Here is a 144179-nt window from a genome sequence, read left to right on the forward strand (position 1 = left end):
GGGATGACTTGTGTGGCTCGGACCAGGATCTGTTAACCCGGAATCCTTTGCAAACCTCAAAATTTGGCTAAAAAAACACGTTCCTCACATTTCTGTGGCAGAAAGTTCTGGAATCTGAGAGGAGCCATAAATTTCCTTCCACCCAGCGTTCCCCCAAGTCTCCCGATAAAAATGATACCTCACTTGTGTGGGTAGGCCTAGCGCCCGCGACAGGAAACACCCCAAAGCGCAACGTGGACACATCCAAATTTTTTTGAAAGAAAACTGAGGTGTTTTTTGCAAAGTGCCTACCTGTAGATTTTGGCCTGTAGCTCAGCCGGCACCCAGGGAAAACTACCAAACCTGTGCATTTCTGAAATCTAGAGACCTAGGGGAATCCAAGATGGGGTGACTTGTGTGGCTCGGACCAGGTTCTGTTACCCAGAATCCTTTGCAAACCTCAAAATTGTGTTCCTCACATTTCTGTGGCAGATGGTTATGGAATCTGAGAGGAGCCACAAATTTCCTTCCACCCAGCGTTCCCCCACGTCTCCCGATAAAAATGATACCTCACTTGTGTGGGTAGGCCTTGCGTCCGCGACAGGAAACACCCCAAAGCGCAAAGTGGACACATCCAAATTTTTTAAAGAAAACAGAGGTGTTTTTTACAAAGTTCCTACCTGTAGATTTTGCCCTCTAGCTCAGCCGCCACCTAGGGAAACCTACCAAACCTGTGCATTTCTGAAAATTAGAGACCTAGTGGAATCCAAGATGGGGTGACTTGTGTGGCTCGGACCAGGTTCTGTTACCCAGAATCCTTTGCAAACCTCAAAATTGTGTTCCTCACATTTCTGTGGCAGAAAGTTCTGGAATCTGAGAGGAGCCACAAATTTCCTTCCACCCAGCGTTCCCCCATGTCTCCCGATAAAAATGATACCTCACTTGTGTGGGTAGGCCTAGCGCCCACGACAGGAAATGACCGAAAGCGCAACGTGGACACATCCAAATTTTTTTAAGAAAACAGAGGTGTTTTTTGCAAAGTGCCTAACTGTAGATTTTGGCCTCTACCTCAGCCGCCACCTAGGGAAACCTACCAAACCAGTGCATTTCTGAAAACTAGAGACCCAGGGGAACCCAAGATGGGTGACTTGTGTGGCTCGGACTAGGTTCTGTTACCCAGAATCCTTTGCAAACCTCAAAATTTGGCTAAAAAACACATGTTCCTCACATTTCTGTGGCAGAAAGTTCTGGAATCTGAGAGGAGCCTCAAATTTCCTTCCACCCAGCGTTCCCCCATGTCTCCCGATAAAAATGATACCTCACTTGTGTGGGTAGGCCTAGCACCCGCGAAAGAAAACGCCCCAAAGAGCAACGTGGACACATCCACATTTTTTAAAGAAAACAGAGGTGTTTTTTGCAAAGTGCCTACCTGTAGATTTTGGCCTGTAGCTCAGCCGCCACCTAGGGAAACCTACCAAACCTGAGCATTTCTGAAAACTAGAGACCTAGGGGAATCCAAGATGGGATGACTTGTGTGGCTCGGACCAGGTTCTGTTAACCCGGAATCCTTTGCAAACCTCAAAATTTGGCAAAAAAAACACATGTTCCTCACATTTCTGTGGCAGAAAGTTCTGGAATCTGAGAGGAGCCCCAAATTTCCTTCCACCCAGCGTTCCCCCACGTCTCCCGATAAAAATGATACCTCACTTGTGTGGGTAGGCCTAGCGTCCGCGTCAGGAAACGCCCCAAAGCGCAAAGTGGACACTTCCAAATTTTTTAAAGAAAACAGAGTTGTTTTTTGCAAAGTTCCTACCTGTAGATTTTGGCCTCTAGCTCAGCCGCCACCTAGGGAAACCTACCAAACCTGTGCATTTCTGAAAACTAGAGACCTAGTGGAATCCAAGATGGGGTGACTTGTGTGGCTCGGACCAGGTTCTGTTACCCAGAATCCTTTGCAAACCTCAAAATTGTGTTCCTCACATTTCTGTGGCAGAAAGTTCTGGAATCTGAGAGGAGCCACAAATTTCCTTCCACCCAGTGTTCCCCCACGTCTCCCGATAAAAATGATACCTCACTTGTGTGGGTAGGCCTAGCGCCCATGACAGGAAATGACCCAAAGCACAACGTGGACACATCCAAATTTTGGAAAGAAAACTGAGGTGTTTTTCGCAAAGTGCCTACCTGTAGATTTTGGCCTGTAGCTCAGCCGGCACCTAGGGAAACCTACCAAACCTGTGCATTTCTGAAAACTAGAGACCTAGTGGAATCCAAGATGGGGTGACTTGTGTGGCTCGGACCAGGTTCTGTTACCCAGAATCCTTTGCAAACCTCAAAATTTGGCTAAAAAACACATGTTCCTCACATTTCTGTGGCAGAAAGTTCTGGAATCTGAGAGGAGCCACAAATTTCCTTCCACCCAGCGTTCTCCCATGTCTCCCGATAAAAATTATACCTCACTTGTGTGGGTAGGCCTAGCACCCGCGAAAGAAAACGCCCCAAAGAGCAACGTGGACACATCCACATTTTTTAAAGAAAACAGAGGTGTTTTTTGCAAAGCGCCTACCTGTAGATTTTGGCCTGTAGCTCAGCCGCCACCTAGGGAAACCTACCAAACCTGTGCATTTTTGAAAACTAGAGACCTAGGGGAATCCAAGATGGGATGACTTGTGTGGCTCGGACCAGGTTCTGTTAACCCGGAATCCTTTGCAAACCTCAAAATTTGGCTAAAAAAACACGTTCCTCACATTTCTGTGGCAGAAAGTTCTAGAATCTGAGAGGAGCCATAAATTTCCTTCCACCCAGCGTTCCCCCAAGTCTCCCGATAAAAATGATACCTCACTTGTGTGGGTAGGCCTAGCGCCCGCGACAGAAAACACCCCAAAGCCCAACGTGGACACATCCAAATTTTTTTAAAGAAAACTGAGGTGTTTTTTGCAAAGTGCCTACCTGTAGATTTTGGCCTGTAGCTCAGCCGGCACCCAGGGAAAACTACCAAGCCTGTGCATTTCTGAAATCTAGAGACCTAGGGGAATCCAAGATGGGGTGACTTGTGTGGCTCGGACCAGGTTCTGTTACCCAGAATCCTTTGCAAACCTCAAAATTGTGTTCCTCACATTTCTGTGGCAGAAAGTTCTGGAATCTGAGAGGAGCCACAAATTTCCTTCCACCCAGCGTTCCCCCATGTCTCCCGATAAAAATTATACCTCACTTGTGTGGGTAGGCCTAGCGCCCGCGACAGGAAACACCCCAAAGCGCAACGTGGACACATCCAAATTTCTGAAAGAAAACTGAGGTGTTTTTTGCAAAGTGCCTACCTGTAGATTTTGGCCTGTAGCTCAGCCGGCACAAAGGGAAACCTACCAAACCTGTGCATTTCTGAAAACTAGAGACCTAGGGGAATCCAATATGGGGTGACTTGTGTGGCTCGGACCAGGTTCTGTTACCCAGAATCCTTTGCAAACCTCAAAATTTGGCTAAAAAAACACATGTTCCTCACATTTCTGTGGCAGAAAATTCTGGAATCTGAGAGGAGCCACAAATTTCCTTCCACCCAGCGTTCCCCCACGTCTCCCGATAAAAATGATACCTCACTTGTGTGGGTAGGCCTAGGATCCGCGACAGGAAACGCCCCAAAGCGCAAAGTGGACACATCCAAATTTTTGAAAGAAAACAGAGGTGTTTTTTGCAAAGTTCCTACCTGTATATTTTGGCCTCTAGCTCAGCCGCCACCTAGGGAAACCTACCAAACCTGTGCATTTCTGAAAATTAGAGACCTAGTGGAATCCAAGATGGGGTAACTTGTGTGGCTCGGACCAGGTTCTGTTACCCAGAATCCTTTGCAAACCTCAAAATTGTGTTCCTCACATTTCTGTTGCAGAAAGTTCTGGAATCTGAGAGGAGCCACAAATTTCCTTCCACCCAGCGTTCCTCCATGTCTCCCGATAAAAATTATACCTCACTTGTGTGGGTAGGCTTAGCGCCCACGACAGGAAATGACCGAAAGCGCAACGTGGACACATCCAAATTTTTGAAAGAAAACTGAGGTGTTTTTCGCAAAGTGCCTACCTGTAGATTTTGGCCTGTAGCTCAGCCGGCACCTAGGGAAACCTACCAAACCTGTGCATTTCTGAAAACTAGAGACCTAGGGGAATCCAAGATGGGGTGACTTGTGTGTCTCGGACCAGGTTCTGTTACCCAGAATCCTTTGCAAACCTCAAAATTCGGCTTAAAAACACATGTTCCTCACATTTCTGTGGCAGAAAGTTCTGGAATCCGAGAGGAGCCACAAATTTCCTTCCACCCAGCGTTCCCCCACGTCTCCCGATAAAAATGATACCTCACTTGTGTGGGTAGGCCTAGCGTCCGCGACAGGAAACGCCCCAAAGCGCAAAGTGGACACATCCAAATTTTTGAAAGAAAACAGAGGTGTTTTTTGCAAAGTTCCTACCTGTAGATTTTGGCCTCTAGCTCAGCCGCCACATAGGGAAACCTACCAAACCAGTGCATTTCTGAAAACTAGAGACCCAGGGGAATCCAAGATGGGGGGACTTGTGTGGCTCGGACCAGGTTCTGTTACCCAGAATCCTTTGCAAACCTCAAAATTTGGCTAAAAAACACATGTTCCTCACATTTCTGTGGCAGAAAGTTCTGGAATCTGAGAGGAGCCACAAATTTCCTTCCACCCAGCGTTCTCCTATGTCTCCCGATAAAAATTATACCTCACTTGTGTGGGTAGGCCTAGCGCCCGCGACAGGAAACGCCCCAAAGCGCAATGTGGACACATCCAAATTTTTGAAAGAAAGCAGAGGTGTTTTTTGCAAAGTGCCTACCTGTAGATTTTGGCCTCTAGCTCAGCCACCACCTAGGGAAACCTACCAAACCAGAGCATTTCTGAAAACTAGAGACCCAGGGGAATCCAAGATGGGGTGACTTGTGTGGCTCGGACTAAGTTCTATTACCCAGAATCCTTTGCAAACCTCAAAATGTGGCTAAAAAAACACATGTTCCTCACATTTCTGTGGCAGAAAGTTCTGGAATCTGAGAGGAGCATCAAATTTCCTTCCACCCAGCGATCCCCCATGTCTCCCGATAAAAATGATACCTCACTTGTGTGGGTAGGCCTAGCACCCGCGAAAGAAAACGCCCCAAAGCGCAACGTGGACACATCCAAATTTTTGAAAGAAAACTGAGGTGTTTTATGCAACGTGCCTACCTGTAGATTTTGGCTTGTAGCTCAGCCGCCACCTAGGGAAACCTACCAAACCTGTGCATTTCTGAAAACTAGAGACCTAGGGGAATCCAAGATGGGATGACTTGTGTGGCTCGGACCAGGATCTGTTAACCCGGAATCCTTTGCAAACCTCAAAATTTGGCTAAAAAAACACGTTCCTCACATTTCTGTGGCAGAAAGTTCTGGAATCTGAGAGGAGCCATAAATTTCCTTCCACCCAGCGTTCCCCCAAGTCTCCCGATAAAAATGATACCTCACTTGTGTGGGTAGGCCTAGCGCCCGCGACAGGAAACACCCCAAAGCGCAACGTGGACACATCCAAATTTTTTTGAAAGAAAACTGAGGTGTTTTTTGCAAAGTGCCTACCTGTAGATTTTGGCCTGTAGCTCAGCCGGCACCCAGGGAAAACTACCAAACCTGTGCATTTCTGAAATCTAGAGACCTAGGGGAATCCAAGATGGGGTGACTTGTGTGGCTCGGACCAGGTTCTGTTACCCAGAATCCTTTGCAAACCTCAAAATTGTGTTCCTCACATTTCTGTGGCAGATGGTTATGGAATCTGAGAGGAGCCACAAATTTCCTTCCACCCAGCGTTCCCCCACGTCTCCCGATAAAAATGATACCTCACTTGTGTGGGTAGGCCTTGCGTCCGCGACAGGAAACACCCCAAAGCGCAAAGTGGACACATCCAAATTTTTTAAAGAAAACAGAGGTGTTTTTTACAAAGTTCCTACCTGTAGATTTTGCCCTCTAGCTCAGCCGCCACCTAGGGAAACCTACCAAACCTGTGCATTTCTGAAAATTAGAGACCTAGTGGAATCCAAGATGGGGTGACTTGTGTGGCTCGGACCAGGTTCTGTTACCCAGAATCCTTTGCAAACCTCAAAATTGTGTTCCTCACATTTCTGTGGCAGAAAGTTCTGGAATCTGAGAGGAGCCACAAATTTCCTTCCACCCAGCGTTCCCCCATGTCTCCCGATAAAAATGATACCTCACTTGTGTGGGTAGGCCTAGCGCCCACGACAGGAAATGACCGAAAGCGCAACGTGGACACATCCAAATTTTTTTAAGAAAACAGAGGTGTTTTTTGCAAAGTGCCTACCTGTAGATTTTGGCCTCTACCTCAGCCGCCACCTAGGGAAACCTACCAAACCTGTGCATTTCTGAAAACTAGAGACGTAGTGGAATCCAAGATGGGGTGACTTGTGTGGCTCGGACAAGGTTCTGTTACCCAGAATCCTTTGCACACCTCAAAATTTGGCTTAAAAACACATGTTCCTCACATTTCTGTGGCAGAAAGTTCTGGAATCTGAGAGGAGCCTCAAATTTCCTTCCACCCAGCGTTCCCCCATGTCTCCCGATAAAAATGATACCTCACTTGTGTGGGTAGGCCTAGCACCCGCGAAAGAAAACGCCCCAAAGCGCAACGTGGACACATCCAAATTTTTGAAAGTAAACTGAGGTGTTTTATGCAAAGTGCCTACCTGTAGATTTTGGCCTGTAGCTCAGCCGCCACCTAGGGAAACCTACCAAACCTGTGCATTTCTGAAAACTAGAGACCTAGGGGAATCCAAGATGGGGTGACTTGTGTGGCTCGGACCAGGATCTGTTAACCCGGAATCCTTTGCAAACCTCAAAATTTGGCTAAAAAAACACGTTCCTCACATTTCTGTGGCAGAAAGTTCTGGAATCTGAGAGGAGCCACAAATTGCCTTCCACCCAGCGTTCCCCCAAGGCTCCCGATAAAAATGATACCTCACTTGTGTGGGTAGGCCTAGCGCCCGCGACAGGAAACACCCCAAAGCGCAACGTGGACACATCCAAATTTTTGAAAGAAAACTGAGGTGTTTTTTGCAAAGTGCCTACCTGTAGATTTTGCCCCTACCTCAGCCGCCACCTAGGGAAACCTACCAAACCTGTGCATTTCTGAAAACTAGAGACCTAGTGGAATCCAAGATGGGGTGACTTGTGTGGCTCGGACCAGGTTATGTTACCCAGAATCGTTTGCAAACCTCAAAATTGTGTTCCTCACATTTCTGTGGCAGAAAGTTCTGGAATCTGAGAGGAGCCACAAATTTCCTTCCACCCAGCGTTCCCCCACGTCTCCCGATAAAAATGATACCTCACTTGTGTTGGTAGGCCTAGCGCCCACGACAGGAAATGACCCAAAGCGCAACGTGGACACATCCACATTTTTGAAACAAAACTGAGGTGTTTTTCGCAAAGTGCCTACCTGTAGATTTTGGCCTGTAGCTCTTCCGGCACCTAGGGAAACCTACCAAAGCTGTGCATTTCTGAAAACTAGAGACCTAGGGGAATCCAAGATGGGGTGTCTTGTGTGGCTCGGACCAGGTTCTGTTACCCAGAATCCTTTGCAAACCTCAAAATTTGGCTAAAAAACACATGTTCCTCACATTTCTGTGGCAGAAAGTTCTGGAATCTGAGAGGAGCCACAAATTTCCTTCCACCCAGCGTTCCCCCACGTCTCCCGATAAAAATGATACCTCACTTGTGTGGGTAGGCCTAGCGCCCACGACAGGAAATGACCCAAAGCGCAACGCCGACACATCCAAATTTTTGAAAGAAAACTGAGGTGTTTTTCGCAAAGTGCCTACCTGTAGATTGTGGCCTGTAGCTCAGCCGGCACCTAGGGAAACCTACCAAACCTGTGCATTTCTGAAAACCAGAGACCTAGGGGAATCCAAGATGGAGAGACTTGTGTGGCTCGGACCAGGTTCTGTTACCCAGAATCCTTTGCAAACCTCAAAATTTGGCTAAAAAACACATGTTCCTCACATTTCTGTGGCAGAAAGTTCTGGAATCTGAGAGGAGCCACAAATTTCCTTCCACCCAGCGTTCTCCCATGTCTCCCGATAAAAATTATACCTCACTTGTGTGGGTAGGCCTAGCGCCCGCAACAGGAAACGCCCCAAAGCGCAATGTGGACACATCCAAATTTTTGAAAGAAAACTGAGGTGTTTTTTGCAAAGTGCCTACCTGTAGATTTTGGCCTCTAGCTCAGCCACCACCTAGGGAAACCTACCAAACCTGTGCATTTCTGAAAACTAGAGACCCAGGGGAATCCAAGATGGGATGACTTGTGTGGCTCGGACCAGGATCTGTTAACCCGGAATCCTTTGCAAACCTCAAAATTTGGCTAAAAAAACACGTTCCTCACATTTCTGTGGCAGAAAGTTCTGGAATCTGAGAGGAGCCACGAATTTCCTTCCACCCAGCGTTCCCCCAAGTCTCCCGATAAAAATGATACCTCACTTGTGTGGGTAGGCCTAGCGCCCGCGACAGGAAACACCCCAAAGCGCAACGTGGACACCTCCAAATTTTTGAAAGAAAACTGAGGTGTTTTTTGCAAAGTGCCTACCTGTAGATTTTGGCCTGTAGGTCAGCCGGCACCCAGGGAAAACTTCCAAACCGGTGCATTTCTGAAAACTAGAGACCTAGGGGAATGCAGGATGGGGTGACTTGTGTGGCTCGGACCAGGTTCTGTTACCCAGAATCCTTTGCAAACCTCAAAATTGTGTTCCTCACATTTCTGTGGCAGAAAGTTCTGGAATCTGAGAGGAGCCACAAATTTCCTTCCACCCAGCGTTCCCCCAAGTCTCCCGATAAAAATAATACCTCAGTTGTGTGGGTAGGCCTAGCGTCGGGCGACAGGAAACACCCCAAAGCGCAACGTGGACACATTCAATTTTTGAAAGAAAACAGAGGTGTTTTTTGCAAAGTGCCTACCTGTAGATTTTGGCCTGTAGCTCAGCCGTCACCCAGGGAAACTTACCAAACCTGTGCTTTTCTGAAAACTAGAGACCTAGGGGAATCCAAGATGGGGTGACTTGTGTGGCTCGGACCAGGTTCTGTTACCCAGAATACTTTGCAAACCTCAAAATTTGGCAAAAAAACACATGTTCCTCACATTTCTGTGGCAGAAAGTTCTGGAATCTGAGAGGAGCCACAAATTTCCTTCCACCCAGCATTCCCCCACGTCTCCCGATAAAAATGATACCTCACTTGTGTGGGTAGGCATAGCGTCCGCGACAGGAAACGCCCCAAAGCGCAACGTGGACACATCCAAATTTTTGAGAGAAAACAGAGGTGTTTTTTGAAAAGTGCCTACCTGTAGATTTTGGCCTCTAGCTCAGCCGCCACCTAGGGAAACCTACCAAACCTGTGCATTTCTGAAAATTAGAGACCTAGTGGAATCCAAGATGGGGTGACTTGTGTGGCTCGGACCAGGTTCTGTTACCCAGAATCCTTTGCAAACCTCAAAATTGTGTTCCTCACATTTCTGTGGCAGAAAGTTCTGGAATCTGAGAGGAGCCACAAATTTCCTTCCACCCAGCGTTCCCCCATGTCTCCCGATAAAAATGATACCTCACTTGTGTGGGTAGGCCTAGCGCCCACGACAGGAAATGACCGAAAGCGCAACGTGGACACATCCAAATTTTTTTAAGAAAACAGAGGTGTTTTTTGCAAAGTGCCTACCTGTAGATTTTGGCCTCTACCTCAGCCGCAACCTAGGGAAACCTACCAAACCTGTGCATTTCTGAAAACTAGAGACGTAGTGGAATCCAAGATGGGGTGACTTGTGTGGCTCGGACAAGGTTCTGTTACCCAGAATCCTTTGCACACCTCAAAATTTGGCTTAAAAACACATGTTCCTCACATTTCTGTGGCAGAAAGTTCTGGAATCTGAGAGGAGCCTCAAATTTCCTTCCACCCAGCGTTCCCCCATGTCTCCCGATAAAAATGATACCTCACTTGTGTGGGTAGGCCTAGCACCCGCGAAAGAAAACGCCCCAAAGCGCAACGTGGACACATCCAAATTTTTGAAAGTAAACTGAGGTGTTTTATGCAAAGCGCCTACCTGTAGATTTTGGCCTGTAGCTCAGCCGCCACCTAGGGAAACCTACCAAACCTGTGCATTTCTGAAAACTAGAGACCTAGGGGAATCCAAGATGGGGTGACTTGTGTGGCTCGGACCAGGATCTGTTAACCCGGAATCCTTTGCAAACCTCAAAATTTGGCTAAAAAAACACGTTCCTCACATTTCTGTGGCAGAAAGTTCTGGAATCTGAGAGGAGCCACAAATTGCCTTCCACCCAGCGTTCCCCCAAGGCTCCCGATAAAAATGATACCTCACTTGTGTGGGTAGGCCTAGCGCCCGCGACAGGAAACACCCCAAAGCGCAACGTGGACACATCCAAATTTTTGAAAGAAAACTGAGGTGTTTTTTGCAAAGTGCCTACCTGTAGATTTTGGCCTCTACCTCAGCCGCCACCTAGGGAAACCTACCAAACCTGTGCATTTCTGAAAACTAGAGACCTAGTGGAATCCAAGATGGGGTGACTTGTGTGGCTCGGACTAGGTTATGTTACCCAGAATCGTTTGCAAACCTCAAAATTGTGTTCCTCACATTTCTGTGGCAGAAAGTTCTGGAATCTGAGAGGAGCCACAAATTTCCTTCCACCCAGCGTTCCCCCACGTCTCCCGATAAAAATGATACCTCACTTGTGTTGGTAGGCCTAGCGCCCACGACAGGAAATGACCCAAAGCGCAACGTGGACACATCCACATTTTTGAAACAAAACTGAGGTGTTTTTCGCAAAGTGCCTACCTGTAGATTTTGGCCTGTAGCTCTTCCGGCACCTAGGGAAACCTACCAAAGCTGTGCATTTCTGAAAACTAGAGACCTAGGGGAATCCAAGATGGGGTGTCTTGTGTGGCTCGGACCAGGTTCTGTTACCCAGAATCCTTTGCAAACCTCAAAATTTGGCTAAAAAACACATGTTCCTCACATTTCTGTGGCAGAAAGTTCTGGAATCTGAGAGGAGCCACAAATTTCCTTCCACCCAGCGTTCCCCCACGTCTCCCGATAAAAATGATACCTCACTTGTGTGGGTAGGCCTAGCGCCCACGACAGGAAATGACCCAAAGCGCAACGCGGACACATCCAAATTTTTGAAAGAAAACTGAGGTGTTTTTCGCAAAGTGCCTACCTGTAGATTGTGGCCTGTAGCTCAGCCGGCACCTAGGGAAACCTACCAAACCTGTGCATTTCTGAAAACCAGAGACCTAGGGGAATCCAAGATGGAGAGACTTGTGTGGCTCGGACCAGGTTCTGTTACCCAGAATCCTTTGCAAACCTCAAAATTTGGCTAAAAAACACATGTTCCTCACATTTCTGTGGCAGAAAGTTCTGGAATCTGAGAGGAGCCACAAATTTCCTTCCACCCAGCGTTCTCCCATGTCTCCCGATAAAAATTATACCTCACTTGTGTGGGTAGGCCTAGCGCCCGCAACAGGAAACGCCCCAAAGCGCAATGTGGACACATCCAAATTTTTGAAAGAAAACTGAGGTGTTTTTTGCAAAGTGCCTACCTGTAGATTTTGGCCTCTAGCTCAGCCACCACCTAGGGAAACCTACCAAACCTGTGCATTTCTGAAAACTAGAGACCCAGGGGAATCCAAGATGGGATGACTTGTGTGGCTCGGACCAGGATCTGTTAACCCGGAATCCTTTGCAAACCTCAAAATTTGGCTAAAAAAACACGTTCCTCACATTTCTGTGGCAGAAAGTTCTGGAATCTGAGAGGAGCCACGAATTTCCTTCCACCCAGCGTTCCCCCAAGTCTCCCGATAAAAATGATACCTCACTTGTGTGGGTAGGCCTAGCGCCCGCGACAGGAAACACCCCAAAGCGCAACGTGGACACCTCCAAATTTTTGAAAGAAAACTGAGGTGTTTTTTGCAAAGTGCCTACCTGTAGATTTTGGCCTGTAGGTCAGCCGGCACCCAGGGAAAACTTCCAAACCGGTGCATTTCTGAAAACTAGAGACCTAGGGGAATGCAGGATGGGGTGACTTGTGTGGCTCGGACCAGGTTCTGTTACCCAGAATCCTTTGCAAACCTCAAAATTGTGTTCCTCACATTTCTGTGGCAGAAAGTTCTGGAATCTGAGAGGAGCCACAAATTTCCTTCCACCCAGCGTTCCCCCAAGTCTCCCGATAAAAATAATACCTCAGTTGTGTGGGTAGGCCTAGCGTCGGGCGACAGGAAACACCCCAAAGCGCAACGTGGACACATTCAATTTTTGAAAGAAAACAGAGGTGTTTTTTGCAAAGTGCCTACCTGTAGATTTTGGCCTGTAGCTCAGCCGTCACCCAGGGAAACTTACCAAACCTGTGCTTTTCTGAAAACTAGAGACCTAGGGGAATCCAAGATGGGGTGACTTGTGTGGCTCGGACCAGGTTCTGTTACCCAGAATACTTTGCAAACCTCAAAATTTGGCAAAAAAACACATGTTCCTCACATTTCTGTGGCAGAAAGTTCTGGAATCTGAGAGGAGCCACAAATTTCCTTCCACCCAGCATTCCCCCACGTCTCCCGATAAAAATGATACCTCACTTGTGTGGGTAGGCATAGCGTCCGCGACAGGAAACGCCCCAAAGCGCAACGTGGACACATCCAAATTTTTGAGAGAAAACAGAGGTGTTTTTTGAAAAGTGCCTACCTGTAGATTTTGGCCTCTAGCTCAGCCGGCACCTAGGGAAACCTACCAAACCTGTGCATTTCTGAAAACTAGAGACCTAGGGGAATCCATGATGGGGTGACTTGTGTGGCTCGGACCAGGTTCTGTTACCCAGAATCCTTTGCAAACCTCAAAATTTGGCAAAAAAAACACATGTTCCTCACATTTCTGTGGCAGAAAGTTCTGGAATCTGAGAGGAGCCCCAAATTTCCTTCCACCCAGCGTTCCCCCACGTCTCCCAATAAAAATGATACCTCACTTGTGTGGGTAGGCCTAGCGTCCGCGACAGGAAACGCCCCAAAGCGCAAAGTGGACACTTCCAAATTTTTGAAAGAAAACAGAGTTGTTTTTTGCAAAGTTCCTACCTGTAGATTTTGGCCTCTAGCTCAGCCGCCACCTAGGGAAACCTACCAAACCTGTGCATTTCTGAAAACTAGAGACCTAGTGGAATCCAAGATGGGGTGACTTGTGTGGCTCGGACCAGGTTCTGTTACCCAGAATCCTTTGCAAACCTCAAAATTGTGTTCCTCACATTTCTGTGGCAGAAAGTTCTGGAATCTGAGAGGAGCCACAAATTTCCTTCCACCCAGTGTTCCCCCACGTCTCCCGATAAAAATGATACCTCACTTGTGTGGGTAGGCCTAGCGCCCACGACAGGAAATGACCCAAAGCACAACGTGGACACATCCAAATTTTGGAAAGAAAACTGAGGTGTTTTTCGCAAAGTGCCTACCTGTAGATTTTGGTCTGTAGCTCAGCCGGCACCTAGGGAAACCTACCAAACCTGTGCATTTCTGAAAACTAGAGACCTAGTGGAATCCAAGATGGGGTGACTTGTGTGGCTCGGACCAGGTTCTGTTACCCAGAATCCTTTGCAAACCTCAAAATTTGGCTAAAAAACACATGTTCCTCACATTTCTGTGGCAGAAAGTTCTGGAATCTGAGAGGCGCCACAAATTTCCTTCCACCCAGCGTTCTCCCATGTCTCCCGATGAAAATTATACCTCACTTGTGTCGGTAGGCCTAGCGCCCGCGACAGGAAACGCCCCAAAGCGCAATGTGGACACATCCAAATTTTTGAAAGAAAGCAGAGGTGTTTTTTGAAAAGTGCCTACCTGTAGATTTTGGCCTCTAGCTCAGCCACCACCTAGGGAAACCTGCCAAACCAGTGCATTTCTGAAAACTAGAGACCCAGGGGAACCCAAGATGGGTGACTTGTGTGGCTCGGACTAGGTTCTGTTACCCAGAATCCTTTGCAAACCTCAAAATTTGGCTAAAAAACACATGTTCCTCACATTTCTGTGGCAGAAAGTTCTGGAATCTGAGAGGAGCCTCAAATTTCCTTCCACCCAGCGTTCCCCCATGTCTCCCGATAAAAATGATACCTCACTTGTGTGGGTAGGCCTAGCACCCGTGAAAGAAAACGCCCCAAAGAGCAACGTGGACACATCCACATTTTTTAAAGAAAACAGAGGTGTTTTTTGCAAAGTGCCTACCTGTAGATTTTGGCCTGTAGCTCAGCCGCCACCTAGGGAAACCTACCAAACCTGTGCATTTCTGAAAACTAGAGACCTAGGGGAATCCAAGATGGGATGACTTGTGTGGCTCGGACCAGGTTCTGTTAACCCGGAATCCTTTGCAAACCTCAAAATTTGGCTAAAAAAACACGTTCCTCACATTTCTGTGGCAGAAAGTTCTGGAATCTGAGAGGAGCCATAAATTTCCTTCCACCCAGCGTTCCCCCAAGTCTCCCGATAAAAATGATACCTCACTTGTGTGGGTAGGCCTAGCGCCCGCGACAGAAAACACCCCAAAGCCCAACGTGGACACATCCAAATTTTTTGAAAGAAAACTGAGGTGTTTTTTGCAAAGTGCCTACCTGTAGATTTTGGCCTGTAGCTCAGCCGGCACCCAGGGAAAACTACCAAACCTGTGCATTTCTGAAATCTAGAGACCTAGGGGAATCCAAGATGGGGTGACTTGTGTGGCTCGGACCAGGTTCTGTTACCCAGAATCCTTTGCAAACCTCAAAATTGTGTTCCTCACATTTCTGTGGCAAAAAGTTCTGGAATCTGAGAGGAGCCACAAATTTCCTTCCACCCAGCGTTCCCCCAGGTCTCCCGATAAAAATGATACCTCACTTGTGTGGGTAGGCCTAGCGCCCGCGACAGGAAACACCCCAAAGCGCAACGTGGACACATCCAAATTTCTGAAAGAAAACTGAGGTGTTTTTTGCAAAGTGCCTACCTGTAGATTTTGGCCTGTAGCTCAGCCGGCACCCAGGGAAACCTACCAAACCTGTGCATTTCTGAAAACTAGAGACCTAGGGGAATCCAAGATGGGGTGACTTGTGTGGCTCGGACCAGGTTCTGTTACCCAGAATCCTTTGCAAACCTCAAAATTTGGCTAAAAAAACACATGTTCCTCACATTTCTGTGGCAGAAAATTCTGGAATCTGAGAGGAGCCACAAATTTCCTTCCACCCAGCATTCCCCCACGTCTCCCGATAAAAATGATACCTCACTTGTGTGGGTAGGCCTAGGATCCGCGACAGGAAACGCCCCAAAGCGCAAAGTGGACACATCCAAATTTTTGAAAGAAAACAGAGGTGTTTTTTGCAAAGTTCCTACCTGTATATTTTGGCCTCTAGCTCAGCCGCCACCTAGGGAAACCTACCAAACCTGTGCATTTCTGAAAATTAGAGACCTAGTGGAATCCAAGATGGGGTAACTTGTGTGGCTCGGACCAGGTTCTGTTACCCAGAATCCTTTGCAAATCTCAAAATTGTGTTCCTCACATTTCTGTTGCAGAAAGTTCTGGAATCTGAGAGGAGCCACAAATTTCCTTCCACCCAGCGTTCCCCCATGTCTCCCGATAAAAATTATACCTCACTTGTGTGGGTAGGCCTAGCGCCCACGACAGGAAATGACCGAAAGCGCAACGTGGACACATCCAAATTTTTGAAAGAAAACTGAGGTGTTTTTCGCAAAGTGCCTACCTGTAGATTTTGGCCTGTAGCTCAGCCGGCACCTAGGGAAACCTACCAAACCTGTGCATTTCTGAAAACTAGAGACCTAGGGGAATCCAAGATGGGGTGACTTGTGTGTCTCGGACCAGGTTCTGTTACCCAGAATCCTTTGCAAACCTCAAAATTCGGCTAAAAAACACATGTTCCTCACATTTCTGTGGCAGAAAGTTCTGGAATCCGAGAGGATCCACAAATTTCCTTCCACCCAGCGTTCCCCCACGTCTCCCGATAAAAATTATACCTCACTTGTGTGGGTAGGCCTAGCGTCCGCGACAGGAAACGCCCCAAAGCGCAAAGTGGACACATCCAAATTTTTGAAAGAAAACAGAGGTGTTTTTTGCAAAGTTCCTACCTGTAGATTTTGGCCTCTAGCTCAGCCGCCACCTAGGGAAACCTACCAAACCAGTGCATTTCTGAAAACTAGAGACCCAGGGGAATCCAAGATGGGGGGACTTGTGTGGCTCGGACCAGGTTCTGTTACACAGAATCCTTTGCAAACCTCAAAATTTGGCTAAAAAACACATGTTCCTCACATTTCTGTGGCAGAAAGTTCTGGAATCTGAGAGGAGCCACAAATTTCCTTCCACCCAGCGTTCTCCTATGTCTCCCGATAAAAATTATACCTCACTTGTGTGGGTAGGCCTAGCGCCCGCGACAGGAAACGCCCCAAAGCGCAATGTGGACACATCCACATTTTTGAAAGAAAGCAGAGGTGTTTTTTGCAAAGTGCCTACCTGTAGATTTTGGCCTCTAGCTCAGCCACCACCTAGGGAAACCTACCAAACCAGAGCATTTCTGAAAACTAGAGACGCAGGGGAATCCAAGATGGGGTGACTTGTGTGGCTCGGACTAGGTTCTATTACCCAGAATCCTTTGCAAACCTCAAAATGTGGCTAAAAAAACACATGTTCCTCACATTTCTGTGGCAGAAAGTTCTGGAATCTGAGAGGAGCATCAAATTTCCTTCCACCCAGCGTTCCCCCATGTCTCCCGATAAAAATGATACCTCACTTGTGTGGGTAGGCCTAGCACCCGCGAAAGAAAACACCCCAAAGCGCAACGTGGACACATCTAAATTTTTGAAAGAAAACTGAGGTGTTTTATGCAACGTGCCTACCTGTAGATTTTGGCTTGTAGCTCAGCCGCCACCTAGGGAAACCTACCAAACCTGTGCATTTCTGAAAACTAGAGACCTAGGGGAATCCAAGATGGGATGACTTGTGTGGCTCGGACCAGGATCTGTTAACCCGGAATCCTTTGCAAACCTCAAAATTTGGCTAAAAAAACACGTTCCTCACATTTCTGTGGCAGAAAGTTCTGGAATCTGAGAGGAGCCATACATTTCCTTCCACCCAGCGTTCCCCCAAGTCTCCCGATAAAAATGATACCTCACTTGTGTGGTTAGGCCTAGCGCCCGCGACAGGAAACACCCCAAAGCGCAACGTGGACACATCCAAATTTTTTGAAAGAAAACTGAGGTGTTTTTTGCAAAGTGCCTACCTGTAGATTTTGGCCTGTAGCTCAGCCGGCACCCAGGGAAAACTACCAAACCTGTGCATTTCTGAAATCTAGAGACCTAGGGGAATCCAAGATGGGGTGACTTGTGTGGCTCGGACCAGGTTCTGTTACCCAGAATCCTTTGCAAACCTCAAAATTGTGTTCCTCACATTTCTGTGGCAGAAAGTTATGGAATCTGAGAGGAGCCACAAATTTCCTTCCACCCAGCGTTCCCCCACGTCTCCCGATAAAAATGATACCTCACTTGTGTGGGTAGGCCTTGCGTCCGCGACAGGAAACACCCCAAAGCGCAAAGTGGACACATCCACATTTTTGAAAGAAAACAGAGGTGTTTTTTACAAAGTTCCTACCTGTAGATTTTGCCCTCTAGCTCAGCCGCCACCTAGGGAAACCTACCAAACCTGTGCATTTCTGAAAATTAGAGACCTAGTGGAATCCAAGATGGGGTGACTTGTGTGGCTCGGACCAGGTTCTGTTACCCAGAATCCTTTGCAAACCTCAAAATTGTGTTCCTCACATTTCTATGGCAGAAAGTTCTGGAATCTGAGAGGAGCCACAAATTTCCTTCCACCCAGCGTTCTCCCATGTCTCCCGATAAAAATTATACCTCACTTGTGAGGGTAGGCCTAGCGCCCGCGACAGGAAACGCCCCAAAGCGCAATGTGGACACATCCAAATTTTTTAAAGAAAGCCGAGGTGTTTTTTGCAAAGTGCCTACCTGTAGATTTTGGCCTCTAGCTCAGCCGGCACCCAGGGAAAACTACCAAACCTGTGCATTTCTGAAAACTAGAGACCCAGGGGAATCCAAGATGGGGTGACTTGTGTGGCTCGGACCAGGTTCTGTTACCCAGAATCCTTTGCAAACCTCAAAATTTGGCCAAAAAAACACATGTTCCTCACATTTCTGTGGCAGAAAATTCTGGAATCTGAGAGGAGCCACAAATTTCCTTCCACCCAGCGTTCCCCCACGTCTCCCGATAAAAATGATACCTCAATTGTGTGGGTAGGCCTAGCGTCCACGACAGGAAACGCCCCAAAGCGCAAAGTGGACACATCCAAATTTTTGAAAGAAAACAGAGGTGTTTTTTGCAAAGTTCCTACCTGTAGATTTTGGCCTCTAGCTCAGCCGCCACCTAGGGAAACCTACCAAACCTGTGCATTTCTGAAAATTAGAGACCTAGTGGAATCCAAGATGGGGTGACTTGTGTGGCTCGGACCAGGTTCTGTTACCCAGAATCCTTTGCAAACCTCAAAATTGTGTTCCTCATATTTCTGTGGCAGAAAGTTCTGGAATCTGAGAGGAGCCACAAATGTCCTTCCACCCAGCGTTCCCCCATGTCTCCAGATAAAAATTATACCTCACTTGTGTGGGTAGGCCTAGCGCCCGCGACAGGAAACGCCCCAAAGCGCAATGTGGACACATCCACATTTTTGAAAGAAAGCAGAGGTGTTTTTTGCAAAGTGCCTACCTGTAGATTTTGGCCTCTAGCTCAGCCACCACCTAGGGAAACCTACCAAACCAGAGCATTTCTGAAAACTAGAGACCCAGGGGAATCCAAGATGGGGTGACTTGTGTGGCTCGGACTAGGTTCTATTACCCAGAATCCTTTGCAAACCTCAAAATGTGGCTAAAAAAACACATGTTCCTCACATTTCTGTGGCAGAAAGTTCTGGAATCTGAGAGGAGCATCAAATTTCCTTCCACCCAGCGTTCCCCCATGTCTCCCGATAAAAATGATACCTCACTTGTGTGGGTAGGCCTAGCACCCGCGAAAGAAAACACCCCAAAGCGCAACGTGGACACATCTAAATTTTTGAAAGAAAACTGAGGTGTTTTATGCAACGTGCCTACCTGTAGATTTTGGCTTGTAGCTCAGCCGCCACCTAGGGAAACCTACCAAACCTGTGCATTTCTGAAAACTAGAGACCTAGGGGAATCCAAGATGGGATGACTTGTGTGGCTCGGACCAGGATCTGTTAACCCGGAATCCTTTGCAAACCTCAAAATTTGGCTAAAAAAACACGTTCCTCACATTTCTGTGGCAGAAAGTTCTGGAATCTGAGAGGAGCCATAAATTTCCTTCCACCCAGCGTTCCCCCAAGTCTCCCGATAAAAATGATACCTCACTTGTGTGGTTAGGCCTAGCGCCCGCGACAGGAAACACCCCAAAGCGCAACGTGGACACATCCAAATTTTTTGAAAGAAAACTGAGGTGTTTTTTGCAAAGTGCCTACCTGTAGATTTTGGCCTGTAGCTCAGCCGGCACCCAGGGAAAACTACCAAACCTGTGCATTTCTGAAATCTAGAGACCTAGGGGAATCCAAGATGGGGTGACTTGTGTGGCTCGGACCAGGTTCTGTTACCCAGAATCCTTTGCAAACCTCAAAATTGTGTTCCTCACATTTCTGTGGCAGAAAGTTATGGAATCTGAGAGGAGCCACAAATTTCCTTCCACCCAGCGTTCCCCCACGTCTCCCGATAAAAATGATACCTCACTTGTGTGGGTAGGCCTTGCGTCCGCGACAGGAAACACCCCAAAGCGCAAAGTGGACACATCCACATTTTTGAAAGAAAACAGAGGTGTTTTTTACAAAGTTCCTACCTGTAGATTTTGCCCTCTAGCTCAGCCGCCACCTAGGGAAACCTACCAAACCTGTGCATTTCTGAAAATTAGAGACCTAGTGGAATCCAAGATGGGGTGACTTGTGTGGCTCGGACCAGGTTCTGTTACCCAGAATCCTTTGCAAACCTCAAAATTGTGTTCCTCACATTTCTATGGCAGAAAGTTCTGGAATCTGAGAGGAGCCACAAATTTCCTTCCACCCAGCGTTCTCCCATGTCTCCCGATAAAAATTATACCTCACTTGTGAGGGTAGGCCTAGCGCCCGCGACAGGAAACGCCCCAAAGCGCAATGTGGACACATCCAAATTTTTTAAAGAAAGCCGAGGTGTTTTTTGCAAAGTGCCTACCTGTAGATTTTGGCCTCTAGCTCAGCCACCACCTAGGGAAACCTACCAAACCTGTGCATTTCTGAAAACTAGAGACCCAGGGGAATCCAAGATGGGGTGACTTGTGTGGCTCGGACCAGGTTCTGTTACCCAGAATCCTTTGCAAACCTCAAAATTTGGCCAAAAAAACACATGTTCCTCACATTTCTGTGGCAGAAAATTCTGGAATCTGAGAGGAGCCACAAATTTCCTTCCACCCAGCGTTCCCCCACGTCTCCCGATAAAAATGATACCTCAATTGTGTGGGTAGGCCTAGCGTCCACGACAGGAAACGCCCCAAAGCGCAAAGTGGACACATCCAAATTTTTGAAAGAAAACAGAGGTGTTTTTTGCAAAGTTCCTACCTGTAGATTTTGGCCTCTAGCTCAGCCGCCACCTAGGGAAACCTACCAAACCTGTGCATTTCTGAAAATTAGAGACCTAGTGGAATCCAAGATGGGGTGACTTGTGTGGCTCGGACCAGGTTCTGTTACCCAGAATCCTTTGCAAACCTCAAAATTGTGTTCCTCATATTTCTGTGGCAGAAAGTTCTGGAATCTGAGAGGAGCCACAAATGTCCTTCCACCCAGCGTTCCCCCATGTCTCCAGATAAAAATTATACCTCACTTGTGTGGGTAGGCCTAGCGCCCACGACAGGAAATGACCGAAAGCGCAACGTGGACACATCAAAATTTTTGAAAGAAAACAGAGGTGTTTTTTGCAAAGTTCCTACCTGTAGATTTTGGCCTCTAGCTCAGCCGCCACCTAGGGAAACCTACCAAACCTGTGCATTTCTGTAAATTAGAGACCTAGTGGAATCCAAGATGGGGTGACTTGTGTGGCTCAGACCAGGTTCTGTTACCCAGAATCCTTTGCAAACCTCAAAATTGTGTTCCTCACATTTCTGTGGCAGAAAGTTCTGGAATCTGAGAGGAGCCACAAATTTCCTTCCACCCAGCGTTCCCCCATGTCTCCCGATAAAAATGATACCTCACTTGTGTGGGTAGGCCTAGCGCCCACGACAGGAAATGACCGAAAGCGCAACGTGGACACATCCACATTTTTGAAAGAAAACTGAGGTGTTTTTCGCAAAGTGCCTACCTGTAGATTTTGGCCTGTAGCTCATCCGGCACCTAGGGAAACCTACCAAACCTGTGCATTTCTGAAAACTAGAGACCTAGGGGAATCCAAGATGGGGTGACTTGTGTGGCTCGGACCAGGTTCTGTTTGCCCAGAATCCTTTGCAAACCTCAAAATTGTGTTCCTCACATTTCTGTGGCAGAATGTTCTGGAATCTGAGAGGAGCCACAAATTTACTTCCACCCAGCGTTCCCCAAAGTCTCCCGATAAAAATGATACCTCACTTGTGTGGGTAGGCCTAGCGCCCGCGACAGGAAACACCCCAAAGCGCAACGTGGACACATCCAATTTTTCAAAGAAAACAGAGGTGTTTTTTGCAAAGTGCCTACCTGTAGATTTTGGCCTCTACCTCAGCCGCCACCTAGGGAAACCTACCAAACCTGTGCATTTCTGAAAACTAGAGACGTAGTGGAATCCAAGATGGGGTGACTTGTGTGGCTCGGACAAGGTTCTGTTACCCAGAATCCTTTGCACACCTCAAAATTTGGCTAAAAAACACATGTTCCTCACATTTCTGTGGCAGAAAGTTCTGGAATCTGAGAGGAGCCACAAATTTCCTTCCACCCAGCGTTCTCCCATGTCTCCCGATAAAAATTATACCTCACTTATGTGGGTAGGCCTAGCGCCCGCGACAGGAAACGCCCCAAAGCGCAATGTGGACACATCCAAATTTTTTAAAGAAAGCAGAGGTGTTTTTTGTAAAGTGCCTACCTGTAGATTTTGGCCTCTAGCTCAGCCACCACCTAGGGAAACCTACCAAACCAGAGCATTTCTGAAAACTAGAGACCCAGGGGAATCCAAGATGGGGTGACTTGTGTGGCTCGGACTAGGTTCTGTTACCCAGAATCCTTTGCAAACCTCAAAATTTGGCTAAAAAAACACATGTTCCTAACATTTCTGTGGCAGAAAGTTCTGGAATCTGAGAGGAGCCTCAAATTTCCTTCCACCCAGCGTTCCCCCATGTCTCCCGATAAAAATGATACCTCACTTGTGTGGGTAGGCCTAGCGCCCGCGACAGGAAACACCCCAAAGCGCAACGTGGACACATCCAAATTTTTGAAAGAAAACTGAGGTGTTTTTTGCAAAGTGCCTACCTGTAGATTTTGGCCTCTACCTCAGCCGCCACCTAGGGAAACCTACCAAACCTGTGCATTTCTGAAAACTAGAGACCTAGTGGAATCCAAGATGGGGTGACTTGTGTGGCTCGGACCAGGTTATGTTACCCAGAATCGTTTGCAAACCTCAAAATTGTGTTCCTCACATTTCTGTGGCAGAAAGTTCTGGAATCTGAGAGTAGCCACAAATTTCCTTCCACCCAGCGTTCCCCCACGTCTCCCGATAAAAATGATACCTCACTTGTGTGGGTAGGCCTAGCGCCCACGACAGGAAATGACCCAAAGCGCAACGTGGACACATCCACATTTTTGAAACAAAACTGAGGTGTTTTTCGCAAAGTGCCTACCTGTAGATTTTGGCCTGTAGCTCTTCCGGCACCTAGGGAAACCTACCAAAGCTGTGCATTTCTGAAAACTAGAGACCTAGGGGAATCCAAGATGGGGTGACTTGTGTGGCTCGGACCAGGTTCTGTTACCCAGAATCCTTTGCAAACCTCAAAATTTGGCTATAAAACACATGTTCCTCACATTTCTGTGGCAGAAAGTTCTGGAATCTGAGAGGAGCCACAAATTTCCTTCCACCCAGCGTTCCCCCACGTCTCCCGATAAAAATGATACCTCACTTGTGTGGGTAGGCCTAGCGCCCACGACAGGAAATGACCCAAAGCGCAACGTGGACACATCCAAATTTTTGAAAGAAAACTGAGGTGTTTTTCGCAAAGTGCCTACCTGTAGATTGTGGCCTGTAGCTCAGCCGGCACCTAGGGAAACCTACCAAACCTGTGCATTTCTGAAAACCAGAGACCTAGGGGAATCCAAGATGGAGGGACTTGTGTGGCTCGGACCAGGTTCTGTTACCCAGAATCCTATGCAAACCTCAAAATTTGGCTAAAAAACACATGTTCCTCACATTTCTGTGGCAGAAAGTTCTGGAATCTGAGAGGAGCCACAAATTTCCTTCCACCCAGCGTTCCCCCAAGTCTCCCGATAAAAATTATACCTCACTTGTGTGGGTAGGCCTAGCGCCCGCGACAGGAAACGCCCCAAAGCGCAACGTGGACACCTCCAAATTTTTGAAAGAAAACTGAGGTGTTTTTTGCAAAGTGCCTACCTGTAGATTTTGGCCTGTAGGTCAGCCGGCACCCAGGGAAAACTACCAAACCGGTGCATTTCTGAAAACTAGAGACCTAGGGGAATACAAGATGGGGTGACTTGTGTGGCTCGGACCAGGTTCTGTTACCCAGAATCCTTTGCAAACCTCAAAATTGTGTTCCTCACATTTCTGTGGCAGAAAGTTCTGGAATCTGAGAGGAGCCACAAATTTCCTTCCACCCAGCGTTCCCCCAAGTCTCCCGATAAAAATAATACCTCAGTTGTGTGGGTAGGCCTAGCGCCGGGCGACAGGAAACACCCCAAAGCGCAACGTGGACACATCCAATTTTTGAAAGAAAACAGAGGTGTTTTTTGCAAAGTGCCTACCTGTAGATTTTGGCCTGTAGCTCAGCCGTCACCCAGGGAAACTTACCAAACCTGTGCTTTTCTGAAAACTAGAGACCTAGGGGAATCCAAGATGGGGTGACTTGTGTGGCTCGGACCAGGTTCTGTTACCCAGAATACTTTGCAAACCTCAAAATTTGGCAAAAAAACACATGTTCCTCACATTTCTGTGGCAGAAAGTTCTGGAATCTGAGAGGAGCCACAAATTTCCTTCCACCCAGCATTCCCCCACGTCTCCCGATAAAAATGATACCTCACTTGTATGGGTAGGCCTAGCGTCCGCGACAGGAAACGCCCCAAAGCGCAACGTGGACACATCCAAATTTTTGAAAGAAAACAGAGGTGTTTTTTGAAAAGTGCCTACCTGTAGATTTTGGCCTCTAGCTCAGCCGCCACCTAGGAAACCTACCAATCCTGTGCATTTCTGAAAACTAGAGACCTAGGGAAATCCAAGATGGGGTGACTTGTGTGTCTCGGACCAGGTTCTGTTACCCAGAATCCTTTTCAAACCTCAAAATTTGGCTAAAAAAACACGTTCCTCACATTTCTGTGGCTGAAAGTTCTGGAATCTGAGAGGAGCCACAAATTTCCTTCCACCCAGCGTTCCCCCAAGTCTCACGATAAAAATGATACCTCACTTGTGTGGGTAGGCCTAGCGCCCGCGTCAGGATATGCCCCAAAACACAACGTGGACACATCAAAGAAAACAGAGCTGTTTTTAGCAAAGTGCCTACCTGTAGATTTTGGCCTCTAGCTCAGCCGGCACCTAGGGAAACCTACCAAACCTGTGCATTTCTGAAAACTAGAGACCTAGGGGAATCCATGATGGGGTGACTTGTGTGGCTCGGACCAGGTTCTGTTACCCAGAATCCTTTGCAAACCTCAAAATTTGGCAAAAAAAACACATGTTCCTCACATTTCTGTGGCAGAAAGTTCTGGAATCTGAGAGGAGCCCCAAATTTCCTTCCACCCAGCGTTCCCCCACGTCTCCCGATAAAAATGATACCTCACTTGTGTGGGTAGGCCTAGCGTCCGCGACAGGAAACGCCCCAAAGCGCAAAGTGGACACTTCCAAATTTTTGAAAGAAAACAGAGTTGTTTTTTGCAAAGTTCCTACCTGTAGATTTTGGCCTCTAGCTCAGCCGCCACCTAGGGAAACCTACCAAACCTGTGCATTTCTGAAAACTAGAGACCTAGTGGAATCCAAGATGGGGAGACTTGTGTGGCTCGGACCAGGTTCTGTTACCCAGAATCCTTTGCAAACCTCAAAATTGTGTTCCTCACATTTCTGTGGCAGAAAGTTCTGGAATCTGAGAGGAGCCACAAATTTCCTTCCACCTAGTGTTCCCCCACGTCTCCCGATATAAATGATACCTCACTTGTGTGGGTAGGCCTAGCGCCCACGACAGGAAATGACCCAATGCACAACGTGGACACATCCAAATTTTGGAAAGAAAACTGAGGTGTTTTTCGCAAAGTGCCTACCTGTAGATTTTGGCCTGTAGCTCAGCCGGCACCTAGGGAAACCTACCAAACCTGTGCATTTCTGAAAACTAGAGACCTAGTGGAATCCAAGATGGGGTGACTTGTGTGGCTCGGACCAGGTTCTGTTACCCAGAATCCTTTGCAAACCTCAAAATTTGGCTAAAAAACACATGTTCCTCACATTTCTGTGGCAGAAAGTTCTGGAATCTGAGAGGAGCCACAAATTTCCTTCCACCCAGCGTTCTCCCATGTCTCCCGATAAAAATTATACCTCACTTGTGTCGGTAGGCCTAACGCCCGCGACAGGAAACGCCCCAAAGCGCAATGTGGACACATCCAAATTTTTGAAAGAAAGCAGAGGTGTTTTTTGAAAAGTGCCTACCTGTAGATTTTGGCCTCTAGCTCAGCCACCACCTAGGGAAACCTGCCAAACCAGTGCATTTCTGAAAACTAGAGACCCAGGGGAACCCAAGATGGGTGACTTGTGTGGCTCGGACTAGGTTCTGTTACCCAGAATCCTTTGCAAACCTCAAAATTTGGCTAAAAAACACATGTTCCTCACATTTCTGTGGCAGAAAGTTCTGTAATCTGAGAGGAGCCTCAAATTTCCTTCCACCCAGCGTTCCCCCATGTCTCCCGATAAAAATAATACCTCACTTGTGTGGGTAGGCCTAGCACCCGCGAAAGAAAACGCCCCAAAGAGCAACGTGGACACATCCACATTTTTTAAAGAAAACAGAGGTGTTTTTTGCAAAGTGCCTACCTGTAGATTTTGGCCTGTAGCTCAGCCGCCACCTAGGGAAACCTACCAAACCTGTGCATTTCTGAAAACTAGAGACCTAGGGGAATCCAAGATGGGATGACTTGTGTGGCTCGGACCAGGTTCTGTTAACCCGGAATCCTTTGCAAACCTCAAAATTTGGCTAAAAAAACACGTTCCTCACATTTCTGTGGCAGAAAGTTCTGGAATCTGAGAGGAGCCATAAATTTCCTTCCACCCAGCGTTCCCCCAAGTCTCCCGATAAAAATGATACCTCACTTGTGTGGGTAGGCCTAGCGCCCGCGACAGAAAACACCCCAAAGCCCAACGTGGACACATCCAATTTTTTTTAAAGAAAACTGAGGTGTTTTTTGCAAAGTGCCTACCTGTAGATTTTGGCCTGTAGCTCAGCCGGCACCCAGGGAAAACTACCAAACCTGTGCATTTCTGAAATCTAGAGACCTAGGGGAATCCAAGATGGGGTGACTTGTGTGGCTCGGACCAGGTTCTGTTACCCAGAATCCTTTGCAAACCTCAAAATTGTGTTCCTCACATTTCTGTGGCAGAAAGTTCTGGAATCTGAGAGGAGCCACAAATTTCCTTCCACCCAGCGTTCCCCCAGGTCTCCCGATAAAAATGATACCTCACTTGTGTGGGTAGGCCTAGCGCCCGCGACAGGAAACACCCCAAAGCGCAACGTGGACACATCCAAATTTCTGAAAGAAAACTGAGTCGTTTTTTGCAAAGTGCCTACCTGTAGATTTTGGCCTGTAGCTCAGCCGGCACCCAGGGAAACCTACCAAACCTGTGCATTTCTGAAAACTAGAGACCTAGCGGAATCCAAGATGGGGTGACTTGTGTGGCTCGGACCAGGTTCTGTTACCCAGAATCCTTTGCAAACCTCAAAATTTGGCTAAAAAAACACATGTTCCTCACATTTCTGTGGCAGAAAATTCTGGAATCTGAGAGGAGCCACAAATTTCCTTCCACCCAGCGTTCCCCCACGTCTCCCGATAAAAATGATACCTCACTTGTGTGGGTAGGCCTAGGATCCGCGACAGGAAACGCCCCAAAGCGCAAAGTGGACACATCCAAATTTTTGAAAGAAAACAGAGGTGTTTTTTGCAAAGTTCCTACCTGTATATTTTGGCCTCTAGCTCAGCTGCCACCTAGGGAAACCTACCAAACCTGTGCATTTCTGAAAATTAGAGACCTAGTGGAATCCAAGATGGGGTAACTTGTGTGGCTCGGACCAGGTTCTGTTACCCAGAATCCTTTGCAAACCTCAAAATTGTGTTCCTCACATTTCTGTTGCAGAAAGTTCTGGAATCTGAGAGGAGCCACAAATTTCCTTCCACCCAGTGTTCCCCCACGTCTCCCGATAAAAATTATACCTCACTTGTGTGGGTAGGCCTAGCGCCCACGACAGGAAATGACCCAAAGCACAACGTGGACACATCCAAATTTTGGAAAGAAAACTGAGGTGTTTTTCGCAAAGTGCCTACCTGTAGATTTTGGCCTGTAGCTCAGCCGGCACCTAGGGAAACCTACCAAACCTGTGCATTTCTGAAAACTAGAGACCTAGTGGAATCCAAGATGGGGTGACTTGTGTGGCTCGGACCAGGTTCTGTTACCCAGAATCCTTTGCAAACCTCAAAATTTGGCTAAAAAACACATGTTCCTCACATTTCTGTGGCAGAAAGTTCTGGAATCTGAGAGGAGCCACAAATTTCCTTCCACCCAGCGTTCTCCCATGTCTCCCGATAAAAATTATTCCTCACTTGTGTCGGTAGGCCTAGCGCCCGCGACAGGAAACGCCCCAAAGCGCAATGTGGACACATCCAAATTTTTGAAAGAAAGCAGAGGTGTTTTTTGAAAAGTGCCTACCTGTAGATTTTGGCCTCTAGCTCAGCCACCACCTAGGGAAACCTGCCAAACCAGTGCATTTCTGAAAACTAGAGACCCAGGAGAACCCAAGATGGGTGACTTGTGTGGCTCGGACTAGGTTCTGTTACCCAGAATCCTTTGCAAACCTCAAAATTTGGCTAAAAAACACATGTTCCTCACATTTCTGTGGCAGAAAGTTCTGGAATCTGAGAGGAGCCTCAAATTTCCTTCCACCCAGCGTTCCCCCATGTCTCCCGATAAAAATGATACCTCACTTGTGTGGGTAGGCCTAGCACCCGCGAAAGAAAACGCCCCAAAGAGCAACGTGGACACATCCACATTTTTTAAAGAAAACAGAGGTGTTTTTTGCAAAGTGCCTACCTGTAGATTTTGGCCTGTAGCTCAGCCGCCACCTAGGGAAACCTACCAAACCTGTGCATTTCTGAAAACTAGAGACCTAGGGGAATCCAAGATGGGATGACTTGTGTGGCTCGGACCAGGTTCTGTTAACCCGGAATCCTTTGCAAACCTCAAAATTTGGCTAAAAAAACACGTTCCTCACATTTCTGTGGCAGAAAGTTCTGGAATCTGAGAGGAGCCATAAATTTCCTTCCACCCAGCGTTCCCCCAAGTCTCCCGATAAAAATGATACCTCACTTGTGTGGGTAGGCCTAGCGCCCGCGACAGAAAACACCCCAAAGCCCAACGTGGACACATCCAAATTTTTTGAAAGAAAACTGAGGTGTTTTTTGCAAAGTGCCTACCTGTAGATTTTGGCCTGTAGCTCAGCCGGCACCCAGGGAAAACTACCAAACCTGTGCATTTCTGAAATCTAGAGACCTAGGGGAATCCAAGATGGGGTGACTTGTGTGGCTCGGACCAGGTTCTGTTACCCAGAATCCTTTGCAAACCTCAAAATTGTGTTCCTCACATTTCTGTGGCAGAAAGTTCTGGAATCTGAGAGGAGCCACAAATTTCCTTCCACCCAGCGTTCCCCCAGGTCTCCCGATAAAAATGATACCTCACTTGTGTGGGTAGGCCTAGCGCCCATGACAGGAAATGACCGAAAGCGCAACGTGGACACATCCAAATTTTTGAAAGAAAACTGAGGTGTTTTTCGCAAATGCCTACCTGTAGATTTTGGCCTGTAGCTCAGCCGGCACCTAGGGAAACCTACCAAACCTGTGCATTTCTGAAAACTAGAGACCTAGTGGAATCCAAGATGGGGTGACTTGTGTGGCTCGGACCAGGTTCTGTTACCCAGAATCCTTTGCAAACCTCAAAATTTGGCTAAAAAACACATGTTCCTCACATTTCTGTGGCAGAAAGTTCTGGAATCTGAGAGGAGCCACAAATTTCCTTCCACCCAGCGTTCTCCCATGTCTCCCGATAAAAATTATACCTCACTTGTGTCGGTAGGCCTAGCGCCCGCGACAGGAAACGCCCCAAAGCGCAATGTGGACACATCCAAATTTTTGAAAGAAAGCAGAGGTGTTTTTTGAAAAGTGCCTACCTGTAGATTTTGGCCTCTAGCTCAGCCACCACCTAGGGAAACCTGCCAAACCAGTGCATTTCTGAAAACTAGAGACCCAGGGGAACCCAAGATGGGTGACTTGTGTGGCTCGGACTAGGTTCTGTTACCCAGAATCCTTTGCAAACCTCAAAATTTGGCTAAAAAACACATGTTCCTCACATTTCTGTGGCAGAAAGTTCTGGAATCTGAGAGGAGCCTCAAATTTCCTTCCACCCAGCGTTCCCCCATGTCTCCCGATAAAAATGATACCTCACTTGTGTGGGTAGGCCTAGGATCCGCGACAGGAAACGCCCCAAAGCGCAAAGTGGACACATCCAAATTTTTGAAAGAAAACAGAGGTGTTTTTTGCAAAGTTCCTACCTGTATATTTTGGCCTCTAGCTCAGCTGCCACCTAGGGAAACCTACCAAACCTGTGCATTTCTGAAAATTAGAGACCTAGTGGAATCCAAGATGGGGTAACTTGTGTGGCTCGGACCAGGTTCTGTTACCCAGAATCCTTTGCAAACCTCAAAATTGTGTTCCTCACATTTCTGTTGCAGAAAGTTCTGGAATCTGAGAGGAGCCACAAATTTCCTTCCACCCAGCGTTCCCCCATGTCTCCCGATAAAAATTATACCTCACTTGTGTGGGTAGGCCTAGCGCCCACGACAGGAAATGACCGAAAGCGCAACGTGGACACATCCAAATTTTTGAAAGAAAACTGAGGTGTTTTTCGCAAAGTGCCTACCTGTAGATTTTGGCCTGTAGCTCAGCCGGCACCTAGGGAAACCTACCAAACCTGTGCATTTCTGAAAACTAGAGACCTAGTGGAATCCAAGAAGGGGTGACTTGTGTGGCTCGGACCAGGTTCTGTTACCCAGAATCCTTTGCAAACCTCAAAATTTGGCTAAAAAACACATGTTCCTCATATTTCTGTGGCAGAAAGTTCTGGAATCTGAGAGGAGCCACAAATTTCCTTCCACCCAGCGTTCTCCCATGTCTCCCGATAAAAATTATACCTCACTTGTGTCGGTAGGCCTAGCGCCCGCGACAGGAAACGCCCCAAAGCGCAATGTGGACACATCCAAATTTTTGAAAGAAAGCAGAGGTGTTTTTTGAAAAGTGCCTACCTGTAGATTTTGGCCTCTAGCTCAGCCACCACCTAGGGAAACCTGCCAAACCAGTGCATTTCTGAAAACTAGAGACCTAGGGGAACCCAAGATGGGTGACTTGTGTGGCTCGGACTAGGTTCTGTTACCCAGAATCCTTTGCAAACCTCAAAATTTGGCTAAAAAACACATGTTCCTCACATTTCTGTGGCAGAAAGTTCTGGAATCTGAGAGGAGCCTCAAATTTCCTTCCACCCAGCGTTCCCCCATGTCTCCCGATAAAAATGATACCTCACTTGTGTGGGTAGGCCTAGCACCCGCGAAAGAAAACGCCCCAAAGAGCAACGTGGACACATCCACATTTTTTAAAGAAAACAGAGGTATTTTTTGCAAAGTGCCTACCTGTAGATTTTGGCCTGTAGCTCAGCCGCCACCTAGGGAAACCTACCAAACCTGTGCATTTCTGAAAACTAGAGACCTAGGGGAATCCAAGATGGGATGACTTGTGTGGCTCGGACCAGGTTCTGTTAACCCGGAATCCTTTGCAAACCTCAAAATTTGGCTAAAAAAACACGTTCCTCACATTTCTGTGGCAGAAAGTTCTGGAATCTGAGAGGAGCCATAAATTTCCTTCCACCCAGCGTTCCCCCAAGTCTCCCGATAAAAATGATACCTCACTTGTGTGGGTATGCCTAGCGCCCGTGACAGAAAACACCCCAAAGCCCAACATGGACACATCCACATTTTTTGAAAGAAAACTGAGGTGTTTTTTGCAAAGTGCCAACCTGTAGATTTTGGCCTGTAGCTCAGCCGGCACCCAGGGAAAACTACCAAACCTGTGCATTTCTGAAATCTAGAGACCTAGGGGAATCCAAGATGGGGTGACTTGTGTGGCTCGGACCAGGTTCTGTTACCCAGAATCCTTTGCAAACCTCAAAATTGTGTTCCTCACATTTCTGTGTCAGAAAGTTCTGGAATCTGAGAGGAGCCACAAATTTCCTTCCACCCAGCGTTCCCCCAGGTCTCCCGATAAAAATGATACCTCACTTGTGTGGGTAGGCCTAGCGCCCGCGACAGGAAACACCCCAAAGCGCAACGTGGACACATCCAAATTTCTGAAAGAAAACTGAGGTGTTTTTTGCAAAGTGCCTACCTGTAGATTTTGGCCTGTAGCTCAGCCGGCACCCAGGGAAACCTAACAAACCTGTGCATTTCTGAAAACTAGAGACCTAGGGGAATCCAAGATGGGGTGACTTGTGTGGCTCGGACCAGGTTCTGTTACCCAGAATCCTTTGCAAACCTCAAAATTTGGCTAAAAAAACACATGTTCCTCACATTTCTGTGGCAGAAAATTCTGGAATCTGAGAGGAGCCACAAATTTCCTTCCACCCAGCGTTCCCCCACGTCTCCCGATAAAAATGATACCTCACTTGTGTGGGTAGGCCTAGGATCCGCGACAGGAAACGCCCCAAAGCGCAAAGTGGACACATCCAAATTTTTGAAAGAAAACAGAGGTGTTTTTTGCAAAGTTCCTACCTGTATATTTTGGCCTCTAGCTCAGCTGCCACCTAGGGAAACCTACCAAACCTGTGCATTTCTGAAAATTAGAGACCTAGTGGAATCCAAGATGGGGTAACTTGTGTGGCTCGGACCAGGTTCTGTTACCCAGAATCCTTTGCAAACCTCAAAATTGTGTTCCTCACATTTCTGTTGCAGAAAGTTCTGGAATCTGAGAGGAGCCACAAATTTCCTTCCACCCAGTGTTCCCCCACGTCTCCCGATAAAAATTATACCTCACTTGTGTGGGTAGGCCTAGCGCCCACGACAGGAAATGACCCAAAGCACAACGTGGACACATCCAAATTTTGGAAAGAAAACTGAGGTGTTTTTCGCAAAGTGCCTACCTGTAGATTTTGGCCTGTAGCTCAGCCGGCACCTAGGGAAACCTACCAAACCTGTGCATTTCTGAAAACTAGAGACCTAGTGGAATCCAAGATGGGGTGACTTGTGTGGCTCGGACCAGGTTCTGTTACCCAGAATCCTTTGCAAACCTCAAAATTGTGTTCCTCATATTTCTGTGGCTGAAAGTTCTGGAATCTGAGAGGAGCCACAAATGTCCTTCCACCCAGCGTTCCCCCATGTCTCCAGATAAAAATTATACCTCACTTGTGTGGGTAGGCCTAGCGCCCGCGACAGGAAACGCCCCAAAGCGCAATGTGGACACATCCACATTTTTGAAAAAAGCAGAGGTGTTTTTTGCAAAGTGCCTACCTGTAGATTTTGGCCTCTAGCTCAGCCACCACCTAGGGAAACCTACCAAACCAGAGCATTTCTGAAAACTAGAGACCCAGGGGAATCCAAGATGGGGTGACTTGTGTGGCTCGGACTAGGTTCTATTACCCAGAATCCTTTGCAAACCTCAAAATGTGGCTAAAAAAACACATGTTCCTCACATTTCTGTGGCAGAAAGTTCTGGAATCTGAGAGGAGCATCAAATTTCCTTCCACCCAGCGTTCCCCCATGTCTCCCGATAAAAATGATACCTCACTTGTGTGGGTAGGCCTAGCACCCGCGAAAGAAAACACCCCAAAGCGCAACGTGGACACATCTAAATTTTTGAAAGAAAACTGAGGTGTTTTATGCAACGTGCCTACCTGTAGATTTTGGCTTGTAGCTCAGCCGCCACCTAGGGAAACCTACCAAACCTGTGCATTTCTGAAAACTAGAGACCTAGGGGAATCCAAGATGGGATGACTTGTGTGGCTCGGACCAGGATCTGTTAACCCGGAATCCTTTGCAAACCTCAAAATTTGGCTAAAAAAACACGTTCCTCACATTTCTGTGGCAGAAAGTTCTGGAATCTGAGAGGAGCCATAAATTTCCTTCCACCCAGCGTTCCCCCAAGTCTCCCGATAAAAATGATACCTCACTTGTGTGGTTAGGCCTAGCGCCCGCGACAGGAAACACCCCAAAGCGCAACGTGGACACATCCAAATTTTTTGAAAGAAAACTGAGGTGTTTTTTGCAAAGTGCCTACCTGTAGATTTTGGCCTGTAGCTCAGCCGGCACCCAGGGAAAACTACCAAACCTGTGCATTTCTGAAATCTAGAGACCTAGGGGAATCCAAGATGGGGTGACTTGTGTGGCTCGGACCAGGTTCTGTTACCCAGAATCCTTTGCAAACCTCAAAATTGTGTTCCTCACATTTCTGTGGCAGAAAGTTATGGAATCTGAGAGGAGCCACAAATTTCCTTCCACCCAGCGTTCCCCCACGTCTCCCGATAAAAATGATACCTCACTTGTGTGGGTAGGCCTTGCGTCCGCGACAGGAAACACCCCAAAGCGCAAAGTGGACACATCCACATTTTTGAAAGAAAACAGAGGTGTTTTTTACAAAGTTCCTACCTGTAGATTTTGCCCTCTAGCTCAGCCGCCACCTAGGGAAACCTACCAAACCTGTGCATTTCTGAAAATTAGAGACCTAGTGGAATCCAAGATGGGGTGACTTGTGTGGCTCGGACCAGGTTCTGTTACCCAGAATCCTTTGCAAACCTCAAAATTGTGTTCCTCACATTTCTATGGCAGAAAGTTCTGGAATCTGAGAGGAGCCACAAATTTCCTTCCACCCAGCGTTCTCCCATGTCTCCCGATAAAAATTATACCTCACTTGTGAGGGTAGGCCTAGCGCCCGCGACAGGAAACGCCCCAAAGCGCAATGTGGACACATCCAAATTTTTTAAAGAAAGCCGAGGTGTTTTTTGCAAAGTGCCTACCTGTAGATTTTGGCCTCTAGCTCAGCCACCACCTAGGGAAACCTACCAAACCTGTGCATTTCTGAAAACTAGAGACCCAGGGGAATCCAAGATGGGGTGACTTGTGTGGCTCGGACCAGGTTCTGTTACCCAGAATCCTTTGCAAACCTCAAAATTTGGCCAAAAAAACACATGTTCCTCACATTTCTGTGGCAGAAAATTCTGGAATCTGAGAGGAGCCACAAATTTCCTTCCACCCAGCGTTCCCCCACGTCTCCCGATAAAAATGATACCTCAATTGTGTGGGTAGGCCTAGCGTCCACGACAGGAAACGCCCCAAAGCGCAAAGTGGACACATCCAAATTTTTGAAAGAAAACAGAGGTGTTTTTTGCAAAGTTCCTACCTGTAGATTTTGGCCTCTAGCTCAGCCGCCACCTAGGGAAACCTACCAAACCTGTGCATTTCTGAAAATTAGAGACCTAGTGGAATCCAAGATGGGGTGACTTGTGTGGCTCGGACCAGGTTCTGTTACCCAGAATCCTTTGCAAACCTCAAAATTGTGTTCCTCATATTTCTGTGGCAGAAAGTTCTGGAATCTGAGAGGAGCCACAAATGTCCTTCCACCCAGCGTTCCCCCATGTCTCCAGATAAAAATTATACCTCACTTGTGTGGGTAGGCCTAGCGCCCACGACAGGAAATGACCGAAAGCGCAACGTGGACACATCAAAATTTTTGAAAGAAAACAGAGGTGTTTTTTGCAAAGTTCCTACCTGTAGATTTTGGCCTCTAGCTCAGCCGCCACCTAGGGAAACCTACCAAACCTGTGCATTTCTGTAAATTAGAGACCTAGTGGAATCCAAGATGGGGTGACTTGTGTGGCTCAGACCAGGTTCTGTTACCCAGAATCCTTTGCAAACCTCAAAATTGTGTTCCTCACATTTCTGTGGCAGAAAGTTCTGGAATCTGAGAGGAGCCACAAATTTCCTTCCACCCAGCGTTCCCCCATGTCTCCCGATAAAAATGATACCTCACTTGTGTGGGTAGGCCTAGCGCCCACGACAGGAAATGACCGAAAGCGCAACGTGGACACATCCACATTTTTGAAAGAAAACTGAGGTGTTTTTCGCAAAGTGCCTACCTGTAGATTTTGGCCTGTAGCTCATCCGGCACCTAGGGAAACCTACCAAACCTGTGCATTTCTGAAAACTAGAGACCTAGGGGAATCCAAGATGGGGTGACTTGTGTGGCTCGGACCAGGTTCTGTTTGCCCAGAATCCTTTGCAAACCTCAAAATTGTGTTCCTCACATTTCTGTGGCAGAAAGTTCTGGAATCTGAGAGGAGCCACAAATTTACTTCCACCCAGCGTTCCCCAAAGTCTCCCGATAAAAATGATACCTCACTTGTGTGGGTAGGCCTAGCGCCCGCGACAGGAAACACCCCAAAGCGCAACGTGGACACATCCAATTTTTCAAAGAAAACAGAGGTGTTTTTTGCAAAGTGCCTACCTGTAGATTTTGGCCTCTACCTCAGCCGCCACCTAGGGAAACCTACCAAACCTGTGCATTTCTGAAAACTAGAGACGTAGTGGAATCCAAGATGGGGTGACTTGTGTGGCTCGGACAAGGTTCTGTTACCCAGAATCCTTTGCACACCTCAAAATTTGGCTAAAAAACACATGTTCCTCACATTTCTGTGGCAGAAAGTTCTGGAATCTGAGAGGAGCCACAAATTTCCTTCCACCCAGCGTTCTCCCATGTCTCCCGATAAAAATTATACCTCACTTATGTGGGTAGGCCTAGCGCCCGCGACAGGAAACGCCCCAAAGCGCAATGTGGACACATCCAAATTTTTTAAAGAAAGCAGAGGTGTTTTTTGTAAAGTGCCTACCTGTAGATTTTGGCCTCTAGCTCAGCCACCACCTAGGGAAACCTACCAAACCAGAGCATTTCTGAAAACTAGAGACCCAGGGGAATCCAAGATGGGGTGACTTGTGTGGCTCGGACTAGGTTCTGTTACCCAGAATCCTTTGCAAACCTCAAAATTTGGCTAAAAAAACACATGTTCCTCACATTTCTGTGGCAGAAAGTTCTGGAATCTGAGAGGAGCCTCAAATTTCCTTCCACCCAGCGTTCCCCCATGTCTCCCGATAAAAATGATACCTCACTTGTGTGGGTAGGCCTAGCGCCCGCGACAGGAAACACCCCAAAGCGCAACGTGGACACATCCAAATTTTTGAAAGAAAACTGAGGTGTTTTTTGCAAAGTGCCTACCTGTAGATTTTGGCCTCTACCTCAGCCGACACCTAGGGAAACCTACCAAACCTGTGCATTTCTGAAAACTAGAGACCTAGTGGAATCCAAGATGGGGTGACTTGTGTGGCTCGGACCAGGTTATGTTACCCAGAATCGTTTGCAAACCTCAAAATTGTGTTCCTCACATTTCTGTGGCAGAAAGTTCTGGAATCTGAGAGGAGCCACAAATTTCCTTCCACCCAGCGTTCCCCCACGTCTCCCGATAAAAATGATACCTCACTTGTGTGGGTAGGCCTAGCGCCCACGACAGGAAATGACCCAAAGCGCAACGTGGACACATCCACATTTTTGAAACAAAACTGAGGTGTTTTTCGCAAAGTGCCTACCTGTAGATTTTGGCCTGTAGCTCTTCCGGCACCTAGGGAAACCTACCAAAGCTGTGCATTTCTGAAAACTAGAGACCTAGGGGAATCCAAGATGGGGTGACTTGTGTGGCTCGGACCAGGTTCTGTTACCCAGAATCCTTTGCAAACCTCAAAATTTGGCTATAAAACACATGTTCCTCACATTTCTGTGGCAGAAAGTTCTGGAATCTGAGAGGAGCCACAAATTTCCTTCCACCCAGCGTTCCCCCACGTCTCCCGATAAAAATGATACCTCACTTGTGTGGGTAGGCCTAGCGCCCACGACAGGAAATGACCCAAAGCGCAACGTGGACACATCCAAATTTTTGAAAGAAAACTGAGGTGTTTTTCGCAAAGTGCCTACCTGTAGATTGTGGCCTGTAGCTCAGCCGGCACCTAGGGAAACCTACCAAACCTGTGCATTTCTGAAAACCAGAGACCTAGGGGAATCCAAGATGGAGGGACTTGTGTGGCTCGGACCAGGTTCTGTTACCCAGAATCCTTTGCAAACCTCAAAATTTGGCTAAAAAACACATGTTCCTCACATTTCTGTGGCAGAAAGTTCTGGAATCTGAGAGGAGCCACAAATTTCCTTCCACCCAGCGTTCCCCCAAGTCTCCCGATAAAAATTATACCTCACTTGTGTGGGTAGGCCTAGCGCCCGCGACAGGAAACGCCCCAAAGCGCAACGTGGACACCTCCAAATTTTTGAAAGAAAACTGAGGTGTTTTTTGCAAAGTGCCTACCTGTAGATTTTGGCCTGTAGGTCAGCCGGCACCCAGGGAAAACTACCAAACCGGTGCATTTCTGAAAACTAGAGACCTAGGGGAATACAAGATGGGGTGACTTGTGTGGCTCGGACCAGGTTCTGTTACCCAGAATCCTTTGCAAACCTCAAAATTGTGTTCCTCACATTTCTGTGGCAGAAAGTTCTGGAATCTGAGAGGAGCCACAAATTTCCTTCCACCCAGCGTTCCCCCAAGTCTCCCGATAAAAATAATACCTCAGTTGTGTGGGTAGGCCTAGCGCCGGGCGACAGGAAACACCCCAAAGCGCAACGTGGACACATCCAATTTTTGAAAGAAAACAGAGGTGTTTTTTGCAAAGTGCCTACCTGTAGATTTTGGCCTGTAGCTCAGCCGTCACCCAGGGAAACTTACCAAACCTGTGCTTTTCTGAAAACTAGAGACCTAGGGGAATCCAAGATGGGGTGACTTGTGTGGCTCGGACCAGGTTCTGTTACCCAGAATACTTTGCAAACCTCAAAATTTGGCAAAAAAACACATGTTCCTCACATTTCTGTGGCAGAAAGTTCTGGAATCTGAGAGGAGCCACGAATTTCCTTCCACCCAGCATTCCCCCACGTCTCCCGATAAAAATGATACCTCACTTGTATGGGTAGGCCTAGCGTCCGCGACAGGAAACGCCCCAAAGCGCAACGTGGACACATCCAAATTTTTGAAAGAAAACAGAGGTGTTTTTTGAAAAGTGCCTACCTGTAGATTTTGGCCTCTAGCTCAGCCGCCACCTAGGAAACCTACCAATCCTGTGCATTTCTGAAAACTAGAGACCTAGGGAAATCCAAGATGGGGTGACTTGTGTGTCTCGGACCAGGTTCTGTTACCCAGAATCCTTTTCAAACCTCAAAATTTGGCTAAAAAAACACGTTCCTCACATTTCTGTGGCTGAAAGTTCTGGAATCTGAGAGGAGCCACAAATTTCCTTCCACCCAGCGTTCCCCCAAGTCTCACGATAAAAATGATACCTCACTTGTGTGGGTAGGCCTAGCGCCCGCGTCAGGATATGCCCCAAAACACAACGTGGACACATCAAAGAAAACAGAGCTGTTTTTAGCAAAGTGCCTACCTGTAGATTTTGGCCTCTAGCTCAGCCGGCACCTAGGGAAACCTACCAAACCTGTGCATTTCTGAAAACTAGAGACCTAGGGGAATCCATGATGGGGTGACTTGTGTGGCTCGGACCAGGTTCTGTTACCCAGAATCCTTTGCAAACCTCAAAATTTGGCAAAAAAAACACATGTTCCTCACATTTCTGTGGCAGAAAGTTCTGGAATCTGAGAGGAGCCCCAAATTTCCTTCCACCCAGCGTTCCCCCACGTCTCCCGATAAAAATGATACCTCACTTGTGTGGGTAGGCCTAGCGTCCGCGACAGGAAACGCCCCAAAGCGCAAAGTGGACACTTCCAAATTTTTGAAAGAAAACAGAGTTGTTTTTTGCAAAGTTCCTACCTGTAGATTTTGGCCTCTAGCTCAGCCGCCACCTAGGGAAACCTACCAAACCTGTGCATTTCTGAAAACTAGAGACCTAGTGGAATCCAAGATGGGGAGACTTGTGTGGCTCGGACCAGGTTCTGTTACCCAGAATCCTTTGCAAACCTCAAAATTGTGTTCCTCACATTTCTGTGGCAGAAAGTTCTGGAATCTGAGAGGAGCCACAAATTTCCTTCCACCTAGTGTTCCCCCACGTCTCCCGATATAAATGATACCTCACTTGTGTGGGTAGGCCTAGCGCCCACGACAGGAAATGACCCAATGCACAACGTGGACACATCCAAATTTTGGAAAGAAAACTGAGGTGTTTTTCGCAAAGTGCCTACCTGTAGATTTTGGCCTGTAGCTCAGCCGGCACCTAGGGAAACCTACCAAACCTGTGCATTTCTGAAAACTAGAGACCTAGTGGAATCCAAGATGGGGTGACTTGTGTGGCTCGGACCAGGTTCTGTTACCCAGAATCCTTTGCAAACCTCAAAATTTGGCTAAAAAACACATGTTCCTCACATTTCTGTGGCAGAAAGTTCTGGAATCTGAGAGGAGCCACAAATTTCCTTCCACCCAGCGTTCTCCCATGTCTCCCGATAAAAATTATACCTCACTTGTGTCGGTAGGCCTAGCGCCCGCGACAGGAAACGCCCCAAAGCGCAATGTGGACACATCCAAATTTTTGAAAGAAAGCAGAGGTGTTTTTTGAAAAGTGCCTACCTGTAGATTTTGGCCTCTAGCTCAGCCACCACCTAGGGAAACCTGCCAAACCAGTGCATTTCTGAAAACTAGAGACCCAGGGGAACCCAAGATGGGTGACTTGTGTGGCTCGGACTAGGTTCTGTTACCCAGAATCCTTTGCAAACCTCAAAATTTGGCTAAAAAACACATGTTCCTCACATTTCTGTGGCAGAAAGTTCTGTAATCTGAGAGGAGCCTCAAATTTCCTTCCACCCAGCGTTCCCCCATGTCTCCCGTTAAAAATAATACCTCACTTGTGTGGGTAGGCCTAGCACCCGCGAAAGAAAACGCCCCAAAGAGCAACGTGGACACATCCACATTTTTTAAAGAAAACAGAGGTGTTTTTTGCAAAGTGCCTACCTGTAGATTTTGGCCTGTAGCTCAGCCGCCACCTAGGGAAACCTACCAAACCTGTGCATTTCTGAAAACTAGAGACCTAGGGGAATCCAAGATGGGATGACTTGTGTGGCTCGGACCAGGTTCTGTTAACCCGGAATCCTTTGCAAACCTCAAAATTTGGCTAAAAAAACACGTTCCTCACATTTCTGTGGCAGAAAGTTCTGGAATCTGAGAGGAGCCATAAATTTCCTTCCACCCAGCGTTCCCCCAAGTCTCCCGATAAAAATGATACCTCACTTGTGTGGGTAGGCCTAGCGCCCGCGACAGAAAACACCCCAAAGCCCAACGTGGACACATCCAAATTTTTTGAAAGAAAACTGAGGTGTTTTTTGCAAAGTGCCTACCTGTAGATTTTGGCCTGTAGCTCAGCCGGCACCCAGGGAAAACTACCAAACCTGTGCATTTCTGAAATCTAGAGACCTAGGGGAATCCAAGATGGGGTGACTTGTGTGGCTCGGACCAGGTTCTGTTACCCAGAATCCTTTGCAAACCTCAAAATTGTGTTCCTCACATTTCTGTGGCAGAAAGTTCTGGAATCTGAGAGGAGCCACAAATTTCCTTCCACCCAGCGTTCCCCCAGGTCTCCCGATAAAAATGATACCTCACTTGTGTGGGTAGGCCTAGCGCCCGCGACAGGAAACACCCCATAGCGCAACGTGGACACATCCAAATTTCTGAAAGAAAACTGAGTCGTTTTTTGCAAAGTGCCTACCTGTAGATTTTGGCCTGTAGCTCAGCCGGCACCCAGGGAAACCTACCAAACCTGTGCATTTCTGAAAACTAGAGACCTAGCGGAATCCAAGATGGGGTGACTTGTGTGGCTCGGACCAGGTTCTGTTACCCAGAATCCTTTGCAAACCTCAAAATTTGGCTAAAAAAACACATGTTCCTCACATTTCTGTGGCAGAAAATTCTGGAATCTGAGAGGAGCCACAAATTTCCTTCCACCCAGCGTTCCCCCACGTCTCCCGATAAAAATGATACCTCACTTGTGTGGGTAGGCCTAGGATCCGCGACAGGAAACGCCCCAAAGCGCAAAGTGGACACATCCAAATTTTTGAAAGAAAACAGAGGTGTTTTTTGCAAAGTTCCTACCTGTATATTTTGGCCTCTAGCTCAGCTGCCACCTAGGGAAACCTACCAAACCTGTGCATTTCTGAAAATTAGAGACCTAGTGGAATCCAAGATGGGGTAACTTGTGTGGCTCGGACCAGGTTCTGTTACCCAGAATCCTTTGCAAACCTCAAAATTGTGTTCCTCACATTTCTGTTGCAGAAAGTTCTGGAATCTGAGAGGAGCCACAAATTTCCTTCCACCCAGTGTTCCCCCACGTCTCCCGATAAAAATTATACATCACTTGTGTGGGTAGGCCTAGCGCCCACGACAGGAAATGACCCAAAGCACAACGTGGACACATCCAAATTTTGGAAAGAAAACTGAGGTGTTTTTCGCAAAGTGCCTACCTGTAGATTTTGGCCTGTAGCTCAGCCGGCACCTAGGGAAACCTACCAAACCTGTGCATTTCTGAAAACTAGAGACCTAGTGGAATCCAAGATGGGGTGACTTGTGTGGCTCGGACCAGGTTCTGTTACCCAGAATCCTTTGCAAACCTCAAAATTTGGCTAAAAAACACATGTTCCTCACATTTCTGTGGCAGAAAGTTCTGGAATCTGAGAGGAGCCACAAATTTCCTTCCACCCAGCGTTCTCCCATGTCTCCCGATAAAAATTATTCCTCACTTGTGTCGGTAGGCCTAGCGCCCGCGACAGGAAACGCCCCAAAGCGCAATGTGGACACATCCAAATTTTTGAAAGAAAGCAGAGGTGTTTTTTGAAAAGTGCCTACCTGTAGATTTTGGCCTCTAGCTCAGCCACCACCTAGGGAAACCTGCCAAACCAGTGCATTTCTGAAAACTAGAGACCCAGGAGAACCCAAGATGGGTGACTTGTGTGGCTCGGACTAGGTTCTGTTACCCAGAATCCTTTGCAAACCTCAAAATTTGGCTAAAAAACACATGTTCCTCACATTTCTGTGGCAGAAAGTTCTGGAATCTGAGAGGAGCCTCAAATTTCCTTCCACCCAGCGTTCCCCCATGTCTCCCGATAAAAATGATACCTCACTTGTGTGGGTAGGCCTAGCACCCGCGAAAGAAAACGCCCCAAAGAGCAACGTGGACACATCCACATTTTTTAAAGAAAACAGAGGTGTTTTTTGCAAAGTGCCTACCTGTAGATTTTGGCCTGTAGCTCAGCCGCCACCTAGGGAAACCTACCAAACCTGTGCATTTCTGAAAACTAGAGACCTAGGGGAATCCAAGATGGGATGACTTGTGTGGCTCGGACCAGGTTCTGTTAACCCGGAATCCTTTGCAAACCTCAAAATTTGGCTAAAAAAACACGTTCCTCACATTTCTGTGGCAGAAAGTTCTGGAATCTGAGAGGAGCCATAAATTTCCTTCCACCCAGCGTTCCCCCAAGTCTCCCGATAAAAATGATACCTCACTTGTGTGGGTAGGCCTAGCGCCCGCGACAGAAAACACCCCAAAGCCCAACGTGGACACATCCAAATTTTTTGAAAGAAAACTGAGGTGTTTTTTGCAAAGTGCCTACCTGTAGATTTTGGCCTGTAGCTCAGCCGGCACCCAGGGAAAACTACCAAACCTGTGCATTTCTGAAATCTAGAGACCTAGGGGAATCCAAGATGGGGTGACTTGTGTGGCTCGGACCAGGTTCTGTTACCCAGAATCCTTTGCAAACCTCAAAATTGTGTTCCTCACATTTCTGTGGCAGAAAGTTCTGGAATCTGAGAGGAGCCACAAATTTCCTTCCACCCAACGTTCCCCCAGGTCTCCCGATAAAAATGATACCTCACTTGTGTGGGTAGGCCTAGCGCCCATGACAGGAAATGACCGAAAGCGCAACGTGGACACATCCAAATTTTTGAAAGAAAACTGAGGTGTTTTTCGCAAAGTGCCTACCTGTAGATTTTGGCCTGTAGCTCAGCCGGCACCTAGGGAAACCTACCAAACCTGTGCATTTCTGAAAACTAGAGACCTAGTGGAATCCAAGATGGGGTGACTTGTGTGGCTCGGACCAGGTTCTGTTACCCAGAATCCTTTGCAAACCTCAAAATTTGGCTAAAAAACACATGTTCCTCACATTTCTGTGGCAGAAAGTTCTGGAATCTGAGAGGAGCCACAAATTTCCTTCCACCCAGCGTTCTCCCATGTCTCCCGATAAAAATTATACCTCACTTGTGTCGGTAGGCCTAGCGCCCGCGACAGGAAACGCCCCAAAGCGCAATGTGGACACATCCAAATTTTTGAAAGAAAGCAGAGGTGTTTTTTGAAAAGTGCCTACCTGTAGATTTTGGCCTCTAGCTCAGCCACCACCTAGGGAAACCTGCCAAACCAGTGCATTTCTGAAAACTAGAGACCCAGGGGAACCCAAGATGAGTGACTTGTGTGGCTCGGACTAGGTTCTGTTACCCAGAATCCTTTGCAAACCTCAAAATTTGGCTAAAAAACACATGTTCCTCACATTTCTGTGGCAGAAAGTTCTGGAATCTGAGAGGAGCCTCAAATTTCCTTCCACCCAGCGTTCCCCCATGTCTCCCGATAAAAATGATACCTCACTTGTGTGGGTAGGCCTAGGATCCGCGACAGGAAACGCCCCAAAGCGCAAAGTGGACACATCCAAATTTTTGAAAGAAAACAGAGGTGTTTTTTGCAAAGTTCCTACCTGTATATTTTGGCCTCTAGCTCAGCTGCCACCTAGGGAAACCTACCAAACCTGTGCATTTCTGAAAATTAGAGACCTAGTGGAATCCAAGATGGGGTAACTTGTGTGGCTCGGACCAGGTTCTGTTACCCAGAATCCTTTGCAAACCTCAAAATTGTGTTCCTCACATTTCTGTGGCAGAAAGTTCTGGAATCTGAGAGGAGCCACAAATTTCCTTCCAACCAGCGTTCCCCCACGTCTCCCGATAAACATGATACCTCACTTGTGTGGGTAGGCCTAGAGCCCACGACAGGAAATGACCCAAAGCGCAACGTGGACACATCCAAATTTTTGAAAGAAAACTGAGGTGTTTTTCGCAAAGTACCTACCTGTAGATTTTGGCCTGTAGCTCAGCCGGCACCTAGGGAAACCCACCAAACCTGTGCACTTCTAAAAACTAGAGACCTAGGGGAATCCAAGATGGAGGGACCTGTGTGGCTCGGACCAGGTTCTGTTACCCAGAATCCTTTGCAAACCTCAAAATTTGGCTAAAAAACACATGTTCCTCACATTTCTGTGGCAGAAAGTTCTGGAATCTGAGAGGAGCCCCAAATTTCCTTCCACCCAGCGTTCCCCCAAGTCTCCCGATAAAAATGATACCTCACTTGTGTGGGTAGGCCTAGCGCCCGCGACAGGAAATACCCCAAAGCGCAACGTGGACACATCCACATTTTTGAAAGAAAACTGAGGTGTTTTTTGCAAAGTGCCTACCTGTAGATTTTGGCCTGTAGCTCAGCTGGCACCCAGGGAAAACTACCAAACCGGTGCATTTCTGAAAACTAGAGACCGAGGGGAATCCAAGATGGGGTGACTTGTGTGGCTCGGACCAGGTTCTGTTACCCAGAATCCTTTGCAAACCTCAAAATTTGGCAAAAAAACACATGTTCCTCACATTTCTGTGGCAGAAAGTTCTGGAATCTGAGAGGAGCCACAAATTTCCTTCCACCCAGCATTCCCCCACGTCTCCCGATAAAAATGATACCTCACTTGTGTGGGTAGGCCTAGCGTCCGCGACAGGAAACGCCCCAAAGCGCAACGTGGACACATCCAAATTTTTGAAAGAAAACAGAGGTGTTTTTTGAAAAGTGCCTACCTGTAGATTTTGGCCTCTAGCTCAGCCGCCACCTAGGGAAACCTACCAATCCTGTGCATTTCTGAAAACTAGAGACCTAGGGGAATCCAAGATGGGGTGACTTGTGTGTCTCGGACTACGTTCTGTTACCCAGAATCGTTTGCAAACCTCAAAATTGCGTTCCTCACATTTCTGTGGCAGAAAGTTCTGGAATCTGAGAGGAGCCACAAATTTCCTTCCACCCAGCGTTCCCCCATGTCTCCCGATAAAAATGATACCTCACTTGTGTGGGTGGGCCTAGCGCCCACGACAGGAAATGACCCAAAGCGCAACGTGGACACATCCAAATTTTTGAAACAAAACTGAGGTGTTTTTCGCAAAGTGCCTACCTGTAGATTTTGGCCTGTAGCTCTTCCGGCACCTAGGGAAACCTACCAAACCTGTGCATTTCTGAAAACTAGAGATCTAGGGGAATCCAAGATGGGGTGACTTGTGTGGCTCGGACCAGGTTCTGTTACCCAGAATCCTTTGCAAACCTCAAAATTTGGCTAAAAAACATATGTTCCTCAAATTTCAGTGGCAGAAAGTTCTGGAATCTGAGAGGAGCCACAAATTTCCATCCACCCAGCGTTCCCCCACGTCTCCCGATAAAAATGATACCTCACTTGTGTGGGTAGGCCTAGCGTCCGCGACAGGAAACGCTCCAAAGTGCAAAGTGGACACATCCAAATTTTTGAAAGAAAACAGAGGTGTTTTTTGCAAAGTTCCTACCTGTAGATTTTGGCCTCTAGCTCAGCCGCCACGTAGGGAAACCTACCAAACCTGTGCATTTCTGAAAACTAGAGACCTAGTGGAATCCAAGAAGGGGTGACTTGTGTGGCTCGGACCAGGTTCTGTTACCCAGAATCCTTTGCAAACCTCAAAATTGTGTTCCTCACATTTCTGTGGCAGAAAGTTCTGGAATCTGAGAGGAGCCACAAATTTCCTTCCAACCAGCGTTCCCCCACGTCTCCCGATAAACATGATACCTCACTTGTGTGGGTAGGCCTAGAGCCCACGACAGGAAATGACCCAAAGCGCAACGTGGACACATCCAAATTTTTGAAAGAAAACTGAGGTGTTTTTCGCAAAGTACCTACCTGTAGATTTTGGCCTGTAGCTCAGCCGGCACCTAGGGAAACCCACCAAACCTGTGCACTTCTGAAAACTAGAGACCTAGGGGAATCCAAGATGGAGAGACTTGAGTGGCTCGGACCAGGTTCTGTTACCCAGAATCCTTTGTAAACCTCAAAATTTGGCTAAAAAATACATGTTCCTCACATTTCTGTGGCAGAAAGTTCTGGAATCTGAGAGGAGCCCCAAATTTCCTCCACCCAGCGTTCCCCCAAGTCTCCCGATAAAAATGATACCTCACTTGTGTGGGTAGACCTAGCGCCCGCGACAGGAAACACCCCAAAGCGCAACGTGGACACATCCACATTTTTGAAAGAAAACAGAGGTGTTTTTTGCAAAGTTCCTACCTGTAGATTTTGGCCTCTAGCTCAGCCGCCACCTAGGGAAACCTACCAAACCTGTGCATTTCTGAAAACTAGAGACCTATTGGAATCCAAGATGGGGTGACTTGTGTGGCTCGGACCAGGTTCTGTTACCCAGAATCCTTTGCAAACCTCAAAATTGTGTTCCTCACATTTCTGTGGCAGAAAGTTCTGGAATCTGAGAGGAGCCACAAATTTCCTTCCACCCAGCGTTCCCCCAAGTCTCCCGATAAAAATGATACCTCACTTGTGTGGGTAGACCTAGCGCCCGTGACAGGAAACACCCCAAAGCGCAACGTGGACACATCCAATTTTTGAAAGAAAACAGAGGTGTTTTTTGCAAAGTGTCTACCTGTAGATTTTGGCCTCTAGCTCAGCCGTCACCCAGGGAAACCTACCAAACCTGTGCTTTTCTGAAAACTAGAGACCTAGGGGAATCCAAGATGGGGTGACTTGTGTGGCTCGGACCAGGTTCTGTTACCCAGAATCCTTTGCAAACCTCAAAATTTGGCTAAAAAAACACGTTCCTCACATTTCTGTGGCAGAAAGTTCTGGAATCTGAGAGGAGCCACAAATTTCCTTCCACCCAGCGTTCCCCCAAGTCTCACGAAAAAAATGATACCTCACTTGTGTGGGTAGGCCTAGCGCCCGCGTCAGGATATGCCCCAAAACACAACGTGGACACATCAAAGAAAACAGAGCTGTTTTTAGCAAAGTGCCTACCAGTAGATTTTGGCTTCTAGCTCAGCCGGCACCTAGGGAAACCTACCAAACCTGTGCATTTCTGAAAACTAGAGATCTAGGGGAATCCAAGATCGGGTGACTTGTGTGGCTCGGACCAGGTTCTGTTACCCAGAATCCTTTGCAAACCTCAAAATTTGGCAAAAAAACACATGTTCCTCACATTTCTGTGGCAGAAAGTTCTGGAATCTGAGAGGATCCCCAAATTTCCTTCCACCCAGCATTCCCCCACGTCTCCCGATAAAAATGTTACCTCACTTGTTTGGGTAGGCCTAGCGTCCGCGACAGGAAACGCCCCAAAGCGCAAAGTGGACACTTCCAAATTTTTGAAAGAAAACAGAGGTGTTTTTTGCAAAGTTCCTACCTGTAGATTTTGGCCTCTAGCTCAGCCGCCACCTAGGGAAACCTACCAAACCTGTGCATTTCTGAAAACTAGAGAGCTAGTGGAATCCAAGATGGGGTGACTTGTGTGGCTCGGACCAGGTTCTGTTACCCAGAATCCTTTGCAAACCTCAAAATTGTGTTCCTCACATTTCTGTGCCAGAAAGTTCTGGAATCTGAGAGGAGCCACAAATTTGCTTCCACCCAGCGTTCCCCCACGTCTCCCGATAAAAATGATACCTCACTTGTGTGGGTAGGCCTAGCGCCCGCAACAGGAAACGCCCCAAAGCGCAACGTGGACACATCCAAATTTTTGACAGAAAGCAGAGGTGTTTTTTGAAAAGTGCCCACCTGTAGATTTTGGTCTGTAGCTCAGCCGCCACCTAGGGAAACCTACCAAACCTGTGCATTTCTGAAAGCTAGAGACCTAGGGGAATCCAAGATGGGGTGACTTGTGTGGCTCGGACCAGGTTCTGTTACCCAGAATTCTTTTCAAACCTCAAAATTTGGCTAAAAAAACACTTTCACCACATTTCTGTGGCAGAAAGTTCTGGAATCTGAGAGGAGCCACAAATTTCCTTCCACCCAGCGTTCCCCCAAGTCTCCTGATAAAAACGATACCTCACTTGTGTGAGTAGGCCTAGCGCCCGCGACTGGAAACACCCCAAAGCGCAACGTGGACACATCCAAATTTTTTAAAGAAAACAGAGGTGTTTTTTGCAAAGTTCCTACCTGTAGATTTTGGCCTCTAGCTCAGCCGCCACCTAGGGAAACCTACCAAACCTGTGCATTTCTGAAAACTAGAGACCTAGTGGAATCCAAGATGGGGTGACTTGTGTGGCTCGGACCAGGTTCTGTTACCCAGAATCCTTTGCAAACCTCAAAATGTGGCTAAAAACACATGTTCCTCACATTTCTGTGGCAGAAAGTTCTGGAATCTGAGAGGAGCCACAAATTTCCTTTCACCCAGCGTTCTCCCATGTCCCTCGATAAAAATTATACCTCACTTGTGTGGGTAGGCCTAGCGCCCGTGACAGGAAACGCCCCAAAGCGCAATGTGGACACATCCAAATTTTTTAAAGAAAGCAGAGGTGTTTTTTGCAAAGTGCCTACCTGTAGATTTTGGCCTGTAGCTCAGCCGGCACCCAGGGAAAACTACCAAACCTGTGCATTTCTGAAATCTAGAGACCTAGGGGAATCCAAGATGGGGTGACTTGTGTGGCTCGGACCAGGTTCTGTTACCCAGAATCCTTTGCAAACCTCAAAATTTGGCTAAAAAAACACATGTTCCTCACATTTCTGTGGCAGAAAATTCTGGAATCTGAGAGGAGCCACAAATTTCCTTCCACCCAGCGTTCCCCCACGTCTCCCGATAAAAATGATACCTCACTTGTGTGGGTAGGCGTAGCGTCCGTGACAGGAAACGCCCCAAAGCGCAAAGTGGACACATCCAAATTTTTTAAAGAAAGCCGAGGTGTTTTTTGCAAAGTGCCTACCTGTAGATTTTGGCCTCTAGCTCAGCCACCACCTAGGGAAACCTACCAAACCAGTGCATTTCTGAAAACTAGAGACCCAGGGGAATCCAAGATGGGATGACTTGTGTGGCTCGGACCAGGATCTGTTAACCCGGAATCCTTTGCAAACCTCAAAATTTGGCTAAAAAAACACATTCCTCACATTTCTGTGGCAGAAAATTCTGGAATCTGAGAGGAGCCACAAATTTCCTTCCACACAGCGTACCCCCAAGTCTCCCGATAAAAATGATACCTCACTTGTGTGGGTAGGCCTAGCGCCCACGACAGGAAACACCCCAAAGCGCAACGTGGACACATCCAAATTTTTGAAAGAAAACTGAGGTGTTTTTTGCAAAGTGCCTACCTGTAGATTTTGGCCTGTAGCTCAGCCGGCACCCAGGGAAAACTACCAAACCTGTGCATTTCTGAAAACTAGAGACCTAGTGGAATCCAAGATGGGGTGACTTGTGTGACTCGGACCAGGTTCTGTTACCCAGAATCCTTTGCAAACCTCAAAATTGTGTTCCTCACATTTCTGTGGCAGAAAGTTCTGGAATCTGAGAGGAGCCACAAATTTCCTTCCACCCAGCGTTCCCCCACGTCTCCCGATAAAAATGATACCTCACTTGTGTGGGTAGGCCTAGCGCCCACGACAGGAAATGACCCAAAGCGCAACGTGGACACATCCAAATTTTTGAAAGAAAACTGAGGTGTTTTTCGCAAAGTGCCTACGTGTAGATTTTGGCCTGTAGCTCTTCCGGCACCTAGGGAAACCTACCAATCCTGTGCATTTCTGAAAACTAGAGACCTAGGGGAATCCAAGATGGGGTGACTTGTGTGGCTCGGACCAGGTTCTGTTACCCAGAATCCTTTGCAAACCTCAAAATTGTGTTCCTCACATTTCTGTGGCAGAAAGTTCTGGAATCTGAGAGGAGCCACAAATTTCCTTCCAACCAGCGTTCCCCCAAGTATCCCGATAAAAATGATACCTCACTTGTGTGGGTAGGCCTAGCGCCCGCGACAGGAAACACCCCAAAGCGCAACGTGGACACATCCAATTTTTGAAAGAAAACAGAGGTGTTTTTTGCAAAGTGCCTACCTGTAGATTTTGGCCTCTACCTCAGCCGCCACCTAGGGAAACCTACCAAACCTGTGCATTTCTGAAAACTAGAGACCTAGTGGAATCCAAGATGGGGTGACTTGTGTGACTCGGACCAGGTTCTGTTACCCAGAATCCTTTGCAAACCTCAAAATTGTGTTCCTCACATTTCTGTGGCAGAAAGTTCTGGAATCTGAGAGGAGCCACAAATTTCCTTCCACCCAGCGTTCCCCCACGTCTCCCGATAAAAATGATACCTCACTTGTGTGGGTAGGCCTAGCGCCCACGACAGGAAATGACCCAAAGCGCAACGTGGACACATCCAAATTTTTGAAAGAAAACTGAGGTGTTTTTCGCAAAGTGCCTACGTGTAGATTTTGGCCTGTAGCTCTTCCGGCACCTAGGGAAACCTACAAAACCTGTGCATTTCTGAAAACTAGAGACCTAGGGGAATCCAAGATGGGGTGACTTGTGTGGCTCGGACCAGGATCTGTTAACCCGGAATCCTTTGCAAACCTCAAAATTTGGCTAAAAAAACACGTTCCTCACATTTCTGTGGCAGAAAGTTCTGGAATCTGAGAGTAGCCACAAATTTCCTTCCACACAGCGTACCCCCAAGTCTCCCGATAAAAATGATACCTCACTTGTGTGGGTAGGCCTAGCGCCCGCGACAGGAAACACCCCAAAGCGCAACGTGGACACATCCAAATTTTTGAAAGAAAACTGAGGTGTTTTTTGCAAAGTGCCTACCTGTAGATTTTGGCCTGTAGCTCAGCCGGCACCCAGGGAAAACTACCAAACCTGTGCATTTCTGAAAACTAGAGACCTAGGGGAATCCAAGATGGGGTGACTTGTGTGGCTCGGACCAGGTTCTGTTACCCAGAATCCTTTGCAAACCTCAAAATTGTGTTCCTCACATTTCTGTGGCAGAAAGTTCTGGAATCTGAGAGGAGCCACAAATTTCCTTCCACCCAGCGTTCCTCCACGTCTCCCGATAAAAATGATACCTCACTTGAGTGGGTAGGCCTAGCGCCCACGACAGGAAATGACCCAAAGCGCAACGTGGACACATCCAAATTTTTGAAAGAAAACTGAGGTGTTTTTCGCAAAGTGCCTACGTGTAGATTTTGGCCTGTAGGTCTTCCGGCACCTAGGGAAACCTACCAAACCTGTGCATTTCTGAAAACTAGAGACCTAGGGGAATCCAAGATGGGGTGACTTGTGTGGCTCGGACCAGGTTCTGTTACCCAGAATCCTTTGCAATCCTCAAAATGTGGCTATAAAACACATGTTCCTCACATTTCTGTGGCAGAAAGTTCTGGAATCTGAGAGGAGCCACAAATTTCCTTCCACCCAGCATTCTCCCATATCTCCCGATAAAAATTATACCTCACTTGTGTGGGTAGGCCTAGCGCCCGCGACAGGAAACGCCCCTAAGAGCAAAGTGGACACATCCACATTTTTGAAAGAAAACAGAGGTGTTTTTTGCAAAGTGCCTACCTGTAGATTTTGGGCTCTAGCTCAGCCGCCACCTAGGGAAACCTACCAAACCTGTGCATTTCTGAAAACTAGAGACCTAGGGGAATCCAAGATGGGGCGACTTGTGTGGCTCGGACCAGGTTCTATTACCCAGAATCCTTTGCAAACCTCAAAATTGTGTTCCTCATATTTCTGTGGCAGAAAGTTCTGGAATCTGAGAGGAGCCACAAATTTCCTTCCACTCAGCGTTCCCCCAAGTCTCCCGATAAAAATGATACCTCACTTTTGTGGGTAGGCCTAGCGCCCGCGAGAGGAAACACCCCAAAGCGCAACGTGGACACATCTAATTTTTGAAAGAAAACTGAGGTGTTTTTTGCAAAGTGCCTACCTGTAGATTTTGGCCTCTTGCTCAGCCGCCACCCAGGGAAAACTACCAAACCTGTGCATTTCTGAAAACTAGAGACCTAGGGGAATCCAAGAAGGGGTGACTTGTGTGGCTCGGACCAGGTTCTGTTACCCAGAATCCTTTGGAAACCTCAAAATTTGGCAAAAAAACACATGTTCCTCACATTTCTGTGGCAGAAAGTTCTGGAATCTGAGAGGAGCCACAAATTTCCTTCCACCCAGCGTTCCCCCACGTCTCCCGATAAAAATGATATATCACTTGTGTGGGTAGGCCTAGCGTCCGCGACAGGAAACGCCCCAAAGCGCAACGTGGACACATCCAAATTTTTGAAAGAAAGCAGAGGTGTTTTTTGCAAAGTGCCTACCTGTAGATTTTGGTCTCTAGCTCAGACTCCACCTCGGGAAACCTACCAAACCTGTGCATTTCTCAAAGCTAGAGACCTAGGAGAATCCAAGATGGGGTGACGTGTGTGGCTCGGACCAGGTTCTGTTACCCAGAATCCTTTTCAAACCTCAATATTTGGCTAAAAAAACAAGTTCCTCATATTTCTGTGGCAGAAATTTCTGGAATCTGGGAGGAGCCACAAATTTCCTTCCACCCAGCGTTCCCCCAAGTCTCCTGATAAAAACGATACCTCACTTGTGTGAGTAGGCCTAGCGCCTGCGACAGGAAACACCCCAAAGCACAACGTGGACACATACAAATTTTTGAAAGAAAACAGAGGTGATTTTTTGCAAAGTTCCTACCTGTAGATTTTGGCCTCTAGGTCAGCCGTCACCTAGGGAAACCTACCAAACCTGTGCATTTCTGAAAACTAGAGATCTAGTGGAATCCAAGATGGGGTGACTTGTGTGGCTCGGACCAGCTTCTGTTACCCAGAATCCTTTGCAAACCTCAAAATTTGGCTAAAAAACACATGTTCCTCACGTTTCTGTGGCAGAAAGTTCTGGAATCCGAGAAGAGCCACAAATGTCCTTCCACCCAGCGTTCCCCCACGTCTCCCGATAAAAATGATACCTCACTTGTGTGGGTAGGCCTAGCGTCCGCGACAGGAAACGCCCCAAAGCGCAAAGTGGACACATCCTAATTTTTTAAAGAAAACAGAGGTGTTTTTTGCAAAGTTCCTACCTGTAGATTTTGGCCTCTAGCTCAGCCGCCACCTAGGGAAACCTACCAAACCAGTGCATTTCTGAAAACTAGAGACCCAGGGGAATCCAAGATGGGGTGACTTGTGTGGCTCGGACCAGGTTCTGTTACACAGAATCCTTTGCAAACCTCAAAATTTGGCTAAAAAACACATGTTCCTCACATTTCTGTGGCAGAAAGTTCTGGAATCTGAGAGGAACAACAAATTTCCTTCCACCCAGCGTTCTCCCATGTCTCCCGATAAAAATGATACCTCACTTGTGTGGGTAGGCCTAGCGCCCGCGACAGGAAACGCCCCAAAGCGCAATGTGGACACATCCAAATTTTTGAAAGAAAGCAGAGGTGTTTTTTGCAAAGTGCCTACCTGTAGATTTTGGCCTCTAGCTCAGCCCCCACCTAGGGAAACCTACCAAACCAGTGCATTTCTGAAAACTAGAGACCCAGGGGAATCCAAGATGGGGTGACTTGTGTGGCTCGGACTAGGTTCTGTTACCCAGAATCCTTTGCAAACCTCAAAATGTGGCTAAAAAAACACATGTTCCTCACATTTCTCTGGCAGAAAGTTCTGGAATCTGAGAGGAGCCACAAATTTCCTTCCACCCAGCGTTCTCCCATGTCTCCCGATAAAAATGATACCTCACTTGTGTGGGTAGGCCTAGCGCCCGTGACAGGAAACGTCCCAAAGCGCAATGTGGACACATCCAAATTTTTGAAAGAAAGCAGAGGTGTTTTTTGCAAAGTGCCTACCTGTAGATTTTGGCCTCTAGCTCAGCCACCACCTAGGGAAACCTACCAAACCAGTGCATTTCTGAACACTAGAGACCCAGGGTAATCCAAGATGGGGTGACTTGTGTGGCTCGGACTAGGTTCTGTTACCCAGAATCCTTTGCAAACCTCAAAATTTGGCAAAAAAAAAACACATGTTCCTCACATTTCTGTGGCAGAAAGTTCTGGAATCTGAGAGGAGCCTCAAATTTCCTTCCACCCAGCGTTCCCCCATGTCTCCCGATAAAAATTATACCTCACTTGTGTGGGTAGGCCTAGCACCCGTGAAAGAAAATGCCCCAAAGAGCAACGTGGACACATCCAAATTTTTTAAAGAAAACAGAGGTGTTTTTTGCAAAGTGCCTACCTGTAGATTTTGGCCTGTAGCTCAGCCGCCACCTAGGGAAACCTACCAAACCTGTGCATTTCTGAAAACTAGAGACCTAGGGGAATCCACAATGGGATGACTTGTGTGGCTCGGATCAGGATCTGTTAACCCGGAATCCTTTGCAAACCTCAAAATGTGGCTAAAAAAACACGTTCCTCACATTTCTGTGGCAGAAAGTTCTGGAATCTGAGAGGAGCCACAAATTTCCTTCCACCCAGTGTTCCCCCAAGTCTCCCGATAAAAATGATACCTCACTTGTGTGGGTAGGCCTAGCACCCGCAACAGGAAACACCCCAAAGCGCAACGTGGACACATCCAAATTTTTTGAAAGAAAACAGAGGTGTTTTTTGCAAAGTGCCTACCTGTAGATTTTGGCCTGTAGCTCAGCCGGCACCCAGGGAAAACTACCAAACCTGTGCATTTCTGAAAACTAGAGACCTAGGGGAATCCAAGATGGGGTGACTTGTGTGGCTCGGACCAGGTTCTGTTACCCAGAATCCTTTGCAAACCTCAAAATTGTGTTCCTCAAATTTCTGTGGCAGAAAGTTCTGGAATCTGAGAGGATCCACAAATTTCCTTCCAACCAGCGTTCCCCCAAGTCTCCCGATAAAAATGATACCTCACTTGTGTGGGTAGGCCTAGCGCCCGCGACAGGAAACACCCCAAAGCGCAAAGTGGACACATCCAATTTTTGAAAGAAAACAGAGGTGTTTTTGGCAAAGTGCCTACCTGTAGATTTTGGCCTCTACCTCAGCCGCCACCTAGGGAAACCTACCAAACCTGTGCATTTCTGAAAACTAGAGACCTAGTGGAATCCAAGAAGGGGTGACTTGTGTGGCTCGGACCAGGTTCTGTTACCCAGAATCCTTTGCAAACCTCAAAATTGTGTTCCTCACATTTCTGTGGCAGAAAGTTCTGGAATCTGAGAGGAGCCACAAATTTCCTTCCACCCAGCGTTCCCCCACGTCTCCCGATAAAAATGATACCTCACTTGTGTGGGTAGGCCTAGCGCCCACGACAGGAAATGACCCAAAGCGCAACGTGGACACATCCAAATTTTTGAAAGAAAACTGAGGTGTTTTTCGCAAAGTGCCTACGTGTAGATTTTGGCCTGTAGCTCTTCCGGCACTTAGGGAAACCTACCAAACCTGTGCATTTCTGAAAACTAGAGACCTAGGGGAATCCAAGATGGGGTGACTTGTGTGGCTCGGACCAGGTTCTGTTACCCAGAATCCTTTGCAATCCTCAAAATTTGGCTATAAAACACATGTTCCTCACATTTCTGTGGCAGAAAGTTCTGGAATCTGAGAGGAGCCACAAATTTCCTTCCACCCAGCGTTCCCCCACGTCTCCCGATAAAAATGATACCTCACTTGTGTGGGTAGGCCTAGCGCCCACGACAGGAAATGACCCAAAGCGCAACGTGGACACATCCACATTTTTGAAAGAAAACTGAGGTGTTTTTCGCAAAGTGCCTACGTGTAGATTTTGGCCTGTAGCTCTTCCGGCACCTAGGGAAACCTACCAAACCTGTGCATTTCTGAAAACTAGAGACCTAGGGGAATCCAAGATGGGGTGACTTGTGTGGCTCGGACCAGGTTCTGTTACCCAGAATCCTTTGCAATCCTCAAAATTTGGCTATAAAACACATGTTCCTCACATTTCTGTGGCAGAAAGTTCTGGAATCTGAGAGGAGCCACAAATTTCCTTCCACCCAGCGTTCCCCCACGTCTCCCGATAAAAATGATACCTCACTTGTGTGGGTAGGCCTAGCGTCCGCGACAGGAAACGCCCCAAAGAGCAAAGTGGACACATCCAAATTTTTGAAAGAAAACAGAGGTGTTTTTTGCAAAGTTCCTACCTGTAGATTTTGGCCTGTAGCTCAGCCGGCACCCAGGGAAAACTACCAAACCTGTGCATTTCTGAAAACTAGAGACCTAGGGGAATCCAAGATGATGTGACTTGTGTGGCTCGGACCAGGTTCTGTTACCCAGAATCCTTTGCAAACCTCAAAATTGTGTTCCTCACATTTCTGTGGCAGAAAGTTCTGGAATCTGAGAGGAGCCACAAATTTCCTTCCAACCAGCGTTCCCCCAAGTCTCCCGATAAAAATGATACCTCACTTGTGTGGGTAGGCCTAGCGCCCGCGACAGGAAACACCCCAAAGCGCAACGTGGACACATCCAATTTTTGAAAGAAAACAGAGGTGTTTTTGGCAAAGTGCCTACCTGTAGATTTTGGCCTCTATCTCAGCCGCCACCTAGGGAAACCTACCAAACCTGTGCATTTCTGAAAACTAGAGACCTAGTGGAATCCAAGAAGGGGTGACTTGTGTGGCTCGGACCAGGTTCTGTTACCCAGAATCCTTTGCAAACCTCAAAATTGTGTTCCTCACATTTCTGTGGCAGAAAGTTCTGGAATCTGAGAGGAGCCACAAATTTCCTTCCACCCAGCATTCCCCCACGTCTCCCGATAAAAATGATACCTCAATTGTGTGGGTAGGCCTAGCGCCCACGACAGGAAATGACCCAAAGCGCAACGTGGACACATCCAAATTTTTGAAAGAAAACTGAGGTGTTTTTCGCAAAGTGCCTATGCGTAGATTTTGGCCTGTAGCTCTTCCGGCACCTAGGGAAACCTACCAAACCTGTGCATTTCTGAAAACTAGAGACCTAGGGGAATCCAAGATGGGGTGACTTGTGTGGCTCGGACCCGGTTCTGTTACCCAGAATCCTTTGCAATCCTCAAAATTTGGCTATAAAACACATGTTCCTCACATTTCTGTGGCAGAAAGTTCTGGAATCTGAGAGGAGCCACAAATTTCCTTCCACCCAGCGTTCCCCCACGTCTCCCGATAAAAATGATACCTCACTTGTGTGGGTAGGCCTAGCGTCCGCGACAGGAAACGCCCCAAAGAGCAAAGTGGACACATCCAAATTTTTGAAAGAAAACAGAGGTGTTTTTTGCAAAGTTCCTACCTGTAGGTTTTGGGCTCTAGCTCAGCCGCCACCTAGGGAAACCTACCAAACCTGTGCATTTCTGAAAACTAGAGACCTAGGGGAATCCAAGATGGGGGGACTTGTGTGGCTCGGACCAGGTTCTGTTACCCAGAATCCTTTGCAAACCTCAAAATTTGGCTAAAAAACACATGTTCCTCACATTTCTGTGGCAGAAAGTTCTGGAATCTGAGAGGAGCCACAAATTTCCTTCCACCCAGCATTCTCCCATGTCTCCCGATAAAAATGATACCTCACTTGTGTGGGTAGGCCTAGCGCCCGCGACAGGAAACACCCCAAAGCGCAACGTGGACACATCCAATTTTTGAAAGAAAACAGAGGTGTTTTTGGCAAAGTGCCTACCTGTAGATTTTGGCCTCTACCTCAGCCGCCACCTAGGGAAACCTACCAAACCTGTGCATTTCTGAAAACTAGAGACCTAGTGGAATCCAAGAAGGGGTGACTTGTGTGGCTCGGACCAGGTTCTGTTACCCAGAATCCTTTGCAAACCTCAAAATTGTGTTCCTCACATTTCTGTGGCAGAAAGTTTTGGAATCTGAGAGGAGCCACAAATTTCCTTCCACCCAGCGTTCCCCCACGTCTCCCGATAAAAATGATTCCTCACTTGTGTGGGTAGGCCTAGCGCCCACGACAGGAAATGACCCAAAGCGCAACGTGGACACATCCAAATTTTTGAAAGAAAACTGAGGTGTTTTTCGCAAAGTGCCTACGTGTAGATTTTGGCCTGTAGCTCTTCCGGCACCTAGGGAAACCTACCAAACCTGTGCATTTCTGAAAACTAGAGACCTAGGGGAATCCAAGATGGGGTGACTTGTGTGGCTCGGACCAGGTTCTGTTACCCAGAATCCTTTGCAATCCTCAAAATTTGGCTATAAAACACATGTTCCTCACATTTCTGTGGCAGAAAGTTCTGGAATCTGAGAGGAGCCACAAATTTCCTTCCACCCAGCGTTCCCCCACGTCTCCCGATAAAAATGATACCTCACTTGTGTGGGTAGGCCTAGCGTCCGCGACAGGAAACGCCCCAAAGAGCAAAGTGGACACATCCAAATTTTTGAAAGAAAACAGAGGTGTTTTTTGCAAAGTTCCTACCTGTAGATTTTGGCCTGTAGCTCAGCCGGCACCCAGGGAAAACTACCAAACCTGTGCATTTCTGAAAACTAGAGACCTAGGGGAATCCAAGATGATGTGACTTGTGTGGCTCGGACCAGGTTCTGTTACCCAGAATCCTTTGCAAACCTCAAAATTGTGTTCCTCACATTTCTGTGGCAGAAAGTTCTGGAATCTGAGAGGAGCCACAAATTTCCTTCCAACCAGCGTTCCCCCAAGTCTCCCGATAAAAATGATACCTCACTTGTGTGGGTAGGCCTAGCGCCCGCGACAGGAAACACCCCAAAGCGCAACGTGGACACATCCAATTTTTGAAAGAAAACAGAGGTGTTTTTGGCAAAGTGCCTACCTGTAGATTTTGGCCTCTACCTCAGCCGTCACCTAGGGAAACCTACCAAACCTGTGCATTTCTGAAAACTAGAGACCTAGTGGAATCCAAGAAGGGGTGACTTGTGTGGCTCGGACCAGGTTCTGTTACCCAGAATCCTTTGCAAACCTCAAAATTGTGTTCCTCACATTTCTGTGGCAGAAAGTTCTGGAATCTGAGAGGAGCCACAAATTTCCTTCCACCCAGCATTCCCCCACGTCTCCCGATAAAAATGATACCTCAATTGTGTGGGTAGGCCTAGCGCCCACGACAGGAAATGACCCAAAGCGCAACGTGGACACATCCAAATTTTTGAAAGAAAACTGAGGTGTTTTTCGCAAATTGCCTATGCGTAGATTTTGGCCTGTAGCTCTTCCGGCACCTAGGGAAACCTACCAAACCTGTGCATTTCTGAAAACTAGAGACCTAGGGGAATCCAAGATGGGGTGACTTGTGTGGCTCGGACCCGGTTCTGTTACCCAGAATCCTTTGCAATCCTCAAAATTTGGCTATAAAACACATGTTCCTCACATTTCTGTGGCAGAAAGTTCTGGAATCTGAGAGGAGCCACAAATTTCTTTCCACCCAGCGTTCCCCCACGTCTCCCGATAAAAATGATACCTCACTTGTGTGGGTAGGCCTAGCGTCCGCGACAGGAAACGCACCAAAGAGCAAAGTGGACACATCCAAATTTTTGAAAGAAAACAGAGGTGTTTTTTGCAAAGTTCCTACCTGTAGGTTTTGGGCTCTAGCTCAGCCGCCACCTAGGGAAACCTACCAAACCTGTGCATTTCTGAAAACTAGAGACCTAGGGGAATCCAAGATGATGTGACTTGTGTGGCTCGGACCAGGTTCTGTTACCCAGAATCCTTTGCAAACCTCAAAATTGTGTTCCTCACATTTCTGTGGCAGAAAGTTCTGGAATCTGAGAGGAGCCACAAATTTCCTTCCAACCAGCGTTCCCCCAAGTCTCCCGATAAAAATGATACCTCACTTGTGTGGGTAGGCCTAGCGCCCGCGACAGGAAACACCCCAAAGCGCAACGTGGACACATCCAATTTTTGAAAGAAAACAGAGGTGTTTTTGGCAAAGTGCCTACCTGTAGATTTTGGCCTCTACCTCAGCCGCCACCTAGGGAAACCTACCAAACCTGTGCATTTCTGAAAACTAGAGACCTAGTGGAATCCAAGAAGGGGTGACTTGTGTGGCTCGGACCAGGTTCTGTTACCCAGAATCCTTTGCAAACCTCAAAATTGTGTTCCTCACATTTCTGTGGCAGAAAGTTCTCGAATCTGAGAGGAGCCACAAATTTCCTTCCACCCAGCATTCCCCCACGTCTCCCGATAAAAATGATACCTCAATTGTGTGGGTAGGCCTAGCGCCCACGACAGGAAATGACCCAAAGCGCAACGTGGACACATCCACATTTTTGAAAGAAAACTGAGGTGTTTTTCGCAAAGTGCCTATGCGTAGATTTTGGCCTGTAGCTCTTCCGGCACCTAGGGAAACCTACCAAACCTGTGCATTTCTGAAAACTAGAGACCTAGGGGAATCCAAGATGGGGTGACTTGTGTGGCTCGGACCCGGTTCTGTTACCCAGAATCCTTTGCAATCCTCAAAATTTGGCTATAAAACACATGTTCCTCACATTTCTGTGGCAGAAAGTTCTGGAATCTGAGAGGAGCCACAAATTTCTTTCCACCCAGCGTTCCCCCACGTCTCCCGATAAAAATGATACCTCACTTGTGTGGGTAGGCCTAGCGTCAGCGACAGGAAACGCCCCAAAGAGCAAAGTGGACACATCCAAATTTTTGAAAGAAAACAGAGGTGTTTTTTGCAAAGTTCCTACCTGTAGGTTTTGGGCTCTAGCTCAGCCGCCACCTAGGGAAACCTACCAAACCTGTGCATTTCTGAAAACTAGAGACCTAGGGGAATCCAAGATGGGGGGACTTGTGTGGCTTGGACCAGGTTCTGTTACCCAGAATCCTTTGCAAACCTCAAAATTTGGCTAAAAAACACATGTTCCTCACATTTCTGTGGCAGAAAGTTCTGGAATCTGAGAGGAGCCACAAATTTCCTTCCACCCAGCATTCTCCCATGTCTCCCGATAAAAATTATACCTCACTTGTGTGGGTAGGCCTAGCGCCCGCGACAGGAAACGCCCCAAAGCGCAATGTGGACACATCCAAATTTTTTAAAGATAGCAGAGTTGTTTTTTGCAAGGTGCCTACCTGTAGATTTTGGCCTCTAGCTCAGCCACCACCTAGGGAAACCTACCAAACCAGTACGTTTCTGAAAACTAGAGACCCAGGGGAATCCAAGATGGGAAGACTTGTGTGGCTCGGACCAGGATCTGTTCACCCGGAATCCTTTGCAAACCTCAAAATTTGGCAAAAAAAACACGTTCCTCACATTTCTGTGGCAGAAAGTTCTGGAATCTGAGAGGACCCACAAATTTCCTTCCACACAGCGTTCCCCCAAGTCTCCCGATAAAAATGATACCTCACTTGTGTGGGTAGGCCTAGCGCCCGCGACAGGAAACACCCCAAAGCGCAACGTGGACACATCCAAATTTTTTGAAAGAAAACAGAGGTGTTTTTTGCAAAGTGCCTACCTGTAGATTTTGGCCTGTAGCTCAGCCGGCACCCAGGGAAAACTACCAAACCTGTGCATTTCTGAAAACTAGAGACCTAGGGGAATCCAAGATGGGGTGACTTGTGTGGCTCGGACCAGGTTCTGTTACCCAGAATCCTTTGCAAACCTCAATATTGTGTTCCTCACATTTCTGTGGCAGAAAGTTCTGGAATCTGAGAGGAGCCACAAATTTCCTTCCAACCAGCGTTCCCCCAAGTCTCCCGATAAAAATGATACCTCACTTGTGTGGGTAGGCCTAGCGCCCGCGACAGGAAACACCCCAAAGCGCAACATGGACACATCCAATTTTTGAAAGAAAACAGAGGTGTTTTTGGCAAAGTGCCTACCTGTAGATTTTGGCCTCTACCTCAGCCGCCACCTAGGGAAACCTACCAAACCTGTGCATTTCTGAAAACTAGAGACCTAGTGGAATCCAAGAAGGGGTGACTTGTGTGGCTCGGACCAGGTTCTGTTACCCAGAATCCTTTGCAAACCTCAAAATTGTGTTCCTCACATTTCTGTGGCAGAAAGTTCTGGAATCTGAGAGGAGCCACAAATTTCCTTCCACCCAGCGTTCCCCCACGTCTCCCGATAAAAATGATACCTCACTTGTGTGGGTAGGCCTAGCGCCCACGACAGGAAATGACCCAAAGCGCAACGTGGACACATCCAAATTTTTGAAAGAAAACTGAGGTGTTTTTCGCAAAGTGCCTACGTGTAGATTTTGGCCTGTAGCTCTTCCGGCACCTAGGGAAACCTACCAAACCTGTGCATTTCTGAAAACTAGAGACCTAGGGGAATCCAAGATGGGGTGACTTGTGTGGCTCGGACCAGGTTCTGTTACCCAGAATCCTTTGCAATCCTCAAAATTTGGCTATAAAACACATGTTCCTCACATTTCTGTGGCAGAAAGTTCTGGAATCTGAGAGGAGCCACAAATTTCCTTCCACCCAGCGTTCCCCCACGTCTCCCGATAAAAATGATACCTCACTTGTGTGGGTAGGCCTAGCGTCCGCGACAGGAAACGCCCCAAAGAGCAAAGTGGACACATCCAACGTTTTGAAAGAAAACAGAGGTGTTTTTTGCAAAGTTCCTACCTGTAGATTTTGGCCTGTAGCTCAGCCGGCACCCAGGGAAAACTACCAAACCTGTGCATTTCTGAAAACTAGAGACCTAGGGGAATCCAAGAAGGGGTGACTTGTGTGGCTCGGACCAGGTTCTGTTACCCAGAATCCTTTGCAAACCTCAAAATTTGGCAAAAAAACACATGTTCCTCACATTTCTGTGGCAGAAAGTTCTGGAATCTGAGAGGAGCCACAAATTTCCTTCCACCCAGCGTTCCCCCACGTCTCCCGATAAAAATGATATATCACTTGTGTGGGTAGGCCCAGCGTCCGCGACAGGAAACGCCCCAAAGCGCAACGTGGACACATCCACATTTTTGAAAGAAAGCAGAGGTGTTTTTTGCAAAGTGCCTACCTGTAGATTTTGGTCTGTAGCTCAGCCGCCACCTAGGGAAACCTACCAAACCTGTGCATTTCTGAAAGCTAGAGACCTAGGAGAATCCAAGATGGGGTGACTTGTGTGGCTCGGACCAGGTTCTGTTACCCAGAATCCTTTTCAAACCTCAAAATTTGGCTAAAAAAACAAGTTCCTCACTTTTCTGTGGCAGAAAGTTCTGGAATCTGGGAGGAGCCACAAATTTCCTTCCACCCAGCGTTCCCCCAAGTCTCCTGATAAAAACGATACCTCACTTGTGTGAGTAGGCCTAGCGCCTGCGACAGGAAACACCCCAAAGCACAACGTGGACACATACAAATTTTTGAAAGAAAACAGAGGTGTTTTTTGCAAAGTTCCTACCTGTAGATTTTGGCCTCTAGGTCAGCCGTCACCTAGGGAAACCTACCAAACCTGTGCATTTCTGAAAACTAGAGACCTAGTGGAATCCAAGATGGGGTGACTTGTGTGGCTCGGACCAGGTTCTGTTACCCAGAATCCTTTGCAAACCTCAAAATCTGGCTAAAAAACACATGTTCCTCACGTTTCTGTAGCAGAAAGTTCTGGAATCCGAGAGGAGCCACAAATTTCCTTCCACCCAGCGTTCCCCCACGTCTCCCGATAAAAATGATACCTCACTTGTGTGGGTAGGCCTAGCGTCCGCGACAGGAAACGCCCCAAAGCGCAAAGTGGACACATCCTAATTTTTGAAAGAAAACAGAGGTGTTTTTTGCAAAGTTCCTACCTGTAGATTTTGGCCTCTAGCTCAGCCGCCACCTAGGGAAACCTACCAAACCAGTGCATTTCTGAAAACTAGAGACCCAGGGGAATCCAAGATGGGGTGACTTGTGTGGCTCGGACCAGGTTCTGTTACACAGAATCCTTTGCAAACCTCAAAATTTGGCTAAAAAACACATGTTCCTCACATTTCTGTGGCAGAAAGTTCTGGAATCTGAGAGGAGCAACAAATTTCCTTCCACCCAGCGTTCTCCCATGTCTCCCGATAAAAATTATACCTCACTTGTGTGGGTAGGCCTAGCGCCCGCGACAGGAAACGCCCCAAAGCGCAATGTGGACACATCCACATTTTTGAAAGAAAGCAGAGGTGTTTTTTGCAAAGTGCCTACCTGTAGATTTTGGCCTCTAGCTCAGCCACCACCTAGGGAAACCTACCAAACCAGTGCATTTCTGAAAACTAGAGACCCAGGGGAATCCAAGATGGGGTGACTTGTGTTGCTCGGACTAGGTTCTGTTACCCAGAATCCTTTGCAAACCTCAAAATGTGGCTAAAAAAACACATGTTCCTCACATTTCTCTGGCAGAAAGTTCTGGAATCTGAGAGGAGCCACAAATTTCCTTCCACCCAGCGTTCTCCCATGTCTCCCGATAAAAATGATACCTCACTTGTGTGGGTAGGACTAGCGCCCGCGACAGGAAACGACCCAAAGCGCAATGTGGACACATCCAAATTTTTGAAAGAAAGCAGAGGTGTTTTTTGCAAAGTGCCTACCTGTAGATTTTGGCCTGTAGCTCAGCCGGCACCCAGGGAAAACTACCAAACCTGTGCATTTCTGAAATCTAGAGACCTAGGGGAATCCAAGATGGGGTGACTTGTGTGGCTCGGACCAGGTTCTGTTACCCAGAATCCTTTGCAAACCTCAAAATTGTGTTCCTCACATTTCTGTGGCAGAAAGTTCTGGAATCTGAGAGGAGCCACAAATTTCCTTCCACTCAGCGTCCTCCAGGTCTCCCGATAAAAATGATACCTCACTTGTGTGGGTAGGCCTAGCGCCCGCGACAGGAAACACCCCAAAGCGCAACGTGGACACATCCAATTTTTGAAAGAAAACAGAGGTGTTTTTGGCAAAGTGCCTACCTGTAGATTTTGGCCTCTACCTCAGCCGCCACCTAGGGAAACCTACCAAACCTGTGCATTTCTGAAAACTAGAGACCTAGTGGAATCCAAGAAGGGGTGACTTGTGTGGCTCGGACCAGGTTCTGTTACCCAGAATCCTTTGCAAACCTCAAAATTGTGTTCCTCACATTTCTGTGGCAGAAAGTTCTGGAATCTGAGAGGAGCCACAAATTTCCTTCCACCCAGCGTTCCCCCACGTCTCCCGATAAAAATGATACCTCAATTGTGTGGGTAGGCCTAGCGCCCACGACAGGAAATGACCCAAAGCGCAACGTGGACACATCCAAATTTTTGAAAGAAAACTGAGGTGTTTTTCGCAAAGTGCCTATGCGTAGATTTTGGCCTGTAGCTCTTCCGGCACCTAGGGAAACCTACCAAACCTGTGCATTTCTGAAAACTAGAGACCTAGGGGAATCCAAGATGGGGTGACTTGTGTGGCTCGGACCAGGTTCTGTTACCCAGAATCCTTTGCAATCCTCAAAATTTGGCTATAAAACACATGTTCCTCACATTTCTGTGGCAGAAAGTTCTGGAATCTGAGAGGAGCCACAAATTTCCTTCCACCCAGCGTTCCCCCACGTCTCCCGATAAAAATGATACCTCACTTGTGTGGGTAGGCCTAGCGTCCGCGACAGGAAAAGCCCCAAAGAGCAAAGTGGACACATCCAAATTTTTGAAAGAAAACAGAGGTGTTTTTTGCAAAGTTCCTACCTGTAGATTTTGGGCTCTAGCTCAGCCGCCACCTATGGAAACTTACCAAACCTGTGCATTTCTGAAAACTAGAGACCTAGGGGAATCCAAGATGGGGGGACTTGTGTGGCTCGGACCAGGTTCTGTTACCCAGAATCCTTTGCAAACCTCAAAATTTGGCTAAAAAACATATGTTCCTCACATTTCTGTGGCAGAAAGTTCTGGAATCTAAGAGGAGCCACAAATTTCCTTCCACCCAGCATTCTCCCATGTCTCCCGATAAAAATTATACCTCACTTGTGTGGGTAGGCCTAGCGCCCGCGACAGGAAACGCCCCAAAGCGCAATGTGGACACATCCAAATTTTTTAAAGATAGCAGAGTTGTTTTTTGCAAAGTGCCTACCTGTAGATTTTGGCCTCTAGCTCAGCCACCACCTAGGGAAACCTACCAAACCAGTACGTTTCTGAAAACTAGAGACCCAGGGGAATCCAAGATGGGAAGACTTGTGTGGCTCAGACCAGGATCTGTTCACCCGGAATCCTTTGCAAACCTCAAAATTTGGCTAAAAAAACACATGTTCCTCACATTTCTGTGGCAGAAAGTTCTGGAATCTGAGAGGACCCACAAATTTCCTTCCACACAGCGTTCCCCCAAGTCTCCCGATAAAAATGATACCTCACTTGTGTGGGTAGGCCTAGCGCCCGCGACAGGAAACACCCCAAAGCGCAACGTGGACACATCCAAATTTTTGAAAGAAAACTGAGGTGTTTTTTCCAAAGTGCCTACCTGTAGATTTTGGCCTGTAGCTCAGCCGGCACCCAGGGAAAACTACCAAACCTGTGCATTTCTGAAAACTAGAGACCTAGGGGAATCCAAGATGGGGTGACTTGTGTGGCTCGGACCAGGTTCTATCACCCAGAATCCTTTGCAAACCTCAAAATTGTGTTCCTCACATTTCTGTGGCAGAAAGTTCTGGAATCTGAGAGGAGCCACAAATTTCCTTCCACTCAGCGTTCCCCCAAGTCTCCCGATAAAAATGATACCTCACTTGTGTGGGTAGGCCTAGCGCCCGCGAGAGGAAACACTCCAAAGCGCAACGTGGACACATCTAATTTTTGAAAGAAAACTGAGGTGTTTTTTGCAAAGTGCCTACCTGTAGATTTTGGCCTCTTGCTCAGCCGCCACCCAGGGAAAACTACCAAACCTGTGCATTTCTGAAAACTAGAGACCTAGGGGAATCCAAGAAGGGGTGACTTGTGTGGCTCGGACCAGGTTCTGTTACCCAGAATCCTTTGCAAACCTCAAAATTTGGCAAAAAAACACATGTTCCTCACATTTCTGTGGCAGAAAGTTCTGGAATCTGAGAGGAGCCACAAATTTCCTTCCACCCAGCGTTCCCCCACGTCTCCCGATAAAAATGATATATCACTTGTGTGGGTAGGCCCAGCGTCCGCGACAGGAAACGCCCCAAAGCGCAACGTGGACACATCCACATTTTTGAAAGAAAGCAGAGGTGTTTTTTGCAAAGTGCCTACCTGTAGATTTTGGTCTGTAGCTCAGCCGCCACCTAGGGAAACCTACCAAACCTGTGCATTTCTGAAAGCTAGAGACCTAGGAGAATCCAAGATGGGGTGACTTGTGTGGCTCGGACCAGGTTCTGTTACCCAGAATCCTTTTCAAACCTCAAAATTTGGCTAAAAAAACAAGTTCCTCACATTTCTGTGGCAGAAAGTTCTGGAATCTGGGAGGAGCCACACATTTCCTTCCACCCAGCGTTCCCCCAAGTCTCCTGATAAAAACGATACCTCACTTGTGTGAGTAGGCCTAGCGCCTGCGACAGGAAACACCCCAAAGCACAACGTGGACACATACAAATTTTTGAAAGAAAACAGAGGTGTTTTTTGCAAAGTTCCTACCTGTAGATTTTGGCCTCTAGGTCAGCCGTCACCTAGGGAAACCTACCAAACCTGTGCATTTCTGAAAACTACAGACCTAGTGGAATCCAAGATGGGGTGACTTGTGTGGCTCGGACCAGGTTCTGTTACCCAGAATCCTTTGCAAACCTCAAAATTTGGCTAAAAAACACATGTTCCTCACGTTTCTGTGGCAGAAAGTTCTGGAATCCGAGAGGAGCCACAAATTTCCTTCCACCCAGCGTTCCCCCACGTCTCCCGATAAAAATGATACCTCACTTGTGTGGGTAGGCCTAGCGTCCGCGACAGGAAACGCCCCAAAGCGCAAAGTGGACACATCCTAATTTTTGAAAGAAAACAGAGGTGTTTTTTGCAAAGTTCCTACCTGTAGATTTTGGCCTCTAGCTCAGCCGCCACCTAGGGAAACCTACCAAACCAGTGCATTTCTGAAAACTAGAGACCCAGGGGAATCCAAGATGGGGTGACTTGTGTGGCTCGGACCAGGTTCTGTTACACAGAATCCTTTGCAAACCTCAAAATTTGGCTAAAAAACACATGTTCCTCACATTTCTGTGGCAGAAAGTTCTGGAATCTGAGAGGAGCAACAAATTTCCTTCCACCCAGCGTTCTCCCATGTCTCCCGATAAAAATGATACCTCACTTGTGTGGGTAGGACTAGCGCCCGCGACAGGAAACGCCCCAAAGCGCAATGTGGACACATCCAAATTTTTTAAAGAAAGCAGAGGTGTTTTTTGCAAAGTGCCTACCTGTAGATTTTGGCCTCTAGCTCAGCCGCCACCTAGGGAAACCTACCAAACCAGTGCATTTCTGAAAACTAGAGACCCAGGGTAATCCAAGATGGGGTGACTTGTGTGGCTCGGACTAGGTTCTGTTACCCAGAATCCTTTGCAAACCTCAAAATTTGGCAAAAAAAAAACACATGTTCCTCAAATTTCTGTGGCAGAAAGTTCTGGAATCTGAGAGGAGCCTCAAATTTCCTTCCAACCAGCGTTCCCCCATGTCTCCCGATAAAAATGATACCTCACTTGTGTGGGTAGGCCTAGCACCCGCAAAAGAAAATGCCCCAAAGAGCAACGTGGACACATCCAAATTTTTTAAAGAAAACAGAGGTGTTTTTTGCAAAGTGCCTACCTGTAGATTTTGGCCTGTAGCTCAGCCGCCACCTAGAGAAACCTACCAAACCTGTTCATTTCTGAAAACTAGAGACCTAGGGGAATCCACGATGGGATGACTTGTGTGGCTCGGATCAGGATCTGTTAACCCGGAATCCTTTGCAAACCTCAAAATTTGGCTAAAAAAACACGTTCCTCACATTTCTGTGGCAGAAAGTTCTGGAATCTGAGAGGAGCCACAAATTTCCTTCCACCCAGTGTTCCCCCAAGTCTCCCGATAAAAATGATACCTCACTTGTGTGGGTAGGCCTAGCACCTGCGACAGGAAACACCCCAAAGCGCAACGTGGACACATCCACATTTTTTGAAAGAAAACTGAGGTGTTTTTTGCAAAGTGCCTACCTGTAGATTTTGGCCTGTAGCTCAGCCGCCACCCAGGGAAAACTACCAAACCTGTGTATTTCTGAAATCTAGAGACCTAGGGGAATCCAAGATGGGGTGACTTGTGTGGCTCGGACCAGGTTCTGTTACCCAGAATCCTTTGCAAACCTCAAAATTGTGTTCCTCACATTTCTGTGACAGAAAGTTCTGGTATCTGAGAGGAGCCACAAATTTCCTTCCACCTAGCGTTCTCCCATGTCTCCCGATAAAAATTATACCTCACTTCTGTGGGTAGGCCTAGCGCCCGCGACAGGAAACGCCCCAAAGCGCAATGTGGACACATCCAAATTTTTTAAAGAAAGCCGAGGTGTTTTTTGCAAAGTGCCTACCTGTAGATTTTGGCCTCTAGCTCAGCCACCACCTAAGGAAACCTACCAAACCAGTGCATTTCTGAAAACTAGAGACCCAGGGGAATCCAAGATGGGATGACTTGTGTGGCTCGGACCAGGATCTGTTAACCCAGAATCCTTTGCAAACCTCAAAATTTGGCTAAAAAAACACGTTCCTCACATTTCTGTGGCAGAAAGTTCTGGAATCTGAGAGGAGCCACAAATTTCCTTCCACCCAGCGTTCCCCCAAGTCTCCCGATAAAAATGATACCTCACTTGTGTGGGTAGGCCTAGCGCCCGCGACAGGAAACACCCCAAAGCGCAACGTGGACTCATCCAAATTTTTGAAAGAAAACTGAGCTGTTTTTTGCAAAGTGCCTACCTGTAGATTTTGGCCTGTAGCTCAGCCGGCACCCAGGGAAAACTACCAAACCGGTGCATTTCTGAAAACTAGAGACCTAGGGGAATCCAAGATGGGGTGACTTGTGTGGCTCGGACCAGGTTCTGTTACCCAGAATTCTTTGCAAACCTCAAAATTGTGTTCCTCACATTTCTGTGGCAGAAAGTTCTGGAATCCGAGAGGAGCCACAAATTTCCTTCCACCCAGCGTTCCCCCAAGTCTCCCGATAAAAATGATACCTCACTTGTGTGGGTAGGCCTAGCGCCCGCGACAGGAAACACCCCAAAGCGCAACGTGGACACATCCAATTTTTGAAAGAAAACAGAGGTGTTTTTTTGGAAGGTGCCTACCTGTAGATTTTGGCTTCTAGCTCAGCCGTCACCCAGGGAAACCTACCAAACCTGTGCTTTTCTGAAAACTAGAGACCTAGGGGAATCCAAGATGGGGTGACTTGTGTGGCTCGGACCAGGTTCTGTTACCCAGAATCCTTTGCAAACCTCAAAATTTGGCTAAAAAACACATGTTCCTCACATTTCTGTGGCAGAAAGTTCTGGAATCTAAGAGGAGCCACAAATTTCCTTCCACCCAGCGTTCTCCCATGTCTCCCGATAAAAATTATACCTCACTTCTGTGGGTAGGCCTAGCGCCCGCGACAGGAAACGCACCAAAGCGCAACGTGGACACATCCACATTTTTGAAAGAAAGCAGAGGTGTTTTTTGCAAAGTGCCTACCTGTAGATTTTGGCCTCTAGCTCAGCCACCACCTAGGGAAACCTACCAAACCAGTGCATTTCTGAAAACTAGAGACCCAGGGGAACCCAAGATGGGTGACTTGTGTGTCTCGGACTAGGTTCTGTTACGCAGAATCCTTTGCAAACCTAAAAATTTGGCTAAAAAAACACATGTTCCTCACATTTCTGTGGCAGAAAGTTCTGGAATCTGAGAGGAGCCTCAAATTTCCTTCCACCCAGCGTTCCCCCATGTCTCCCGATAAAAATGATACCTCACTTGTGTGGGTAGGCCTAGCACCCGCGAAAGAAAACGCCCCAAAGAGCAACGTGGACACATCCAAATTTTTTAAAGAAAACAGAGGTGTTTTTTGAAAAGTGCCTACCTGTAGATTTTGGCCTGTAGCTCAGCCGCCACCTAGGGAAACCTACCAAACCTGTGCATTTCTGAAAACTAGAGACCTAGTGGAATCCAAGATGGGTTGACTTGTGTGGCTCGGACCAGGATCTGTTAACCCGGAATCCTTTGCAAACCTTAAAATTTGGCTAAAAAAACACGTTCCTCACATTTCTGTGGCAGAAAGTTCTGGAATCTGAGAGGAGCCACAAATTTCCTTCCACCCAGCGTTCCCCCAAGTCTCCTGATAAAAATGATACCTCACTTGTGTGGGTAGGCCTAGCGCCCGCGACAGGAAACACCCTAAAGCGCAACGTGGAAACATCCAAATTTTTGAAATAAAACTGAGGTGTTTTTTGCAAAGTGCCTACCTGTAGATTTTGGCATCTACCTCAGCCGCCACCTAGGGAAACCTACCAAACCTGTGCATTTCTGAAAACTAGAGACCTAGTGGAATCCAAGATGGGGTGACTTGTGTGGCTCGGAACAGGTTCTGTTACCCAGAATCCTTTGCAAACCTCAAAATTGTGTTCCTCACATTTCTGTGGCAGAAAGTTCTGGAATCTGAGGGGAGCCACAAATTTCCTTCCACCCAGCGTTCCCCCAAGTCTCCCGAAAAAAATGATACCTCACTTGTGTGGGTAGGCCTAGCGCCCGCGACAGGAAACACCCCAAAGCGCAACGTGGACACATCCAATTTTTGAAAGAAAACAGAGGTGTTTTTTTGCAAGGTGCCTACCTGTAGATTTTGGCTTCTAGCTCAGCCGTCACCCAGGGAAACCTACCAAACCTGTGCTTTTCTGAAAACTAGAGACCTAGGGGAATCCAAGATGGGGTGACTTGTGTGGCTCGGACCAGGTTCTGTTACCCAGAATCCTTTGCAAACCTCAAAATTTGGCTAAAAAACACATGTTCCTCACATTTCTGTGGCAGAAAGTTCTGGAATCTAAGAGGAGCCACAAATTTCCTTCCACCCAGCGTTCTCCCATGTCTCCCGATAAAAATTATACCTCACTTCTGTGGGTAGGCCTAGCGCCCGCGACAGGAAACGCACCAAAGCGCAACGTGGACACATCCAAATTTTTGAAAGAAAGCAGAGGTGTTTTTTGCAAAGTGCCTACCTGTAGATTTTGGCCTCTAGCTCAGCCACCACCTAGGGAAACCTACCAAACCAGTGCATTTCTGAAAACTAGAGACCCAGGGGAACCCAAGATGGGTGACTTGTGTGTCTCGGACTAGGTTCTGTTACGCAGAATCCTTTGCAAACCTCAAAATTTGGCTAAAAAAACACATGTTCCTCACATTTCTGTGGCAGAAAGTTCTGGAATCTGAGAGGAGCCTCAAATTTCCTTCCACCCAGCGTTCCCCCATGTCTCCCGATAAAAATGATACCTCACTTGTGTGGGTAGGCCTAGCACCCGCGAAAGAAAACGCCCCAAAGAGCAACGTGGACACATCCAAATTTTTTAAAGAAAACAGAGGTGTTTTTTGAAAAGTGCCTACCTGTAGATTTTGGCCTGTGGCTCAGCCGCCACCTAGGGAAACCTACCAAACCTGTGCATTTCTGAAAACTAGAGACCTAGTGGAATCCAAGATGGGTTGACTTGTGTGGCTCGGACCAGGATCTGTTAACCCGGAATCCTTTGCAAACCTCAAAATTTGGCTAAAAAAACACGTTCCTCACATTTCTGTGGCAGAAAGTTCTGGAATCTGAGAGGAGCCACAAATTTCCTTCCACCCAGCGTTCCCCCAAGTCTCCTGATAAAAATGATACCTCACTTGTGTGGGTAGGCCTAGCGCCCGCGACAGGAAACACCCTAAAGCGCAACGTGGAAACATCCAAATTTTTGAAATAAAACTGAGGTGTTTTTTGCAAAGTGCCTACCTGTAGATTTTGGCATCTACCTCAGCCGCCACCTAGGGAAACCTACCAAACCTGTGCATTTCTGAAAACTAGAGACCTAGTGGAATCCAAGATGGGGTGACTTGTGTGGCTCGGAACAGGTTCTGTTACCCAGAATCCTTTGCAAACCTCAAAATTGTGTTCCTCACATTTCTGTGGCAGAAAGTTCTGGAATCTGAGGGGAGCCACAAATTTCCTTCCACCCAGCGTTCCCCCAAGTCTCCCGATAAAAATGATACCTCACTTGTGTGGGTAGGCCTAGCGCCCGCGACAGGAAACACCCCAAAGCGCAACGTGGACACATCCAATTTTTGAAAGAAAACAGAGGTGTTTTTTTGCAAGGTGCCTACCTGTAGATTTTGGCTTCTAGCTCAGCCGTCACCCAGGGAAACCTACCAAACCTGTGCTTTTCTGAAAACTAGAGACCTAGGGGAATCCAAGATGGGGTGACTTGTGTGGCTCGGACCAGGTTCTGTTACCCAGAATCCTTTGCAAACCTCAAAATTTGGCAAAAAAACACATGTTCCTCACATTTCTGTGGCAGAAAGTTCTGGAATCTGAGAGGAGCCACAAATTTCCTTCCACCCAGCATTCCCCCACGTCTCCCGATAAAAATGATACCTCACTTGTGTGGGTAGGCCAAGCGTCCGCGACAGGAAACGCCCCAAAGCGCAACGTGGACACATCCAAATTTTTGAAAGAAAACAGAGGTGTTTTTTGAAAAGTGCCTACCTGTAGATTTTGGCCTCTAGCTCAGCTGCCACCTAGGGAAACCTACCAAACCCGTGCATTTCTGAAAACTAGAGACCTAGGGGAATCCAAGATGGGGTGACTTGTGTGGCTCGGACCAGGTTCTGTTACCCAGAATCCGTTGCAAACCTCAAAATTTAGCAAAAAAACACATGTTCCTCACATTTCTGTGGCAGAAAGTTCGGGAATCTGAGAGGAGCCCCAAATTTCCTTCCACCCAGCGTTCCCCCATGTCTCCCGATAAAAATGATACCTCACTTGTGTGGGTAGGCCTAGCGTCCGCGACAGGAAACGCCCCAAAGCGCAAAGTGGACACTTCCAAATTTTTTAAAGAAAACAGAGGTGTTTTTTGCAAAGTTCCTACCTGTAGATTTTGGCCTCTAGCTCAGCCGCCACCTAGGGAAACCTACCAAACCTGTGCATTTCTGAAAACTAGAGACCTAGTGGAATCCAAGATTGGGTGACTTGTGTGGCTCGGACCAGGTTCTGTTACCCAGAATCCTTTGCAAACCTCAAAATTGTGTTCCTCACATTTCTGTGGCAGAAAGTTCTGGAATCTGAGAGGAGCCACAAATTTCCTTCCACCCAGCGTTCCCCCACGTCTCCCGATAAAAATGATACCTCACTTGTGTGGGTAGGCCTAGCGCCCACGACAGGAAATGACCCAAAGCACAACGTGGACACATCCAAATTTTTGAAAGAAAACTGAGGTGTTTTTTGCAAAGTGCCTACCTGTAGATTTTGGCCTGTAGCTCAGCCGGCACCTAGGGAAACCTACCAAACCTGTGCATTTCTGAAAACTAGAGACCTAGGGGAATCCAAGATGGGGTGACTTGTGTGGCTCGGACCAGGTTCTGTTACCCAGAATCCTTTGCAAACCTCAAAATGTGGCAAAAAAACACATGTTCCTCATATTTCTGTGGCAGAAAGTTCTGGAATCTGAGAGGAGCCACAAATTTCCTTCCACCCAGCGTTCCCCCACGTCTACTGATAAAAATGATACATCACTTGTGTGGGTAGGCCTAGCGCCCGCGACAGGAAACGCCCCAAAGCGCAACGTGGACACATCTACATTTTTGAAAGAAAGCAGAGGTGTTTTTTGCAAAGTGCCTACCTGTAGATTTTGGCCTCTAGCTCAGCCACCACCTAGGGAAACCTACCAAACCAGTGCATTTCTGAAAACTAGAGACCCAGGGGAATCCAAGATGGGATGACTTGTGTGGCTCGGACCAGGATCTGTTAACCCAGAATCCTTTGCAAACCTCAAAATTTGGCTAAAAAAACACGTTCCTCACATTTCTGTGGCAGAAAGTTCTGGAATCTGAGAGGAGCCACAAATTTCCTTCCACCCAGCGTTCCCCCAAGTCTCCCGATAAAAATGATACCTCACTTGTGTGGGTAGGCCTAGCGCCCGCGACAGGAAACACCCCAAAGCGCAACGTGGACACATCCAAATTTTTGAAAGAAAACTGAGCTGTTTTTTGCAAAGTGCCTACCTGTAGATTTTGGCCTGTAGCTCAGCCGGCACCCAGGGAAAACTACCAAACCGGTGCATTTCTGAAAACTAGAGACCTAGGGGAATCCAAGATGGGGTGACTTGTGTGGCTCGGACCAGGTTCTGTTACCCAGAATTCTTTGCAAACCTCAAAATTGTGTTCCTCACATTTCTGTGGCAGAAAGTTCTGGAATACGAGAGGAGCCACAAATTTCCTTCCACCCAGCGTTCCCCCAAGTCTCCCGATAAAAATGATACCTCACTTGTGTGGGTAGGCCTAGCGCCCGCGACAGGAAACACCCCAAAGCGCAACGTGGACACATCCAATTTTTGAAAGAAAACAGAGGTGTTTTTTTGCAAGGTGCCTACCTGTAGATTTTGGCTTCTAGCTCAGCCGTCACCCAGGGAAACCTACCAAACCTGTGCTTTTCTGAAAACTAGAGACCTAGGGGAATCCAAGATGGGGTGACTTGTGTGGCTCGGACCAGGTTCTGTTACCCAGAATCCTTTGCAAACCTCAAAATTTGGCTAAAAAACACATGTTCCTCACATTTCTGTGGCAGAAAGTTCTGGAATCTAAGAGGAGCCACAAATTTCCTTCCACCCAGCGTTCTCCCATGTCTCCCGATAAAAATTATACCTCACTTCTGTGGGTAGGCCTAGCGCCCGCGACAGGAAACGCACCAAAGCGCAACGTGGACACATCCAAATTTTTGAAAGAAAGCAGAGGTGTTTTTTGCAAAGTGCCTACCTGTAGATTTTGGCCTCTAGCTCAGCCACCACCTAGGGAAACCTACCAAACCAGTGCATTTCTGAAAACTAGAGACCCAGGGGAACCCAAGATGGGTGACTTGTGTGTCTCGGACTAGGTTCTGTTACGCAGAATCCTTTGCAAACCTCAAAATTTGGCTAAAAAAACACATGTTCCTCACATTTCTGTGGCAGAAAGTTCTGGAATCTGAGAGGAGCCTCAAATTTCCTTCCACCCAGCGTTCCCCCATGTCTCCCGATAAAAATGATACCTCACTTGTGTGGGTAGGCCTAGCACCCGCGAAAGAAAACGCCCCAAAGAGCAACGTGGACATATCCAAATTTTTTAAAGAAAACAGAGGTGTTTTTTGAAAAGTGCCAACCTGTAGATTTTGGCCTGTAGCTCAGCCGCCACCTAGGGAAACCTACCAAACCTGTGCATTTCTGAAAACTAGAGACCTAGTGGAATCCAAGATGGGGTGACTTGTGTGGCTCGGACCAGGATCTGTTAACCCGGAATCCTTTGCAAACCTCAAAATTTGGCTAAAAAAACACGTTCCTCACATTTCTGTGGCAGAAAGTTCTGGAATCTAAGAGGAGTCACAAATTTCCTTCCACCCAGCGTTCCCCCACGTCTCCCGATAAAAATGATACCTCACTTGTGTGGGTAGGCCTAGCGTCCGCGACAGGAAACGCCCCAAAGCGCAAAGTGGACACTTCCAAATTTTTTAAAGAAAACAGAGGTGTTTTTTGCAAAGTTCCTACCTGTAGATTTTGGCCTCTAGCTCAGCCGCCACCTAGGGAAACCTACCAAACCTGTGCATTTCTGAAAACTAGAGACCTAGTGGAATCCAAGATTGGGTGACTTGTGTGGCTCGGACCAGGTTCTGTTACCCAGAATCCTTTGCAAACCTCAAAATTGTGTTCCTCACATTTCTGTGGCAGAAAGTTCTGGAATCTGAGAGGAGCCACAAATTTCCTTCCACCCAGCGTTCCCCCACGTCTCCCGATAAAAATGATACCTCACTTGTGTGGGTAGGCCTAGCGCCCACGACAGGAAATGACCCAAAGCACAACGTGGACACATCCAAATTTTTGAAAGAAAACTGAGGTGTTTTTCGCAAAGTGCCTACCTGTAGATTTTGGCCTGTAGCTCAGCCGGCACCTAGGGAAACCTACCAAACCTGTGCATTTCTGAAAACTAGAGACCTAGGGGAATCCAAGATGGGGTGACTTGTGTGGCTCGGACCAGGTTCTGTTACCCAGAATCCTTTGCAAACCTCAAAATGTGGCAAAAAAACACATGTTCCTCATATTTCTGTGGCAGAAAGTTCTGGAATCTGAGAGGAGCCACAAATTTCCTTCCACCCAGCGTTCCCCCACGTCTACTGATAAAAATGATACATCACTTGTGTGGGTAGGCCTAGCGCCCGCGACAGGAAACGCCCCAAAGCGCAACGTGGACACATCTACATTTTTGAAAGAAAGCAGAGGTGTTTTTTGCAAAGTGCCTACCTGTAGATTTTGGTCTGTAACTCAGCCGCCACCTAGGGAAACCTACCAAACCTGTGCATTTCTGAAAGCTAGAGACCTAGGGGAATCCAAGATGGGGTGACTTGTGTGGCTCGGACTAGGTTCTGTTACCCAGAATTCTTTTCAAACCTCAAAATTTGCCTAAAAAAACACTTTCCTCACATTTCTGTGACAGAAAGTTCTGGAATCTGAGAGGAGCCACAAATTTCCTTCCACCCAGCGTTCCCCCAAGTCTCCTGATAAAAACGATACCTCACTTGTGTGAGTAGGCCTAGCGCCCGCGACAGGAAACACCCCAAAGCGCAACGTGGACACATCCACATTTTTGAAAGAAAACAGAGGTGTTTTTTGCAAAGTTCCTACCTGTAGATTTTGGCCTCTAGCTCAGCCGCCACCTTGGGAAACCTACCAAACCTGTGCATTTCTGAAAACTAGAGACCTAGTGGAATCCAAGATGGGGTGAGTTGTGTGGCTCGGACCAGGTTCTGTTACGCAGAATCCTTTGCAAACCTCAAAATTTGGCTAAAAAACACATGTTCCTCACATTTCTGTGGCAGAAAGTTCTGGAATCTGAGAGGAGCCACAAATTTCCTTCCACCCAGCGTTCTCCCATGTCTCCCGATAAAAATTATACCTCACTTGTGTGGGTAGGCCTAGCGCCCGCGACAGGAAACGCCCCAAAGCGCAATGTGGACACATCCAAATTTTTGAAAGAAAGCAGAGGTGTTTTTTGCAAAGTGCCTAAATGTAGATTTTGGCCTCTAGCTCAGCCACCACCTAGGGAAACCTACCAAACCAGTGCATTTCTGAAAACTAGAGACCCAGGGGAATCCAAGATGGGGTGACTTGTGTGGCTCGGACTAGGTTCTGTTACCCAGAATCCTTTGCAAACCTCAAAATTTGGCTAAAAAAACACATGTTCCTCACATTTCTGTGGCAGAAAGTTCTGGAATCTGAGAGGAGCCTCAAATTTCCTTCCACCCAGCGTTCCCCCATGTCTCCCGATAAAAATGATACTTCACTTGTGTGGGTAGGCCTAGCACCCGCGAAAGAAAACGCACCAAAGCGCAGCGTGGACACATCCAAATTTTTTAAAGAAAACAGAGGTGTTTTTTGCAAAGTGCCTACCTGTAGATTTTGGCCTGTAGCTCAGCCGCCACCTAGGGAAACCTACCAAACCTGTGCATTTCTGAAAACTAGAGACCTAGGGGAATCCAAGATGGGATGACTTGTGTGGCTCTGAACAGGATCTGTTAACCCGGAATCCTTTGCAAACCTCAAAATTTGGCTAAAAAAACACGTTCCTCACATTTCTGTGGCAGAAAGTTCTGGAATCTGAGAGGAGCCACAAATTTCCTTCCACCCAGCGTTCCCCCAAGTCTCCTGATAAAAATGATACCTCACTTGTGTGGGTAGGCCTAGCGCCCGCGACAGGAAACACCCTAAAGCGCAACGTGGAAACATCCAAATTTTTTAAAGAAAACTGAGGTGTTTTTTGCAAAGTGCCTACCTGTAGATTTTGGCCTCTACCTCAGCCGCCACCTAGGGAAACCTACCAAACCTGTGCATTTCTGAAAACTAGAGACCTAGTGGAATCCAAGATGGGGTGACTTGTGTGGCTCGGAACATGTTCTGTTACCCAGAATCCTTTGCAAACCTCAAAATTGTGTTCCTCACATTTCTGTGGCAGAAAGTTCTGGAATCTGAGGGGAGCCACAAATTTCCTTCCACCCAGCGTTCCCCCAAGTCTCCCGATAAAAATGATACCTCACTTGTGTGGGTAGGCCTAGCGCCCGCGACAGGAAACACCCAAAGCGCAACGTGGACACATCCAATTTTTGAAAGAAAACAGAGGTGTTTTTTTGCAAGGTGCCTACCTGTAGATTTTGGCTTCTAGCTCAGCCGTCACCCAGGGAAACCTACCAAACCTGTGCTTTTCTGAAAACTAGAGACCTAGGGGAATCCAAGATGGGGTGACTTGTGTGGCTCGGACCAGGTTCTGTTACCCAGAATCCTTTGCAAACCTCAAAATTTGGCAAAAAAACACATGTTCCTCACATTTCTGTGGCAGAAAGTTCTGGAATCTGAGAGGAGCCACAAATTTCCTTCCACCCAGCATTCCCCCACGTCTCCCGATAAAAATGATACCTCACTTGTGTGGGTAGGCCTAGCGTCCGCGACAGGAAACGCCCCAAAGCGCAACGTGGACACATCCAAATTTTTGAAAGAAAACAGAGGTGTTTTTTGAAAAGTGCCTACCTGTAGATTTTGGCCTCTAGCTCAGCCGCCACCTAGGGAAACCTACCAATCCTGTGCATTTCTGAAAACTAGAGACCTAGTGGAATCCAAGATGGGGTGCCTTGTGTGTCTCGGACCAGGTTCTGTTACCCAGAATCCTTTTCAAACCTCAAAATTTGGCTAAAAAAACACGTTCCTCATATTTCTGTGGCATGAAGTTCTGGAATCTGAGAGGAGCCACAAATTTCCTTCCACCCAGCGTTCCCCCAAGTCTCACGATAAAAATGATACCTCACTTGTATGGGTAGGCCTAGCGCCCGCGTCAGGATATGCCCCAAAACACAACGTGGACACATCAAAGAAAACAGAGCTGTTTTTAGCAAAGTGCCTACCTGTAGATTTTGGCCTCTAGCTCAGCCGGCACCTAGGGAAACCTACCAAACCTGTGCATTTCTGAAAACTAGAGACCTAGGGGAATCCAAGATGGGGTGACTTGTGTGGCTCGGACCAGGTTCTGTTACCCAGAATCCTTTGCAAACCTCAAAATTGTGTTCCTCACATTTCTGTGGCAGAAAGTTCTGGAATCTGAGAGGAGCCACAAATTTCCTTCCACCCAGCGTTCCCCCACGTCTCCCGATAAAAATGATACCTCACTTGTGTGGGTAGGCGTAGCGCCCACGACAGGAAATGACCCAAAGCACAACGTGGACACATCCAAATTTTTGAAAGAAAACTGAGGTGTTTTTCGCAAAGTGCCTACCTGTAGATTTTGGCCTGTAGCTCAGCCGGCACCTAGGGAAACCTACCAAACCTGTGCATTTCTGAAAACTAGAGACCTAGGGGAATCCAAGATGGGGTGACTTGTGTGGCTCGGACCAGGTTCTGTTACCCAGAATCCTTTGCAAACCTCAAAATGTGGCAAAAAAACAAATGTTCCTCATATTTCTGTGGCAGAAAGTTCTGGAATCTGAGAGGAGCCACAAATTTCCTTCCACCCAGCGTTCCCCCACGTCTACTGATAAAAATGATACATCACTTGTGTGGGTAGGCCTAGCGCCCGCGACAGGAAACGCCCCAAAGCGCAACATGGACACATCTAAATTTTTGAAAGAAAGCAGAGGTGTTTTTTGCAAAGTGCCTACCTGTAGATTTTGGTCTGTAACTCAGCCGCCACCTAGGGAAACCTACCAAACCTGTGCATTTCTGAAAGCTAGAGACCTAGGGGAATCCAAGATGGGGTGACTTGTGTGGCTCGGACCAGGTTCTGTTACCCAGAATTCTTTTCAAACCTCAAAATTTGGCTAAAAAAACACTTTCCTCACATTTCTGTGACAGAAAGTTCTGGAATCTGAGAGGAGCCACAAATTTCCTTCCACCCAGCGTTCCCCCAAGTCTCCTGATAAAAACGATACCTCACTTGTGTGAGTAGGCCTAGCACCCGCGACAGGAAACACCCCAAAGCGCAACGTGGACACATCCACATTTTTGAAAGAAAACAGAGGTGTTTTTTGCAAAGTTCCTACCTGTAGATTTTGGCCTCTAGCTCAGCCGCCACCTTGGGAAACCTACCAATTCTGTGCATTTCTGAAAACTAGAGACCTAGTGGAATCCAAGATGGGGTGACTTGTGTGGCTCGGACCAGGTTCTGTTACCCAGAATCCTTTGCAAACCTCAAAATTTGGCTAAAAAACACATGTTCCTCACATTTCTGTGGCAGAAAGTTCTGGAATCTAAGAGGAGCCACAAATTTCCTTCCACCCAGCGTTCTCCCATGTCTCCCGATAAAAATTATACCTCACTTCTGTGGGTAGGCCTAGCGCCCGCGACAGGAAACGCCCCAAAGCGCAACGTGGACACATCCAAATTTTTGAAAGAAAGCAGAGGTGTTTTTTGCAAAGTGCCTACCTGTAGATTTTGGCCTCTAGCTCAGCCACCACCTAGGGAAACCTACCAAACCAGTGCATTTCTGAAAACTAGAGACGCAGGGGAACCCAAGATGGGTGACTTGTGTGGCTCGGACTAGGTTCTGTTACCCAGAATCCTTTGCAAACCTCAAAATTTGGCTAAAAAAACACATGTTCCTCACATTTCTGTGGCAGAAAGTTCTGGAATCTGAGAGGAGCCTCAAATTTCCTTCCACCCAGCGTTCCCCCATGTCTCCTGATAAAAATGATACCTCACTTGTGTGGGTAGGCCTAGCACCCGCGAAAGAAAACGCCCCAAAGAGCAATGTGGACACATCCAAATTTGTTTAAGAAAACAGAGGTGTTTTTTGAAAAGTGCCTACCTGTAGATTTTGGCCTGTAGCTCAGCCGCCACCTAGGGAAACCTACCAAACCTGTGCATTTCTGAAAACTAGAGACCTAGGGGAATCCAAGATGGGATGACTTGTGTGGCTCAGACCAGGATCTGTTAACCCGGAATCCTTTGCAAACCTCAAAATTTGGCTAAAAAAACACGTTCCTCACATTTCTGTGGCAGAAAGTTCTGGAATCTGAGAGGAGCCACAAATTTCCTTCCACCCAGTGTTCCCCCAAGTCTCCCGATAAAAATGATACCTCACTTGTGTGGGTAGGCCCAGCGCCCGCAACAGGAGACACCCCAAAGCGCAACGTGGACACATCCACATTTTTTTAAGGAAAACTGAGGAGTTTTTTGCAAAGTGCCTACCTGTAGATTTTGGCCTGTAGCTCAGCCGGCACCCAGGGAAAGCTACCATACCTGTGCATTTCTGAAATCTAGAGACCTAGGGGAATCCAAGATGGGGTGACTTGTGTGGCTCGGACCAGGTTCTGTTACCCAGAATCCTTTGCAAACCTCAAAATTGTGTTCCTCACATTTCTGTGGCAGAAAGTTCTGGAATCTGAGAGGAGCCACAAATTTCCTCCCACCCAGCGTTCCCCCAAGTCTCCCGATAAAAATGATACCTCACTTGTGTGGGTAGGCCTAGCGCCCGCGACAGGAAACACCCCAAAGCGCAACGTGGACACATCCAAATTTCTGAAAGAAAACTGAGGTGTTTTTTGGAAAGTGCCTACCTGTAGATTTTGGCCTGTAGCTCAGCCGGCACCCAGGGAAACCTACCAAACCTGTGCATTTCTGAAAACTAGAGACCTAGGGGAACCTAAAATGGGGTGACTTGTGTGGCTCGGACCAGGTTCTGTTACCCAGAATCCTTTGCAAACCTCAAAATTTGGCTAACAAAACACATGTTCCTCACATTTCTGTGGCAGAAAATTCTGGAATCTGAGAGGAGCCACAAATTTCCTTCCACCCAGCGTTCCCCCACGTCTCCCGATAAAAATGATACCTCACTTGTGTGGGTAGGCGTAGCGTCCGTGACAGGAAACGCCCCAAAGCGCAAAGTGGACACATCCAAATTTTTGAAAGAAAACAGAGGTGTTTTTTGCAAAGTTCCTACCTGTAGATTTTGGCCTCTAGCTCAGCCGCCACCTAGGTAAACCTACTAAACCTGTGCATTTCTGAAAACTAGAGACCTAGTGGAATCCAAGATGGGGTGACTTGTGTGGCTCGGACCAGGTTCTGTTACCCAGAATCCTTTGCAAACCTCAAAATTTGGCTAAAAAACACATGTTCCTATCGTTTCTGTGGCAGAAAGTTCTGGAATCCGAGAGGAGCCACAAATTTCCTTCCACCCAGCGTTCCCCCACGTCTCCCGATAAAAATGATACCTCACTTGTGTGGGTAGGCCTAGCGTCCGCGACAGGAAACGCCCCAAAGCGCAAAGTGGACACATCCAAATTTTTGAAAGAAAACAGAGGTGTTTTTGGAAAGTTCCTACCTGTAGATTTTGGCCTCTAGCTCAGCCGCCACCTAGGGAAACCTACCGAACCATTGCATTTCTGAAAACTAGAGACCCAGGGGAATCCAAGATGGGGTGACTTGTGTGGCTCGGACCAGGTTCTGTTACACAGAATCCTTTGCAAACCTCAAAATTTGGCTAAAAAACACATGTTCCTCACATTTCTGTGGCAGAAAGTTCTGGAATCTAAGAGGAGCCACAAATTTCCTTCCACCCAGCGTTCTCCCATGTCTCCCGATAAAAATTATACCTCACTTCTGTGGGTAGGCCTAGCGCCCGCGACAGGAAACGCCCCAAAGCGCAACGTGGACACATCCAAATTTTTGAAAGAAAGCAGAGGTGTTTTTTGCAAAGTGCCTACCTGTAGATTTTGGCCTCTAGCTCAGCCACCACCTAGGGAAACCTACCAAACCAGTGCATTTCTGAAAACTAGAGACGCAGGGGAACCCAAGATGGGTGACTTGTGTGGCTCGGACTAGGTTCTGTTACCCAGAATCCTTTGCAAACCTCAAAATTTGGCTAAAAAAACACATGTTCCTCACATTTCTGTGGCAGAAAGTTCTGGAATCTGAGAGGAGCCTCAAATTTCCTTCCACCCAGCGTTCCCCCATGTCTCCTGATAAAAATGATACCTCACTTGTGTGGGTAGGCCTAGCACCCGCGAAAGAAAACGCCCCAAAGAGCAATGTGGACACATCCAAATTTTTTAAAGAAAACAGAGGTGTTTTTTGAAAAGTGCCTACCTGTAGATTTTGGCCTGTAGCTCAGCCGCCACCTAGGGAAACCTACCAAACCTGTGCATTTCTGAAAACTAGAGACCTAGGGGAATCCAAGATGGGATGACTTGTGTGGCTCAGAACAGGATCTGTTAACCCGGAATCCTTTGCAAACCTCAAAATTTGGCTAAAAAAACACGTTCCTCACATTTCTGTGGCAGAAAGTTCTGGAATCTGAGAGGAGCCACAAATTTCCTTCCACCCAGTGTTCCCCCAAGTCTCCCGATAAAAATGATACCTCACTTGTGTGGGTAGGCCCATCGCCCGCAACAGGAGACACCCCAAAGCGCAACGTGGACACATCCAAATTTTTTTAAGGAAAACTGAGGAGTTTTTTGCAAAGTGCCTACCTGTAGATTTTGGCCTGTAGCTCAGCCGGCACCCAGGGAAAGCTACCATACCTGTGCATTTCTGAAATCTAGAGACCTAGGGGAATCCAAGATGGGGTGACTTGTGTGGCTCGGACCAGGTTCTGTTACCCAGAATCCTTTGCAAACCTCAAAATTGTGTTCCTCACATTTCTGTGGCAGAAAGTTCTGGAATCTGAGAGGAGCCACAAATTTCCTCCCACCCAGCGTTCCCCCAAGTCTCCCGATAGAAATGATACCTCACTTGTGTGGGTAGGCCTAGCGCCCGCGACAGGAAACACCCCAAAGCGCAACGTGGACACATCCAAATTTCGGAAAGAAAACTGAGGTGTTTTTTGGAAAGTGCCTACCTGTAGATTTTGGCCTGTAGCTCAGCCGGCACCCAGGGAAACCTACCAAACCTGGGCATTTCTGAAAACTAGAGACCTAGGGGAACCTAAAATGGGGTGACTTGTGTGGCTCGACCAGGTTCTGTTACCCAGAATCCTTTGCAAACCTCAAAATTTGGCTAAAAAAACACATGTTCCTCACATTTCTGTGGCAGAAAATTCTGGAATCTGAGAGGAGCCACAAATTTCCTTCCACCCAGCTTTCCCCCACGTCTCCCGATAAAAATGATACCTCACTTGTGTGGGTAGGCGTAGCGTCCGTGACAGCAAACGCCCCAAAGCGCAAAGTGGACACATCCAAATTTTTGAAAGAAAACAGAGGTGTTTTTTGCAAAGTTCCTACCTGTAGATTTTGGCCTCTAGCTCAGCCGCCACCTAGGGAAACCTACTAAACCTGTGCATTTCTGAAAACTAGAGACCTAGTGGAATCCAAGATGGGGTGACTTGTGTGGCTCGGACCAGGTTCTGTTACCCAGAATCCTTTGCAAACCTCAAAATTTGGCTAAAAAACACATGTTCCTCACGTTTCTGTGGCAGAAAGTTCTGGAATCCGAGAGGAACCACAAATTTCCTTCCACCCAGCGTTCCCCCACGTCTCCCGATAAAAATGATACCTCACTTGTGTGGGTAGGCCTAGCGTCCGCGACAGGAAACGCCCCAAAGCGCAAAGTGGACACATCCAAATTTTTGAAAGAAAACAGAGGTGTTTTTGGAAAGTTCCTACCTGTAGATTTTGGCCTCTAGCTCAGCCGCCACCAAGGGAAACCTACCGAACCATTGCATTTCTGAAAACTAGAGACCCAGGGGAATCCAAGATGGGGTGACTTGTGTGGCTCGGACCAGGTTCTGTTACACAGAATCCTTTGCAAACCTCAAAATTTGGCTAAAAAACACATGTTCCTCACATTTCTGTGGCAGAAAGTTCTGGAATCTGAGAGGAGCCACAAATTTCCTTCCACCCAGCGTTCTCCCATGTCTCCCGATAAAAATTATACCTCACTTGTGTGGGTAGGCCTAGCGCCCGCGACAGGAAACGCCCCAAAGCGCAATGTGGACACATCCAAATTTTTTCAAGAAAGCAGAGGTGTTTTTTGCAAAGTGCCTACCTGTAGATTTTGGCCTCTAGCTCAGCCACCACCTAGGGAAACCTACCAAACCAGTGCATTTCTGAAAACTAGAGACCCAGGGGAATCCAAGAAGGGGTGACTTGTGTGGCTCGGACTAGGTTCTGTTACCCAGAATCCTTTGCGAACCTCAAAATTTGGCTAAAAAAACACATGTTCCTCACATTTCTGTGGCAGAAAGTTCTGGAATCTGAGAGGAGCCTCAAATTTCCTTCCACCCAGCGTTCCCCCAAGTCTCCTGATAAAAATGATACCTCACTTGTGTGGGTAGGCCGAGCGCCCGTGACAGGAAACACCCTAAAGCGCAACGTGTAAACATCCAAATTTTTGAAAGAAAACTGAGGTGTTTTTTGCAAAGTGCCTACATGTAGATTTTGGCCTCTACCTCAGCCGCCACCTAGGGAAACCTACCAAACCAGTGCATTTCTGAAAACTAGAGACCCAGGGGAATCCAAGATGGGATGACTTGTGTGGCTCTGAACAGGATCTGTTAACCCGGAATCCTTTGCAAACCTCAAACTTTGGCTAAAAAAACACGTTCCTCACATTTCTGTGGCAGAAAGTTCTGGAATCTGAGAGGAGCCACAAACTTCCTTCCACCCAGCGTTCTCCCATGTCTCACGATAAAAATGATACCTCACTTGTGTGGGTAGGCCTAGCGCCCGTGACAGGAAACACCCTAAAGCGCAACGTGGAAACATCCAAATTTTTGAAAGAAAACTGAGGTGTTTTTTGCAAAGTGCCTACCTGTAGATTTTGGCCTCTACCTCAGCCGCCACCTAGGGAAACCTACCAAACCTGTGCATTTCTGAAAACTAGAGACCTAGTGGAATCCAAGATGGGGTGACTTGTGTGGCTCAGAACAGGTTCTGTTACCCAGAATCCTTTGCAAACCTCAAAATTGTGTTCCTCACATTTCTGTGGTAGAAAGTTCTGGAATCTGAGGGGAGCCAAACATTTCCTTCCACCCAGCGTTCCCCCAAGTCTCCCGATAAAAATGATACCTCACTTGTGTGGGTAGGCCTAGCGCCCGCGACAGGAAACACCCCAAAGCGCAACGTGGACACATCCAATTTTTGAATGAAAACAGAGGTGTTTTTTGCAAAGTGCCTACCTGTAGATTTTGGCCTGTAGCTCAGCCGCCACCTAGGGAAACCTACCAAACCTGTGCATTTCTGAAAACTAGAGACCTAGGGGAATCCAAGATGGGATGACTTGTGTGGCTCTGAACAGGATCTGTTAACCCGGAATCCTTTGCAAACCTCAAAATTTGGCTAAAAAAAACACGTTCCTCACATTTCTGTGGCAGAAAGTTCTGGAATCTGAGAGGAGCCACAAATTTCCTTCCACCCAGCGTTCCCCCAAGTCTCCTGATAAAAATGATACTTCACTTGTGTGGGTAGGCCTAGCGCCCGTGACAGGAAACACCCTAAAGCGCAACGTGGAAACATCCAAATTTTTGAAAGAAAACTGAGGTGTTTTTTGCAAAGTGCCTACCTGTAGATTTTGGCCTCTACCTCAGCCGCCACCTAGGGAAACCTACCAAACCTGTGCATTTCTGAAAACTAGAGACCTAGTGGAATCCAAGATGGGGTGACTTGTGTGGCTCAGAACAGGTTCTGTTACCCAGAATCCTTTGCAAACCTCAAAATTGTGTTCCTCACATTTCTGTGGCAGAAAGTTCTGGAATCTGAGGGGAGCCACACATTTCCTTCCACCCAGCGTTCCCCCAAGTCTCCCTATAAAAATGATACCTCACTTGTGTGGGTAGGCCTAGCGCCCGCGACAGGAAACACCCCAAAGCGCAACGTGGACACATCCAATTTTTGAATGTAAACAGAGGTGTTTTTTGCAAAGTGCCTACCTGTAGATTTTGGCCTCTACCTCAGCCGCCACCTAGGGAAACCTACCAAACCTGTGCATTTCTGAAAGCTAGAGACCTAGTGGAATCCAAGATGGGGTGACTTGTGTGGCTCGGTCCAGGTTCTGTTACTCAGAATCCTTTGCAAACCTCAAAATTGTGTTCCTCACATTTCTGTGGCAGAAAGTTCTGGAATCTGAGAGGAGCCACAAATTTCCTTCCACCCAGTGTTCCCCCAGGTCTCCCGATAAAAATGATACCTCACTTGTGTGGGTAGGCCTAGCGCCCACGACAGGAAATGACCCAAAGCGCAACGTGGACACATCCAAATTTTTGAAAGAAAACTGAGGTGTTTTTTGCAAAGTGCCTACGTGTAGATTTTGGCCTGTAGCTCTTCCGGCACCTAGGGAAACCTACCAAACCTGTGCATTTCTGAAAACTAGAGACCTAGTGGAATCCAAGATGGGGTGACTTGTGTGGCTCGGACCAGGTTCTGTTACCCAGAATCCTTTGCAAACCTCAAAATTGTGTTCCTCACATTTCTGTGGCAGAAAATTCTGGAATCTGAGAGGAGCCACAAATTTCCATCCACCCAGCGTTCCCCCATGTCTCCCGATAAAAATGATACCTCACTTGTGTGGGTAGGCCTAGCGTCCACGACAGGAAATGACCCAAAGCGCAACGTGGACACATCCACATTTTTGAAAGAAAACTGAGGTGTTTTTCGCAAAGTGCCTACCTGTAGATTTTGGCCTGTAGCTCAGCCGCCACCTAGGGAAACCTACCAAACCTGTGCATTTCTGAAAACTAGAGACCTAGGGGAATCCAAGATGGGGTGACTTGTGTGGCTCGGACTAGGTTCTGTTACCCAGAATCATTTGCAAACCTCAAAATTTGGCTAAAAAAACACATGTTCCTCACATTTCTGTGGCAGAAAGTTCTGGAATCTGAGAGGAGCCTCAAATTTCCTCCCACCCAGCGTTCCCCCATGTCTCCCGATAAAAATGATACCTCACTTGTGTGGGTAGGCCTAGCACCCGCGAAAGAAAAAGCCCCAAAGCGCAATGTGGACGCATCCAAATTTTTTCAAGAAAACAGAGGTGTTTTTTGCAAAGTGCCTACCTGTAGATTTTAGCCTGTAGCTCAGCCGCCACCTAGGGAAACCTACCAAACCTGTGCATTTCTGAAAACTAGAGACCTAGGGGAATCCAAGATGGGATGACTTGTGTGGCTCGAACCAGGATCTGTTAACCCGGAATCCTTTGCAAACCTCAAAATTTGGCTAAAAAAACACGTTCCTCACATTTCTGTGGCAGAAAGTTTTGGAATCTGAGAGGAGCCACAAATTTCCTTCCACCCAGCGTTCCCCCAATTCTCCCTATAAAAATGATACCTCACTTGTGTGGGTAGGCCTAGCGCCCGCGACAGAAAACACCCCAAAGCGCAACGTGGAAACATCCAAATTTTTCAAAGAAAACTGAGGTGTTTTTTGCAAAGTGCCTACCTGTAGATTTTGGCCTGTAGCTCAGCCGGCACCTAGGGAAACCTACCAAACCTGTGTATTTCTGAAAACTAGAGACCTAGGGGAATCCAAGATGGGGTGACTTGTGTGGCTCGGACCAGGTTCTGTTACCCAGAATCCTTTGCAAACCTCAAAATTTGGCTAAAAAACACATGTTCCTCACATTTCTGTGCAGAAAGTTCTGGAATCTGAGAGGAGCCACAAATTTCCTTCCGCCCAGCGTTCCCCCACGTCTCCCGATAAAAATGATACCTCACTTCTGTGGGAAGGCCTAGCGTCCGCGACAGGAAACGCCCCAAAGAGCAAAGTGGACACATCTAAATTTTTTAAAGAAAACAGAGGTGTTTTTTGCAAAGTTCCTACCTGTAGATTTTGGCCTCTAGCTCTGCCGCCACCTAGGGAAACCTACCAAACCTGTGCATTTCTGAAAACTAGAGACCTAGTGGAATCCAAGATGGGGTGACTTGTGTGGCTCGGACCAGGTTCTGTTACCAGAATCCTTTGCAAACCTCAAAATTGTGTTCCTCACATTCTGGTTCCTCACATTCTAGTTCTGGAATCTGAGAGGAGCCACAAATTTCCTTCCACCCAGCGTTCCCCCATGTCTCCCGATAAAAATGATACCTCACTTGTGTGGGTAGGCCTAGCGCCCACGACAGGAAATGACCCAAAGCGCAACGTGGACACATCCAAATTTTTGAAAGAAAACTGAGGTGTTTTTCGCAAAGTGCCTATCTGTAGATTTTAGCCTGTAGCTCAGCCGGCACCTAGGGAAACCTACCAAACCTGTGCATTTCTGAAAACTAGAGACCTAGGGGAAACCAAGATGGGGGGACTTGTGTGGCTCGGACCAGGTTCTGTTACCCAGAATCCTTTGCAAACCTCAAAATTTGGCTAAAAAACACATATTCCTCACATTTCTGTGGCAGAAAGTTCTGGAATCTGAGAGGAGCCACAAATTTCCTTCCACCCAGCGTTCTCCCATGTCTCCCGATAAGAATTACACCTCACTTGTGTGGGTAGGCCTAGCGCCCGCGACAGGAAATGACCCAAAGTGCAACGTGGACACATCCAAATTTTTGAAAGAAAACTGAGGTGTTTTTCGCAAAGTGCCTACCTGTAGATTTTGGCCTGTAGCTCAGCCGGCACCTAGGGAAACCTACCTACCTGTGTATTTCTGAAAACTAGAGACCTAGGGGAATCCAAGATGGGGTGACTTGTGTGGCTCTGACCAGGTTCTGTTACCCAGAATCCTTTGCAAACCTCAAAATTTGGCTAAAAAACACATGTTCCTCACATTTCTGTGGCAGAAAGTTCTGGAATCTGAGAGGAGCCACAAATTTCCTTCCACCCAGCGTTCCCCCACGTCTCCCGATAAAAATGATACCTCACTTCTGTGGGTAGGCCTAGCGTCCGCGACAGGAAACGCCCCAAAGAGCAAAGTGGACACATCTAAATTTTTGAAAGAAAACAGAGGTGTTTTTTGCAAAGTTCCTACCTGTAGATTTTGGCCTCTAGCTCAGCCGCCACCTAGGGAAACCTACCAAACCTGTGCATTTCTGAAAACTAGAGACCTAGTGGAATCCAAGATGGGGTGACTTGTGTGGCTCGGACCAGGTTCTGTTACCAGAATCCTTTGCAAACCTCAAAATTGTGTTCCTCACATTTCTGTGGCAGAAAGTTCTGGAATCTGAGAGGAGCCACAAATTTCCTTCCACCCAGCGTTCCCCCATGTCTCCCGATAAAAATGATACCTCACTTGTGTGGGTAGGCCTAGCGCCCACGACAGGAAATGACCCAAAGCGCAACGTGGACACATCCAAATTTTTGAAAGAAAACTGAGGTGTTTTTCGCAAAGTGCCTACCTGTAGATTTTGGCCTGTAGCTCAGCCGGCACCTAGGGAAACCTACCAAACCTGTGCATTTCTGAAAACTAGAGACCTAGGGGAATCCAAGATGGGGGGACTTGTGTGGCTCGGACCAGGTTCTGTTACCCAGAATCCTTTGCACACCTCAAAATTTGGCTAAAAAACACATATTCCTCACATTTCTGTGGCAGAAAGTTCTGGAATCTGAGAGGAGCCACAAATTTCCTTCCACCCAGCGTTCTCCCATGTCTCCCGATAAGAATTATACCTCACTTGTGTGGGTAGGCCTAGCGCCCGCGACAGGAAATGACCCAAAGTGCAACGTGGACACAACCAAATTTTTGAAAGAAAACTGAGGTGTTTTTCGCAAAGTGCCTACCTGTAGATTTTGGCCTGTAGCTCAGCCGGCACCTAGGGAAACCTACCAAACCTGTGTATTTCTGAAAACTAGAGACCTAGGGGAATCCAAGATGGGGTGACTTGTGTGGCTCGGACCAGGTTCTGTTACCCAGAATCCTTTGCAAACCTCAAAATTTGGCTAAAAAACACATGTTCCTCACATTTCTGTGGCAGAAAGTTCTGGAATCTGAGAGGAGCCACAAATTTCCTTCCACCCAGCGTTCCCCCACGTCTCCCGATAAAAATGATACCTCACTTCTGTGGGTAGGCCTAGCGTCCGCGACAGGAAACGCCCCAAAGAGCAAAGTGGACACATCTACATTTTTGAAAGAAAACAGAGGTGTTTTTTGCAAAGTTCCTACCTGTAGATTTTGGCCTCTAGCTCAGCCGCCACCTAGGGAAACCTACCAAACCTGTGCATTTCTGAAAACTAGAGACCTAGTGGAATCCAAGATGGGGTGACTTGTGTGGCTCGGACCAGGTTCTGTTACCAGAATCCTTTGCAAACCTCAAAATTGTGTTCCTCACATTTCTGTGGCAGAAAGTTCTGGAATCTGAGAGGAGCCACAAATTTCCTTCCACCCAGCGTTCCCCCACGTCTCCCGATAAAAATGATACCTCACTTCTGTGGGTAGGCCTAGCGTCCGCGACAGGAAACGCCCCAAAGAGCAAAGTGGACACATCCAAATTTTTGAAAGAAAACTGAGGTGTTTTTCGCAAAGTGCCTACCTGTAGATTTTGGCCTGTAGCTCAGCCGGCACCTAGGGAAACCTACCAAACCTGTGCATTTCTGAAAACTAGAGACCTAGGGGAATCCAAGATGGGGGGACTTGTGTGGCTCGGACCAGGTTCTGTTACCCAGAATCCTTTGCACACCTCAAAATTTGGCTAAAAAACACATATTCCTCACATTTCTGTGGCAGAAAGTTCTGGAATCTGAGAGGAGCCACAAATTTCCTTCCACCCAGCGTTCTCCCATGTCTCCCGATAAGAATTATACCTCACTTGTGTGGGTAGGCCTAGCGCCCGCGACAGGAAATGACCCAAAGTGCAACGTGGACACAACCACATTTTTGAAAGAAAACTGAGGTGTTTTTCGCAAAGTGCCTACCTGTAGATTTTGGCCTGTAGCTCAGCCGGCACCTAGGGAAACCTACCAAACCTGTGTATTTCTGAAAACTAGAGACCTAGGGGAATCCAAGATGGGGTGACTTGTGTGGCTCGGACCAGGTTCTGTTACCCAGAATCCTTTGCAAACCTCAAAATTTGGCTAAAAAACACATGTTCCTCACATTTCTGTGGCAGAAAGTTCTGGAATCTGAGAGGAGCCACAAATTTCCTTCCACCCAGCGTTCCCCCACGTCTCCCGATAAAAATGATACCTCACTTCTGTGGGTAGGCCTAGCGTCCGCGACAGGAAACGCCCCAAAGAGCAAAGTGGACACATCTACATTTTTGAAAGAAAACAGAGGTGTTTTTTGCAAAGTTCCTACCTGTAGATTTTGGCCTCTAGCTCAGCCGCCACCTAGGGAAACCTACCAAACCTGTGCATTTCTGAAAACTAGAGACCTAGTGGAATCCAAGATGGGGTGACTTGTGTGGCTCGGACCAGGTTCTGTTACCAGAATCCTTTGCAAACCTCAAAATTGTGTTCCTCACATTTCTGTGGCAGAAAGTTCTGGAATCTGAGAGGAGCCACAAATTTCCTTCCACCCAGCGTTCCCCCATGTCTCCCGATAAGAATGATACCTCACTTGTGTGGGTAGGCCTAGCGCCCACGACAGGAAATGACCCAAAGCGCAACGTGGACACATCCAAATTTTTGAAAGAAAACTGAGGTGTTTTTCGCAAAGTGCCTACCTGTAGATTTTGGCCTGTAGCTCAGCCGGCACCTAGGGAAACCTACCAAACCTGTGCATTTCTGAAAACTAGAGACCTAGGGGAATCCAAGATGGGGTGACTTGTGTGGCTCGGACCAGGTTCTGTTACCCAGAATCCTTTTCAAACCTCAAAATTTGGCTAAAAAACACAGGTTCCTAACATTTCTGTGGCAGAAAGTTCTGGAATCTGAGAGGAGCCACAAATTTCCTTCCACCCAGCGTTCCCCCAAGTCTCCCGATAAACATGATACCTCACTTCTGTGGGTAGGCCTAGCGTCCGCGACAGGAAACGCCCCAAAGAGCAAAGTGGACACATCTAAATTTTTGAAAGAAAACAGAGGTGTTTTTTGCAAAGTTCCTACCTGTAGATTTTGGCCTCTAGCTCAGCCGCCACCTAGGGAAACCTACCAAACCTGTGCATTTCGGAAAACTAGAGACCTAGTGGAATCCAAGATGGGGTGACTTGTGTGGCTCGGACCAGGTTCTGTTACCAGAATCCTTTGCAAACCTCAAAATTGTGTTCCTCACATTTGTGTGGCAGAAAGTTCTGGAATCTGAGAGGAGCCACAAATTTCCTTCCACCCAGCGTTCCCCCATGTCTCCCGATAAAAATGATACCTCACTTCTGTGGGTAGGCCTAGCGCCCACGACAGGAAACGCCCCAAAGAGCAAAGTGGACACATACAAATTTTTGAAAGAAAACTGAGGTGTTTTTGGCAAAGTGCCTACCTGTAGATTTTGGCCTGTAGCTCAGCCGGCACCTAGGGAAACCTACCAAACCTGTGCATTTCTGAAAACTAGAGACCTAGGGGAATCCAAGATGGGGGGACTTGTGTGGCTCGGACCAGGTTCTGTTACCCAGAATCCTTTGCACACCTCAAAATTTGGCTAAAAAACACATATTCCTCACATTTCTGTGGCAGAAAGTTCTGGAATCTGAGAGGAGCCACAAATTTCCTTCCACCCAGCGTTCTCCCATGTCTCCCGATAAGAATTATACCTCACTTGTGTGGGTAGGCCTAGCGCCCGCGACAGGAAATGACCCAAAGTGCAACGTGGACACAACCAAATTTTTGAAAGAAAACTGAGGTGTTTTTCGCAAAGTGCCTACCTGTAGATTTTGGCCTGTAGCTCAGCCGGCACCTAGGGAAAACTACCAAACCGGTGCATTTCTGAAAACTAGAGACCTAGGGGAATCCAAGATGGGGTGACTTGTGTGGCTCGGACCAGGTTCTGTTACCCAGAATCCTTTGCAAACCTCAAAATTTGGCTAAAAAACACATGTTCCTCACATTTCTGTGGCAGAAAGTTCTGGAATCTGAGAGGAGCCACAAATTTCCTTCCACCCAGCGTTCCCCCACGTCTCCCCATAAAAATGATACCTCACTTCTGTGGGTAGGCCTAGCGTCCGCGACAGGAAACGCCCCAAAGAGCAAAGTGGACACATCTACATTTTTGAAAGAAAACAGAGGTGTTTTTTGCAAAGTTCCTACCTGTAGATTTTGGCCTCTAGCTCAGCCGCCACCTAGGGAAACCTACCAAACCTGTGCATTTCTGAAAACTAGAGACCTAGTGGAATCCAAGATGGGGTGACTTGTGTGGCTCGGACCAGGTTCTGTTACCAGAATCCTTTGCAAACCTCAAAATTGTGTTCCTCACATTTCTGTGGCAGAAAGTTCTGGAATCTGAGAGGAGCCACAAATTTCCTTCCACCCAGCGTTCCCCCATGTCTCCCGATAAGAATGATACCTCACTTGTGTGGGTAGGCCTAGCGCCCACGACAGGAAATGACCCAAAGCGCAACGTGGACACATCCAAATTTTTGAAAGAAAACTGAGGTGTTTTTCGCAAAGTGCCTACCTGTAGATTTTGGCCTGTAGCTCAGCGGGCACCTAGGGAAACCTACCAAACCTGTGCATTTCTGAAAACTAGAGACCTAGGGGAATCCAAGATGGGGGGACTTGTGTGGCTTGGACCAGGTTCTGTTACCCAGAATCCTTTGCAAACCTCAAAATTTGGCTAAAAAACAGATATTCCTCACATTTCTGTGGCAGAAAGTTCTGGAATCTGAGAGGAGCCACAAATTTCCTTCCACCCAGCGTTCCCCCATGTCTCCCGATAAAAATGATACCTCACTTGTGTGGGTAGGCCTAGCGCCCACGACAGGAAATGACCCAAAGCGCAACGTGGACACATCCAAATTTTTGAAAGAAAACTGAGGTATTTTTTGCAAAGTGCCTACCTGTAGATTTTGGCCTGTAGCTCAGCCGGCACCCAGGGAAAACTACCAAACCGGTGCATTTCTGAAAACTAGAGACCTAGTGGAATCCAAGATGGGGTGACTTGTGTGGCTCGGACCAGGTTCTGTTACCCAGAATCCTTTGCAAACCTCAAAATTGTGTTCCTCACATTTCTGTGGCAGAAAATTCTGGAATCTGAGAGGAGCCACAAATTTCCATCCACCCAGCGTTCCCCCATGTCTCCCGATAAAAATGATACCTCACTTGTGTGGGTAGGCCTAGCGTCCACGACAGGAAATGACCCAAAGCGCAACGTGGACACATCCACATTTTTGAAAGAAAACTGAGGTGTTTTTCGCAAAGTGCCTACCTGTAGATTTTTGCCTGTAGCTCTTCCGACACCTAGGGAAACCTACCAAACCTGTGTATTTCTGAAAACTAGAGACCTAGGGGAATCCAAGATGGGGTGACTTGTGTGGCTCGGACCAGGTTCTGTTACCCAGAATCATTTGCAAACCTCAAAATTGTGTTCCTCACATTTCTGTGGCAGAAAGTTCTGGAATCTGAGAGGAGCCACAAATTTCCATCCACCCAGCGTTCCCCCATGTCTCCCGATAAAAATGATACCTCACTTGTGTGGGTAGGCCTAGCGTCCACGACAGGAAATGACCCAAAGCGCAACGTGGACACATCCACATTTTTGAAAGAGAACTGAGGTGTTTTTTGCAAAGTGCCTACCTGTAGATTTTGGCCTCTAGCTCAGCCGCCACCCAGGGAAACCTACCAAACCTGTGCATTTCTGAAAACAAGAGACCTAGGGGAATCCAAGATGGGGTGACTTGTGTGGCTCGGACCAGGTTCTGTTACCCAGAATCATTTGCAAACCTCAAAATTGTGTTCCTCACATTTCTGTGGCAGAAAGTTCTGGAATCTGAGAGGAGCCACAAATTTCCTTCCACCCAGCGTTCCCCCACATCTCCCGATAAAAATGATACCTCACTTGTGTGGGTAGGCCTAGCGCCCACGACAGGAAATGACCCAAAGCGCAACGTGGACACATCCACATTTTTGAAAGAAAACTGAGGTGTTTTTCGCAAAGTGCCTACCTGTAGATTTTGGCCTGTAGCTTAGCCGGCACCTAGGGAAACCTACCAAACCTGTGCATTTCTGAAAACTAGAGACCTAGGGGAATCCAAGATGGGGGGACTTGTGTGGCTCGGACCAGGTTCTGTTACCCAGAATCCTTTGCAAACCATAAAATTTGGCTAAAAAAACACATGTTACTCACATTTCTGCGGCAGAAAGTTCTGGAATCTGAGAGGAGCCTCAAATTTCCTTCCAGCCAGCGTTCCCCCATGTCTCCCGATAAAAATTATACCTCACTTGTGTGGGTAGGCCTAGAACCCGCGAAAGAAAACGCCCCAAAGAGCAACGTGGACACATCCAAATTTTTTAAAGAAAACAGAGGTGTTTTTTGCAAAGTGCCTACCTGTAGATTTTGGCCTGTAGCTCAGCCGCCACCTAGGGAAACCTACCAAACCTGTGCATTTCTGAAAACTAGAGACCTAGGGAAATCCAAGATGGGATGACTTGTGTGGCTCGGACCAGGATCTGTTAACCCGGAATCCGTTGCAAACCTCAAAATTTGGCTTAAAAAAACACGTTCCTCACATTTCTGAGGCAGAAAGTTCTGGAATCTGAGAGGAGCCACAAATTTCCTTCCACCCAGCGTTCCCCAAGTCTTCCGATAAAAATGATACCTCACTTGTGTGGGTAGGCCTAGCACCCGCGAAAGAAAAAGCCCCAAAGCGCAACGTGGACGCATCCAAATTTTTTCAAGAAAACAGAGGTGTTTTTTGCAAAGTGCCTACCTGTAGATTTTGGCCTGTAGCTCAGCCGCCACCTAGGGAAACCTACCAAACCTCTGCATTTCTGAAAACTAGAGACCTAGGGGAATCCAAGATGGGATGACTTGTGAGGCTCGAACCAGGATCTGTTAACCCGGAATCCTTTGCAAACCTCAAAATTTGGCTAAAAAAACACATTCCTCACATTTCTGTGGCAGAAAGTTTTGGAATCTGAGAGGAGCCACAAATTTCCTTCCACCCAGCGTTCCCCAAGTCTCCCGATAAAAATGATACCTCACTTGTGTGGGTAGCCTAGCACCCGCGAAAGAAAAAGCCCCAAAGCGCAACGTGGACGCATCCAAATTTTTTCAAGAAAACAGAGGTGTTTTTTGCAAAGTGCCTACCTGTAGATTTTGGCCTGTAGCTCAGCCGCCACCTAGGGAAACCTACCAAACCTGTGCATTTCTGAAAACTAAAGACCTAGGGAAATCCAAGATGGGATGACTTGTGTGGCTCGGACCAGGATCTGTTAACCCGGAATCCGTTGCAAACCTCAAAATTTGGCTTAAAAAAACACGTTCCTCACATTTCTGTGGCAGAAAGTTCTGGAATCTGAGAGGAGCCACAAATTTCCTTCCACCCAGCGTTTCCCCACGTCTCCCCATAAAAATGAAACCTCACTTGTGTGGGTTGGCCTAGCGCCCACAACAGGAAATGACCCAAAGCGCAACGTGGACACATCCACATTTTTTAAAGAAAACTGAGGTGTTTTTCGCAAAGTGCCTACCTGTAGATTTTTGCCTGTAGCTCTTCCGACACCTAGGGAAACCTACCAAACCTGTGTATTTCTGAAAACTAGAGACCTAGGGGAATCCAAGATGGGGTGACTTGTGTGGCTCGGACCAGGTTCTGTTACCCAGAATCCTTTGCAAACCTCAAAATTTGGCTAAAAAACACATGTTCCTCACATTTCTGTGGCAGAAAGTTCTGGAATCTGAGAGGAGCCACAAATTTCCTTCCACCCAGCGTTCCCCCACGTCTCCCGATAAAAATGATACCTCACTTGTGTGGGTAGGCCTAGCGTCCGCGACAGGAAACGCCCCAAAGAGCAAAGTGGACACATCTAAATTTTTGAAAGAAAACAGAGGTGTTTTTTGCAAAGTTCCTACCTGTAGATTTTGGCCTCTAGCTCAGCCGCCACCTAGGGAAACCTACCAAACCTGTACATTTCTGAAAACTAGAGACATAGGGGAATCCAAGATGGGGTGACTTGTGTGGCTCGGACCAGGTTCTGTTACCCAGAATCCTTTTCAAACCTCAAAATTTGGCTAAAAAAACACGTTCCTCACATTTCTGTGGCAGAAAGTTCTGGAATCTGAGAGGAGCCACAAATTTCCTCCCACTCAGCTTTCCCCCAAGTCTCCCGATAAAAATGATACCTCACTTGTGTGGGTAGGCCTAGCGCCCGCAACAGGAAACACCCCAAACCGCAACGTGGACACATCCAATTTTTGAAAGAAAACTGAGGTGTTTTTTGCAAAGTGCCTACCTGTAGATTTTGGCCTCTAGCTCAGCCGCCACCTAGGGAAACCTACCAAACCTGTACATTTCTGAAAACTAGAGACATAGGGGAATCCAAGATGGGGTGACTTGTGTGGCTCGGACCAGGTTCTGTTACCCAGAATCCTTTGCAAACCTCAAAATTTGGCAAAAAAACACATGTTCCTCACATTTCTGTGGCAGAAAGTTCTGGAATCTGAGAGGAGCCATAAATTTCCTTCCACACAGCGTTCCCCCACGTCTCCCGATAAAAATGATACATCACTTGTGTGGGTAGGCCTAGCGTCCGCGACCGGACACGCCCCAAAGCGCAACGTGGACACATCCAAATTTTTGAAAGAAAGCAGAGGTGTTTTTTGCAAAGTGCCTACCTGTAGATTTTGGTCTGTAGCTCAGCCGCCACCTAGGGAAACCTACCAAACCTGTGCATTTCTGAAAACTAGAGACCTAGGGGAATCCAAGATGGGGTGACTTGTGTGGCTCGGACCAGGTTCTGTTACCCAGAATCCTTTGCAAACCTCAAAATTTGGATAAAAACCACATGTTCCTCAGATTTCTGTGGCAGAAAGTTCTGGAATCTGAAAGGAGCCACAAATTTCCTTCCACCCAGCGTTCCCCCAAGTCTCCTGATAAAAACGATACCTCACTTGTGTGAGTAGGCCTAGCGCCCGCGACAGGAAACAACCCAAAGCGCAACGTGGACACATCCAAACTTTTGAAAGAAAACAGAGGTGTTTTTTGCAAAGTTCCTACCTGTAGATTTTGGCCTCTAGCTCAGCCGCCACCTAGGGAAACCTACCAAACCTGTGCATTTCTGAAAACTAGAGACCTAGTGGAATCCAAGATGGGGTGACTTGTGTGGCTCGGACCAGGTTCTGTTACCCAGAATCCTTTGCAAACCTCAAAATTTGGCTAAAAAACACATGTTCCTCACATTTCTGTGGCAGAAAGTTCTGGAATCTGAGAGGAGCCACAAATTTCCTTCCACCCAGCGTTCCCCCACGTCTCCCGATAAAAATGATACCTCACTTGTGTGGGTAGGCCTAGCGTCCGCGACAGGAAACGCCCCAAAGAGCAAAGTGGACACATCTAAATTTTTGAAAGAAAACTGAGGTGTTTTTTGCAAAGTTCCTACCTGTAGATTTTGGCCTCTAGCTCAGCCGCCACCTAGGGAAACCTACCAAACCTGTGCATTTCTGAAAACTAGAGACCTAGTGGAATCCAAGATGGGGTGACTTGTGTGGCTCGGACCAGGTTCTGTTACCCAGAATCCTTTGCAAACCTCAAAATTGTGTTCCTCACATTTCTGTGGCAGAAAGTTCTGGAATCTGAGAGGAGCCACAAATTTCCTTCCACCCAGCGTTCCCCCACATCTCCCGATAAAAATGATACCTCACTTGTGTGGGTAGGCCTAGCGCCCACGACAGGAAATGACCCAAAGCGCAACGTGGACACATCCACATTTTTGAAAGAAAACTGAGGTGTTTTTCGCAAAGTGCCTACCTGTAGATTTTGGCCTGTAGCTTAGCCGGCACCTAGGGAAACCTACCAAACCTGTGCATTTCTGAAAACTAGAGACCTAGGGGAATCCAAGATGGGGGGACTTGTGTGGCTCGGACCAGGTTCTGTTACCCAGAATCCTTTGCAGACCATAAAATTTGGCTAAAAAAACACATGTTACTCACATTTCTGCGGCAGAAAGTTCTGGAATCTGAGAGGAGCCTCAAATTTCCTTCCAGCCAGCGTTCCCCCATGTCTCCCGATAAAAATTATACCTCACTTGTGTGGGTAGGCCTAGAACCCGCGAAAGAAAACGCCCCAAAGAGCAACGTGGACACATCCAAATTTTTTAAAGAAAACAGAGGTGTTTTTTGCAAAGTGCCTACCTGTAGATTTTGGCCTGTAGCTCAGCCGCCACCTAGGGAAACCTACCAAACCTGTGCATTTCTGAAAACTAGAGACCTAGGGAAATCCAAGATGGGATGACTTGTGTGGCTCGGACCAGGATCTGTTAACCCGGAATCCGTTGCAAACCTCAAAATTTGGCTTAAAAAAACACGTTCCTCACATTTCTGTGCCAGAAAGTTCTGGAATCTGAGAGGAGCCACAAATTTCCTTCCACCCAGCGTTCCCCAAGTCTTCCGATAAAAATGATACCTCACTTGTGTGGGTAGGCCTAGCACCCGCGAAAGAAAAAGCCCCAAAGCGCAACGTGGACGCATCTACATTTTTTCAAGAAAACAGAGGTGTTTTTTGCAAAGTGCCTACCTGTAGATTTTGGCCTGTAGCTCAGCCGCCACCTAGGGAAACCTACCAAACCTCTGCATTTCTGAAAACTAGAGACCTAGGGGAATCCAAGATGGGATGACTTGTGTGGCTCGAACCAGGATCTGTTAACCCGGAATCCTTTGCAAACCTCAAAATTTGGCTAAAAAAACACATTCCTCACATTTCTGTGGCAGAAAGTTTTGGAATCTGAGAGGAGCCACAAATTTCCTTCCACCCAGCGTTCCCCAAGTCTCCCGATAAAAATGATACCTCACTTGTGTGGGTAGCCTAGCACCCGCGAAAGAAAAAGCCCCAAAGCGCAACGTGGACGCATCCAAATTTTTTCAAGAAAACAGAGGTGTTTTTTGCAAAGTGCCTACCTGTAGATTTTGGCCTGTAGCTCAGCCGCCACCTAGGGAAACCTACCAAACCTGTGCATTTCTGAAAACTAGAGACCTAGGGAAATCCAAGATGGGATGACTTGTGTGGCTCGGACCAGGATCTGTTAACCCGGAATCCGTTGCAAACCTCAAAATTTGGCTTAAAAAAACACGTTCCTCACATTTCTGTGGCAGAAAGTTCTGGAATCTGAGAGGAGCCACAAATTTCCTTCCACCCAGCGTTTCCCCACGTCTCCCCATAAAAATGAAACCTCACTTGTGTGGGTTGGCCTAGCGCCCACAACAGGAAATGACCCAAAGCGCAACGTGGACACATCCACATTTTTTAAAGAAAACTGAGGTGTTTTTCGCAAAGTGCCTACCTGTAGATTTTTGCCTGTAGCTCTTCCGACACCTAGGGAAACCTACCAAACCTGTGTATTTCTGAAAACTAGAGACCTAGGGGAATCCAAGATGGGGTGACTTGTGTGGCTCGGACCAGGTTCTGTTACCCAGAATCCTTTGCAAACCTCAAAATTTGGCTAAAAAACACATGTTCCTCACATTTCTGTGGCAGAAAGTTCTGGAATCTGAGAGGAGCCACAAATTTCCTTCCACCCAGCGTTCCCCCACGTCTCCCGATAAAAATGATACCTCACTTGTGTGGGTAGGCCTAGCGTCCGCGACAGGAAACGCCCCAAAGAGCAAAGTGGACACATCTAAATTTTTGAAAGAAAACAGAGGTGTTTTTTGCAAAGTTCCTACCTGTAGATTTTGGCCTCTAGCTCAGCCGCCACCTAGGGAAACCTACCAAACCTGTACATTTCTGAAAACTAGAGACATAGGGGAATCCAAGATGGGGTGACTTGTGTGGCTCGGACCAGGTTCTGTTACCCAGAATCCTTTTCAAACCTCAAAATTTGGCTAAAAAAACACGTTCCTCACATTTCTGTGGCAGAAAGTTCTGGAATCTGAGAGGAGCCACAAATTTCCTCCCACTCAGCTTTCCCCCAAGTCTCCCGATAAAAATGATACCTCACTTGTGTGGGTAGGCCTAGCGCCCGCAACAGGAAACACCCCAAACCGCAACGTGGACACATCCAATTTTTGAAAGAAAACTGAGGTGTTTTTTGCAAAGTGCCTACCTGTAGATTTTGGCCTCTAGCTCAGCCGCCACCTAGGGAAACCTACCAAACCTGTACATTTCTGAAAACTAGAGACATAGGGGAATCCAAGATGGGGTGACTTGTGTGGCTCGGACCAGGTTCTGTTACCCAGAATCCTTTGCAAACCTCAAAATTTGGCAAAAAAACACATGTTCCTCACATTTCTGTGGCAGAAAGTTCTGGAATCTGAGAGGAGCCATAAATTTCCTTCCACACAGCGTTCCCCCACGTCTCCCGATAAAAATGATACATCACTTGTGTGGGTAGGCCTAGCGTCCGCGACCGGACACGCCCCAAAGCGCAACGTGGACACATCCAAATTTTTGAAAGAAAGCAGAGGTGTTTTTTGCAAAGTGCCTACCTGTAGATTTTGGTCTGTAGCTCAGCCGCCACCTAGGGAAACCTACCAAACCTGTGCATTTCTGAAAACTAGAGACCTAGGGGAATCCAAGATGGGGTGACTTGTGTGGCTCGGACCAGGTTCTGTTACCCAGAATCCTTTGCAAACCTCAAAATTTGGATAAAAACCACATGTTCCTCAGATTTCTGTGGCAGAAAGTTCTGGAATCTGAGAGGAGCCACAAATTTCCTTCCACCCAGCGTTCCCCCAAGTCTCCTGATAAAAACGATACCTCACTTGTGTGAGTAGGCCTAGCGCCCGCGACAGGAAACAACCCAAAGCGCAACGTGGACACATCCAAACTTTTGAAAGAAAACAGAGGTGTTTTTTGCAAAGTTCCTACCTGTAGATTTTGGCCTCTAGCTCAGCCGCCACCTAGGGAAACCTACCAAACCTGTGCATTTCTGAAAACTAGAGACCTAGTGGAATCCAAGATGGGGTGACTTGTGTGGCTCGGACCAGGTTCTGTTACCCAGAATCCTTTGCAAACCTCAAAATTTGGCTAAAAAACACATGTTCCTCACATTTCTGTGGCAGAAAGTTCTGGAATCTGAGAGGAGCCACAAATTTCCTTCCACCCAGCGTTCCCCCACGTCTCCCGATAAAAATGATACCTCACTTGTGTGGGTAGGCCTAGCGTCCGCGACAGGAAACGCCCCAAAGAGCAAAGTGGACACATCTAAATTTTTGAAAGAAAACTGAGGTGTTTTTTGCAAAGTTCCTACCTGTAGATTTTGGCCTCTAGCTCAGCCGCCACCTAGGGAAACCTACCAAACCTGTGCATTTCTGAAAACTAGAGACCTAGTGGAATCCAAGATGGGGTGACTTGTGTGGCTCGGACCAGGTTCTGTTACCCAGAATCCTTTGCAAACCTCAAAATTGTGTTCCTCACATTTCTGTGGCAGAAAGTTCTGGAATCTGAGAGGAGCCACAAATTTCCTTCCACCCAGCGTTCCCCCACATCTCCCGATAAAAATGATACCTCACTTGTGTGGGTAGGCCTAGCGCCCACGACAGGAAATGACCCAAAGCGCAACGTGGACACATCCACATTTTTGAAAGAAAACTGAGGTGTTTTTCGCAAAGTGCCTACCTGTAGATTTTGGCCTGTAGCTTAGCCGGCACCTAGGGAAACCTACCAAACCTGTGCATTTCTGAAAACTAGAGACCTAGGGGAATCCAAGATGGGGGGACTTGTGTGGCTCGGACCAGGTTCTGTTACCCAGAATCCTTTGCAGACCATAAAATTTGGCTAAAAAAACACATGTTACTCACATTTCTGCGGCAGAAAGTTCTGGAATCTGAGAGGAGCCTCAAATTTCCTTCCAGCCAGCGTTCCCCCATGTCTCCCGATAAAAATTATACCTCACTTGTGTGGGTAGGCCTAGAACCCGCGAAAGAAAACGCCCCAAAGAGCAACGTGGACACATCCAAATTTTTTAAAGAAAACAGAGGTGTTTTTTGCAAAGTGCCTACCTGTAGATTTTGGCCTGTAGCTCAGCCGCCACCTAGGGAAACCTACCAAACCTGTGCATTTCTGAAAACTAGAGACCTAGGGAAATCCAAGATGGGATGACTTGTGTGGCTCGGACCAGGATCTGTTAACCCGGAATCCGTTGCAAACCTCAAAATTTGGCTTAAAAAAACACGTTCCTCACATTTCTGTGGCAGAAAGTTCTGGAATCTGAGAGGAGCCACAAATTTCCTTCCACCCAGCGTTCCCCAAGTCTTCCGATAAAAATGATACCTCACTTGTGTGGGTAGGCCTAGCACCCGCGAAAGAAAAAGCCCCAAAGCGCAACGTGGACGCATCTACATTTTTTCAAGAAAACAGAGGTGTTTTTTGCAAAGTGCCTACCTGTAGATTTTGGCCTGTAGCTCAGCCGCCACCTAGGGAAACCTACCAAACCTCTGCATTTCTGAAAACTAGAGACCTAGGGGAATCCAAGATGGGATGACTTGTGTGGCTCGAACCAGGATCTGTTAACCCGGAATCCTTTGCAAACCTCAAAATTTGGCTAAAAAAACACATTCCTCACATTTCTGTGGCAGAAAGTTTTGGAATCTGAGAGGAGCCACAAATTTCCTTCCACCCAGCGTTCCCCAAGTCTCCCGATAAAAATGATACCTCACTTGTGTGGGTAGCCTAGCACCCGCGAAAGAAAAAGCCCCAAAGCGCAACGTGGACGCATCCAAATTTTTTCAAGAAAACAGAGGTGTTTTTTGCAAAGTGCCTACCTGTAGATTTTGGCCTGTAGCTCAGCCGCCACCTAGGGAAACCTACCAAACCTGTGCATTTCTGAAAACTAGAGACATAGGGGAATCCAAGATGGGGTGACTTGTGTGGCTCGGACCAGGTTCTGTTACCCAGAATCCTTTGCAAACCTCAAAATTTGGCAAAAAAACACATGTTCCTCACATTTCTGTGGCAGAAAGTTCTGGAATCTGAGAGGAGCCATAAATTTCCTTCCACCCAGCGTTCCCCCACGTCTCCCGATAAAAATGATACATCACTTGTGTGGGTAGGCCTAGCGTCCGCGACCGGACACGCCCCAAAGCGCAACGTGGACACATCCAAATTTTTGAAAGAAAGCAGAGGTGTTTTTTGCAAAGTGCCTACCTGTAGATTTTGGTCTGTAGCTCAGCCGCCACCTAGGGAAACCTACCAAACCTGTGCATTTCTGAAAACTAGAGACCTAGGGGAATCCAAGATGGGGTGACTTGTGTGGCTCGGACCAGGTTCTGTTACCCAGAATCCTTTGCAAACCTCAAAATTTGGATAAAAACCACATGTTCCTCAGATTTCTGTGGCAGAAAGTTCTGGAATCTGAGAGGAGCCACAAATTTCCTTCCACCCAGCGTTCCCCCAAGTCTCCTGATAAAAACGATACCTCACTTGTGTGAGTAGGCCTAGCGCCCGCGACAGGAAACAACCCAAAGCGCAACGTGGACACATCCAAATTTTTGAAAGAAAACAGAGGTGTTTTTTGCAAAGTTCCTACCTGTAGATTTTGGCCTCTAGCTCAGCCGCCACCTAGGGAAACCTACCAAACCTGTGCATTTCTGAAAACTAGAGACCTAGTGGAATCCAAGATGGGGTGACTTGTGTGGCTCGGACCAGGTTCTGTTACCCAGAATCCTTTGCAAACCTCAAAATTTGGCTAAAAAACACATGTTCCTCACATTTCTGTAGCAGAAAGTTCTGGAATCTGAGAGGAGCCACAAATTTCCTTCCACCCAGCGTTCCCCCACGTCTCCCGATAAAAATGATACCTCACTTGTGTGGGTAGGCCTAGCGTCCGCGACAGGAAACGCCCCAAAGAGCAAAGTGGACACATCTAAATTTTTGAAAGAAAACTGAGGTGTTTTTTGCAAAGTTCCTACCTGTAGATTTTGGCCTCTAGCTCAGCCGCCACCTAGGGAAACCTACCAAACCTGTGCATTTCTGAAAACTAGAGACCTAGTGGAATCCAAGATGGGGTGACTTGTGTGGCTCGGACCAGGTTCTGTTACCCAGAATCCTTTGCAAACCTCAAAATTGTGTTCCTCACATTTCTGTGGCAGAAAGTTCTGGAATCTGAGAGGAGCCACAAATTTCCTTCCACCCAGCGTTCCCCCACATCTCCCGATAAAAATGATACCTCACTTGTGTGGGTAGGCCTAGCGCCCACGACAGGAAATGACCCAAAGCGCAACGTGGACACATCCACATTTTTGAAAGAAAACTGAGGTGTTTTTCGCAAAGTGCCTACCTGTAGATTTTGGCCTGTAGCTTAGCCGGCACCTAGGGAAACCTACCAAACCTGTGCATTTCTGAAAACTAGAGACCTAGGGGAATCCAAGATGGGGGGACTTGTGTGGCTCGGACCAGGTTCTGTTACCCAGAATCCTTTGCAGACCATAAAATTTGGCTAAAAAAACACATGTTACTCACATTTCTGCGGCAGAAAGTTCTGGAATCTGAGAGGAGCCTCAAATTTCCTTCCAGCCAGCGTTCCCCCATGTCTCCCGATAAAAATTATACCTCACTTGTGTGGGTAGGCCTAGAACCCGCGAAAGAAAACGCCCCAAAGAGCAACGTGGACACATCCAAATTTTTTAAAGAAAACAGAGGTGTTTTTTGCAAAGTGCCTACCTGTAGATTTTGGCCTGTAGCTCAGCCGCCACCTAGGGAAACCTACCAAACCTGTGCATTTCTGAAAACTAGAGACCTAGGGAAATCCAAGATGGGATGACTTGTGTGGCTCGGACCAGGATCTGTTAACCCGGAATCCGTTGCAAACCTCAAAATTTGGCTTAAAAAAACACGTTCCTCACATTTCTGTGGCAGAAAGTTCTGGAATCTGAGAGGAGCCACAAATTTCCTTCCACCCAGCGTTCCCCAAGTCTTCCGATAAAAATGATACCTCACTTGTGTGGGTAGGCCTAGCACCCGCGAAAGAAAAAGCCCCAAAGCGCAACGTGGACGCATCCACATTTTTTCAAGAAAACAGAGGTGTTTTTTGCAAAGTGCCTACCTGTAGATTTTGGCCTGTAGCTCAGCCGCCACCTAGGGAAACCTACCAAACCTCTGCATTTCTGAAAACTAGAGACCTAGGGGAATCCAAGATGGGATGACTTGTGTGGCTCGAACCAGGATCTGTTAACCCGGAATCCTTTGCAAACCTCAAAATTTGGCTAAAAAAACACATTCCTCACATTTCTGTGGCAGAAAGTTTTGGAATCTGAGAGGAGCCACAAATTTCCTTCCACCCAGCGTTCCCCAAGTCTCCCGATAAAAATGATACCTCACTTGTGTGGGTAGCCTAGCACCCGCGAAAGAAAAAGCCCCAAAGCGCAACGTGGACGCATCCAAATTTTTTCAAGAAAACAGAGGTGTTTTTTGCAAAGTGCCTACCTGTAGATTTTGGCCTGTAGCTCAGCCGCCACCTAGGGAAACCTACCAAACCTGTGCATTTCTGAAAACTAGAGACATAGGGGAATCCAAGATGGGGTGACTTGTGTGGCTCGGACCAGGTTCTGTTACCCAGAATCCTTTTCAAACCTCAAAATTTGGCTAAAAAAACACGTTCCTCACATTTCTGTGGCAGAAAGTTCTGGAATCTGAGAGGAGCCACAAATTTCCTTCCACTCAGCGTTCCCCCAAGTCTCCCGATAAAAATGATACCTCACTTGTGTGGGTAGGCCTAGCGCCCGCGACAGGAAACACCCCAATGCGCAACGTGGACACATCCAATTTTTGAAAGAAAACTGAGGTGTATTTTGCAAAGTGCCTACCTGTAGATTTTGGCCTCTAGCTCAGCCGCCACCTAGGGAAACCTACCAAACCTGTGCATTTCTGAAAACTAGAGACCTAGTGGAATCCAAGATGGGGTGACTTGTGTGGCTCGGACCAGGTTCTGTTACCCAGAATCCTTTGCAAACCTCAAAATTTGGACATTTCTGTGGCAGAAAGTTCTGGAATCTGAGAGGAGCCACAAATTTCCTTCCACGCAGCGTTCCCCCACGTCTCCCGATAAAAATGATACCTCACTTGTGTGGGTAGGCCTAGCGTCCGCGACAGGAAACGCCCCAAAGAGCAAAGTGGACACATCTAAATTTTTGAAAGAAAACTGAGGTGTTTTTTGCAAAGTTCCTACCTGTAGATTTTGGCCTCTAGCTCAGCCGCCACCTAGGGAAACCTACCAAACCTGTGCATTTCTGAAAACTAGAGACCTAGTGGAATCCAAGATGGGGTGACTTGTGTGGCTCGGACCAGGTTCTGTTACCCAGAATCCTTTGCAAACCTCAAAATTGTGTTCCTCACATTTCTGTGGCAGAAAGTTCTGGAATCTGAGAGGAGCCACAAATTTCCTTCCACCCAGCGTTCCCCCATGTCTCCCGATAAAAATGATACCTCACTTGTGTGGGTAGGCCTAGCGCCCACGACAGGAAATGACCCAAAGCGCAACGTGGACACATCCAAATTTTTGAAAGAAAACAGGTGTTTTTTGCAAAGTGCCTACCTGTAGATTTTGGCATGTAGCTCAGCCACCACCTTGGGAAACCTACCAAACCAGTGCGTTTCTGAAAACTAGAGACCCAGGGGAATCCAAGATGGGATGACTTGTGTGGCTCGGACCAGGATCTGTTCAACCGGAATCCTTTGCAAACCTCAAAATTTGGCTAAAAAAACATGTTCCTCACATTTCTGTGGCAGAAAGTTCTGGAATCTGAGAGGAGCCTCAAATTTCCTTCCACCCAGCGTTCCCCCAAGTCTCCAGATAAAAATGATACCTCACTTGTGTGGGTAGGCCTAGCGCCCGAGGAAGGAAACACCCCAAGGCGCAACGTGGACACATCCAAATTTTTGAAAGAAAACTGAGGTATTTTTTGCAAAGTGCCTACCTGTAGATTTTGGCCTGTAGCTCAGCCGGCACCCAGGGAAAACTACCAAACCGGTGCATTTCTGAAAACTAGAGACCTAGGGGAATCCAAGATGGGGTGACTTGTGTGGCTCGGACCAGGTTCTGTTACCCAGAATCCTTTGCAAACCTCAAAATTGTGTTCCTCACATTTCTGTGGCAGAAAGTTCTGGAATCTGAGAGGAGCCACAAATTTCCTTCCACCCAGCGTTCCCCCAAGTCTCCTGATAAAAATGATACCTCACTTGTGTGGGTAGGCCTAGCGCCCGCGACAGGAAACACCCCAAAGCGCAACGTGGACACATCCAATTTTTGAAAGAAAACAGAGGTGTTTTTTGCAAAGTGCCTACCTGTAGATTTTGGCCTCTAGCTCAGCCGCCACCCAGGGAAACCTACCAAACCTGTGCATTTCTGAAAAAAAGAGACCTAGGGGAATCCAAGATGGGGTGACTTGTGTGGGTCGGACCAGGTTCTGTTACCCAGAATCCTTTGCAAACCTCAAAATTTGGATAAAAAACACATGTTCCTCAGATTTCTGTGGCAGAAAGTTCTGGAATCTGAGAGGAGCCACAAATTTCCTTCCACCCAGCGTTCCCCCACGTCTCCCCATAAAAATGAAACCTCACTTGTGTGGGTTGGCCTAGCGCCCACAACAGGAAATGACCCAAAGCGCAACGTGGACACATCCAAATTTTTTAAAGAAAACTGAGGTGTTTTTCGCAAAGTGCCTACCTGTAGATTTTAGCCACTAGCTCAGCCGCCACCTAGGGAAACCTACCAATCCTGTGCATTTCTGAAAACTAGAGACCTAGGGGAATCCAAGATGGGGTGACTTGTGTGTCTCGGACCAGGTTCTGTTACCCAGAATATTTTTCAAACCTCAATATTTGGCTAAAAAAACACGTTCCACACATTTCTGTGGCAGAAAGTTCTGGAATCTGAGAGGAGCCACAAATTTCCTTCCACCCAGCGTTCCCCCACGTCTCCCGATAAAAATGATAACTCACTTGTGTGGGTAGGCCTAGCGTCCACGACAGGAAACGCCCCAAAGCGCAACGTGGACACATCCAAATTTTTGAAAGAAAACTGAGGTATTTTTTGCAAAGTTCCTACCTGTAGATTGTGGCCTCTAGCTCAGCCGCCACGTAGGGAAACCTACCAAACCTGTGCATTTCTGAAAACTAGAGACCTAGTGGAATCCAAGATGGGGTGACTTGTGTGGCTCGGACAAGGTTCTGTTACCCAGAATCCTTTGCATACCTCAAAATTGTGTTCCTCACATTTCTGTGGCAGAAAGTTCTGGAATCTGAGAGGAGCCACAAATTTCCTTCCACCCAGCGTTTCCCCACGTCTCCATATAAAAATGATACCTCACTTGTGTGGGTAGGCCTAGTGCCCACGACAGGAAATGACCCAAAGCACAACGTGGACACATCCAAATTTTTGAAAGAAAACTGAGGTGTTTTTCGCAAAGTGCCTACCTGTAGATTGTGGCCTGTAGCTCAGCCGGCACCTAGGGAAACCTACCAAACCTGTGCATTTCTGAAAAAAAGAGACCTAGGGGAATCCAAGATGGGGTGACTTGTGTGGCTCGGACCAGGTTCTGTTACCCAGAATCCTTTGCAAACCTCAAAATTGTGTTCCTCACATTTCTGTGGCAGAAAGTTCTGGAATCTGAGAGGAGCCACAAATGTCCTTCCACCCAGCGTTCTCCGATGTCTCCCATTAAAAATTATACCTCACTTGTGTGGGTAGGCCTAGCGCACGCGACAGGAAACGCCCCAAAGCGCAATGTGGAAACATCCACATTTTTGAAAGAAAGCAGAGGTGTTTTTTGCAAAGAACCTACCTGTAGATTTTGGCCTCTAGCTCAGCCACCACCTTGGGAAACCTATCAAACCAGTGCATTTCTGAAAACTAGAGACCCAGGGGAATCCAAGATGGGGTGACTTGTGTGGCTCGGACTAGGTTCTGTTACCCAGAATCCTTTGCAAACCATAAAATTTGGCTAAAAAAACACATGTTACTCACATTTCTGTGGCAGAAAGTTCTGGAATCTGAGAGGAGCCTCAAATTTCCTTCCAGCCAGCGTTCCCCCATGTCTCCCGATAAAAATGATACCTCACTTGTGTGGGTAGGCCTAGAACCCGCGAAAGAAAACGCCCCAAAGAGCAACGTGGACACATCCAAATTTTTTAAAGAAAACAGAGGTGTTTTTTGCAAAGTGCCTACCTGTAGATTTTGGCCTGTAGCTCAGCTGCCACCTAGGGAAACCTACCAAACCTGTGCATTTCTGAAAACTAGAGACCTAGGGAAATCCAAGATGGGATGACTTGTGTGGCTCGGACCAGGATCTGTTGACCCGGAATCCGTTGCAAACCTCAAAATTTTGCTTAAAAAAACACGTTCCTCACATTTCTGTGGCAGAAAGTTCTGGAATCTGAGAGGAGCCACAAATTTCCTTCCACCCAGCGTTCCCCAAGTCTTCCGATAAAAATGATACCTCACTTGTGTGGGTAGGCCTAGCACCCGCGAAAGAAAAAGCCCCAAAGCGCAACGTGGACGCAATCAAATTTTTTCAAGAAAACAGAGGTGTTTTTTGCAAAGTGCCTACCTGTAGATTTTGGCCTGTAGCTCAGCCGCCACCTAGGGAAACCTACCAAACCTCTGCATTTCTGAAAACTAGAGACCTAGGGGAATCCAAGATGGAATGACTTGTGTGGCTCGAACCAGGATCTGTTAACCCGGAATTCTTTGCAAACCTCAAAATTTGGCTAGAAAACCACATTCCTCACATTTCTGTGGCAGAAAGTTTTGGAATCTGAGAGGAGCCACAAATTTCCTTCCACCCAGCGTTCCCCAAGTCTCCCGATAAAAATGATACCTCACTTGTGTGGGTAGGCCTAGCACCCGCGAAAGAAAAAGCCCCAAAGCGCAACGTGGACGCATCCACATTTTTTCAAGAAAACAGAGGTGTTTTTTGCAAAGTGCCTACCTGTAGATTTTGGCCTGTAGCTCAGCCGCCACCTAGGGAAACCTACCAAACCTGTGCATTTCTGAAAACTAGAGACCTAGGGAAATCCAAGATGGGATGACTTGTGTGGCTCGGACCAGGTTCTGTTACCCAGAATCCTTTTCAAACCTCAAAATTTGGCTAAAAAAACACGTTCCTCACATTTCTGTGGCAGAAAGTTCTGGAATCTGAGAGGAGCCACAAATTTCCTTCCACTCAGCGTTCCCCCAAGTCTCCCGATAAAAATGATACCTCACTTGTGTGGGTAGGCCTAGCGCCCGCGACAGGAAACACCCCAATGCGCAACGTGGACACATCCAATTTTTGAAAGAAAACTGAGGTGTATTTTGCAAAGTGCCTACCTGTAGATTTTGGCCTCTAGCTCAGCCGCCACCTAGGGAAACCTACCAAACCTGTGCATTTCTGAAAACTAGAGACCTAGTGGAATCCAAGATGGGGTGACTTGTGTGGCTCGGACCAGGTTCTGTTACCCAGAATCCTTTGCAAACCTCAAAATTTGGCTAAAAAACACATGTTCCTCACATTTCTGTAGCAGAAAGTTCTGGAATCTGAGAGGAGCCACAAATTTCCTTCCACCCAGCGTTCCCCCACGTCTCCCGATAAAAATGATAACTCACTTGTGTGGGTAGGCCTAGCGTCCACGACAGGAAACGCCCCAAAGCGCAACGTGGACACATCCAAATTTTTGAAAGAAAACTGAGGTATTTTTTGCAAAGTTCCTACCTGTAGATTGTGGCCTCTAGCTCAGCCGCCACGTAGGGAAACCTACCAAACCTGTGCATTTCTGAAAACTAGAGACCTAGTGGAATCCAAGATGGGGTGACTTGTGTGGCTCGGACAAGGTTCTGTTACCCAGAATCCTTTGCATACCTCAAAATTGTGTTCCTCACATTTCTGTGGCAGAAAGTTCTGGAATCTGAGAGGAGCCACAAATTTCCTTCCACCCAGCGTTCCCCCACATCTCCCGATAAAAATGATACCTCACTTGTGTGGGTAGGCCTAGCGCCCACGACAGGAAATGACCCAAAGCGCAACGTGGACACATCCACATTTTTGAAAGAAAACTGAGGTGTTTTTCGCAAAGTGCCTACCTGTAGATTTTGGCCTGTAGCTTAGCCGGCACCTAGGGAAACCTACCAAACCTATGCATTTCTGAAAACTAGAGACCTAGGGGAATCCAAGATGGGGTGACTTGTGTGGCTCGGACCAGGTTCTGTTACCCAGAATCCTTTGCAAACCTCAAAATTTGGCAAAAAAACACATGTTCCTCACATTTCTGTGGCAGAAAGTTCTGGAATCTGAGAGGAGCCATAAATTTCCTTCCACCCAGAGTTCCCCCACGTCTCTCGATAAAAATGATACATCACTTGTGTGGGTAGGCCTAGCGTCCGCGACAGGACACGCCCCAAAGCGCAACGTGGACACATCCACATTTTTGAAAGAAAGCAGAGGTGTTTTTTGCAAAGTGCCTACCTGTAGATTTTGGTCTGTAGCTCAGCCGCCACCTAGGGAAACCTACCAAACCTGTGCATTTCTGAAAGCTAGAGACCTAGGGGAATCCAAGATGGGGTGACTTGTGTGGCTCGGACCAGGTTCTGTTACCCAGAATCCTTTTCAAACCTCAAAATTTGGCTAAAAAAACACGTTCCTCACATTTCTGTGGCAGAAAGTTCTGGAATCTGAGAGGAGCCACAAATTTCCTTCCACCCAGCGTTCCCCCAAGTCTCCTGATAAAAACGATACCTCACTTGTGTGAGTAGGCTTAGCGCCCGTGACAGGAAACACCCCAAAGCGCAACGTAGACACATCCAAATTTTTGAAAGAAAACAGAGGTGTTTTTTGCAAAGTTCCTACCTGTAGATTTTGGCCTCTAGCTCAGCCGCCACCTAGGGAAACCTACCAAACCTGTATATTTCTGAAAACTAGAGACCTAGTGGAATCCAAGATGTGGTGACTTGTGTGGCTCGGACCAGGTTCTGTTACCCAGAATCCTTTGCAAACCTCAAAATTTGGATAAAAAACACATGTTCCTCACATTTCTGTGGCAGAAAGTTCTGGAATCTGAGAGGAGCCACAAATTTCCTTCCACCCAGCGTTCTCCCATGTCTCCCGATAAAAATTATACCTCACTTGTGTGGGTAGGCCTAGCGCCCGCGACAGGAAACGCCCCAAAGCGCAATGTGGACACATCCAAATTTTTGAAAGAAAGCAGAGGTGTTTTTTGCAAAGTGCCTACCTGTAGATTTTGGCCTCTAGCTCAGCCAACACCTAGGGAAACCTACCAAACCAGTGCATTTCTGAAAACTAGAGACCTAGTGGAATCCAAGATGGGGTGACTTGTGTGGCTCGGACCAGGTTCTGTTACCCAGAATCCTTTGCAAACCTCAAAATTGTGTTCCTCACATTTCTGTGGCAGAAAGTTCTGGAATCTGAGAGGAGCCACAAATTTCCTTCCACCCAGCGTTCCCCCACGTCTCCCGATAAAAATGATACCTCACTTGTGTGGGTAGGCGTAGCGCCCATGACAGGAAATGACCCAAAGCGCAACGTGGACACATCTAAATTTTTGAAAGAAAACTGAGGTGTTTTTCGCAAAGTGCCTACCTGTAGATTTTGGACTGTAGCTCTTCCGGCACCTAGTGAAACCTACCAAACCTGTGTATTTCTGAAAACTAGAAACCTAGTGGAATCCAAGATGGGGTGACTTGTGTGGCTCGGACAAGGTTCTGTTACCCAGAATCCTTTGCATACCTCAAAATTGTGTTCCTCACATTTCTGTGGCAGAAAGTTCTGGAATCTGAGAGGAGCCACAAATTTCCTTCCACCCAGCGTTTCCCCACGTCTCCAGATAAAAATGATACCTCACTTGTGTGGGTAGGCCTAGCGCCCACGACAGGAAATGACCCAAAGCACAACGTGGACACATCCAAATTTTTGAAAGAAAACTGAGGTGTTTTTCGCAAAGTGCCTACCTGTAGATTTTGGCCTCTAGCTCAGCCGCCACCTAGGGAAACCTACCAAACCTGTGCATTTCTGAAAACTAGAGACCTAGTGGAATCCAAGATGGGGTGACTTGTGTGGCTCGGACCAGGTTCTGTTACCCAGAATCCTTTGCAAACCTCAAAATTGTGTTCCTCACATTTCTGTGGCAGAAAGTTCTGGAATCTGAGAGGAGCCACAAATGTCCTTCCACCCAGCGTTCTCCGATGTCTACCATTAAAAATTATACCTCACTTGTGTGGGTAGGCCTAGCGCACGCGACAGGAAACGCCCCAAAGCGCAATGTGGACACATCCACATTTTTGAAAGAAAGCAGAGGTGTTTTTTGCAAAGAACCTACCTGTAGATTTTGGCCTCTAGCTCAGCCACCACCTTGGGAAACCTATCAAACCAGTGCATTTCTGAAAACTAGAGACACAGGGGAATCCAAGATGGGGTGACTTGTGTGGCTCGGACTAGGTTCTGTTACCCAGAATCCTTTGCAAACCATAAAATTTGGCTAAAAAAACACATGTTACTCACATTTCTGTGGCAGAAAGTTCTGGAATCTGAGAGGAGCCTCAAATTTCCTTCCAGCCAGCGTTCCCCCATGTCTCCCGATAAAAAATGATACCTCACTTGTGTGGGTAGGCCTAGAACCCGCGAAAGAAAACGCCCCAAAGAGCAACGTGGACACATCCAAATTTTTTAAAGAAAACAGAGGTGTTTTTTGCAAAGTGCCTACCTGTAGATTTTGGCCTGTAGCTCAGCTGCCACCTAGGGAAACCTACCAAACCTGTGCATTTCTGAAAACTAGAGACCTAGGGAAATCCAAGATGGGATGACTTGTGTGGCTCGGACCAGGATCTGTTAACCCGAAATCCGTTGCAAACCTCAAAATTTGGCTTAAAAAAACACGTTCCTCACATTTCTGTGGCAGAAAGTTCTGGAATCTGAGAGGAGCCACAAATTTCCTTCCACCCAGCGTTCCCCAAGTCTTCCGATAAAAATGATACCTCACTTGTGTGGGTAGGCCTAGCACCCGCGAAAGAAAAAGCCCCAAAGCGCAACGTGGACGCATCCAAATTTTTTCAAGAAAACAGAGGTGTTTTTTGCAAAGTGCCTTCCTGTAGATTTTGGCCTGTAGCTCAGCCGCCACCTAGGGAAACCTACCAAACCTCTGCATTTCTGAAAACTAGAGACCTAGGGGAATCCAAGATGGGATGACTTGTGTGGCTCGAACCAGGATCTGTTAACCCGGAATTCTTTGCAAACCTCAAAATTTGGCTAAAAAACCACATTCCTCACATTTCTGTGGCAGAAAGTTTTGGAATCTGAGAGGAGCCACAAATTTCCTTCCACCCAGCGTTCCCCAAGTCTCCCGATAAAAATGATACCTCACTTGTGTGGGTAGGCCTAGCACCCGCGAAAGAAAAATCCCCAAAGCGCAACGTGGACGCATCCACATTTTTTCAAGAAAACAGAGGTGTTTTTTGCAAAGTGCCTACCTGTAGATTTTGGCCTGTAGCTCAGCCGCCACCTAGGGAAACCTACCAAACCTGTGCATTTCTGAAAACTAGAGACCTAGGGAAATCCAAGATGGGATGACTTGTGTGGCTCGGACCAGGATCTGTTAACCCGGAATCCGTTGCAAACCTCAAAATTTGGCTTAAAAAAACACGTTCCTCACATTTCTGTGGCAGAAAGTTCTGGAATCTGAGAGGGGCCACAAATTTCCTTCCACCCAGCGTTTCCCCACGTCTCCCCATAAAAATGAAACCTCACTTGTGTGGGTTGGCCTAGCGCCCACAACATGAAATGACCCAAAGCGCAACGTGGACACATCCAAATTTTTTAAAGAAAACTGAGGTGTTTTTCGCAAAGTGCCTACCTGTAGATTTTTGCCTGTAGCTCTTCCGACACCTAGGGAAACCTACCAAACCTGTGTATTTCTGAAAACTAGAGACCTAGGGGAATCCAAGATGGGGTGACTTGTGTGGCTCGGACCAGGTTCTGTTACCCAGAATCCTTTGCAAACCTCAAAATTTGGCTAAAAAACACATGTTCCTCACATTTCTGTGGCAGAAAGTTCTGGAATCTGAGAGGAGCCACAAATTTCTTTCCACCCAGCGTTCCCCCACGTCTCCCGATAAAAATGATACCTCACTTGTGTGGGTAGGCCTAGCGTCCGCGACAGGAAACGCCCCAAAGAGCAAAGTGGACACATCTAAATTTTTGAAAGAAAACAGAGGTGTTTTTTGCAAAGTTCCTACCTGTAGATTTTGGCCTCTAGCTCAGCCGCCACCTAGGGAAACCTACCAAACCTGTGCATTTCTGAAAACTAGAGACATAGGGGAATCCAAGATGGGGTGACTTGTGTGGCTCGGACCAGGTTCTGTTACCCAGAATCCTTTTCAAACCTCAAAATTTGGCTAAAAAAACACGTTCCTCACATTTCTGTGGCAGAAAGTTCTGGAATCTGAGAGGAGCCACAAATTTCCTTCCACTCAGCGTTCCCCCAAGTCTCCCGATAAAAATGATACCTCACTTGTGCGGGTAGGCCTAGCGCCCGCGACAGGAAACACCCCAATGCTCAACGTGGACACATCCAATTTTTGAAAGAAAACTGAGGTGTATTTTGCAAAGTGCCTACCTGTAGATTTTGGCCTCTAGCTCAGCCGCCACCCAGGGAAACCTACCAAACCAATGCATTTCTGAAAACTAGAGACCTAGGGGAATCCAAGATGGGGTGACTTGTGTGGCTCGGACCAGGTTCTGTTACCCAGAATCCTTTGCAAACCTCAAAATTTGGCAAAAAAACACATGTTCCTCACATTTCTGTGGCAGAAAGTTCTGGAATCTGAGAGGAGCCATAAATTTCCTTCCACCCAGAGTTCCCCCACGTCTCCCGATAAAAATGATACATCACTTGTGTGGGTAGGCCTAGCGTCCGCGACAGGACACGCCCCAAAGCGCAACGTGGACACATCCAAATTTTTGAAAGAAAGCAGAGGTGTTTTTTGCAAAGTGCCTACCTGTAGATTTTGGTCTGTAGCTCAGCCGCCACCTAGGGAAACCTACCAAACCTGTGCATTTCTGAAAGCTAGAGACCTAGGGGAATCCAAGATGGGGTGACTTGTGTGGCTCGGACCAGGTTCTGTTACCCAGAATCCTTTTCAAACCTCAAAATTTGGCTAAAAAAACACGTTCCTCACATTTCTGTGGCAGAAAGTTCTGGAATCTGAGAGGAGCCACAAATTTCCTTCCACCCAGCGTTCCCCCAAGTCTCCTGATAAAAACGATACCTCACTTGTGTGAGTAGGCTTAGCGCCCGCGACAGGAAACACCCCAAAGCGCAACGTAGACACATCCAAATTTTTGAAAGAAAACAGAGGTGTTTTTTGCAAAGTTCCTACCTGTAGATTTTGGCCTCTAGCTCAGCCGCCACCTAGGGAAACCTACCAAACCTGTATATTTCTGAAAACTAGAGACCTAGTGGAATCCAAGATGTGGTGACTTGTGTGGCTCGGACCAGGTTCTGTTACCCAGAATCCTTTGCAAACCTCAAAATTTGGCTAAAAAACACATGTTCCTCACATTTCTGTGGCAGAAAGTTCTGGAATCTGAGAGGAGCCACAAATTTCCTTCCACACAGCGTTCTCCCATGTCTCCCGATAAAAATTATACCTCACTTGTGTGGGTAGGCCTAGCGCCCGCGACAGGAAACGCCCCAAAGCGCAATGTGGACACATCCAAATTTTTGAAAGAAAGCAGAGGTGTTTTTTGCAAAGTGCCTACCTGTAGATTTTGGCCTCTAGCTCAGCCAACACCTAGGGAAACCTACCAAACCAGTGCATTTCTGAAAACTAGAGACCTAGTGGAATCCAAGATGGGGTGACTTGTGTGGCTCGGACCAGGTTCTGTTACCCAGAATCCTTTGCAAACCTCAAAATTGTGTTCCTCACATTTCTGTGGCAGAAAGTTCTGGAATCTGAGAGGAGCCACAAATTTCCTTCCACCCAGCGTTCCCCCACGTCTCCCGATAAAAATGATACCTCACTTGTGTGGGTAGGCGTAGCGCCCATGACAGGAAATGACCCAAAGCGCAACGTGGACACATCTAAATTTTTGAAAGAAAACTGAGGTGTTTTTCGCAAAGTGCCTACCTGTAGATTTTGGCCTGTAGCTCTTCCGGCACCTAGTGAAACCTACCAAACCTGTGTATTTCTGAAAACTAGAGACCTAGGGGAATCCAAGATGGGGTGACTTGTGTGGCTCGGAACAGGTTCTGTTACCCAGAATCCTTAGCAAACCTCAAAATTTGGCTAAAAAACACATGTTCCTCACATTTCTGTGCCAGAAAGTTCTGGAATCTGAGAGGAGCCACAAATTTCCTTCCACCCAGCGTTCCCCCACGTCTCCCGATAAAAATGATACCTCACTTGTGTCGGTAGGCCTAGCGTCCGCGACAGGAAACGCCCCAAAGCGCAATGTGGACACATCCAAATTTTTGAAAGAAAGCAGAGGTGTTTTTTGCAATGTGCCTACCTGTAGATTTTGGCCTCTAGCTCAGCCACCACCTAGGGAAACCTACCAAACCAGTACATTTCTGAAAACTAGAGACCCAGGGGAATCCAAGATGGGGTGACTTGTGTGGCTCGGACTAGGTTCTGTTACCCAGAATCCTTTGCAAACCTCAAAATTTGGCTAAAAAAACACATGTTCCTCTCATTTCTGTGGCAGAAAGTTCTGGAATCTGAGAGGAGCCTCAAATTTCCTTTCACCCAGCGTTCCCCCATGTCTCCCGATAAAAATGATACCTCACTTGTGTGGGTAGGCCTAGCACCCGCAAAAGAAAACGCCCCAAAGAGCAACGTGGACACATCCAATTTTTTAAAGAAAACAGAGGTGTTTTTTGCAAAGTGCCTACCTGTAGATTTTGGCCTGTAGCTCAGCCGCCACCTAGGGACACCTACCAAACCTGTGCATTTATGAAAACTAGAGACCTAGGGGAATCCAAGATGGGATGACTTGTGTTGCTTGGATCAGGATCTGTTAACCCGGAATCCTTTGCAAACCTCAAAATTTGGCTAAAAAAACACGTTCCTCACATTTCTGTGGCAGAAAGTTCTGGAATCTGAGAGGAGACACAAATTTCCTTTCACCCAGTGTTTCCCCAAGTCTCCCGATAAAAATGACACCTCACTTGTGTGGGTAGGCCTTGCGCCCGCGACAGGAAACACCCCAAAGCGCAACGTGGACACATCCACATTTTTTTAAAGAAAACTGAGGTGTTTTTTGCAAAGTGCCTACCTGTAGATTTTGGCCTGTAGCTCAGCCGGCACCCATCGAAAACTACCAAACCTGTGCATTTCTGAAATCTAGAGACCTAGGGGAATCCAAGATGGGGTGACTTGTGTGGCTCGGACCAGGTTCTGTTACCCAGAATCCTTTGCAAACCTCAAAATTGTGTTCCTCACATTCCTGTGGCAGAAAGTTCTGGAATCTGAGAGGAGCCACAAATTTTCTTCCACCCAGCGTTCCCTCAAGCCTCCCGATAAAAATGATACCTCACTTGTGTGGGTAGGCCTAGCGCACGCGACAGGAAACACCCCAAAGCGCAACGTGGACACATCCAAATTTCTGAAAGAAAACTGAGGTGTTTTTTGGAAAGTGCCTACCTGTAGATTTTGGCCTGTAGCTCAGCCGGCACCTAGGGAAACCTACCAAACCTGTGCATTTCTGAAAACTAGAGACCTAGTGGAATCCAAGATGGGGTGACTTGTGTGGCTCAGACCAGGTTCTGTTACCCAGAATCCTTTGCAAACCTCAAAATTGTGTTCCTCACATTTCTGTGGCAGAAAGTTCTGGAATCTGAGAGGAGCCACAAATTTCCTTCCACCCAGCGTTCCCCCACGTCTCCAGATAAAAATGATACCTCACTTGTGTGGGTAGGCTTAGCGCCCACGACAGGAAATGACCCAAAGCGCAACGTGGAGACATCCAAATTTTTGAAAGAAAACTGAGGTGTTTTTCGCAAAGTGCCTACCTGTAGATTTTGGCCTGTAGCTTAGCCGGCACCTAGGGAAACCTACCAAACCTGTGCATTTCTGAAAACTAGAGACCTAGGGGAATACAAGATGGGGTGACTTGTGTGGCTTGGACCAGGTTCTGTTACCCAGAATCCTTTGCAAACCTCAACATTTGGCTAAAAAACTCATGTTCCTCACATTTCTGTGGCAGAAAGTTCTGGAATCTGAGAGGAGCCACAAATTTCCTTGCACCCAGCGTTCTCCCATGTCTCCCGATAAAAATTATACCTCACTTGTGTGGGTAGGCCTAGCGCCCGCGACAGGAAACGCCCCAAAGCGCAATGTGGACACATCCACATTTTTGAAAGAAAGCAGAGGTGTTTTTTGCAAAGTGCCTACCTGTAGATTCTGGCCTCTAGCTCAGCCACCACCTAGGGAAACCTACCAAACCAGTGCATTTCTGAAAACTAGAGACCCAGGGGAATCCAAGATGGGGTGACTTGTGTGGCTCGGACTAGGTTCTGTTACCCTGAATCCTTTGCAAACCTCAAAATTTGGCTAAAAAAACACATGTTCCTCACATTTCTGTGGCAGAAAGTTCTGGAATCTGAGAGGAGCCTCAAATTTCCTTCCACCCAGCGTTCCCCCATGTCTCCCGATAAAAATGATACTTCACTTGTGTGGGTAGGCCTAGCACCCGCGAAAGAAAACGCCCCAAAGCGCAACGTGGACACATCCAAATTTTTTCAAGAAAACAGAGGTGTTTTTTGCAAAGTGCCTACCTGTAGATTTTGGCCTGTAGCTCAGCCGGCACCCAGGGAAAACTACCAAACCTGCGCATTTCTGAAATCTAGAGACCTAGGGGAATCCAAGATGGGGTGACTTGTGTGGCTCGGACCAGGTTCTGTTACCCAGAATCCTTTGCAAACCTCAAAATTGTGTTCCTCACATTCCTGTGCAGAAAGTTCTGGAATCTGAGAGGAGCCACAAATTTCCTTCCACCCAGCGTTCCCCCAAGCCTCCCGATAAAAATGATACCTCACTTGTGTGGGTAGGCCTAGCGCCCGCGATAGGAAACACCCCAAGGCGCAACGTGGACACATCCAAATTTTTGAAAGAAAACTGAGGTGTTTTTTGCAAAGTGCCTACTTGTAGATTTTGGCCTGTAGCTCAGCCGGCACCCAGGGAAAACTACCAAACCAGTGCATTTCTGAAAACTAGAGACCCAGGGGAATCCAAGATGGGGTGACTTGTGTGGCTCGGACTAGGTTCTGTTACCCTGAATCCTTTGCAAACCTCAAAATTTGGCTAAAAAAACACATGTTCCTCACATTTCTGTGGCAGAAAGTTCTGGAATCTGAGAGGAGCCTCAAATTTCCTTCCACCCAGCGTTCCCCCATGTCTCCCGATAAAAATGATACTTCACTTGTGTGGGTAGGCCTAGCACCCGCGAAAGAAAACGCCCCAAAGCGCAACGTGGACACATCCAAATTTTTTCAAGAAAACAGAGGTGTTTTTTGCAAAGTGCCTACCTGTAGATTTTGGCCTGTAGCTCAGCCGGCACCCAGGGAAAACTACCAACCCTGCGCATTTCTGAAATCTAGAGACCTAGGGGAATCCAAGATGGGGTGACTTGTGTGGCTCGGACCAGGTTCTGTTACCCAGAATCCTTTGCAAACCTCAAAATTGTGTTCCTCACATTCCTGTGCAGAAAGTTCTGGAATCTGAGAGGAGCCACAAATTTCCTTCCACCCAGCGTTCCCCCAAGCTTCCCGATAAAAATGATACCTCACTTGTGTGGGTAGGCCTAGCGCCCGCGATAGGAAACACCCCAAGGCGCAACGTGGACACATCCAAATTTTTGAAAGAAAACTGAGGTGTTTTTTGCAAAGTGCCTACCTGTAGATTTTGGCCTGTAGCTCAGCCGGCACCCAGGGAAAACTACCAAACCGGTGCATTTCTGAAAACTAGAGACCTAGGGTAATCCAAGATGGGGTGACTTGTGTGGCTCGGACCAGGTTCTGTTACCCAGAATCCTTTGCAAACCTCAAAATTTGGCAAAAAAACACATGTTCCTCACATTTCTGTGGCAGAAAGTTCTGGAATCTGATAGGAGCCACAAATTTCCTTCCGCTGAGCATTCCCCCACGTCTCCCGATAAAAATGATACCTCACTTGTGTGGGTAGGCCTAGCGTCCGCGACAGGAAACGCCCCAAAGCGCAACGTGGACACATCCACATTTTTGAAAGAAAACAGAGGTGTTTTTTGAAAAGTGCCTACCTGTAGATTTTGGCCTGTAGCTCAGCCGCCACCTAGGGAAACCTACCAATCCTGTGCATTTCTGAAAACTAGAGACCTAGGGGAATCCAAGATGGGGTGACTTGTGTGTCTCGGACCAGGTTCTGTTACCCAGAATCCTTTTCAAACCTCAATATTTGGCTAAAAAAACACGTTCCACACATTTCTGTGGCAGAAAGTTCTGGAATCTGAGAGGAGCCACAAATTTCCTTCCACCCAGCGTTTCCCCAAGTCTCACAATAAAAATGATACCTCACTTGTGTGGGTAGGCCTAGCGCCCGCGTCAGGATATGCCCCAAAACACAACGTGGACACATCAAAGAAAACAGAGCTGTTTTTAGCAAAGTGCCTAGCTGTCGATTTTGGCCTCTAGTTTAGCCGGCACCTACGGAAACCTACCATACCTGTGCATTTCTGAATACTAGAGACCTAGGGGAATCCAAGATGGGGTGACTTGTGTGGCTCGGACCAGGTTCTGTTACCCATAATCCTTTGCAAACCTCAAAATTTGGCTAAAAAAACACATGTTCCTCACATTTCTGTGGCAGAAAGTTCTGGAATCTGAGAGGAGCCCCAAATTTCCTTCCATCCAGCGTTCCCCCACGTCTCCCGATAAAAATGATACCTCACTTGTGTGGGTAGGCCTAGCGTCCGCGACAGGAAACGCCCCAAAGCGCAAAGTGGACACTTCCAAATTTTTGAAAGAAAACAGAGGTGTTTTTTGCAAAGTTCCTACCTGTAGATTTTGGCCTCTAGCTCAGCCGCCACGTAGGGAAACCTACCAAACCTGTGCATTTCTGAAAACTAGAGACCTAGTGGAATCCAAGATGGGGTGACTTGTGTGGCTCGGACCAGGTTCTGTTACCCAGAATCCTTTGCAAACCTCAAAATTGTGTTCCTCACATTTCTGTGGCAGAAAGTTCTGGAATCTGAGAGGAGCCACAAATTTCCTTCCACCCAGCGTTTCCCCACGTCTCCAGATAAAAATTATACCTCACTTGTGTGGGTAGGCCTAGCGCCCACGACAGGAAATGACCCAAAGCACAACGTGGACACATCCAAATTTTTGAAAGAAAACAGAGGTGTTTTTCGCAAAGTGCCTACCTGTAGATTTTGGCCTGTAGCTCAGCCGACACCTAGGGAAACCTACCAAACCCGTGCATTTCTGAAAACTAGAGACCTAGGGGAATCCAAGATGGGGTGACTTGTGTGGCTCGGACCAGGTTCTGTTACCCAGAATCCTTTGCAAACCTCAAAATTTGGCTAAAAAACACATGTTCCTCAGATTTCTGTGGCAGAAAGTTCTGGAATCTGAGAGGAGCCACAAATTTCCTTCCCCCCAGCGTTCCCCCACGTCTCCTGATAAAAATGATACCTCACTTGAGTGGGTAGGCCTAGCGTCCGCGACCGGAAATGCCCCAAAGAGCAAAGTGGACACATCCAAATTTTTGAAAGAAAACAGAGGTGTTTTTTGCAAAGTTCCTACCTGTAGATTTTGGCCTCTAGCTCAGCCGCCACCTAGGGAAACCTTCCAAACCTGTGCATTTCTGAAAATTAGAGACCTAGTGGAATCCAAGATGGGGTGACTTGTGTGGCTCGGACCAGGTTCTGTTACCCAGAATCCTTTGCAAACCTCAAAATTGTGTTCCTCACATTTCTGTGGCAGAAAGTTCTGGAATCTGAGAGGAGCCACAAATTTCTTTCCACCCAGCGTTCCCCCACATCTCCCGATAAAAATGATACCTCACTTGTGTGGGTAGGCCTAGCGCCCACGACAGGAAATGACCCAAAGCGCAACGTGGACACATCCAAATTTTTGAAAGAAAACTGAGGTGTTTTTCGCAAAGTGCCTACCTGTAGATTTTGGCCTGTAGCTCAGCCGGCACCTAGGGAAACCTACCAAACCTGTGCATTTCTGAAAACTATAGACCTAGGGGAATCCAAGATGGGGTGACTTGTGTGGCTCGGACCAGGTTCTGTTACCCAGAATCCTTTGCAAACCTCAAAATTTGGCTAAAAAAACACATGTTCCTCACATTTCTGTGGCAGAAAGTTCTGGAATCTGAGAGGAGTCACAAATTATCTTCCACCCAGCGTTCCCCCACGTCTCCCGATAAAAATGATACCTCACTTGTGTGGGTAGGCCTAGCGTCCGCGACAGGAAACGCCCCAAAGCGCTACGTGGACACATCCACATTTTTGAAAGAAAACAGAGGTGTTTTTTGAAAAGTGCCTACCTGTAGATTTTGGCCACTAGCTCAGCCGCCACCTAGGGAAACCTACCAATCCTGTGCATTTCTGAAAACTAGAGACCTAGGGGAATCCAAGATGGGGTGACTTGTGTGTCTCGGACCAGGTTCTGTTACCCAGAATCCTTTTCAAACCTCAATATTTGGCTAAAAAAACACGTTCCACACATTTCTGTGGCCGAAAGTTCTGGAATCTGAGAGGAGCCACAAATTTCCTTCCACCCAGCGTTTCCCCAAGTCTCACAATAAAAATGATACCTCACTTGTGTGGGTAGGCCTAGCGCCCGCGTCAGGATATGCCCCAAAACACAACGTGGACACATCAAAGAAAACAGAGCTGTTTTTAGCAAAGTGCCTACCTGTCGATTTTGGCCTCTAGTTTAGCCGGCACCTGGGAAACCTACCATACCTGTGCATTTCTGAATACTAGAGACCTAGGGGAATCCAAGATGGGGTGACTTGTGTGGCTCGGACCAGGTTCTGTTACCCATAATCCTTTGCAAACCTCAAAATTTGGCTAAAAAAACACATGTTCCTCACATTTCTGTGGCAGAAAGTTCTGGAATCTGAGAGGAGCCCCAAATTTCCTTCCATCCAGCGTTCCCCCACGTCTCCCGATAAAAATGATACCTCACTTGTGTGGGTAGGCCTAGCGTCCGCGACAGGAAACGCCCCAAAGCGCAAAGTGGACACTTCCAAATTTTTGAAAGAAAACTGAGGTGTTTTTTGCAAAGTTCCTACCTGTAGATTTTGGCCTCTAGCTCAGCCGCCACGTAGGGAAACCTACCAAACCTGTGCATTTCTGAAAACTAGAGACCTAGTGGAATCCAAGATGGGGTGACTTGTGTGGCTCGGACCAGGTTCTGTTACCCAGAATCCTTTGCAAACCTCAAAATTGTGTTCCTCACATTTCTGTGGCAGAAAGTTCTGGAATCTGAGAGGAGCCACAAATTTCCTTCCACCCAGCGTTTCCCCACGTCTCCAGATAAAAATGATACCTCACTTGTGTGGGTAGGCCTAGCGCCCACGACTGGAAATGACCCAAAGCACAACGTGGACACATCCAAATTTTTGAAAGAAAACAGAGGTGTTTTTCGCAAAGTGCCTACCTGTAGATTTTGGCCTGTAGCTCAGCCGGCACCTAGGGAAACCTACCAAACCCGTGCATTTCTGAAAACTAGAGACCTAGCGGAATCCAAGATGGGGTGACTTGTGTGGCTCGGACCAGGTTCTGTTACCCAGAATCCTTTGCAAACCTCAAAATTTGGCTAAAAAACACATGTTCCTCAGATTTCTGTGGCAGAAAGTTCTGGAATCTGAGAGGAGCCACAAATTTCCTTCCACCCAGCGTTCCCCCACGTCTCCAGATAAAAATGATACCTCACTTGTGTGGGTAGGCCTAGCGCCCGCGTCAGGATATGCCCCAAAACACAACATGGACACATCAAAGAAAACAGAGCTGTTTTTAGCAAAGTGCCTACCTGTAGATTTTGGCCTCTAGTTCAGCCGGCACCTAGGGAAACCTACCATACCTGTGCATTTCTGAATACTAGAGACCTAGGGGAATCCAAGATGGGGTGACTTGTGTGGCTCGGACCAGGTTCTGTTACCCATAATCCTTTGCAAACCTCAAAATTTGGCTAAAAAAACACATGTTCCTCACATTTCTGTGGCAGAAAGTTCTGTAATCTGAGAGGAGCCACAAATTTCCTTCCCCCCAGCGTTCCCCCACGTCTCCTGATAAAAATGATACCTCACTTGAGTGGGTAGGCCTAGCGTCCGCGACCGGAAACGCCCCAAAGAGCAAAGTGGACACATCCAAATTTTTGAAAGAAAACAGAGGTGTTTTTTGCAAAGTTCCTACCTGTAGATTTTGGCCTCTAGCTCAGCCGCCACCTAGGGAAACCTTCCAAACCTGTGCATTTCTGAAAATTAGAGACCTAGTGGAATCCAAGATGGGGTGACTTGTGTGGCTCGGACCAGGTTCTGTTACCCAGAATCCTTTGCAAACCTCAAAATTGTGTTCCTCACATTCCTGTGCAGAAAGTTCTGGAATCTGAGAGGAGCCACAAATTTCCTTCCACCCAGCGTTCCCCCAAGCCTCCCGATAAAAATGATACCTCACTTGTGTGGGTAGGCCTAGCGCCCGCGATAGGAAACACCCCAAGGCGCAACGTGGACACATCCAAATTTTTGAAAGAAAACTGAGGTGTTTTTTGCAAAGTGCCTACTTGTAGATTTTGGCCTGTAGCTCAGCCGGCACCCAGGGAAAACTACCAAACCAGTGCATTTCTGAAAACTAGAGACCCAGGGGAATCCAAGATGGGGTGACTTGTGTGGCTCGGACTAGGTTCTGTTACCCTGAATCCTTTGCAAACCTCAAAATTTGGCTAAAAAAACACATGTTCCTCACATTTCTGTGGCAGAAAGTTCTGGAATCTGAGAGGAGCCTCAAATTTCCTTCCACCCAGCGTTCCCCCATGTCTCCCGATAAAAATGATACTTCACTTGTGTGGGTAGGCCTAGCACCCGCGAAAGAAAACGCCCCAAAGCGCAACGTGGACACATCCAAATTTTTTCAAGAAAACAGAGGTGTTTTTTGCAAAGTGCCTACCTGTAGATTTTGGCCTGTAGCTCAGCCGGCACCCAGGGAAAACTACCAACCCTGCGCATTTCTGAAATCTAGAGACCTAGGGGAATCCAAGATGGGGTGACTTGTGTGGCTCGGACCAGGTTCTGTTACCCAGAATCCTTTGCAAACCTCAAAATTGTGTTCCTCACATTCCTGTGCAGAAAGTTCTGGAATCTGAGAGGAGCCACAAATTTCCTTCCACCCAGCGTTCCCCCAAGCCTCCCGATAAAAATGATACCTCACTTGTGTGGGTAGGCCTAGCGCCCGCGATAGGAAACACCCCAAGGCGCAACGTGGACACATCCAAATTTTTGAAAGAAAACTGAGGTGTTTTTTGCAAAGTGCCTACCTGTAGATTTTGGCCTGTAGCTCAGCCGGCACCCAGGGAAAACTACCAAACCGGTGCATTTCTGAAAACTAGAGACCTAGGGTAATCCAAGATGGGGTGACTTGTGTGGCTCGGACCAGGTTCTGTTACCCAGAATCCTTTGCAAACCTCAAAATTTGGCAAAAAAACACATGTTCCTCACATTTCTGTGGCAGAAAGTTCTGGAATCTGATAGGAGCCACAAATTTCCTTCCGCTGAGCATTCCCCCACGTCTCCCGATAAAAATGATACCTCACTTGTGTGGGTAGGCCTAGCGTCCGCGACAGGAAACGCCCCAAAGCGCAACGTGGACACATCCACATTTTTGAAAGAAAACAGAGGTGTTTTTTGAAAAGTGCCTACCTGTAGATTTTGGCCTGTAGCTCAGCCGCCACCTAGGGAAACCTACCAATCCTGTGCATTTCTGAAAACTAGAGACCTAGGGGAATCCAAGATGGGGTGACTTGTGTGTCTCGGACCAGGTTCTGTTACCCAGAATCCTTTTCAAACCTCAATATTTGGCTAAAAAAACACGTTCCACACATTTCTGTGGCAGAAAGTTCTGGAATCTGAGAGGAGCCACAAATTTCCTTCCACCCAGCGTTTCCCCAAGTCTCACAATAAAAATGATACCTCACTTGTGTGGGTAGGCCTAGCGCCCGCGTCAGGATATGCCCCAAAACACAACGTGGACACATCAAAGAAAACAGAGCTGTTTTTAGCAAAGTGCCTAGCTGTCGATTTTGGCCTCTAGTTTAGCCGGCACCTACGGAAACCTACCATACCTGTGCATTTCTGAATACTAGAGACCTAGGGGAATCCAAGATGGGGTGACTTGTGTGGCTCGGACCAGGTTCTGTTACCCATAATCCTTTGCAAACCTCAAAATGTGGCTAAAAAAACACATGTTCCTCACATTTCTGTGGCAGAAAGTTCTGGAATCTGAGAGGAGCCCCAAATTTCCTTCCATCCAGCGTTCCCCCACGTCTCCCGATAAAAATGATACCTCACTTGTGTGGGTAGGCCTAGCGTCCGCGACAGGAAACGCCCCAAAGCGCAAAGTGGACACTTCCAAATTTTTGAAAGAAAACAGAGGTGTTTTTTGCAAAGTTCCTACCTGTAGATTTTGGCCTCTAGCTCAGCCGCCACGTAGGGAAACCTACCAAACCTGTGCATTTCTGAAAACTAGAGACCTAGTGGAATCCAAGATGGGGTGACTTGTGTGGCTCGGACCAGGTTCTGTTACCCAGAATCCTTTGCAAACCTCAAAATTGTGTTCCTCACATTTCTGTGGCAGAAAGTTCTGGAATCTGAGAGGAGCCACAAATTTCCTTCCACCCAGCGTTTCCCCACGTCTCCAGATAAAAATTATACCTCACTTGTGTGGGTAGGCCTAGCGCCCACGACAGGAAATGACCCAAAGCACAACGTGGACACATCCAAATTTTTGAAAGAAAACAGAGGTGTTTTTCGCAAAGTGCCTACCTGTAGATTTTGGCCTGTAGCTCAGCCGACACCTAGGGAAACCTACCAAACCCGTGCATTTCTGAAAACTAGAGACCTAGGGGAATCCAAGATGGGGTGACTTGTGTGGCTCGGACCAGGTTCTGTTACCCAGAATCCTTTGCAAACCTCAAAATTTGGCTAAAAAACACATGTTCCTCAGATTTCTGTGGCAGAAAGTTCTGGAATCTGAGAGGAGCCACAAATTTCCTTCCCCCCAGCGTTCCCCCACGTCTCCTGATAAAAATGATACCTCACTTGAGTGGGTAGGCCTAGCGTCCGCGACCGGAAACGCCCCAAAGAGCAAAGTGGACACATCCAAATTTTTGAAAGAAAACAGAGGTGTTTTTTGCAAAGTTCCTACCTGTAGATTTTGGCCTCTAGCTCAGCCGCCACCTAGGGAAACCTTCCAAACCTGTGCATTTCTGAAAATTAGAGACCTAGTGGAATCCAAGATGGGGTGACTTGTGTGGCTCGGACCAGGTTCTGTTACCCAGAATCCTTTGCAAACCTCAAAATTGTGTTCCTCACATTTCTGTGGCAGAAAGTTCTGGAATCTGAGAGGAGCCACAAATTTCTTTCCACCCAGCGTTCCCCCACATCTCCCGATAAAAATGATACCTCACTTGTGTGGGTAGGCCTAGCGCCCACGACAGGAAATGACCCAAAGCGCAACGTGGACACATCCAAATTTTTGAAAGAAAACTGAGGTGTTTTTCGCAAAGTGCCTACCTGTAGATTTTGGCCTGTAGCTCAGCCGGCACCTAGGGAAACCTACCAAACCTGTGCATTTCTGAAAACTATAGACCTAGGGGAATCCAAGATGGGGTGACTTGTGTGGCTCGGACCAGGTTCTGTTACCCAGAATCCTTTGCAAACCTCAAAATTTGGCTAAAAAAACACATGTTCCTCACATTTCTGTGGCAGAAAGTTCTGGAATCTGAGAGGAGTCACAAATTATCTTCCACCCAGCGTTCCCCCACGTCTCCCGATAAAAATGATACCTCACTTGTGTGGGTAGGCCTAGCGTCCGCGACAGGAAACGCCCCAAAGCGCTACGTGGACACATCCACATTTTTGAAAGAAAACAGAGGTGTTTTTTGAAAAGTGCCTACCTGTAGATTTTGGCCACTAGCTCAGCCGCCACCTAGGGAAACCTACCAATCCTGTGCATTTCTGAAAACTAGAGACCTAGGGGAATCCAAGATGGGGTGACTTGTGTGTCTCGGACCAGGTTCTGTTACCCAGAATCCTTTTCAAACCTCAATATTTGGCTAAAAAAACACGTTCCACACATTTCTGTGGCCGAAAGTTCTGGAATCTGAGAGGAGCCACAAATTTCCTTCCACCCAGCGTTTCCCCAAGTCTCACAATAAAAATGATACCTCACTTGTGTGGGTAGGCCTAGCGCCCGCGTCAGGATATGCCCCAAAACACAACGTGGACACATCAAAGAAAACAGAGCTGTTTTTAGCAAAGTGCCTACCTGTCGATTTTGGCCTCTAGTTTAGCCGGCACCTGGGAAACCTACCATACCTGTGCATTTCTGAATACTAGAGACCTAGGGGAATCCAAGATGGGGTGACTTGTGTGGCTCGGACCAGGTTCTGTTACCCATAATCCTTTGCAAACCTCAAAATTTGGCTAAAAAAACACATGTTCCTCACATTTCTGTGGCAGAAAGTTCTGGAATCTGAGAGGAGCCCCAAATTTCCTTCCATCCAGCGTTCCCCCACGTCTCCCGATAAAAATGATACCTCACTTGTGTGGGTAGGCCTAGCGTCCGCGACAGGAAACGCCCCAAAGCGCAAAGTGGACACTTCCAAATTTTTGAAAGAAAACTGAGGTGTTTTTTGCAAAGTTCCTACCTGTAGATTTTGGCCTCTAGCTCAGCCGCCACGTAGGGAAACCTACCAAACCTGTGCATTTCTGAAAACTAGAGACCTAGTGGAATCCAAGATGGGGTGACTTGTGTGGCTCGGACCAGGTTCTGTTACCCAGAATCCTTTGCAAACCTCAAAATTGTGTTCCTCACATTTCTGTGGCAGAAAGTTCTGGAATCTGAGAGGAGCCACAAATTTCCTTCCACCCAGCGTTTCCCCACGTCTCCAGATAAAAATGATACCTCACTTGTGTGGGTAGGCCTAGCGCCCACGACTGGAAATGACCCAAAGCACAACGTGGACACATCCAAATTTTTGAAAGAAAACAGAGGTGTTTTTCGCAAAGTGCCTACCTGTAGATTTTGGCCTGTAGCTCAGCCGGCACCTAGGGAAACCTACCAAACCCGTGCATTTCTGAAAACTAGAGACCTAGCGGAATCCAAGATGGGGTGACTTGTGTGGCTCGGACCAGGTTCTGTTACCCAGAATCCTTTGCAAACCTCAAAATTTGGCTAAAAAACACATGTTCCTCAGATTTCTGTGGCAGAAAGTTCTGGAATCTGAGAGGAGCCACAAATTTCCTTCCACCCGGCGTTCCCCCACGTCTCCAGATAAAAATGATACCTCACTTGTGTGGGTAGGCCTAGCGCCCGCGTCAGGATATGCCCCAAAACACAACATGGACACATCAAAGAAAACAGAGCTGTTTTTAGCAAAGTGCCTACCTGTAGATTTTGGCCTCTAGTTCAGCCGGCACCTAGGGAAACCTACCATACCTGTGCATTTCTGAATACTAGAGACCTAGGGGAATCCAAGATGGGGTGACTTGTGTGGCTCGGACCAGGTTCTGTTACCCATAATCCTTTGCAAACCTCAAAATTTGGCTAAAAAAACACATGTTCCTCACATTTCTGTGGCAGAAAGTTCTGTAATCTGAGAGGAGCCACAAATTTCCTTCCCCCCAGCGTTCCCCCACGTCTCCTGATAAAAATGATACCTCACTTGAGTGGGTAGGCCTAGCGTCCGCGACCGGAAACGCCCCAAAGAGCAAAGTGGACACATCCAAATTTTTGAAAGAAAACAGAGGTGTTTTTTGCAAAGTTCCTACCTGTAGATTTTGGCCTCTAGCTCAGCCGCCACCTAGGGAAACCTTCCAAACCTGTGCATTTCTGAAAATTAGAGACCTAGTGGAATCCAAGATGGGGTGACTTGTGTGGCTCGGACCAGGTTCTGTTACCCAGAATCCTTTGCAAACCTCAAAATTGTGTTCCTCACATTTCTGTGGCAAAAAGTTCTGGAATCTGAGAGGAGCCACAAATTTCTTTCCACCCAGCGTTCCCCCACATCTCCCGATAAAAATGATACCTCACTTGTGTGGGTAGGCCTAGCGCCCACGACAGGAAATGACCCAAAGCGCAACGTGGACACATCCACATTTTTGAAAGAAAACTGAGGTGTTTTTCGCAAAGTGCCTACCTGTAGATTTTGGCCTGTAGCTCAGCCGGCACCTAGGGAAACATACCAAACCTGTGCATTTCTGAAAACTATAGACCTAGGGGAATCCAAGATGGGGTGACTTGTGTGGCTCGGACCAGGTTCTGTTACCCAGAATCCTTTGCAAACCTCAAAATTTGGCTAAAAAAACACATGTTCCTCACATTTCTGTGGCAGAAAGTTCTGGAATCTGAGAGGAGTCACAAATTATCTTCCACCCAGCGTTCCCCCACGTCTCCCGATAAAAATTATACCTCACTTGTGTGGGTAGGCCTAGCGCCCACGCCAGGAAATGACCCAAAGCACAACGTGGACACATCCAAATTTTTGAAAGAAAACTGAGGTGTTTTTTGTAAAGTGCCTACCTGTAGATTTTGGCCTGTAGCTCAGCCGGCACCTAGGGAAACCTACCAAACCTGTGCATTTCTGAAAACTAGAGACCTAGGGGAATCCAAGATGTGGGGACTTGTGTGGCTCGGACCAAGTTCTGTTACCCAGAATCCTTTGCAAACCTCAAAATTTGGCTAAAAAACACATGTTCCTCACATTTCTGTGGCAGAAAGTTCTGGAATCTGAGAGGAGCCACAAATTTCCTTCCACCCAGCGTTCTCCCATGTCTCCCGATAAAAATTATACCTCACTTGTGTGGGTAGGCCTAGCGCCCGCGACAGGAAACGCCCCAAAGCGCAATGTGGACACATCCAAATTTTTGAAATAAAGCAGAGGTGCTTTTTGTAAAGTGCCTACCTGTAGATTTTGGCCTCTAGCTCAGCCACCACCTAGGGAAACCTACCAAACCAGTGCATTTCTGAAAACTAGAGACCCAGGGGAATCCAAGATGGGATGACTTGTGAGGCTCGGACCAGGATCTGTTAACCCGGAATCCTTTGCAAACCTCAAAATTTGGCTAAAAAAACACGTTCCTCACATTTCTGTGGCAGAAGGTTCTGGAATCTGAGAGGAGCCACAAATTTCCTTCTACCCAGGGTTCCCCCAAGTCTCCCGATAAAAATGATACCTCACTTGTGTGGTTAGGCCTAGCGCCCGCGACAGGAAACACCCCAAAGCGCAACGTGGACACATCCAAATGTTTGAAAGAAAACTGAGGTGTTTTTTGCAAAGTGCCTACCTATAGATTTTGGCCTGTAGCTCAGCCGGCACCTAGGGAAAACTACCAAACCGGTGCATTTCTGAAAACTAGAGACCTAGGGGAATCCAAGATGGGGTGACTTGTGTGGCTCGGACCAGGTTCTGTTACCCAGAATCCTTTGCAAACCTCAAAATTGTGTTCCTCACATTTCTGTGGCAGAAAGTTCTGGAATCTGAGAGGAGCCACAAATTTCCTTCCACCCAGCGTTCCCCCAAGTCTCCCGATAAAAATGATACCTCACTTGTGTGGGTAGGCCTAGCGTCCGCGACAGGAAACACCCCAAAGCGCAACGTGGACACATCCAAATTTTTGAAAGAAAACAGAGCTGTTTTTAGCAAAGTGCCTACCTGCAGATTTTGGCCTCTAGCTCAGCCGGCACCTAGAGAAACCTACCAAACCTGTGCATTTCTGAAAACTAGAGACCTAGGGGAATCCAAGATGGGGTGACGTGTGTCTCGGACCAGGTTCTGTTACCCAGAATCCTTTTCAAACCTCAAAATTTGGCTAAAAAAACACGTTCCTCATATTTCTGTGGCAGAAAGTTCTGGAATCTGAGAGGAGCCCCAAATTTCCTTCCACCCAGCGTTCCCCCACGTCTCCCGATAAAAATGACACCTCACTTGTGTGTGTAGGTCTAGCGTCCGCGACAGGAAACGCCCCAAAGCGCAAAGTGGACACTTCCACATTTTTTAAAGAAAACAGAGGTGTTTTTTGCAAAGTGCCTACCTGTAGATTTTGGCCTCTAGCTCAGCCGGCACCTAGGGAAACCTACCAAACCTGTGCATTTCTGAAAACTAGAGACCTAGGGGAATCCAAGATGGGGTGACTTGTGTGGCTCGGACCAGGTTCTGTTACCCAGAATCCTTTGCAAACCTCAAAATGTGGCAAAAAAACACATGTTCCTCATATTTCTGTGGCAGAAAGTTCTGGAATCTGAGAGGAGCCACAAATTTCCTTCCACCCAGCGTTCCCCCACGTCTACTGATAAAAATGATACATCACTTGTGTGGGTAGGCCTAGCGCCCGCGACAGGAAACGCCCCAAAGCGCAACGTGGACACATCTACATTTTTGAAAGAAAGCAGAGGTGTTTTTTGCAAAGTGCCTACCTGTAGATTTTGGTCTGTAACTCAGCCGCCACCTAGGGAAACCTACCAAACCTGTGCATTTCTGAAAGCTAGAGACCTAGGGGAATCCAAGATGGGGTGACTTGTGTGGCTCGGACCAGGTTCTGTTACCCAGAATTCTTTTCAAACCTCAAAATTTGGCTAAAAAAACATTTTCCTCACATTTCTGTGACAGAAAGTTCTGGAATCTGAGAGGAGCCACAAATTTCCTTCCACCCAGCGTTCCCCCAAGTCTCCTGATAAAAACGATACCTCACTTGTGTGAGTAGGCCTAGCGCCCGCGACAGGAAACACCCCAAAGCGCAACGTGGACACATCCAAATTTTTGAAAGAAAACAGAGGTGTTTTTTGCAAAGTTCCTACCTGTAGATTTTGGCCTCTAGCTCAGCCGCCACCTTGGGAAACCTACCAAACCTGTGCATTTCTGAAAACTAGAGACCTAGTGGAATCCAAGATGGGGTGACTTGTGTGGCTCGGACCAGGTTCTGTTACGCAGAATCCTTTGCAAACCTCAAATTTGGCTAAAAAACACATGTTCCTCACATTTCTGTGGCAGAAAGTTCTGGAATCTGAGAGGAGCCACAAATTTCCTTCCACCCAGCGTTCTCCCATGTCTCCTGATAAAAATTATACCTCACTTGTGTGGGTAGGCCTAGCGCCCGCGACAGGAAACGCCCCAAAGCGCAATGTGGACACATCCAAATTTTTGAAAGAAAGCAGAGGTGTTTTTTGCAAAGTGCCTAAATGTAGATTTTGGCCTCTAGCTCAGCCACCACCTAGGGAAACCTACCAAACCAGTGCATTTCTGAAAACTAGAGACCCAGGGGAATCCAAGATGGGGTGACATGTGTGGCTCGGACCAGGTTCTGTTACCCAGAATCCTTTGCAAACCTCAAAATTGTGTTCCTCACATTTCTGTGGCAAAAAGTTCTGGAATCTGAGAGGAGCCACAAATTTCTTTCCACCCAGCGTTCCCCCACATCTCCCGATAAAAATGATACCTCACTTGTGTGGGTAGGCCTAGCGCCCACGACAGGAAATGACCCAAAGCGCAACGTGGACACATCCACATTTTTGAAAGAAAACTGAGATGTTTTTCGCAAAGTGCCTACCTGTAGATTTTGGCCTGTAGCTCAGCCGGCACCTAGGGAAACATACCAAACCTGTGCATTTCTGAAAACTAGAGACCTAGGGGAATCCAAGATGGGGTGACGTGTGTCTCGGACCAGGTTCTGTTACCCAGAATCCTTTTCAAACCTCAAAATTTGGCTAAAAAAACACGTTCCTCATATTTCTGTGGCAGAAAGTTCTGGAATCTGAGAGGAGCCCCAAATTTCCTTCCACCCAGCGTTCCCCCACGTCTCCCGATAAAAATGACACCTCACTTGTGTGTGTAGGTCTAGCGTCCGCGACAGGAAACGCCCCAAAGCGCAAAGTGGACACTTCCACATTTTTTAAAGAAAACAGAGGTGTTTTTTGCAAAGTGCCTACCTGTAGATTTTGGCCTCTAGCTCAGCCGGCACCTAGGGAAACCTACCAAACCTGTGCATTTCTGAAAACTAGAGACCTAGGGGAATCCAAGATGGGGTGACTTGTGTGGCTCGGACCAGGTTCTGTTACCCAGAATCCTTTGCAAACCTCAAAATGTGGCAAAAAAACACATGTTCCTCATATTTCTGTGGCAGAAAGTTCTGGAATCTGAGAGGAGCCACAAATTTCCTTCCACCCAGCGTTCCCCCACGTCTACTGATAAAAATGATACATCACTTGTGTGGGTAGGCCTAGCGCCCGCGACAGGAAACGCCCCAAAGCGCAACGTGGACACATCTACATTTTTGAAAGAAAGCAGAGGTGTTTTTTGCAAAGTGCCTACCTGTAGATTTTGGTCTGTAACTCAGCCGCCACCTAGGGAAACCTACCAAACCTGTGCATTTCTGAAAGCTAGAGACCTAGGGGAATCCAAGATGGGGTGACTTGTGTGGCTCGGACCAGGTTCTGTTACCCAGAATTCTTTTCAAACCTCAAAATTTGGCTAAAAAAACATTTTCCTCACATTTCTGTGACAGAAAGTTCTGGAATCTGAGAGGAGCCACAAATTTCCTTCCACCCAGCGTTCCCCCAAGTCTCCTGATAAAAACGATACCTCACTTGTGTGAGTAGGCCTAGCGCCCGCGACAGGAAACACCCCAAAGCGCAACGTGGACACATCCAAATTTTTGAAAGAAAACAGAGGTGTTTTTTGCAAAGTTCCTACCTGTAGATTTTGGCCTCTAGCTCAGCCGCCACCTTGGGAAACCTACCAAACCTGTGCATTTCTGAAAACTAGAGACCTAGTGGAATCCAAGATGGGGTGACTTGTGTGGCTCGGACCAGGTTCTGTTACGCAGAATCCTTTGCAAACCTCAAATTTGGCTAAAAAACACATGTTCCTCACATTTCTGTGGCAGAAAGTTCTGGAATCTGAGAGGAGCCACAAATTTCCTTCCACCCAGCGTTCTCCCATGTCTCCTGATAAAAATTATACCTCACTTGTGTGGGTAGGCCTAGCGCCCGCGACAGGAAACGCCCCAAAGCGCAATGTGGACACATCCAAATTTTTGAAAGAAAGCAGAGGTGTTTTTTGCAAAGTGCCTAAATGTAGATTTTGGCCTCTAGCTCAGCCACCACCTAGGGAAACCTACCAAACCAGTGCATTTCTGAAAACTAGAGACCCAGGGGAATCCAAGATGGGGTGACATGTGTGGCTCGGACCAGGTTCTGTTACCCAGAATCCTTTGCAAACCTCAAAATTGTGTTCCTCACATTTCTGTGGCAAAAAGTTCTGGAATCTGAGAGGAGCCACAAATTTCTTTCCACCCAGCGTTCCCCCACATCTCCCGATAAAAATGATACCTCACTTGTGTGGGTAGGCCTAGCGCCCACGACAGGAAATGACCCAAAGCGCAACGTGGACACATCCACATTTTTGAAAGAAAACTGAGATGTTTTTCGCAAAGTGCCTACCTGTAGATTTTGGCCTGTAGCTCAGCCGGCACCTAGGGAAACATACCAAACCTGTGCATTTCTGAAAACTATAGACCTAGGGGAATCCAAGATGGGGTGACTTGTGTGGCTCGGACCAGGTTCTGTTACCCAGAATCCTTTGCAAACCTCAAAATTTGGCTAAAAAAACACATGTTCCTCACATTTCTGTGGCAGAAAGTTCTGGAATCTGAGAGGAGTCACAAATTATCTTCCACCCAGCGTTCCCCCACGTCTCCCGATAAAAAATTATACCTCACTTGTGTGGGTAGGCCTAGCGCCCACGACAGGAAATGACCCAAAGCACAACGTGGACACATCCAAATTTTTGAAAGAAAACTGAGGTGTTTTTTGTAAAGTGCCTACCTGTAGATTTTGGCCTGTAGCTCAGCCGGCACCTAGGGAAACCTACCAAACCTGTGCATTTCTGAAAACTAGAGACCTAGGGGAATCCAAGATGTGGGGACTTGTGTGGCTCGGACCAGGTTCTGTTACCCAGAATCCTTTGCAAACCTCAAAATTTGGCTAAAAAACACATGTTCCTCACATTTCTGTGGCAGAAAGTTCTGGAATCTGAGAGGAGCCACAAATTTCCTTCCACCCAGCGTTCTCCCATGTCTCCCGATAAAAATTATACCTCACTTGTGTGGGTAGGCCTAGCGCCCGCGACAGGAAACGCCCCAAAGCGCAATGTGGACACATCCAAATTTTTGAAATAAAGCAGAGGTGCTTTTTGTAAAGTGCCTACCTGTAGATTTTGGCCTCTAGCTCAGCCACCACCTAGGGAAACCTACCAAACCAGTGCATTTCTGAAAACTAGAGACCCAGGGGAATCCAAGATGGGATGACTTGTGAGGCTCGGACCAGGATCTGTTAACCCGGAATCCTTTGCAAACCTCAAAATTTGGCTAAAAAAACACGTTCCTCACATTTCTGTGGCAGAAGGTTCTGGAATCTGAGAGGAGCCACAAATTTCCTTCTACACAGGGTTCCCCCAAGTCTCCCGATAAAAATGATACCTCACTTGTGTGGGTAGGCCTAGCGCCCAATCCAGGAAACACCCCAAAGCGCAACGTGGACACATCCAAATGTTTGAAAGAAAACTGAGGTGTTTTTTGCAAAGTGCCTACCTATAGATTTTGGCCTGTAGCTCAGCCGGCACCCAGGGAAAACTACCAAACTGGTGCATTTCTGAAAACTAGAGACCTAGGGGAATCGAAGATGGGGTGACTTGTGTGGCTCGGACCAGGTTCTGTTACCCAGAATCCTTTGCAAACCTCAAAATTTGTCAAAAAAACACATGTTCCTCACATTTCTGTGGCAGAAAGTTCTGGAATCTGAGAGGAGCCACAAATTTCCTTCCACCCAGCATTGCCCCACGTCTCCCGATAAAAATGATACCTCACTTGTGTGGGTAGGCCTAGCGTCCGCGACAGGAAACACCCCAAAGCGCAACGTGGACACATCCAAATTTTTGAAAGAAAACAGAGCTGTTTTTAGCAAAGTGCCTACCTGCAGATTTTGGCCTCTAGCTCAGCCGGCACCTAGAGAAACCTACCAAACCTGTGCATTTCTGAAAACTAGAGACCTAGGGGAATCCAAGATGGGGTGACTTGTGTGTCTCGGACCAGGTTCTGTTACCCAGAATCCTTTTCAAACCTCAAAATTTGGCTAAAAAAACACGTTCCTCATATTTCTGTGGCAGAAAGTTCTGGAATCTGAGAGGAGCCACAAATTTCCTTCCACCCAGCGTTCCCCCAAGTCTCACGATAAAAATGATACCTCACTTGTGTGGGTAGGCCTAGCGCCCGTGTCAGGATATGCCCCAAAAAACTACGTGGACACATCTAAGAAAACAGAGCTGTTTTTAGCAAAGTGCCTACCTGTAGATTTTGGCCTCTAGCTCAGCCGGCACCTAGAGAAACCTTCCAAACCTGTGCATTTCTGAAAACTAGAGACCTAGGGGAATCCAAGATGGGGTGACTTGTGTGTCTCGGACCAGGTTCTGTTACCCAGAATCCTTTTCAAACCTCAAAATTTGGCTAAAAAAACACATGTTCCTCACATTTCTGTGGCAGAAAGTTCTGGAATCTGAGAGGAGCCCCAAATTTCCTTCCACCCAGCGTTCCCCCACGTCTCCCGATAAAAATGACACCTCACTTGTGTGGGTAGGCCTAGCGTCCGCGACAGGAAACGCCCCAAAGCGCAAAGTGGACACTTCCAAATTTTTTAAAGAAAACAGAGGTGTTTTTTGCAAAGTTCCTACCTGTAGATTTTGGCCTCTAGCTCAGCCGCCACCTAGGGAAACCTACCAAACCTGTGCATTTCTGAAAACTAGAGACCGAGTGGAATCCAAGATTGGGTGACTTGTGTGGCTCGGACCAGGTTCTGTTACCCAGAATCCTTTGCAAACCTCAAAATTGTGTTCCTCACATTTCTGTGGCAGAAAGTTCTGGAATCTGAGAGGAGCCACAAATTTCCTTCCACCCAGCGTTCCCCCACGTCTCCCGATAAAAATGATACCTCATTTGTGTGGGTAGGCCTAGCGCCCACGACAGGAAATGACCCAAAGCACAACGTGGACACATCCAAATTTTTGAAAGAAAACTGAGGTGTTTTTCGCAAAGTGCCTACCTGTAGATTTTGGCCTGTAGCTCAGCCGGCACCTAGGGAAACCTACCAAACCTGTGCATTTCTGAAAACTAGAGACCTAGGGGAATCCAAGATGGGGTGACTTGTGTGGCTCGGACCAGGTTCTGTTACCCAGAATCCTTTGCAAACCTCAAAATGTGGCAAAAAAACACATGTTCCTCATATTTCTGTGGCAGAAAGTTCTGGAATCTGAGAGGAGCCACAAATTTCCTTCCACCCAGCGTTCCCCCACGTCTACTGATAAAAATGATACATCACTTGTGTGGGTAGGCCTAGCGCCCGCGACAGGAAACGCCCCAAAGCGCAACGTGGACACATCTACATTTTTGAAAGTAAGCAGAGGTGTTTTTTGCAAAGTGCCTACCTGTAGATTTTGGTCTGTAACTCAGCCGCCACCTAGGGAAACCTACCAAACCTGTGCATTTCTGAAAGCTAGAGACCTAGGGGAATCCAAGATGGGGTGACTTGTGTGGCTCGGACCAGGTTCTGTTACCCAGAATTCTTTTCAAACCTCAAAATTTGGCTAAAAAAACACTTTCCTCACATTTCTGTGACAGAAAGTTCTGGAATCTGAGAGGAGCCACAAATTTCCTTCCACCCAGCGTTCCCCCACGTCTCCCGATAAAAATGATACCTCATTTGTGTGGGTAGGCCTAGCGCCCACGACAGGAAATGACCCAAAGCACAACGTGGACACATAAAATTTTTTGAAAGAAAACAGAGGTGTTTTTCGCAAAGTGCCTACCTGTAGATTTTGGCCTCTAGCTCAGCCGCCACCTAGGGAAACCTTCCAAACCTGTGCATTTCTGAAAATTAGAGACCTAGTGGAATCCAAGATGGGGTGACTTGTGTGGCTCGGACCAGGTTCTGTTACCCAGAATCCTTTGCAAACCTCAAAATTGTGTTCCTCACATTTCTGTGGCAGAAAGTTCTGGAATCTGAGAGGAGCCACAAATTTCTTTCCACCCAGCGTTCCCCCACATCTCCCGATAAAAATGATACCTCACTTGTGTGGGTAGGCCTAGCGCCCACGACAGGAAATGACCCAAAGCGCAACGTGGACACATCCAAATTTTTGAAAGAAAACTGAGGTGTTTTTCGCAAAGTGCCTACCTGTAGATTTTGGCCTGTAGCTCAGCCGGCACCTAGGGAAACCTACCAAACCTGTGCATTTCTGAAAACTATAGACCTAGGGGAATCCAAGATGGGGTGACTTGTGTGGCTCGGACCAGGTTCTGTTACCCAGAATCCTTTGCAAACCTCAAAATTTGGCTAAAAAAACACATGTTCCTCACATTTCTTTGGCAGAAAG

This window comes from Pleurodeles waltl, chromosome 1_2 (assembly GCF_031143425.1).
Source record: "Pleurodeles waltl isolate 20211129_DDA chromosome 1_2, aPleWal1.hap1.20221129, whole genome shotgun sequence".
Classification (NCBI taxonomy): domain Eukaryota; kingdom Metazoa; phylum Chordata; class Amphibia; order Caudata; family Salamandridae; genus Pleurodeles; species Pleurodeles waltl.